Source organism: Manis javanica, chromosome 1, assembly GCF_040802235.1.
Source record: "Manis javanica isolate MJ-LG chromosome 1, MJ_LKY, whole genome shotgun sequence".
In the NCBI taxonomy this organism is placed as follows: domain Eukaryota; kingdom Metazoa; phylum Chordata; class Mammalia; order Pholidota; family Manidae; genus Manis; species Manis javanica.
Genome location: NC_133156.1, coordinates 122,873,286 through 123,017,464, shown reverse-complemented (window position 1 = coordinate 123,017,464; position 144,179 = coordinate 122,873,286). Strand labels below are relative to the sequence as shown.

At 40.3% G+C, this 144,179-nt stretch overlaps 3 protein-coding genes across 9 annotated transcripts; all 3 read right to left on the bottom strand.

Annotated features, from left to right (window-relative positions):
- Positions 1 to 11,489: 11,489 nt before the first annotated feature.
- On the bottom strand, positions 11,490 to 43,814 carry CAPSL (calcyphosine like). Of its 7 annotated transcripts, none has more exons than XM_073237192.1 (7): positions 43,731 to 43,806; positions 25,566 to 25,737; positions 24,767 to 24,916; positions 23,684 to 23,861; positions 23,192 to 23,401; positions 18,809 to 18,912; positions 11,490 to 11,860 (listed from the first exon to the last, which is right to left on the bottom strand). In XM_073237192.1, the coding sequence occupies exons 3-6, from the start codon at positions 24,901 to 24,903 to the stop codon at positions 18,811 to 18,813; spliced, it is 627 nt and encodes a 208-aa protein (XP_073093293.1). In that variant the 5' UTR covers positions 24,904 to 24,916; positions 25,566 to 25,737; positions 43,731 to 43,806; the 3' UTR covers positions 11,490 to 11,860; positions 18,809 to 18,810. The 7 variants fall into 7 exon arrangements, with proteins under 7 accessions (XP_073093293.1, XP_073093297.1, XP_073093298.1 ...); XM_073237177.1 differs by lacking the exons at positions 11,490 to 11,860; positions 43,731 to 43,806 and adding exons at positions 19,327 to 19,349; positions 39,286 to 39,407 and having other exon boundaries at positions 18,735 to 18,912; XM_073237196.1 differs by lacking the exon at positions 25,566 to 25,737 and having other exon boundaries at positions 43,731 to 43,814.
- A 16,812-nt stretch (positions 43,815 to 60,626) lies between these two features.
- LOC140849575 (UDP-glucuronosyltransferase 3A1-like) lies at positions 60,627 to 108,267 on the bottom strand. The gene is made up of 7 exons (XM_073237144.1): positions 108,027 to 108,267; positions 105,660 to 105,761; positions 79,875 to 79,989; positions 77,232 to 77,763; positions 68,912 to 69,143; positions 63,105 to 63,324; positions 60,627 to 61,982 (listed from the first exon to the last, which is right to left on the bottom strand). The coding sequence occupies exons 1-7, from the start codon at positions 108,118 to 108,120 to the stop codon at positions 61,706 to 61,708; spliced, it is 1,572 nt and encodes a 523-aa protein (XP_073093245.1). The 5' UTR covers positions 108,121 to 108,267; the 3' UTR covers positions 60,627 to 61,705.
- A 15,050-nt stretch (positions 108,268 to 123,317) lies between these two features.
- On the bottom strand, positions 123,318 to 127,264 carry LOC108385803 (UDP-glucuronosyltransferase 3A2-like). The gene is made up of 3 exons (XM_037004437.2): positions 126,858 to 127,264; positions 124,686 to 124,905; positions 123,318 to 123,561 (listed from the first exon to the last, which is right to left on the bottom strand). The coding sequence occupies exons 1-3, from the start codon at positions 127,024 to 127,026 to the stop codon at positions 123,318 to 123,320; spliced, it is 633 nt and encodes a 210-aa protein (XP_036860332.1). The 5' UTR covers positions 127,027 to 127,264.
- Positions 127,265 to 144,179: the final 16,915 nt, after the last annotated feature.

Below are 144,179 nucleotides of genomic sequence, written 5' to 3'. Positions count from 1 at the left end.
ATCTGCTTGGGATTACCTTGCACAGAGTTGGGCACTGGGGTTGCAGAAATGAGATGGGATGTTCCCAGCTCACAATTACATGGGGACAAAGTCTCATAGAAAGAGTTACAATGTTACATCATTGCTTTAAGGTGAAGTAATCATTAGGATTCTTAACTTCATTCAATAGAGACTAATTTTGGCTCATTTGAGCACAAAAGGGACTTATTAAAGGCCACTAGAGGTCTCACAGAAAATCTGGGACAGCAAAAGAACCAAACATGGAGGCCACCCATATGACTATAATTGACACCTCCAGAAACTGCAACTGGCCTCCCGCTGCCACCACCAGCCCCAAAGCAGACTCAGCAGCAGAACAGACGTGGGGGCTTCACAAAACTGGCTAGTAGTTTAAAGGCAGAGCCCTAGCCTGTGGTGGATTGCAACTACGCCTAGCTCCTGTTCCTGGGCCCTAGCAATGGGAAGAAGAGAAGAGAAGAGTTGGCCTTTCATCTGCAGTAGGATACAGACTCTGATTCACAGTGTGGGCATTCCTCAAATGTAAGAAGCAGGTTCTGCTGCTGGGTGAGAAAAAAGCAAAAACAAAAACACAAGGATGCATCACGGAAGACGCACCCAGAAGGGGTAACATGAAGGCAGTCACATTTGCTACAGGAGCACAGAGTAAACAGAATATGCCAGACAAAGGAGCCTGGAGTCTAAGGGCATTTCCTGGCAGAGGGAGCAGCATGTCCACAGTCAGGGACCTGAGGCAGGGTATGAGACACTGGAGGAGTTACAAATACATTAGGTGATGTCTCCTTACCTGTCTCAGTTGGGAACAGTAGGGTGTTGGTAGTTAGTCCCACAAGTCAGACACAGAGTGCTTCATAAAAAATAACGTGTATATGTCTGGCACATTTTATTGTAATTAAAAGCATAGGACTGTATGTCCACTCACCACCCTTTTGTTACAAGGCTAAGGCTGTTTCTGGGTGTGAGGTCATCTATTGCAAGTCCGTGTTGTCTTTCTTCAGGAATACACACAGATTAACACATCATCTACTCTTTCTAGTTTTGATATCTTTGTGTTTTTTTGAAATGCATTTGACATACCACATTATATTGGTTTTATGTGGATAACATAGTGATTTGACAATTATATACATTACTAAATGCTCATCACAGTAAGTGTGGTTACCAGTCATCACCACATAAAGATAATACAATATTATTGGCTATATTCCTTATGCTATATTTTCATCCCTGTGGCTAATTTATTTTATAATTTGAAGTTTATATCTCTTTATCTCCACCTGCTTCACTCATGTCCCCTTCTTCTATGGCAACCACCAGTCCATTCTCTGTGTTTATGAGTCTATTTCTATTTTGTTTGTTCATTTGTTTTGTTTTTTAGATTCCACATATAAGTGAACTTGTATGGTATTTGTCTTTCTCTGTCTGACTTATTTCACTTAGTTTAATACCCTCTAGGTCCATGCATGTTGTCAGAAATGGCAAAATGTTATTCTTTTTTATGGCCAAATAATATTCCATGGAATATATACCATATCTTCTTTATTCATTCATTGGCCAATGGAACCTTCAGTGCTTCCATATCTTGGCTCTTATAAATAATGATTAGTTTTGTTTTCTTTAAAGTGAAAAAGGACTTTCAAACACCTTCAAAGAATCAAAACATAGATGCCTAGATGGCTAACATTTTGAAGCTATCTCCCCACACCAATCTTTTATCAGCCCTTTTCCAACCATATGCTAGCAGTTAGACGTCTCAAAATGTCTATAAAGTCTTTTCAAACTACTCAATGTGTCCTCATAAATTAACATTAGTCTTTCTTTGCACACTCATATTTCATCAGCTTTCATATGATAACAAATCCAACTGGTCTAAAAAAGTTTGATGTGGATAGTTTATGTCTCACTTCTTGGTTGGGTACAAGGTGCACTAGAGGACAGCCTATGAGCAGCCAAATCCAATGTAGGTGTCAACATATCTGACAGAGAGAATGGAGAGTGCTGGTTCATCCGGCAGCTGGTCCAGTGGAAGCTAACTGCTGGCATCTTCTCAGCTTGGCCTTTCTAATTCAGAGTTAGCCAAGCAGTAGCTGAAATAACACTTGGCAGAACTGGTGTGGGCTAATGCTTTAGCATCTGGCATGCTAGTCTAAGAAGTTTTGATTTAGTCTTCAGGGGGTGGGAACATGTGGGAGGATTTTAATCAGGGTGTGGTAATAATAAATGTCATGTGTTTATGGAAAAAAGCTATACTCTATTGTCACCACACTGATTTGTAATTGCCTAATTTGTCTGGTGCCCCTATGGTTTTTGGACTATGACTCATTGAGGTTCATATCTGTTGCTGAACACAGTATCTAACATCTAGAAGGCACCTACTCATAAAGGTGGAACAAATGAATCAACGTATTAGTGAATGATGTGCTTCCTCTTCGCCATTTAGGATAGAAGAATGCCAGGCTAGGATGCTCAGACAGGCAGGCACTGCATCCCTGAGAGATTAGCACATCTGGGCAGCCACGTGCAAGGAGTCAGTTGCCTTCTTCATCCACAGTTACCTCCCCAGCTGCACTTTTAACCACTGTAACCACAGAAGAGGAGGGACAACAAGGGCAGGATGGGTAGGGGGAGAATTTTCCAAAGCTTCATTTCTCTGATGAATATGTGCATGTGATTATGTTTGTTCATGTATTCAGTTTATTTTAGATCCACAGTGAAGTCTAACGTAACTTCTTTAATGGCTTGTGGCATCTCTGTGGGATTTGTGTGTAGCTTGCAATGAAGCAGCTGTTGAGACAAAGAAAAGTGTGATGCATAAAACCTGGGGGTCTGAGGAATACATCTCACTTCTCAAGACACTGGCCAAGCCAATGTGGAGTGAATGACACACACATCCCCTGAGATCTGAAAAATAAAGTTTCAGTGAATTCTGCAGAAACACTTGAGATAATCTGGTAGGTCCTTCAACTGTAAATTATGATGGCCAATTCCTTTCTACTCTGGGTAAAAATTTCTCATCAAGAAGAGAACTTACAGAGGCTAAAGACATTTTTCTTTTTTAAGTGACAAATTAGTTGCTAACAAAATGTAAATTGCATTAGTCATTAGGCAAAAATGTCAAGTAATCAGAACACATTTTAATATTAAGCTAAAGACACTGTTATCCATGGATAGCAATGAAATATTACTTTTATAACCTAAGGAATATTTCATCTAATTAGATAGAAATTAAATAAATGCTGTTGCATGAGACTGAGGAATATGTTGTGAAATCCCTTTTTTAAGTATTAACAAACTCATGAATTTAAATGTGAAGTTGCCAATGTAGATTTGAATGATGCTTAGGGTTCTTTTTAAATAAAAAGCTTTAGTAAAATAATAAAATAGAATATAAGCCAGGGTCATACTCAATGGTGAAATCTTAAAAGTATTTCATTAAATTTAGAGATTGAAAACAAAAGAAATTCCTCTGTTATCACATTTAACATTGCTCTAGAAATGCTAGGAAATACAATTAGACAGAGAGAAGGGACAAAGCATAAATATTAAACAGGAGGAACCAAATGATCATCATTGGCAGATGGAATGTTGCATATCTGGAAAACACAAGGGGATCAAGTGAAAAAAATTCTCTGAAAGATACAAAGATTCATTAAGGTCTTTGACTGTAATATTTTCATGTTATTTCTTTAAATAATTATTGAATTATTATTACTAAATAAATGCTTGTTCCCCAAATTCAAGAAACACAGATACATATAATGTAACAAAGTACTTCAATCCCCAATCCCACCCCTGAGAAATAGTCATATTCAAACATTATGTGTAGATTTCCACATCAAATGCATACATATATATATATATATATATATATATATATATATATATGTGCTGTAATTCTAAAGGTCATGTGGAAAATAAATGTTCAAGAAGACCATGCACAATTCTGGAGAAGAAAAGAATTGAGAAGGGACTATACAAATGATTTTAACACAGTGATTTAAAGACAATATAATTACTTTCATTATACATTTAGATGTGATGAAAAAGACAGTTACTATCAGAGCCAAAAACTGCGAGGCTTTTTTTGCCTAAAAATTCTAGATATCTTTATTTATATTTTCTTTTTTTGTTTTTTATTTTTGAAAGAACAATCAATGAATGAGAATAGAAAACCTGTGTGTCCAGATTCAGGCACTCTAAAAATGTTCACTTACTTTCAACTAGTGGAAAAAAAGTAGATTATTTAATAAATGAAATTGGAACAATATACTAGCCATTTGTAGATGAGGAAAGTACTAACCAACTTCTTATTTGAAAACAAACCTGCATATATCAAAGATATAAGTAAGTTTTCAAATGAAAACAAATATGCTAGAAGACATCAGTGAATCATTTCATGATTTTTGGATGTTGCAATCATTTCTTTAAAATACAGACAATGCAGAAGCCATATAAGAAAAAGATTGATACATTTGAGTATGCACAATTCAGAATATTAGCAATTTCTTTACTGTATTTATAAAATGCACAACACAAAGAAAAGATAAAAATGAACTAGAAAAACACGGCAGGCAAAGTGGTAATCCAGAATCCTGAAAGTCAGTAAGCAAAAAATGAACAATCCAGAGAAAATGGACAAAGCACGTTATCAGAGTTCACAAAAGATGTGAAACTGACTTGAAATATGAAACTATGCTGTATCTCATTTGCAAATACAGTAATAAGATAAATTTTTGCCTATTAAATTGTGAAAATTAAAAAGACTGATCAACTTCTATGCTGAGAAGAGTATGGGAAAAGAGGCTTTCTTATATGCTGTTGGTAGGAGTTTAAATTAGTACAAACTTTTTTAAATTGAAGTATCATTGATATACAATCTTATATTGGTTTCAAGTAGTTCAGTGGCTAAACAGCTATCCATACTATTAAATCCTCACACCCCTGGTGCAATTACTACCAATATAGGAAGATATTACAGAATCATTGGCTATATTCTCTATGCTGTACTACATCCCTGTGACCAACTTATATTATGATTGAGAATTTTTGTGCCCCTTCTCCCACATCCTCCCCACCCACCCACCCCAACCCTTCCCCCATGGTAACCACCAATCACTTCTCAGTGTCTGTGAGTCTACTGATTTCTTTGTATTTATATTCCACAAATAAGTGAAATAATATGGTGTTTATCTTTCTCCACCTGCCTTATTTCACTTAGCATAATACCCTTCAGGTCTATCCATATTGTTGCACATGGAAGAATTTTCTTTTTATGGCTGAATAATATTCCTTGGGTATATGTACCACATCTTCTTTATCCATTCGTCTATTGATGGACACTTACGTTGCTTCCATATCTTGGTTATTATAAATAATGCAGCAGTAAACATAAGGGTGCATATGTATTTTTTCAAATAAGGGATTTTGTTTTCTTTGGGTATAAACTTTTAAGAGGGCAATTTGGAAATGCAGAGCAAAATCTAAAAATAAAAAGTTACCCAGAAATTTCACTTTTAAGAATTTTCTACAGAAACCAATCACAAAAAGGCTCAAAAAATATGTACAAAAATATCTATGCAGTACTGCTCATAATAGAGAAAAATTACAAATTTTCTAAATAAAACATAGCATATCCATAGTATGGAATATTAACAAAATTGCTAAAAGAAACATGGTAGAGGTTTACATGCAGATAAAGGAAAATGTTCATGCCGTTTTGCCAAAAGCATCTAGGAAGAGGAAACTTCAGAGATCAGTTCTGTCTTACTTCCTTCTCCTACGATTCTATCATTCCCACCAGGAGAAAACACCGGATTGAACAACATATCTGTTAGCTATTGTTACAATGATGCTCAGTAACAAACTATACCAAAACTCTGTGGCTATAAACAACATCATTTATTCTTAGAAATTGTCCATTGTATGGGAGTTGAATGATCTAGGTTGGGTTCTGCTGGGTGGTTCTACTCGTATCAGCTGGGAGGGCTCAGGCATCTGCAACTGAATGGAAGTCCTCTGATTCATTCTGCTTTCAGCTGAGAATACCATTGCTCCACGATTTCCTATCTTCTTCCTGAGACAAAAAGGCTATCCAAGCTTATCATTTTTATAGCACAGGCACAAGAGAGCAACCAGGAACACAAAGACATCCTGAGGCTTAAGCTCTGAACTTACACACCTGTTACTTCCACCTCCTCCTATTGGCCAAACAGGTCATGTGGCCAAACCCAGAATCAAGGATGGAAGAAATATACTCCCTCTTGTGTAGGGACTCTAAATCATAAAGTAAAGCAGGTACATAAAGAAATGGGTGGAGTCAGGTCATTAATGTATCCCACTCCAATCAGTTATGAGGATAGATATGAGGCCACATTCACTGGAAGATGACACAGATATTGTCCCCAGCTGAGGAAGCTCTCTCTCCCTGTCCCATCCACACACCAGCAGGCTTACAGCCGCCTTCTCTGCATTACTCAGTGAAATGGCTTTTCTCTATATCTATACTGGGAACTTTTGGGGAGGGAAAAGTGATTGGGCTATGGAAGGATTCCAGTATTTGTAGATCTCTTAATCTAAGAGCCAAAGAAATGTGGCCATTTCTCATAAAAATTGTTAACTGGGTGGGGGGGAACACTTCTTTTCTAAGCATGAAATTTAAATGTATTTGTTTATAATTCTTACTTAGAATTATTTTTTCTCTTTTTTCCATCAAGTTTATTTTTCTAGAATAATCTTGACACTGACTTACTCAAAAAATGAGATTTTGCTGTTCTATAGTCATAATATGATTTCTTCCTTGTGATATGGATAGTGTAACAGTGAACTTTAAGATTCCGTATGGTTCCACATTTTATATAATTATTGAATTCCACCACAGTTTATTGAACACACCTCTTGTGTGCAAATTTCAGTGATGAATGCTATGGAACAAGATGAGATGATATGTCTCTTCAAGTTGCATCTCTGCTTCTGTACCTATCTTGCTAATCTGCCTGGTGAAAGTCTCATAATGCTGTGAAATTGTGTCCATACAAATTTGTGTTTTTCTCTACTTGTTCTTGGCAGCACCCTCTCCTAGCGCTCTTTATGGTTACTGCCAAGTCTCCACCTCTCATTTCAGGTCCTCCATTGAATGTCAGCTCTTCCCATTCCCAGCAGATTTTACCTTTACTTCAAGAAAACTGGACCATAACTCATGTTTCCTCTCTATTTCCTGTCTTTAAATAACTACCAATTCTTTCCTGAGTCAAAAGATGAGATACCCTCCCAACAGTGAAAGAACAAATCAACCATTAATGTCCTTTTCTCCATCCCTCGCTCTTACTCCAGAACTTTCCTCTTCAGTCATCTGATCTCTCCTGTACCTTTGCCTTTTTCATTACATTCATTGGCCCCTTACCTTCAAGTTTTCCTAGTCATCGAGACCTATACTCTGAACTTTAGAATCATGTCTGTTAGGCTGAACTTCCATATTTCTTTTGTTCAAGGCTAAATCCCCAATACTTAGGGCAGTACTCACTGGTAACACCTAATATTTGCTCAATAAATACTAGTTGGTTGAATGAATGGATAGCCAACTGCCTGTTGTATTTCTCACTTAGACATCCATAGATCTGTCCAAAGGGAGCTCCTTATTCATCCCATTGACAGCTTCTTAAAATAGTTATTTCCCAAGTATGGTAGAGAAGCTACCAAGATTCTGTGGATTTAAGAGACCCTGGAAACAGGAACAGTAGATGTCTCAGGGATAACACGTATGAATTGGGATTATACCCTTCTCCCTCCCCTGAATACCAGATCTAAGAACCATACAATAACCTTAGGTGGCAGAACCAGGAAAGATTTGTTTTATTTTCTGCCAGTCATCCTAAATGGGGCAGTGCTCCAAGTCTAAACATGTATTAGAGAAAATAAATATTCCTTATACATCTAACTAGTAGATTGTAATATAAAGATATATACATACTCAACAAAAGAGGCATAGAAGAATAAAAGAACAGGTTAAACTTGCTGGAAGATTGACAAAATCTTTGTAAAGGGTTTAAGTTCTGAACCGGACCTTGAAATATGAGCCAGTTTAGCAAATAATGACTTATCCCACTCTGTTTCAACCTCAGCTGAGTGTAGGGCAATTCAGTTCTGGCACTAACCACCCAGAATTAGGGCAGGCCCCCCAAGTCAGAGACATAGGCCCCAGCAAGATGCTCTTTCTTCAGATGTTTAATTCTTATTTTAGGGGTCCTCAGGCCCCTTGCACTTCTGTATTAGGGTTCTCCAGAGAAACAGAACCAATAGTGTGTGTGTAGGAAGAGAGAGAGCGAGCTTTATTTTAAGAAATTGGTTCACATGATTATGAGGACTGACAAGTCCAAAATCTGTAGAGCAAGATGTCATTAGGGAAGAGGTGATGTTACAGTCCTGAATCTGAATTCTGCAAGGCAGGTCACACAGCTGGTAAACCACTGGGTCAGATTTTAAACCAGGCATGTTGGCTCCAGTCTGCACTCTTAGCCAATGTTACTCTGCCTCTTGGCAAGAGAAGGAACAAAGATCGTCGGGTTTCTGGCTCAGGCAGTTGGACACATAGTGCTCAGATACTAAGGCCTAGAAACATGCTTGGTGTAGGTAGAAGAGGGTGGGACTGATGGAGGACAGGGAAAGGAATAGTGAATGTTGTTTTCGATGTGCACACATCCAAGTGAAAATGAGCAACCCGGGCAAATGTCTACTTCCTAGGCTCTTGCAATTAAAGAAAGTAAGACTCTCCTCCTCCTTTTTTTTTTTTGGTAGCTGGCATTATGTGTCAGATCTAATATCTAAGTGATATTCTGGTTTTTAATTCTACCTGATTCTAAAATTTTTCCTATAATTTCCTTCTGTAATAATATTTGACTTTGTCAGTTTGTAACACTTGTAATCCCTTAAATCTCCTTAATGTGATTTATTAAACAGTGTTGATTAATTATTCTGATGAATTATCTCCAGATAAGATCATTCTCTTCTGATTTAATTTTTCTCTCTAATATGAAATCAGAAACCATCTGATTTCTGTGGTCAGTTTACTGGGGCTATAGTAAGGCAGACTCCAGATAACATGGAAATAACATAGCTCTCCAAGCAACATTAAAATTATTGTGATCTTTTATGCACAATGATAGAACAGAGGTATATAAAGGTACCCTAAAGAGACATCAACCCAGGCAGACAATTATCCTGAGTGATTTTATTGATATTTCTAATTAATATATTTAAAGTGCAGAGTGTGTCACTCTTATGGGTAGTCAGCTATGAGGCATTGAGAAAGAGCGGTCAGAAAGGGCATCTTTGTTAGTCCCCTCCAATATTCTTTGTGGAATATTATGGTCTCACTGGCAAGACGAATGCAATAAATTGTCAGCCTAATTTCATAAATATTCTAATCTTCATGCCCTTTGTTCTGATTCCAATGACCAAATCATCTCATTATTATAATTTGGTTTCCAACAAGAGGATCTGCCTTTAGGGCAAAACTTTCCTTATCCACCAACACAAATAACTCGCCTCCAGTATGTGTGTGAGGACAGCTGTAACTCCCCACTGATAACCCCCACTGGGACATGGACAGAAAATCCCAAGGCCTGTATCAGAGGTGGATGAGGGATGAGCCTTAGTGTTGGTGCAGCATGAATCCCAAGGCCTATAATGGGACCATAAGGCCCTAATGATAGGGTTGACTGCTTAGAAAAATATTACCTGACATGGTCATAGGTGTTTTCTTTGCTGCTAACATGACTAAGGATAGAAAGACCTCAGTTCTACACTCCTCCCAACTGGCAAATATCTCTCTCTATGTGGGCTTCCAAGACCAAGCAAGCCTCCGTAAGAAAATGGAAGACAGTGGGGACTGCAGCTTCAAGTGGCAGAGACAGCTAGTTGTCCACCAAAATTTATAATCTGCCATTAGATAGATTTTCATTGACAAGAAAATTCCCTTCTGGGACTATACATCCTAGCCTCCCTTATATTTAGATGTAATCATGTCTATTTATCATCAAATGGAATGCAAGTAGAAGTGATGTGTGTCACTTCCAGACCAAAGTTTTTCAGAAACTTCTTCAGCCTCCTCTACACCCCCTTTCCCTTTATCTACATGGACAGCATGGATTACAAACCCTAGGAAACAGTGGAACCATGAAATGGAGGAATCCTGCAGCCCAGGATCACTACACAGAGGAAGGCTGCTCACTGACCATGAACAGGTGATCCACAAGAGTGCTTTGTGAGTGAAAATACGTGTTTGAGCTTTTGTAAGTTTGAGGGTTTCTTACCGCAGCTGGCATTACCCTAACATGCCAGGTCTATCCTCTGCACTGCTTGGTAAGATTATAGAATTATCCGCTAAAAGCACTCCTGCACTGAGAGCTAAGCTGGTGTTCTCTGATACCCTCAAACCCAGGCAAGGTTCTCTGATCTGGTCTCAGCAAACATGAGAATTGCATTCTCCACGGTGATTAATGGCTTGGCATCCCAGTTTTAGCATCAGTTGCTATAATCTTGCTCAGTGTTGGTCTCTTTTAAGAAATAGAGCTACTCTCAATGGACTGACACATTCACATCTCTGAGACTGGACGGCTGCAGGACTTCATCCTGGACTATGAGAAGTTCTCCAAGTGAGAGGCCACACAAGGCCTCTTGGAAGGCCTTAGATGTTTTCTCTGATACTTCCTTCAGACCTTCATGACTTTAAAGATAAGGAGAGGATGGCCCAGCAATCAAAAACCATCAATTAAGATGACCAACTAAAGATGGGCAAGTAATAAACCAAATGAACTGGAAATACACAACCTGATATCTCCTGGCCCTTTGCCACCCAAAGCGTTACCCGAAGACCAGAGTCATCAGCGTCATAGTGTGACTTTCAGAAAGGCTGAGGTTCAGTTCTGGCTCCAGACTTCTGAATCAGAATAAGCCTATTAACAAGATCCCCAAGTGATTTATGTGCCCATTAAAGTTTAAGAAATAGAGTGCTAGCCTTCTATTTCCTCTCCCTCAGTTTTAACTCTTTTCCAAGATGAAGGGCCTATGAGTATGTATGTAATCAATTTATAGCCATTTATGTTACTGGAGCAGTTTTTACAGGGAAAGCTTTGGGGTCAGAAAACCTGATATCACTGCCCCTTGGAGAGGAGCTTAGAAGTGGGTTCAAAGGATGAATTCCTAAAATAGTTTCAAAGCCCTCCTCCCTGGTAACCCTAAAGCTCCAGAAGACACCAATAGGCACTTCCTTTGCTCTGTGCACTGCTTTTCATCCCAGTAGACTAATCTAGTAAGTGATCCCACCCCATGAGAGCCCAGCCTTCAACCCAGAAGGCCACAGAGTCACCTACCTTTTGTCACAGAATCACTTATGTCCCCTGCCCATGCAAGTGTGGGGATTTGCTGAATATAAATCCTGAATTAAAATATGAATAGCAACCAAAGAAGTCATTAAATTTCAAAATTAAATACGTTTTACTTTATTTACCAAGAGAAACATTAAAATGAATGAGCCCAGGAAATGGTATAGTCAGATGATCCTATAATCCTTTTAATTATTACAATTACCTTTAATTATTACAATTAAGATGACCGAAGATCTATTGCTTTTAAAATCCCAGATCTTTCAGAAACTTTAGTTTACACCTTATCAAAATCTGTAGCATCATACTTCTTTGAAATTTATTCACTCTGAGTCCCTTATTTCCAAAAGAATAGACAAAAGTTATAATCTCCAGGATTTTGTCATCATTAAAATGAAATAGGCATCCGTGTCAATAGAAGCACTAACACCAGCGTAATAGTTCAAAAAGTCTTCTTTTGAAACCTGAGGGGGATAAAAGGCAAGGGAAAAAGAAGGAAATGGTATCAAAATAGGCAGATTATAGTAGAGCATGTTATATTCTCCTTGAAACATTTTCTATTGAATTGAGTCTGCCACTGGTACCCAGCAGGGCCAGGCAGTGGGGGACCTGGATTGCCTTTCCTTCTGGGAGGGGCTTTTGCAGGGGTCACCAAGGCCAGCCTGCCTGTTGGCCAGTTACATTTCCCCCACAGCTATCATTCTTTGCATTAAGATACAAATCTCTACAGCTGTGCTATCCAATATAGTAGCCACTAGTCACATATGGGGCTTTTAAATTAAAGTTAAATATAATGAAAAATTGAGTTCCTCAGTCACATCAGCCACATTTAACAGCTCAGTAGCCATATGATAGCCAGTGGCTGACATGTTGGAAAGTACACATAGAACATTTCCATCGTCACAGAAAGGTATGTGGGACAGCATTGCTCTAGAGCACGCTTTGCATCATCATACTTGTGGTTGTTATTAATACTTTAGGGTAGATAAGTTTATAGAATAAATGAATAGATAAAAGCTCTTTAGGGAAAGGGGGTCTGGAACAAACTTATAGATAGGCACAGAACTAGAGCAGAATAGGTCATTTCCCAGGATACATGGGCACCTGGGAATATATGATGCCTGATACTCAATACAGGGTGCAGGAGACTAGCCATATGGGAGGTTCACACGGCAACTTCTTAACTTCTCAGCAACTTCTCCCAACTTCTCAGCGGGGCCAGGTTAGTGTTTTGTGGTTGGCCCTGTGTTTCCTATAATGGGCAAGGGGGTTAAGAGCAAAGACACAAAGAGCAGGAATAGGCCCCTAGGTTCCTTCTCCCTCTCCTCCCTAACCTCCCCCATTCCTTAAAACCAGCACATAGGGTAATTCTATCCCCCGTAGTCCTAGAAGCACCACTCAGAGGCTGGGCATTGTGGGAACTTGCTTGGCCCGCTAGAGGGGAGTAGTCCAACCCTGCAGGAAAAGGAATATTAACATCAAATTTTCAAACTCTCATTCTTGGCTGTCAAAATTACAGTTCTAAGGGCAATTATGTTTTGCTCTTTTAAAAACCCAAGAGGGTATAATTTGAATAGGTCCTTATTTTCAAATACATTTTATCACCTGTAACTGAAATATCATACAAGTAACATTTTTAAGTGATCCAGAAGCACCACCCGGGAAGTAAACCTGTGAAGAAGTGGGCTGTGTAACATGTTAGCTAGGGAGAAGAAAGGTATTTTGGAAAGGCTTCAAAATGGAAACAAAAGCTAAATGAACTCTTTTATTACAATACTAGCTAATATTTCAAGCCTTAAATTGAAGAAATTCTATTAAATCAGAACCACATTAATGGCAAGGCACAGTCTGATAAAGTGACAAAATGCTGAGGTTGGTATTACAAATTAGACTATATTTAACTTTGTAGTTGGAAAACCCACAATTTCCTCAAAGTGATATTCTAACTGTTGCCATTACGATAAATTCTTGCTTTCAAATCATATGTTGCTTACCACTGGAAGCATGAATAGCTTTTTAGGCAAAATATTTTTAAATGTATATATATATATATATATATATATGTGTGTGTGTGTGTGTGTGTGTGTGTGTTGAAAATTCTGCTTAATGAAACATTGTTCTTAAGCTTCATTTTCTATTAAAATACTATCAAGAGAGGATTTACATATAGGAATACCTCATTTACCTGGAAAATAGCTTGTGTAACAGTTATGCAAATAAAGTCTTGTCAACTAACAGTTGGCCTGGGACTTTTTAAAAAGATATGTGGGAACTTTTCATGAACAAATTCCTAATTACATTTATGTGCAAATAGATATCTGCAAGTATCTATAAAACACATACTATATGAACATAGGCACAACCCTATAATCATCTTTACACACTGACTTGCTTAACAACCCAGTTTTTTTTAGTATAGTTGGGACAAAAGCAAACTTAAGCTCAACTAGTAGAGCTTAAATTAATGGTGATTTACTAATATCCCCTTTGCAGCTTCAAAGATAACCTTACGTAAGTGGTGGTTGAATGATATTGTTAAGTGAGATTTTAGGCATGACTAACTATGAAATGCGTGGAATGGAATTTATTTCCCAGTTTCCTTAGAAACTAAAGGAATGATCTGGATTTCCTAAGGTAATGCCTGACATTTGATAACACCTACATTTGTGTAGCACTTTATGCCGTCAAGGTGGAAGCACTCTGAGGCTCGCTATAACCCTGCAAGGAGCAAGCCCCTCTACTGTCTGTCATTTCCTCTCAATTACAGGTCCTTATTCTGTTCTAAGGCTAGCTCACAGCACTGATTGTCATCAGTTCCACATGTGGTCTGAGCGTTTCTAGGAGACCAGCAACTCAAACCTTTCAAGTTTAAGATCAAGATGTTCCCAGAATCAATACCAGTCTCTGAATGCCAAGTGGAACAGTCAGTAAAGAAAAAGTTACCCAAGTCTTTGATGACAGGACTACACACTACATACTCAAATCTTGCTTAAAAATCCCAGGAATTTGAGCTTACAGTGTCCCTCTTAAATTTATTGTGGGGTCTAGAGCAGAAGGAAAGAGATGAATGATAGTTACGTGGGCAGTGTCATGTAAAGCTGGGTGTGACCCTCTGCCTGCTTGGGCTGCTTGCCAGAGTTCCAGCGTTGGGAGCAGAATGGGAACAGGAAGCCTATGGTGCTCACAAGAACTTGGTGAAACAGAAATTGCATCAATGGTGTTCAATAGCTCTTAGAATTTTTATAATACTCCAGAGAAAAATAAACAAATGAGGTCCACTTATGAAGAAAAAAGAGAAGAATCTAGAATGAAAGAAAATAGGTCATTAACACTTAGGGATTTTCTTTTCCTGATACAGTATACCTTTCTGGTAGTTGCAAGGTCCATTATCAAAACCTCAGCTACTGGTTGGTAGCTCATATTTTTAGTGGGTTTCCCTCCTGAAGAGCACCTTCCACTCTCTTTTGCTGAAGGAAAATACCGGCTTTGGTAAAGCAGGTGTGAGAATGAAAGGAGAAGGTCAGGCTATTCTCAGAGAGGAAGAGCTACTTCACCACAACCTCTCACCACACCAATAAGGGGGTGAAAAGAATTCTTCCCACACAGCAGTGTTCTCAGAATCCCCATCAATCATTTGTTTTTGTTTCTCTCAACAGATTTCAGCTGTCATCTGTTTCAGAGCACACAATTTTAGGGGATTCACTTAGTGGGGGTGTTTTTTATTACAGTGAGAGAACTAGCTCTGTCAAGGTGATGTAACTTGCATAGGAGGCACCTAGAAGGGTGAAACCATGCTCAGAAACATGGGCTTTCAAAAGGATCCATTACGCGAAAAGAGCATGCTACGACAGTCTGTCAGATCCTTGACACCTTTGTTATCCTTCCATCAGAAGCATTTGTAATATTTAAAGCTTTGCTTGCTTCTTTCAACAAGCTCTGAATTTAAAAGAACAGCCTATAATCTCTAAGAAAGCCACTTCATTGGCTCATTTGAGAAACTGGAAGTTGTGAGATTTTTCATTCTATGCTCAAAAGAGAGATGCCCCAATCCAGAAAGGTATACCATTCAGAGCGTGTTAGGAGAATTTCAGGCAAGAGGAGCAGAAGGTACCCACACACCATCCAAGAATAAGTTTGGTTAAATCTCTCCACTTGATTAAACATCAGCAGAGCAGGCTGCATCTGCAGCCAGCCTGATGAGGGCTGAGTAATGACCTCCTCGGACTCTCAGTGAGGCAGTCCATACTGGCCAAGATTGTCTCAGAAGGGCTGAGACAGTGATCTGCCTCCAAGAATTAGGGGGGGAGGTTTTCCTTATATTGCCTTAATAGATTGTCTACATTCATTCGATTTACTCCACAGTTCACCAACACACTGCCACATGGGAGCTCAGATGCCCTGCCTCAGATGCTGGGTGAGACACAGAGGGGAGGCTCAGTGCCCAGGCTTCCTCTCCTTTCCAATCTCTTAACTGTGGGCTGTTGGGTTTGAAAGCTAGTGGTTTTGTTTGCATTTATTCTGGTGCATAGAATTCTACTGCCACAGCCTAGAATAGGACATGGCACATAGTCGTGGCTCAATAAATATTTGATGGGATATGTTTTTAACCTAAAACCATAATGTGTGCACAGTCCATCTGCATCCCACATGCCGGGAGCCAAGCTCTCCTTAAAGCATTAGGGCACAGAACGTGAATGCATGCCTTCCTTGAACCCACAAGAAGCAATACATTGTCCTCCAGAGAGCTGCCTGGGTCTGGGAAGGAGTAGTATCAAGGTTTAGACGTCAGTAAAAACCAGCCCTGCAGACCGGCTGGAAGAATTCCACCTCGGTCTACAATTCAGCTTGCACATTTGGGATTCCTCCTTTGCACTCAGAGTGGAATGCAGGCTGTATGTGAACCAGCTCTGGAAGCAGCTGAATCAGGGTCTCCTCCATCCTTGCCTGGGTCTGCCTTTGGGGGAGTTGGAACCCAGTACTCATCCTAGTGGCCTGTTCTGACTAATCCTGGTGCTCAGAATGTTTACACACACTGCTCCTGTTTATAAAAAGCTGCTAATTTCACCTTATTTTCTTTGGCTTATTTGTTTCCTTCCTACCTGGGGTTCAAGCCCAGCAGTACAAGTGCTCCAAGGGTAGTTTGGGAGACTTCTTATTGTGGTTTATCTTCTGACCCAAGATCACTGCTTACTTTTTAGTTGCAAATAGAGTAACGTTTAAATTGTGTCAGTTAAATATAGCAGAAAATAAGTCCAGAAAAATGTTAGAAAATGGTTTGTTTTCATAACTCTTCTCCAGCCCTCCCACTGCTAATAGGAGTAGAGATCAGTATTGAGTGTATCCCTGTCTGGGCCAGAAACCACAGATAAGACTTCAAACAGGAGGGGCATGATCCACCATCAGGCTGTTGATCTTGTTTACTGAGGGCGATAGTCCCTTGGTAGACTCTCTGTGGGCCCAGAACCTAGGTAAGCTGCTGGGAGGGGGTGACTTAGTGTGACCGAACATAGCGAAGAACAGGTTATCTGAAATCTGACAGCCGTGCCCCTTGCCCCAGTTAGGCAGGAACCCTACGGAAGGCAAAGCTGACGGGAGCAACCTAGTCCTTGTTCAGAATCACATGCTGACACCATGGCCACAGTTTAGCCCAGGCATGAGTCATTCCCGGAATCAAAGACACAAATCTCTCTAGAGTAGGTGGCTTGAAACCTACCAGGGCAAGGAAACTGGGGGTCCCTCCTTAGCCATGATCTATGAGGTATGGGCTGCAGAAAACATGGATATGTTTTCTATGCATTTCTTCATAATTGCTTCTGGCTTTCTACATCACTTCTATGTATTCTTCATAACACTTGACAGCTTCAGGCCTGACAATTTCGATTTAAGCCTAGATAATAAATATAATGGGAAACCAGACTTGTATCATTAATTTCTGAAAAAGCTAACTTCCCAGAATATAGGGATGTTCCCATATTCAGGAAAAACGTCTTTTTCTAGCTGGTCACAAGGGTGAATTTAGCTTCTCAACAATAAACAAAGCAAGGTGTCCCCTTGAGTGACTGTCATAATTCTCATCTGAAAACACTGGTTTCTACAATTTTTAAAGTAATGTGTATCCTGCCCTCAACTTCCAAGTCTGCAAAATAAAAAGTAAACAAGTGAAAGAAACTCAGGATAAGAAACAATATTCTTTCACTGTAGTTAATACTATCAAAGTCAGGCAAGTGAGTTCCAACCCTAAATGCTGAGCCACTTAAGTACATGAGTTCTTCAATGGGACTGTTGCCCCAGTCCGTGTCCTCAAACCAAGGGATGAGTGCATTCAGGACAGAGGTGACAAAAAGGATGACAGTCCTTAAGTAACAAGGTAGAATGGTCATTACCTCCAGCACCAGAGCTACAAGGCTTGTCACTGTGTTTTTTCTCTCTGAACCTAGACCCAGAACACACAGGGAGAACAGTAATTTCAAAATCTATTTTCCAGCAGCTGGGGCTGCTTCTCCTTGGAAGCCTTTCATGGGGAGATTCTCGCTCATCAACAATGTGAAGCTGGAGCTTACAGCTGGGAGGAGAATGCTTTGAGCCATCAAATGTGAGATAAGAAATCTGCTTTGGAGCATACCTGTAATCCTATCTGTATCACACTCAACCTCCTTGTGCTGGTGGGAACTTCAACATGATTGGCCGATGGGGAGAGATGAACTTTCCACCAGACAACCGCTTGCTGGTACGTCTGCCTAACTCACAGGCAAGATCGCCACGTAAAGTGGAGAGCACAGAGTGGCTTCAGGCTTTAGCCATAGGAGCAGTGCTGGCTCTGCTGCTCAAGGAAATGCCTCCAGTCTCACACCATCATGACCAAAACTATCATTCTAATTCTCTTTGCCAACCAAGGCTTCCTTATATTCCCAGCAGAGAACTCAAGTTTCAGTTACAGAAACTGTGGCTGATGGGCGGTCTTCATCTGGTCCCCAAATTGGGACTGAAGTGCTTCAAGATTTATAATCAGTCATGAAAACAGATGAAGTCTCCCTGCTAGAAATGGGCCATCTAAAAGGAGGTGGAGAAAGACTGTGGGAGCATAGGTAGGGCTTATAAGCAATACATTCAAACTTTTATTAATGGCAAAGGAAGACACGCAGTGTTTATTATGCACCTGTGTGTCAGCCTGGCTCCGGGAGCTTTGCAGGGCTTATTCTAATTAATTCCTACCTTAGAGCTGAAGAAACAGCCTCAGAGAATAAGTCACAGTTAACTACTCAGTGTCATTTCTGCCCTAGAAAATGCAGTGTGCCTCAACATGGAAGAAACACTGGGATGAACATGATACAGATACGATCTTGGTCTTGAGCTGATGTTTAATCTTTTGGAGCCATGTAGCTGTGCCCCAGGCCCTGGTCCCCAGGTCATACATTTAGAGCTTCCAGGCTGTTCTCATCATGATGATGAAATACACATCGGTGTCAATGGATGCACTCACGCCTGCATAGTAGTTCATAAACTCCTCAGGGGTCACCTGCAGTGGAAAAGTTACAAACAAGAACAAAACTTTGCTTCTCACCATTTCAAGGAAGTCTGTCAGCAATACCTGTAAATAGGAGGGAAATTGCAGCCAATGAGCCTTTTTTAGTGGCACAACTGGAGAATACTTCTAAAACAAGAGAAAAAGTGAAGTTGAGGATGGCCGCAAGGGGTGGCTTAAGGAAAGAGAGAAAGTCTTGAAAATTCCCACATCAACCTAAATGGGAAGTGGGAAATAGGTGCAGGCCTTTCTTGGGAGCAGGAGGAGCCCATCTATTCAGATATGGGAGACTGAAACTCAAGATATGAAACAATATTCTTTAATTGTAGTTAATATTGTCTTTCTAGGATACATCAGAAAGTCACAAACAACACTTCATGTCCTTGATCAGGGCAAGTAACATTTTACCTTTGAAAAAATGGAGTTCCATCCTGTGGGGGAAAAAAAGAAAAAGGATTTCTAGTTAAATGCACCTTGGCTTCATGATTTATTAAGCTGTAAATTATTCACTCAAGGTACAGAGTGAGTAAAAAGGTACCCTTGCTCCATGTCTCCCGCACCATATATATATATATATATATATATATATATATATATATATACACAAAATCTTGCTTTTAGAAAGAAGAAAAAACAGTCAGCAATCTTATTTTTTAATAGGTGTAGCTGACATGTACACTCCAATTCAACCACACTGGCTGACCTGACTCGTTGATTCAGAAAGAATGAACTAATGTCCTCGTATTTGACTGATCTCTGTGATCAGTCCAGTTAGCCCACAGCAGGGCCCTGCTGATATGGGAGGACACAGACACAATAATGATGGCTGTTTTGGAAATGTATTGTTCTCTAGTTAGCCCACAATGTTAAATGTCATAAGGGGTTAAAAACATAACAAAAGTGAAACCTATAAATAATTCAAGGCCCCCTTCTAGCCCATAAGAGCAAACGCCTCTCCCACCAGTTATCTACCTATCTCTGCTAAGAATCACACAGGCTGATTGACCCACATGCCTCTTTTGCTGAAATTGTAAGTGACCAGAGGAAAAAGTTACAGGATCCACAGTTCTTTCTCTGTACTTATCCCTCCCACTGACACACACAAAAAAATCAAAATCAAAAGGAAAGAAGTCACTGGATTGGACTAATAGTTTAGTTGTGCTCATCAATGGTCTAGGAGTAGAAATAAATAATGTCCATGCATAGCTTTTATTAAAATTAGAAGATGATTAATGTCCTCCTATCTTGAATTTCTTTATTTCTGTCCTCCTTTGCATTCCCCAGTTATCCAGCATTAAACCCCACCTACATAAAACCAGAGGCAGAGATCACAGACTGGGCCATTTCAGGAAAGGCCATCAGTTATTCTCAGTGAAGTATCTGCTTGTTTCCTGAGATTCAACTTGCATTAGGAATAGTCTGAATCACAAATTCTGTGATTTCTCTCATAAATTTTCCCTCATCATATTAAGTTACTTTTGAGTAATAGTAACTATTATTAGTTAATTACTTTGTTTGATATTTTAAAAAATAAGGGAATGGGCCCCTGCTTTTGGCAGGTCTCCTGACCATGCTACCCTTCACTGACAGAGTATACATTATATACTAGAGAAGGTCCCAGGTGAAGGCAATGGGAATATTTGAATCATGACAGAAGGAACAGTCCCTTTTTCTCTGCTTCAGATAGATTTGAAAGTCTTAAAATAAGTTAGTTTATCTACAAATATTCACTAATATACTTTAAATATTTTTAATTAAAAATGCCTATATTAGATGAGACAATGAGACTCATATCTTCTCAAAGGCTAATCGAGTTCTAAGATTTTTTTAGTATTTGTAATTTTAATAGTTAATGTAATTAAATAATTAAATGTTTCCTGTTCCTATAAAATAACATACAAATGAAAACTTCAAAGCCTAGATATTAAAAAAATCAGATGTGAAAATCTCACCCAATTTGGGTGGGGGGAGGCTGGGGGATATAATCACAGTGAGGAAGGTCTCCTTCACACGTTATTTGATTGCTTTCCTGCCTCTGTCCAAATGGCTTCTGGTGCACAAGGTCTTCCGAGAGCAGAGGGTGGGGTATTATTAGCATAGGATGTACGACATCAAATTCCATGACTGCCACAAACTCCAGTAACATTCATGAGTACTTGAGAGCTTAGCCTAGATTAATCAAAGTTCACACACTGGAATATCATCCATACGCTAACATTCTTGCCTTACTCTGAATTCTGTCTTATTGGGATATCGACTATATATTTTAACCATAAATGAGTGCACTGGCTATGCTTCACCATAAGAAATCTTAACTACACCTGAAAAAGATGAACTAGGAGCTTATTATTTTTCTTTGTAAAAGAATTTACCATGGAGTCACTTTACATTGACACTTCCTTGTACATTTAAAATATGATTCAATGTACAAAAGTTTGTATCACACTTCACTTTGCAGAAACATTTTCATTACGTCTGTTAAGAAAGATGTCCCTATAAAGCCTAGCATAATACCCAGTAGGTCCTAGGTGCTTAATAAACATTGCCTAGATCCATATTTATGCTAAATGAGGTCCATGTGCAGGTTATACTTAGTCATTTAAAAAGGCACTTCTGAATCCTTTAGAATCAAGGATCGCAAATATGAATGTGAGTAAGAGTCATTTGGGACATTTACTAAAACTGTAAATCCTCACGCTCCACCCTAAAAGAATCTGGAGTCTGCCAGCTGTCTGTTAAACGCACCCGCAGGATGACCATACACAGGCAGCAGGGTATTAATACAGGGGCTGTGAGAGTCAAGGGACATGAATGCTGTACCTGCTAAAAACCCCAATAAGCGTCATGAGTTTTTGAGAACTTAATGTGGCTTGTTAAGATAAATGTCAAAAGAGACAGGGTGGGAACTTTAAATCAGCTGAATCATAGTAACTAGCTACTTTGACTTGGGTTAGAGAAAAAGGTAGCTGAGGTTTCCCCTGGCAATGAGGAGGAACCACCTGCAGAAGGGAGGCAAGGACACCCTGGGGTCCCATGGAGAGTTGGGCTAATTTGGGGAAATGGCAGTTGACTATTTTTCCACTACCATGTCAGAGATCAAAGGCCAGCAATATTGGAAGAAAACATACCGTTCTGTTATTTTTGTCCCTAAGCATTAGGTGGTCCTACAGAATTTAGGCCCGTTTTTTCAAATCTACCTCTGCAATCTACTCGCTCCAAAATGGAGGCTACTTCTCTAGACAAATGACAACAGGAAGGAAAGGAAGGTGTCTTTCCTATCCCCCCTTTTGAGCCCCTCACCCCTTGCCAATGGGACTCGCCATGAAGTTTCATAGAAAAAGTTGGAGAAAGACCCTTCAGAAGGGGCAGGCATGTTTTCTGTTCCTATCATCACCGTCTCTTCTTCCTGCCACTGTCCCACTCAGCCTTCCTGTGCAACACAGGAGTCAGGAGCAACCCTCCCCAGGCTTCTGCTGCTGACTGCCACCCCAGGGGCGAGCCCCCTGCTTTCTCATCACTGCCTTCAGGACACTTCAAAGCAGACCTGGTGCTGGGTTCAAAAGTCCTCTTATGGCTGTTGACAAAGACAAATGACGTTTTCATCTCAGCCTAGATATAGTTATACAGATATAATTCCTTCCCCAACAAGCTATGCTTTTATGACCTGAAGATACCAGTTAATAGAGAAGGGGTAGTTGCTTTTGGTTTTGAATTCACTGTAGTTTAGAAGTGCAAGTTAATCTCAAAGCCTACTGAAGATTAAATCGAAGTACATTCTGTTACTCAGCATTCCCTTCACTGGAAGTCTCCCTTACATGGCATTTACACAGCAAAGTGTGATGACAAGTGAAGCTTGTAACAATGAGTGCAAACAGCACAGTGACATCCTGAGACACCTTGTGAACTATGTTCCAAAAAACAAAATTATTGTCTCATTTTAAAGTTAAATATGTTTTATTGTAGTCTAGTTCATTGGAATGTAGCTAGCTGTGTATGGTAAATATGATAATCATACAATGAAATGTTTAATCTAAATACCACTTTCTCCAAATGATGGGTATTTAACTGTATGTGCATCCCCTACCAGTGTATATGCACCCTCATATCTTTTTACTTTAGTTCTCAACTTCCTAGATAGTTCCTAAAGAAAACATTTTACTTCTATTTATGACAAATATGGTATAAGCCTTCTTTTAAGCTTTGAACCTACTTCCCATTTACAATTGCAAATTGGATAGAAGAGATCTTGCTTAAATTAAGCTCTTTTTCTTACCAATCCATCTTTGTCATAGGGTGAATCAAAGTTATCCAGAAATTTCCTGAACACTTGTTCCTCCGTCCACTCTCCATTTTGGTACTTTGGATGGTGTTTTGCGTTGTACACCTCACGAAGATCTTCAATTGTTATAACACCATCTCCAGTCTTGTCTAACTTTCTAAAAGCTTGCATAATTACCTCTTTTCTGGCTCTGGACATCGGAGGCTAGATAAATAGGGAAAAAAAACACATACACAGACATAAATAATAAATGAGTTTCCTTTATATCATAGGTGATGAAATATCTTATTCCTCCCAATGATGTGAAATTGATTGTGTGCCATTAAATGACATGCATTATGATTGCTCCAAAGAGTCCCCAAACCTCTCCTCAGTCTCTTGCCCACATTCTCCACAGTGTGCTAACAACTGCTGGAAATAAAACCTCACAATAGCCAACCCAAACCAGGCGAAAGTCCAGCTCAGCATACTAGGGGGGCCACTTACTCTTAATGTGAGAAGAAACTCATTGAAGTCGATTGTCCCGTTTCCATCTTTATCAAACCTCTGGAACAGCTCTTCTGCTTCTTCCTTTTCCATGACCACAGCATAATCATTTAACCCTTTCACAAATTCTTTGAAATCAAGGGTCCGGCTATTATTGTCATCCATAATTCGAAATGCTCTGAAGAAAATACACATACAAAATTAAAAAAAAAACATAAAGAACAAGTTGGAGGCATAAAGATTTAAAAAGAAAAATCATTCTCAAGAGTTTTTCAAGGTAAAACACAGAAGGCTTTGATTCCTCTCTGTACCCTCCTTCCAAAATTGGAGAGCCTCTTCTCAGAATCTCATAAAAGGAAACAAAATCCTTAAAAATGTACTGTATGATTCTAATTATATGACATTATCAAAAAGGCAAAACTATAGAGATAGTAAAATAATGAGGGAGAGGAGAGAAAGGAAAGGTGGAGTACAGGAATTTTTAGGGCAGTGAAACTACTGTGAATGAGTCTATAGTGGTGGACACATGACACAGCGCATTTGCTAAAGCCCGTAGAACTTTATAGTACAAGAGTGAACTTGAATGTATATACATTTAAAAAAATTATTTAGGAAGTCACAGGGTCCCCAGAAGGAATTCAGACTGTGACAAGAGAATCTGACATTATTACAAAGCTTTGAAACAGTCTCAGTGAGGGTGTGTGTATTGACTGACTTAACTTTGACTTAACGTGTTGACTTAAGTAACTTTGGAAATGAGTACAGCCCTCAAGACTACAGGCAAAAGGAACTGCATGTAACCACCAGGCTCTGGTGATATTTCCCATGGAGATGATTTAACAACTCTAATATTTCTATGCACATATACTAGATTTGAACAATTAATAAATGGGTGTCAGATGGTGGGAGACAGGTTTCTCACTGTTGGAACAGAAACACAGAAAAGCCAGGGGAGGAGGCTCCAATGATCAGATCCATGTGGCAATAGGTTAATAGGTTAGAATTGGAGACATTAGTCTAAACTCATGCCCTACTCATGTCTTTCTACTGCATCTCCCTGCCACCCCATTGTCCTGGTAATACCTGCCAAGTCCTTTGATGCCTGCGGAGCCCCTGGCCAGACATTGCAGCCGGAGTCTTTCAATGGGGTCCGTGGCCGTGGTGAGCTTTTTCTTGGCCTGGATAGCCATCTCCCGGTCATGGCGAGCCGTCCCCGCCATCCGAGAGGGGTATCTGCGGCACAGTAGCAGAACTCAGGCCTCCTTGCCTGCTTCTGGCCAGGCAGGGTGACAGTAGGAAGGAAATGTACTGCACATTTTCTCAACCACTTCCCAAAAAGTCTCAAATGTCCCCAAATTTCCAAATATTAGCTAGACCAACCAAAATGTGTATGTGTGGCACATTTCTTAGTTACTCACCCAGTCCTGAGGACATCTGATTTCTCCAGGCTGCAGAGTAGTTTTAAATAAACAGCCATTTCCAGATAAGCTTTAATCTTACTTAGTCCCTTATCCCTTCATAAAAAGAAGTACCATTTCCCTATACTCTCCTTTTTGAGCCAACCTTACATGCTTTATTCTTTTATTTGGATTTCTTCATATTCCCTTTGACTCCACATTTAATATTCTCCTCGTTGGTCTAAACATTAATTTTTGTTGCTTCTGTCTTGACTGAGATTCTCAACACCTGGGCCTTAATGATTTCTGCCAGTAACTAGAATGTTTTCCTTGATTAACAGTTAGTGTCTGTTAACACCTAACTAGGTTCTTAGGATGGAAAAAGGGAAATAGATGTTATCTCTGTCCTGACAAATAGATATATGCTTTTTCTACAGTTTGGACTTTGTGTTTTAATATTCATAAATAGGAGAATGAAGCACCACCTCCTGAGAGGTCCAGGAACAAGAGGCGAATTGCTACTGCTGGACTTCAGCTTCGAGAACACACACAACAGTGGAAAGAAAAATAGGGAGTTTGAAGACCCAGGCTCTAGTTCTGACTCCAATCCCTTCCAGGTGATGTCTGAGCAAATTCCAGGGCCTTCAATTCTTCTCCCTTTGTTAAATAAGAGGATTGGATTAGATGATGCTTAAATTCCATCCCTGCTCCAAAAAACAGGAATCCTATGAGCCCACTGATGCAGTAAAAAGAGGATCCTAGACATTACGTTTTTAGTGTATATTATGAATGAAGGAGCAAGAGAGCGATGGATATGCAAAGAACAGCATTCAAGGTGCAGAAAAATGGTGTTAGAATGGTTCTGCCCTTTACTCAAGGGCTTCTTCCCTGGCCAAGTGCTGGCACTTCCCCTAAGGGTCACATCAGGATGAGCTTCTTTTCATCTGAGATAGCAAACCTCAGATCCAGGCCCTCTAAAGATGATCCTCTGCAATACAACACATAAGGTCTGCTCTACAAAGGTCTCACTATTTAACTTTAGAGAGAAGGATCTCAGGTTGAATACTGAGACCAGTATAGCTAATTCAAGGATGCACAGGCTTATTTAACTGCATCATTTCCTAATTTCCTACAGCACCTTACAAGATGTAACTTATGGCTTCCCTCCTTCTTGACATTCATTCTGATCCCTGTTATCTGAATGAAAATGGGAGTAATTCTTCTCAGTTCTCTTGCACACTGGGGCAAAAAGGCAGCCTTTGCATGTTGGTCCCAGCTACATTACTCCATTATTAAGAAGAAATTGCCCACATAGGCAAACATAAATTCAAAATGGATTAAAGTCTTGGAGTGATGTAAGACCTGAAGCCATAAAACTCCTAGAAGAAAACATAGATATTAAGTTCTCTGACATCAGTCTTAGCAATATTTATTTTTGACCAGTCTCCTCAGATAAGGGCAATAGAGCTAAGGTAAACAAATGGGATTACATCAAACTAAACATATTTTGCACTGCAAAAGAAACCATCAATGAAACAAAAAGCAAACGTTTGAATGGGAGAAGATATTTGCAAATCATACATTTGAGAGGGGGCTAATATCTGAAATACATAGGGATTTACATAATTTGATATTTTAAAAACCCCAAGCAACTTGATTAAAATTGGGCAGAGGACTTTGATAGGCATTTTTCCAAAGACAGGCAGATGGCCAACAGTTATATGAAAAGATGTTCAACATCACTAATCATCAGAGAAATGCAACTCAAAACCACAGTGAGATAGCACCTCACACCTGTTAGATTGGTTATTATCAAAAAGACAAAAATAACAAGTGTCAGTGAGGATATGAAGAAAAGGGCACCCTTGTGCACTGCTGGGAGGAATGTAAATTGGCACAGCCACTCTGGAAAACAGTATGGAGGCTCCTAAAAGAATTAAAAATAGAGCTACAATACATTGCAACAATTGTCCTTATAGGTATTTATCCAAAGAAAACAAAAACACCAATTTGAAGAGATATATGCATCCCTATGTTCCTTACAGCATTAGTTACAGTAGCCAAGATATGGAAGCAACTTACATGGCCATCAATAGATGAATGGATAAAGAAGATGTGGTACATATACAATGAAGTACTATTCAGCCATAAAAAAATAATGAACTCTTGCCATTTGGATCTGAATGTATCATGCTAAGTGAAATAAACCAGAGAAAGACAAATACTGTATGATCTCACTTCTGTGTGGAATCTAAAAAACAAAACACATGAACAAACAAAGCAGAACAGAACACTCACAGACACAGAAAACAAATTGCTGGCTACCAGAGGGAGAAAGGGTTGGTGGGATGGACAAAACAGGTGAGAAGGATTAGGAGGTGCAACTCCCAGTTATAAACTAGGTCATAGGGACGAAGAGTACAGCATAGGGAATACAGTCAATTATATCATAATAACTTTGTATGATGGCAGATAGTAACTAGACAGACAGTAACTACAGTTGATAGTGGGGAATCAACTGTAATAGATAAAAATATTGAATCACTACAGTGTACACCTCAAACTAATGGGATATTGTATGTCAATTATGTTTTCATTTAGGAAAAGAAGAAGAAATTGCTCTGCCTAGAGCGATGTGGATCCTTTCTTGCTTCCTCCAGCACAGAAAGCAGAAGTTCCCTAGGATTCCAGATGGCCACATCCACAGCTCTGAGACGTCTGCCTCTCCACTCCTGTCAGGCATGGGCAGAAAGTGCTCCAAACTCCCATCCAGCAAGGATACCCACGGCCCACGTCAATTGCCTAACTGGCAGCATGAGCTTTCTTAAAATCTGCATTTGCCTGTTACTGTTTTGTCACCTGACCTCAAGCTGACTATTCTCAGCGCTTGTCCACAGGGCCCAACCCTAACCCTCAGCCACAGACAGAATCCTGTGGCCACTTGGAGAACACCAATTCATTCTAGCCATCTCCCGCTACTCGTCCTTGCCTGAGGCCCCTCATCGTCCTGACCTTATTCCGCTAGTGGCACCAGCCCCATGATTACGCCAGCCCTCCCCTCCCACCCTGGAGCAGGAACTGGCAGCAGTCATGTTCTTTAAAACTGCCCTCCTCATTCTCTAAGTCCTCCTCTGTGTCCGCTCTTCCCCGGGTCCCTGCTGTCATCTCTGCCCCTCTGCCTCGCTCAGGGCTGCTAGCACAGTGCTGCCCCCTGCCACTCCCCTCCCCGTCCTCCTTCCCCCTACTCCTCTGCTGCCTTTCACCTCCCTCTGCTTGCTCTAGTTCTCCACATCAGCCACAGCAGCAGAGTTTTGTACACAGACTAAAAACCAGTAGCGGGAGAAAGCAAACAAATTCTGGCTGCTGGACCTAAGACAGACAGCAAGAGAAAGAACCCCTGTGGGGTCCTCTTTGCACACCTTCAGGATAATATTAATGACATCGATTGCTAGCAATGATTGTGCCCCGACTATGTGGTAAGCATGTATCTAGTCCTCAGAAAAACCCTAAGAGTTGAACTGAAAACAGGAACTCAAATGCCATATTCATAGCAGCATTATTCACAGTGACCAAAGAGTGGGATCAACCCAAATATCCATCCATGGATGAGTGGATGAACAGAATGTGGTGTGTACATACAATGGAATATTATGCAGCCATAAACAGGAATGGATGACTGATACATGCTATGCTTCAGTGTGGATGAACCTCAGAAACACTGTGCTAAGTGAAAGAAGACACAAATTGTCACATATTGCATGATTCTGTTTACATGAAATACCCAAATTAGTCAAATGCATCAAGACAGAATGCAGATTCTTTGTGACCCTGGCCTGGGGGAGGAGACAATAGGGAGTGACTGCTTAGTGGGTGTGAGGGTTCCTTTGGGGTTGATGAAAATGGTTTGGAACTTGATGAAGGTGGTGGCTGTGTAATGCTGAGTGTTCCATACATTTTTAAAAGGCTAATTTTATGTTATATGAATTTTGTCTCAAAAAGCACCACAAAACACTATGAGCTAGTTACAAGCATGATTCATATACCACAGATAAAGAAATTGGGACACAGAGAAATCAGGCTACTTGTGCATGTCCCAGTCAGTGTGGCTCATAATAATTCACACACTGTTAGGACTTAAAACCCTGAAAGATGGTCCACTGCCACCTCCTTCTTTGGCAGACTTGGGAATTAAGGGTTAGGTTGTCAGCCAAAAGTCCTGGCTGACACCTGAACAAAGGGCTTCTGACTCCCAAGCAGGACTCCTTATACTCCACCACCTTTGCGAAATAATATAAAACAACTTCAAAGCATAGTTTGGTGGTTCCCATTCATAGGAGAACAGAGCGAGGCAGGAAATCATCCTACCCATCCTACCTCCTGTGCCAGCCCTTCACAGTGACCATGCAGGCAGCGCCCCCTGGAGTCTAATTTGACAAACAGGCATACCTCGTTGTGCTGCATTTTCTTGTGTTTTACAGACACGGCATTTTGTACAAAATGAAGGTTTGTGGCAACCCTGCATTAAGCCAGTCTTTTGGAACCATTTTTCCCAATCTGTTCACTTTGTGTCTGTTGTCACATTTTGGTAATGCTTATAATATTTCAAACTTTTTCATTATTGTATTTATTATGATGATCTGTGATCAGTGATCTTTGAAGTACTATTGTAATTGTTTTGTGGAGCCATGAGTTGCACCCATGTTAAACAGCAAACTTTATTAATAAATGTGTCTGTCCTACTGCTCCACCAACTGGCCATTCTCTCACCTTTCTCCTCCTTTCAACAGTGTTGAAGTAAGGCCAACTGATAAACCTACAATGAGTTTCCTTGAAAGAAAGAGTCACGTGTCTCTCATTTTAAATTAAAAGCTAGAAGGTATTAAGCTTAGTGAGGAAGGCACATTAAAAGCCAAGATAGGCCAAAGCTAGGCCTCTTGTACCAAACAGCTGAGTTATGAATGCAGAGAAAGGAAAAGTTCTTGTAGGAGATAAAAGTGTTACCCTCGTGAACACAACACACGAATGATAAGAAAGCAGAACAACCTGATTACTGATATGGAGAAAGTTTTAGTGATCTGGATGGAAGATCAAACCAGTCACAACATTTCCTTGAGCCAAAGCCTTATCTAGAGCAGGGCCCTAACTCTCTTCAAGTCTGTGGAGGCTGAGAGAGATGAGGAAGCTGCAGAAGAAAAGTTTTACACTAGCAGAGGCTGGTTCATGACGTTTAAGGAAAGAAGCAATCTCCATACAGTAAAAGTGCAGGTGAGGCAGCCAGTGCTAAGGTAGGAGCTAAAGCAAGTTTTCCAGAAGATCTAGCTAAGATAATCAGTGAAGGTGGCTACATTAAAAACACATTTTCAGTGTAGACAAAACAGCCTTATTATTTTTAAGAAAACGCCATTTAGGACTTTCATGGCTACAGAGAAGTCAATACTTGGCTTGAAAGTTTCAAAGAATAGGTTGATTTTCTTATTTGGGGTTAATGTACCTGGTGACTTTTAGTTGAAGCCAATGTTCATTTACCATCCTGAAAATCCTTCAGCCCATAAGAATGATGCTAAATCTGCTCTTCCTGTGCTCTATAAATGGAGCAACAAAGCCTAGAGGACAGCACATCTGTTTAGAACATGATTCCCTGAATATTTTAAGCCACTGTTGAGACTACTGCTCAGAAAAAAAGATTTATTTCAAAATGTGACTGCTCATTGACAATGTACCTGGCCACCCATGAGGTCTGATGGAGATGCACAATGAAATTAAAGCTGTTTTCATGCCTGTTAACACAACATCCAGTCTGCAGCCCATGATCAAGGAGTAATTACTGACTTTCAAAATTACTTATTAAAAATATCTTCTTAAAAACAAAAGGCTGTTTTGACTACACTGAAAATGTGTTTTAATGTAGCCACCTTCATTGATCATCTTAGCTAGATCTTCTGGAAAACTTTTTAAATTTAGGAAATACCTTTTATAAAGCTATAGCTGCCATAGACAGTGATTCCTCTGATGGATCTGGGCAAAAGTAAGTTGAAAATATTCTGGAAAGGATTCCCCATTCTAGAAGCCATTAACATTCATATTCATGGGAAGAGGTCAAAATATCAACATTAACAAGAGTTAGGAAGAAGTTGATTCCAACCGTCATGGATGACTTTAAGGGGTTCAAGACTTCGTTGAAGGAAGTAACTGTAGATGTGGTAGAAAAAGCAAGATAATTAGAAATAGAGCCTGAAAATGTTACTGAACTGTTTCAATCTCAAGAAAAATCTTGAACAGATGAGGAGTGGCTTCTTAGCTATAAACAAAGAAAGATTCCTTGAGATGGAATCTACTCCTGGTGAAGATCCTGTAAGGGCTGTTGAAATGTCAGCAAAGGATTTAGAATATTACATAAACTTAGTTGATAAAGCAATGGCAGGGTTTGAGAGAACTGACTCCGATTTTGAAAGAAGTTCTACTATGGGTAAAATGTTACCAAACAGCATCACATGCTACAGAGAAAAATCATTTGTGAAAGGAAGAGTCAATTGATGTGGCAAACGTCACTGTTGTTTTGTTTTCAGAAACAGCCACAGCCACCCCCACTTTCAGCACCCACCACCCTGATCAGTCAGTAGCCATCAACACTGAGGCAAGACCACCCCACCAGCAAAAAGGTTATGACTTGCTGAAAGTTCAGATGATGGTTAGCATTTTTTAGCCAAAAAATATTTTTTAATTCAGGTATGTACATTGTTTTTTTGGACACAATTCTATTGTACACTTAGTAGACTACAGTACAATATAAACACTTATATGCACTGGGAAGCCAAAAACTCATTTGACTATTATGATATTCACATTATTGTGGTGGTCTGGAATGGAACCCACAGTATCTCTGAGGTATACCTGTATTCAGAAAAAAAAACTTACATTCGCTCCTTCCAGTCTACCATGATTCTTGAAATGCCCACATTAACCATTCTCTTTAGTCATTTTTTTTTTTACCCAGTTCATCAACAAATACCTAATATTTATTGTGTGCTACTTTCAAGGCACCAGTGCTGGAGAGGTTATTTCTCTGAGAAACAAGCCCTTGAATAGCTTAAAATCTTAAATTTGAGTTCTGAGATTGTGTAGTTAAGCAGGACAGAAAGTGTCAAGTTTGCTAAGAACTTGGGGCTTCCAAAAAAAGCAAAGTGGGAGGTGTCTTGGTGAAGAAAGGCGGTACATCAGAAGCTCTGAGGCACCTAAGCAAGAGCCTGTCCCCAAATACATGTCCCTGACGTCACAGCATTGCCCAAAGCATCCTGACTCCAGAAGACCGTCTCTGTGCTGGAGATGTGCTGGCACCAGAACCAGCCCAGCTGTGCCAGGAAGAGGCTGTGCTCCCAGTGCATGTGGCCACAGCACCACCTTGTGTTGTCACTGAATCTACTCATTTCCCAGGCAAGGTGCACACCATCCACTCCAACAAATGTCTATGATGAGCTTGGAGAGTGCAGGGCACTGTGCTAGGAGTGGAGGAAAAAGCTTACAGCCTGTGTGGGGAAGAGGAAAACAATCCACTCCTGTGTCTAAAAAAAATCAGAGGAGTGCAGCTAACCCAGCCTTGCAGTGGGACTTTCTGAAGACTTCTCAGAAGAGGTGGTTGTCTAAATTAATTCTAAAGGAAAGTGGGAGTTACCCATGCCACAGTAGTGGGCTGGAGGAAGGAAAGGGCACTGTATATTTCCCAAGTGCGAAGGCCACAGTGAAAGAGAAAATAGTGCAATTAGAGAAATGCAATTATTTTACCATGATTGAAGAATAGGGGTGGGAGCAGGGGGATAGAGATGAAGAGTTGGAGAGATTGGGTGGGAATATGGCAAGAAGAAATTGGGAGAAAGATGAAACTGGGCAGGTAAGCAGGCACCAGATCACAAAGGGCCTGGAACACCACAGTGAAGAGTTTGGATTCTGTACTGAGAGCAAGAGACCCCAAAGCGTTTCACATGAGCGAGTGACTGTTTGCATTGTGGAGAACGGATAGAAGGTGGGATGGGCTGGTGACTGCCCAGTGAGAGGTCATGCTGACAGGATGGAGGTTTTGGTAGCAGGGGCAGCAGAAGACAGAGAGATATGAGATAGAGATGGAGGTAACTGAATGTGCCAGCAGAGGGCAAGACTGGACTGGGTGGCATCCAGACCTCTTGCTTGCAGCTCCCCGCTCCTGCCCCTAGTGGCGGTGGGAAGACATTTCACTGAGCAACCACATGCAGAGACCGGGAGGGAGACCTGGGGCAGAGGCTGGGTGGTGCCACCAGCAGCGCAGCCAAGAGACTTGGCAGCCGTGGTCGCCACAGTTCCTTACACGAACGCTGTCCCAGTGCACAGCTGTCTGCCCCTGCCAAAGCTCTTTGCCTGGATTTTGAAAATCAATAGGGAACAAGGTATGGAAAGCTGTAAAGGCATCGAGGTCTGTTCATAATTCTCAGCGGGGTTCACAGGAGTCCTCTTGGTAGATTTCAGAGACAGATTTAAAGTGAACTTTGGAGAAAAGGGAAATGCTCAGATCTAGGCTGCACTTTATTGGACTGTCTTTGGTGCTCTCTAGTGGTCAAAAACTGAATTACACTGTCTTTCAGTGAATCTACACCCAGCACCTACAACAGAGATGGTTCTTACAGCCAAAGGGGTCACCCCAGGGATCATTTATCCAGACATCCATAAAAAGAAAGTGCTAAAATCTTCCACATCCTCTTTAATGCAAAATTCTAAGGTCATTTCTCACTTCACTGTCTAACGAACTCTACCGCTTTTGGTTTCTCTGACACTACACTCCTGATTTTCCTCTTTGAGGAAAAAGATGGTTTCATGAAGGAGCCCAGGTTGCTGGAGCAAGTTTTGTCAGCTAGGATGAACTTTAGGGAGAGCTAGCTTGAGAAAGAGTGGGGGTTGAGGGACAGAATTAGTTAAACTGGAAGGCCTGCCAACTTTGTAGGAGGCCGCGGGGAGCTGGGCCACCTGCTGAGCAGGGAGAGTAGCTCCTTTACTTGGTGGGCAGGGATGTGCACCACCGGGGGGGAACCTGGTTTTCCCGGACAGTCCTTCTCTGCACCCCACTGCCTGGGGTGCTGAGATTGGGGGATAGCATGTACTGTGAAGACAGGGTCCTGTTGATGAAGTCGCATAAGTCCTCCGTGGGAGTAGCTGCCTGCATAGTGTTCCCATCTTTCCAAAGGCCTCTCCTGCCCCTTGATGCCATCAAGCCCATTTTCCCCACAGCCAGGCCAGGGAATGAGTTTTGCCTTCAGAACACTTTTAGGCATTTCTGTAATTGTTAAATACCTGTGCCATTACATTAGCCATTTCAATATCAAAAGACCTGGAGTTGCTATAATAGCTCCAGGTGATTTTAAAATATTCTACTATTTAGAGAAAAGAAAAGAGTAAGACAGTATAAAGAACAGGGAGCTAGTGATTAAATCTGGAGGGCTTCAAACTCCTTCCCAGGAGGTACAGAACATATTTGCCTTCTCTCAAGCTCACATCCGTGTCAAAACTTTTCCCATCTCTGCTAGCTCAGGCTTGACCCTGAGCACAGGAACCAGTCCCTGTGGGGACACAGGAAATGCAGTGGGTTTTACTCTTTCTCTCTCTACTTGGAAACGGAATATAAAACTGAAATTTTGATTTAAACTGAGTAGACTCTTTAATATTTAAAATGTCATCCAGGGGCAGGGAGAGACATGCAATAGACCTTGCTTAGAAGCAACAGTTGGGGGATATTAATCTCTCTCTATTGACTCCAGCCCATTCAGTGAACTAGTATTCATGGTAGATGGAAAAATCCTCTGGTTCCTCAAAATGTTTCCCTTTAGAAGTGCCCCTTTGAAATAAATATCGGATCCCAGGGCTCAGAGAAGCTTAGCAGGTGTCTAAGATATTCCTCCTCTGAGAGTGAAATGAAAGACTCTTATAGAGTCTGAAGAGAGATGTGGCTTGCTCAGTGGAGTTCTGGGAAACCCCAGAAAAGGCAGAATGAGAGGTATGTGTCAGTGTTGTTGACATTGTGAGAGTTCCTTCATGAAACCCATCTGAGCTCTTCAACTTCAACTACCTACACTCTTAGCCCCTCTAGCTGTACAAGGGACTGTGCTGATTTTTCAGGTGATATTACAGAGCTGTGTTTCCAAATGGGCACAGTTTTGGCCTCTGCCCCTCGGAAGGACATTTGACAATGTTTGTAGACATTTTCGGTTGTCACAACTGGGGTTGTGGCAGCATCGGGTGAAGGGCTGTACTGGCTTCTAGTGAGTAGAGGCCAGAGAGGCAGCTAAATCCCACAGGGAAGTCCTTGACAACAAAGAATTTTCTGGTCCAGTGTGTCAGTAGTACTGAGGTTGCAAAGCTCTGCTATAAAACCCTGGGACTATCAGGGGTGCTGAGACCCCTCAGACCACTGTGGAAAAGCAAAGATGCCAACACTTCACCCAAGTAACTTAGAATCTCCAGGTGTGAGTGCTGGGGATCCACATTTCCATGTTTCCAGGTGTTTTAGTGCACACCTCAGTTTGAGAATCTAAGCTCTAAGAGATAAATGTCACCTCTAATAGCAAGAGTGAGACCTCGTGGGGAAAGGCTAGGGGACACTCTCACAGAGCACAGGCTAAGATACAGCCACGAGGAGGAGAGCGGCAGTAACGATGGCAACCTGCCAGACACCACGCCCCGGCTCCATGCTCTACGTGCTGAGCCCATGACTTCATGTGACGGCTCCTGCCAGGCATGGCCACCCTATTACAAGAAGCCAACATAGACCCGGAGAAGCTGGGTCGCTCCCCTGGGAATATGGCAGGAGGCAGCGGCAGAGGCTGAGCTACACCCAGTTCTGTCGAAGTCACCGCCTTCTGCAGCTACTCCACGCTTCTGAAAACTGCTTTGGGAATTCAGAGGAGGCCCGTGAGATGAGAAGAAAAAAGTTGTGCAGAGCTAAGCCAGGCCGCTCAGGGTCCTAAATGCCACCCCTCTCTCACTTCGAGGTCCTTGCTCAAGCTCGCAAACACTGAGGCTCACTCAGTGTAAGCTCCTTCTGGCTGAGCTGAACCATTTCACTTAGTTACCTTCCTCACGTGTTTTGTTTGTTTCAATTAAGGGACACACAAGGTGGTTTTTGTTTGTATTTTGGAAACCCAAACTCAAAATGACTGTGTTGATTACCTTCCAAAACATTTACTCTTTTCCCACAAACTATCTTAAAAACTATTTCTGCAGTGTATGAATATATAAAATGTGGTTTTTGTTGGGAGTGCTAACTTCCACATATGATTTGAAGTTGACGGTATTTAACCTACACTTAAATGATGAGCATAATGTAGAAACAAAGTGTGATTGAAGTCTGACATCTTACCAAGTTTTCTCTGCACTGAAATACATTTTCTCGAAGATGTTTAAAATTCATGTTTCAGCTGTTTTGTCGATAGGCAGTTTTCTCTAGAGTCCATCTCTGCTAAATCAGTCTTTTATTCTTTCTGCTCATCTTTAGGATGTAAATTAAGTCCTTACCTTAATGTTTATAATGTGGCACAATTTAAGAGTGACATCTTATAAATATCATTGTTATAAAGTGTTTACTTCATACAGCTTCTCTAAATTTCATTCATTCAACTAGGGCTGGGATTCAGGCCAGGTATGGGAGGTGCCTAGGGCACATTGTTTAAGGAGGCTTTCAATCTCAGGATTATGCAGATGTCGATGCTGTACTTGCCCAAACTGGAGAGTGAGTGCCTCCTTAAATATTGTACCCCAGGCATATACCTACCCCCACCCTAGTCCAGGTCCTGAATTCAACATATGTTACTTAACACCTATTATGGGTCACACAAGGGTAATGAATGAGACAGTCAAGGTCCCTTCCAGGAGATGACCTTCCTCAGGGTGGTTTTAACTTTGCTGAATTTGAATTACATTTTCCAGAAACTGCCAACTGGCTGACTCAAAGATCATTCTTATCTCCTTTCTCTGGTACATTCCTCTCAGTTTGGTGGCCATGTGAATGAGCTCTGGCCTAAGAAATTCATCTAGAAGTGCTGAGGACTCTGAGAGAGCTCTTCTATCTTTTGCCTCCTCCTGCCTTGAACAAGAATGCAATATCCTGAGCTATGGCAGCCTTTGTGCAATCATGAGGGAAGAGCTAAAGGAATCACAGATATACCAACCTAGAGGCTTGTATCGCTGAGCTGCTGAACCTATGTCAGCAACTGCCTGACTCCACCCTCCTGTCATGTGAGAAACATAAGCCCCTATCTATATCTACTTAATCCATGTTGGTCCAGTCCTCTGTTACTTACAGCCCAAAGTATTCCCAAATGATACAACTGACAAAAGTTTATCCCTGAAGTGTTTGGGTTGACCCTAGATACTGACCTTTACCTGGGCTAAGTAACAAGTAATCCAGTGTGAAGAGATTCAGCTCTCCCTGAGAGCTGGGAGGAGAAATAAAGTAACTCTATTATTACCTCCTCTTAGTAGAATTTTGTCACCATTTAGGATATGAAGGGTAATGAGCAAAACTGCATCATTTTGGCTATGAAGGAGAATGAGCAAAACTGCTTAGCATGATACTCAAGGACCCTTGTAATTTAATACAATGTGATACAAGCCCAGATTTAATAAAATACAGAGCACTGGGGTTACGGGGTCCTTTTCACAATGAGCATCCTCTGGAAACCTCTGGAGGCAGGAGCTGCCTTAATTGCACTCTCCTTGCTGTCTCCTTCTCCATTTCACTCTTCCCCTCTACTCTGCATTGAGTCTCCTGGGTTTTTACCAGGAAATTACTTGCAATCTATTCTGAGTCAGGCAGCCTGCCTGATGAAAGCTCTTAACAAAGTAGAGTAAGAAAAGATCTAAACAACACAAGGGCAAGCAAAGAATTGACTGGGTCTGTGTACCACACACACACACACACACACACACAATTAAAACTTGTTTCAAACTCCCTGGTTTCAGTGACTATGCTCTTAGGACCAACCAGGTCACTTTCAAATATCCCACTTTTAAGGTGCCAAGAAATCGTGGCCTCTGATTTCAAACCTACTACGAGGACAAACCCCCAGCTGTGTGTCTTCAACCACTTTAGACGGGAACAAAGTCACAGCTCTGAGTACCATTTGCCCTTTTGCAACACTAGCTGCCAAAAGCACTTAGTAATTATTTCTAGTCACTTAAAATGCATCCTTTGAAATCATTCATCTATATAATGTTTATTTGATAGGCACTGGGAAATCTAGCAAATTATTTGTGCACTGTGTGCTCCTAACTGATATTTCCAGGAAACCAAGAAGTATTAATGAATAGAAATCCAACATCAGAGTGCCAGCATCGGTGTAGACTGGCATCATATAGGAATTGTGTCCAGCTACTCATCACTGCAACCAGCAATTGTCTCTGAAAATGATAGAGGTTTATCTCTTCTCATGTAAAAGAAGTCTGGAGGCAGTTCAGGTAATCATCAAGGTCCCAAGAAACTATTACCTTTCTATCTCACCATAGTTCTTAACCCTCCAAGTTGTCTAAACTTAAAAAATAACCACAGCAGCTCCAGCCATTAAATCTACACTCCAGGCAGCAGAAAAGAGAAAAAAGCAAAGATGAGAAGAATCCACTTCCCAGCTGAGTCATCCACTTTGAATGGTTTCCAGAAGATTCCACCTAACTCCTTCCACTTAAATCTCATTGGTCATTCCTGCAAAGGAGGCTAGTGCTTTGGTCTGAATGGTTATGTACTCACAGGATTCTAAGTGGAAATCCTAACTCCCAAAGATGGCATTAGGAGGTGGAGCACTTGGGAGGTGCTTGAATCAGGAGGTGGAGCCCTCACGAGTGGGACTGGGCCCTTACAAAAGAGGTTCCAGAGAGGTCCCTTGGCCTTTCCACCATGTGGGGACATTGCAGGAAGGTGCCCCCTCTACACCAGGAAGGCGGCTCTCACTGGACCATGCTGGTGCCTGGGTCTTGGACTTCCCCAGCCTCTGGAATTGTGAGGAATAAATTAACTTCTTTAGAAGCTACTCACTCTATGGTATTTTGCTATAGCAACCTGAGCAGACTAAGACAGCTGGGAAACCTAATTTTTGGCGGGGGGCTTTACCATCCCCCAGGTTGTTTATAAAGAAGAGGAAATTACTACTGAGTGGGCAAGTGGCAGTTTTGGCCACAGTTGGCAGAAGAAATAGAGACCTTTAAGAGAGTAAGAGTGCGAGCACATCCAGAGGAGCTTATTCCACAGCATTATCTGGAGCCTGCAGCTTTTGGAGACGCATGGAGTGGCCAGATCACCCTGCCGGAGCCTGGGGAAAGTCCTGGAGGCGAAAGGTTGTACATCAATGACTTCTCAGTTCTCAGTCTCTGTTCCTCCAATGCAAATAAAATCCACCTTTTCATGGGCCGTTACCACGGGCTGCCCATATTTACCAGAGTTTTGGCAAGCATAACCTAAAATGACCTAGACCTGGGACAGCAAACCACAGCCCATGGGCCAAATTTGCTACTCCACCTACTTTTGGAAATAAGTTTTTATTGGACACAGCCACACACGTTTGTGTATGTGTGCTCTGGCTGCTGTCACCCTGCAGCAGCGAAGTTGAATAGTTGCAACAGAGGCCTCCTGGCACACCAAGTCTGACATATGTATTAACTTATCCTATATAGAGCAGTTTGCTGCCCCCTGGGACCATACAAAAGATAATAGCAGCAACAGGAACATTTACTGAGCACTTAATTCTGGGTCAGGCTCCCTGCTAAAGGGTGGCCTGTGTTTTGCGAATTATTTAGTTTGTTTAGAACAGTAATATGTCTGGTATAAAGTTAAGTTTTGATAAAAACTCTTAGAGTCTACAAAGTGTTTTTATATACATTAGAAGGAGCCTGACTTTTCCCATTTTACAAAGACATTTAAAGGTTGTCCCAGAACTAAGTAGCAGAACCAAGATTCTGAGCAGGGTCTTCTGTGCCTGCACTTCCCACTGGTCCTTTGTAAATTGCCTACAACATTTCAGAAAACATTCATTTTTAAAACTAAGAAACCACTGTGGTCACCACAAATCATTTATATATAAAAACGGGGGCAAGTTTATTAACAATATAATGTTCCTCTTCCTGGTGCATTCCCCTTCCTTGCCAGGCAGTCTGGGGGTTTCACCCTCTTGTATCTATATCCCTTGGTTCTATCCATGGCTTTGCAAAGTGTTCTTCATTAGACTTTTCTCTGTTGCTACTTATGCATGTGCCATCCATTCTCTGGCAAGATGCTGACAAGTACAAGATTCTCTCTGGTACCTGCATTTGTGTAAGAAAGTGTCCTCCTGCAGCCTTCTCAGATGAAGGTACTTTTTAACACTAATTCTAAGTGCCGAGGAATCTCGCAGCCTCTGAAATGCATGCAGCCACTTCCACATCATGACCCATTTTCACATCCTTCTTTGGAACTCACTGCGGGATATCCCTGCTAAGTCCCTCTCCGGCTTGGTCATCTTCTAAGTCACTGAGACTCTGGGTCCTGCCTCAGAGACCTCCTCTGCATCCCAGGCACTGCCATCAACCTGGGCAACCTCAGAACTCACCTAGACAATCCATCCAATGTGCAGCCATGAGTTCCTGGAGCTCCTTGGTCTCTACCAGCTTCATCTGCTCACTCTTCTAGCATCCCTTTCCAAGGCCAACTCTTACATTTTGTCACCAGCCCAGGCCTGTCTCCTCTGAAAGCTCACAATTCAACATTCTCTTTCTCTCTACCTTCCAGTGTCTTTATTCCAATCACAGATGCTTATGACCTTATGAGACCACCAGTCCTCGCCCCTGCATTTTCACCAGTCATTACTTGTCTCATTCTCGTTGGGGATCCATTTCCTCCCCTTTCCATTCTAGACACCCCATTCTAGATCAGTACCTCCTTCTGACCACTGCTTACCAGCACCTTCTTTGTTAACGCCCACTTGTCAATCCCTGACCCTCTCTTACAAATGCTTAACTTGGCCCGATTTCTCCATGTACCCTTCCTTAAGGCAACTGGAACAAAGCCCACAGGCCAGATGCCACTGCACATTTATTCTTTAACCACAGCTGGGCCTTCAGAAATGGTCAACTATACTTTTATATGACATTGGTTAGATTCTCCTTCCAATCCTTTCAAAGCTTAATTCAAACCTTCACCACTCTCTTCCATGCTTTTCGGGAAAATCACAGTAAACATGGAGCCACAAGACAGAAACTCACTCATACCACCTTCCTCCAAGTCTATAAAGGTGTTTATCTCTGAGACCATCCTGACCTTGTCCTCCCTTCCCCAGAGGGAGTGCTGAATTGCCTCCCACCTAAGGGTGATGTCTCCACCTACAACAGAAAGCCCAAGCCCTCTTTGGCCCTCAGAAGCCAGGGAAGCCCTTTCACTCTGCTCTGCTGGCTCCTTTCCTTCCCTCATGAATCCACAGTGCTCCCTCAATCCTAGACTCCTTCCAGTGACCACTCTTCAAAGCCAGCACCTTGACAGTCTCGCTTCTAACCTTCTTGTGGCCCACACATGCTTCCATCCACTGCCCCCTGGTTTCTGCTCGGTCACTCCAGCAAACCTTCTCTTGCAAAGCCACTGCGGACCTGATAGCTGACTTGAGCAGTCCTTCTGAATCCCTACTTCACTTTGCCCAGCACTTGACTTTATTAATCATTCTACTTCACTGAAACGCTTTTCTCTCAATGTCTAGGAATCTCTCAATGTCTAGGAATCTAATTTCTCTGTCTCCCTCTGACCTGTGTTGTCTCTTCCTCATCTTCCACCTGCTTTTGTTACTGCTACTGTTTTCCACGCTTAAGTTATGTATCTGCTTCTGACTCATACCATCCCATAGCATATTGGCCAAATCCCCTGACACAATGAAGGTTCCCAAATCCTTACTCCAAGCACTCTCCTGAGCCTCAGAGTAAAATTTCAAATTTCCCACAAAATGTGTTTACTTCCATGACTTATACACACTTCAAGTTTAATGTTTCAGAACCAAATGCATTACCTTTTCTTCCCTATTCCTTACCTTAGGAAATGGTGGCACCATTTTCCTAGGTTGTTAAGTGAACTTTATCAAAGACTCCCTCTCACTTTCTACATCAGATCAGAAGCCAGTCCTGTAGAACTTCACCATCTTGACACCCCTGGCATCTCTGTTCCTTCCCTCACCTCCATTGCCATGGATGCCAGTGAAGTCCAGGGCAGATCCTCTCCCATGTCCACTACTGCAGTTGCCTCTCAGCTGGTTCCCTGCCGCTAGCCCTGCCCCCTCCAATCAACCTTCACATGTCTGTCAGAGCAATCCTTATAAACTGTAAATCTGAACTTCACACTCTAGCCTGAAGCCCTTTGGCATCTCCCTACTGTGTGCAGGTAAAGAGCAACATCCTAGCATTTGATGTGTACATTGGCCCATCTCTCCTGCCTTCTTTCTAGTACTTCTCTAGCCTTTGAACCCGTCCTGCATCCACATGCACTCACATTCCCCCCCCACACCACAGTGTTCTATCTCTCTTGCCTTGGTCTATGCAGTCCCTTTTTCAGGAACGCGGCCTCACAAATTGGCCTAGAGAAGTCCTACTCTCCCTCAGCTCACATAACCCCTCTCGCCAGAGTGGAGCGGCTTGCATCTTCCCTTGTCCAATCTGTGCAAAGCCCAAATCATGTCCACACTGAACTGTGCGCTAAACCTTTGCTTTCAGAAATGCCTGCCCTACTAGACTGCAAGGTCCCTAAGGTCATGGGCTGGCTCCTTTGTGTCTCCTGTCATCATGTGATCAGCACTCAGAATGATGCTGCTAAATGGCTATAGGACTTGATCACTGCAACTGTTACTAGATAATCATTATTTGAATATAAATACAAGTGAATGTCCACAATTAAAATCTCAATATTTAAAATACACAATTACAAAATAAAGAGATGTCTATAGTTGTAAGATTTTGAGGAAAAAAATAAGAGCCCTAAAGACAAGGTAGAATTTCATCTACTTAGTACAGTTTAACTATATCCCAGGCTGAAGGCAAAGCAGGTAGACAACTGAAAAAAAGGCATTGCCTTTACTAAGGTTCTTCTCAACTTCATGATCTAACAAATCAACTCTGATATAATGTTTAGTAAATTGTGTCAGTCAAACAAAATAAGAATTCTGTTTCTTATCTGATTCTAAGTGGTCAGTTCAGCTAGTATGGCAGAAATAGCACAACTTTGAATGTCAGACAAACCATGGTCTGAATCAAAGCTCAAACTTTTAATTGCTTTGTGACTTGAAGATATTTAACCTTCTTGAAGCTCAATTTTATCAACCATCATACAGGCGAGTTAACAGCAGTTCACCCAAACACTTCACACGTCTGTATCCAGTACATAGTGACTACTCAGTGATGTTTCTTTCTGTCCCCTTTTTGGAATGAAGTTTATTTTTGTGCATTTTATCTAAGCACCTCATTGCAAAGATGACAGAAGCCTCTCCAGAACCAAGCAACTTCCTCCCTCGACTGACAGCCTGGAACTCTCATCAAATTTTAGGTTTTCTTTCTAGAAAGTAAAATCTTCTGTATTTTCTTTTATTTAGCAAAAACCAAACGAAAGCGATCAAATCAACATAATAGACAAAAAATTGATTTACCTTAAACGCTAACCTGCTGCCACCAGTTGCTTGGAACTGAAACTATGGACGCTTCCTCCCGGCTCTGGGCGGACCCACCCCCTCCCTTCCCCCTTTGCCTCCTCCCTCTTACCTTTCCTCCTCAGCCCTCCTGGCCCAACCTCTTCGTGCCAATTGGATGGCTTGAAATCACTGGGGCAGACTCACAGCCTGATTAGCGTAGGTCACTGTCAATCGCTATCCTGGCCCTGCCTCTTCTCAAGTTTACAGTTCGGTTGCCTAGGAACTGTAAACCCAGCGAGCGTGACAGCCCCAGTTTGTCCCTGGAGAGGAGCCAGCAGGAAGTAGCTGGCAATCCTTTGGTTTCCACAGGCCTTCAAACCTTGCCTCAATTGTTTTATAAGATAATGTTCTGCAAATTGTCTTACTTCTTTAAACAACCCTTTCCTGCCTTTCTGTTGTCTCTCCAGATGGCTTACGGCTAGGGGGTCTTACTATCAGGTGAAACTTAAAGCCACAATACAAGGAGAGCATGCAAGTGTAATCACAGGTGATGGGGAGCCCTCCCTCCTGCACACCCGCCCACTGGCAGAACACCACTACTTGCTGTTTCCATCCCTGGGGTCTTCTTTTCTCTTCTTTCCACTTCTCTTCTCAATAATTTGCCAGATAAGAAGTCCCGTTTAGGGAAAAAAGCCTAACTCATGCTCTCTTTCAGTTTCTCCAATGACATCCACCCTACCCTCCTCATTTTCAAAGAACGGAGGGCAATAATTATGAAGACCTGAGTCCTACTTCCCATTCTGCGTCATGTATTGCGTGTATTCTCAGACAAGGGTGGTCATTGATTCATACAGTCTCTACAGTGGGCGTTATATCTGTCTGGCCAACTTCTCAGACTTGCCCTGGGGGAAAAATATTCTCTGTGGGTTTTAATGAAGACTTGTCTAGGTTTGAGGGGCTTTCCAGTAGGATATGATTTGAGGGGCAAGAAAAGGCCACTTGCTCAGAATATGTCCTTTATCTCTCTTCTGGGGTTAACGGCTGTTTCCAGAAGGTCCCGGCCTATGCTGCATGACACCTACCAAGCCATGAGAAGGTGCTGATACTGGCAGGGAGTAATGTGCAGCCCATGTCCACCCCAGGGTGGTTCTGTCTTTTCCTCACATCATCAACCACTTCTTCCAAAAATACCTCCTTATTTGCAGCTGACCTCGTGGTATGAAGCTGTATCATTTCAGTTCCACTAAGTGAAATTACTAAGCTAAACTAATAAGCAATTAAGGAACATCATGAAATAGTACAAAGACCCAAGGGCAATAATGATGAAGACCTGAGCTTTATTTTCTGTTCTGCATCATGTAATATATGTAGACAAAACACACCACCAGGAGCAGATAAACCTGCCTTTTCATTAATCAACAAGATAGTAGGAAACCAAGTGAGAGAACCCGGAAAGGGTTTGGTTCATCTGTGCATCTTGCAAAGTGCCCAGCATGGCGCATTGTACAAGTGTGAACTCAGTAGTGTTGGCTGAATCAAACTGTTGAACTGGGAAAAATGCATTCATATTAAGGATATTTAAAATATGAAATGTGCTTTTCAGAAATAGCTAGTTCCTTGTACTAAGTAGAAGTTTGTATAAGACCTAAAGTATCCCATGTACTTCCTTTTATATGGATAATTGTTTGACATTTTAAAAAATACCTTAATCATCTCACAAAAGTCTGCAGGTAGGATGTGATAAATTAAATAATAGAAGATTGACATGGGGGAAAATCACATTTACACATTTGTGTGTAGATGGACACACAAAGAATCAATACGTGTTTGTGGTTTGTAGTAATGTAGAAGTAGATAAGCAGAACAATTGCTACATAATTAAAGGAAGTGTAAAGCACATATTGAACTTCGTTACAGAATCTTAAAATGCACCTCTAAATATATGTATTTTACATGTAAATCCTTAGTGTAGGTCCTATGTCATGCCCATTATAGATCAAAAAATTAAAAATTTTGCCCATGGTTATAACTTCTCAAACTTGTAATTCTATGTTAAAATTATAGAAAGACCTCACTCTCACTTACAAAATAAACTTGGATTAGGTCTGAGTATATAAACTTGGTGCTTAATCTTAGGCTGTTTGCCATGAGTACTCAGATTTTCCAGGAAATGGCTCTACTTTTTGTACACACATGTCTTCTCCCTCTTCAAAACTGTTCTTTCTTATTTTGGAAATTATTGTAATGTATTCATATTTTCAATTTTATTTAGATGCAACAATAATTTCTGAATACTAAATTTAAGGTAACCAAACAGATTAAAAACACATTTCACCCATAGAGGTTTTCAAATCAACTTTAAATATAATTTGTATACATAAAGATCATCCATATTATGGATATCCCACAACCTGTTTACCCATTCACTGATTGATGGGCTTGTAGTTTTTTCTCAGTCTGGGACTATTATAAATAAAGCTGCTATGAACATTTGTGTACAATTTTTCAGATGAAAATATGTTGTTTTTTTAATTTTTTTATTAAGGCATTATTGATATATATATACTCTTATAAAGGTTTCACATGAAAAAACAATGTGGTTACTACATTTACCCATATTATCAAGTCCCCATCCATACCCCAGTGCAGACATTGTCCATCAGTGTAGTAAGATGCCACAGGTTCACTATTTGCCTTCTCTGTGCTGCACTGTTTTCCCTGTGATGTCCCACACCAAGTGTACTAAACATAATACCCCTCAATCCCCTTCTCCTTCCCTCCCCATCCACCCTCCCACACCACTCCCCTTTGGTAACCACTAGTCCCTTCTTGGAGTCTCTGAGTCTGCTGCTATTTTGTTCCTTCAGTTTTGCTTCATTGTTATAATCCACAAATGAGGGAAATAATTTTGCACTTGTCTTTCTCTGCCTGGCTATACTATTTCAGTGAGCATAATATCCTCCAGCTCCATCCATGTTGTTGCAAATGGTAGGATTTGTTTCTTTCTTATGGCTGAATCGAATTCCACTGGGTAAATGTACCACATCTTCTTTATCCATTCATCTACTGATGAACACTTAGGTTGCTTCCATACCTTGGCTATTGTAAACACTGCTGCAATAAACATAGGGGTGCATATGTCTTTTTGAATCTGAGAAGTTGTATTCTTTGGGTAAATTCCAAGGAGTGGGACTTCTGGGTCAAACGGTATTTCAATTTTTAGTTTTTGAGGAACCTCCATATTGCTTTCCACAATGGTTGAACTACTTTACATTCCCACCAGCAGTGTAGGAGGGTTACCCTTTGGCTGCATCCTCGCCAGCATTTGTTGTTCTTAGTTTTTTTTTTGTTTTTTTTGCCCAGACACATTTTTTCTATTTTGGTATCATTAATCTACAATCACAGAAAGAACATTATGTTTACTAGGTTCCCCCTTCACCAAGTTCCCCCCACATACCCCTTCACAGTCACTGTCCATCTGTATAGTAAGAGGCTGTAAAATCACTACTTGTCTTCTCTGTGTTGCACAGCCCTCCCTGTGCCCCCCCACGCAGTATACGTGCTAATCGTAATGCCCTCTTTCTTCTTCCCCGCCCTTATCCCTCCCTTCCCACCCATCGTCCCCAGTCCCTTTCCCTTTGGTAACTATTAGTCCATTCTTGGGTTCTGTGATTCTGCTGCTGTTTTGTTTCTTCAGTTTTCCTTTGTTCTTATACTCCACATATGAGTGAAATCATTTGGTACTTGTCCTTCTCTGCTTGGCTTATTTCACTGAGCATAATACCCTCTAGCTCCATCCATGTTGTTGCGAATGGTAGGATCTGTTTTTTTCTTATGGCTGTGTAATATTCCATTGTGTATATGTATCACCTCTTCTTTATCCATTCATCTACTGATGGGCATTTAGGTTGCTTCCATATCTTGGCTATTGTAAACAGTGCAGCAATAAACATAGGAGTGCATCTGTCTTTTTCAAACTGGAGTGCTTCATTCTTAAGGTAAATTCCTAGAAGTGGAATTCCTGGGTCAAATGGTATTTCTATTTTGAGCATTCTGAGGGACCTCCATACTGCTTTCCACAATGGTTGAACTAATTTACATTCCCACCAGCAGTGTAGGAGGGTTCCCCTTTCTCCACAACCTTGCCAACATTTGTTGTTGTCTGTCTTTTCAATGATGGCGATCCTTACTGGTGTGAGGTGATATCTCATTGCAGTTTTAATTTGCATTTCTCTGACGATTAGCAATGTGGAGCATCTTTTCATGTGCCTATTGGCCATCTGGATTTATTCTTTAGAGAACTGTCTATTCAGCTCCTCTGCCCATTTTTTAATTAGATTATTTGCTTTTTGTTTGTTGAGGCATGTGAGCTCTTTATATATTTTGGATGTCAATCCTTTATCGGATCTGTCATTTATGAATACGTTCTCTCCTACTATAGGATACCTTTTTGTTCTATTGATGGTGTCCTTTGCTGTACAGAAGCTTTTTCAGCTTGATATAGTCCCACTTGTTCATTTTTGCCTTTGTTTCCCTTGCCCGGGGAGATATGTTCATGAAGAAGTCACTCATGTTTATGTCCATGAGATTTTTGCCTATGTTTTTTTCTAAGAGTTTTAAGGTTTCATGACTTACATTCAGGTCTTTGATCCATTTTGAGTTTACTTCTGTGTATGGGGTTAGACAGTGATCCAGTTTCATTCTCTTACATGTAGCTGTCCAGTTTTGCCAGCACCATCTGTTGAAGAGACTGTCATTTCCCCATTGTATGTCCATGGCTCCTTTATCAAATATTAACTGGCCACATATGTTTGGGTTAATGTTTGGAGTCTCTATTCTGTTCCACTGGTCTGTGGCTCTGTTCTTGTGCCAGTATCAAATTGTCTTGATTACAGTAGCTTTGTAGTAGAGCTTGAAGTTGGGAAGTGAGATCCCCCCCACCCCCACTTTGTTCTTCCTTCTCAGGATTGCATTGGCTATTCGGGGTCTTTGGTGTTTCCATATGAATTTTTGAACTATTTGTTCCAGTGCATTGAAGAATGCTGCTGGTAATTTGATAGGGATTGCATTGAATCTGTATACTGCTTTGGGCAGGATGGCCATTTTGACGATATTAATTCTTCCTAGCCAGGAGCATGGGATGAGTTTCCATTTGTTAGTGACCTCTTTAATTTCTCTTAAGAGTGTCTTGTAGTTTTCAGGGTATAGGTCTTTCACTGCCTTGGTTAGGTTTATTCCTAGGTATTTTATTCTTTTTGATGCTATTGTGAATGGAATTGTTTTCCTGATTTCTCTATCTATTAGTTCATTGTTAGTGTATAGGAAAGCTACAGATTTCTGTGTGTTAATTTTGTATCCTGCAAATTTGCTGAATTCTGATATTAGTTCTAGTAATTTTGCAGTGGAGTCTTTAGAGATTTTTATGTACAATATCATGTCATCTGCAAATAGTGATAGTTTGACTTCTTTACCAATCTGAATTCTTCATATTTCTTTGTTTTGTCTGATTGCCATGGCTAGGACCTCCAGTAGCACATTGAATAACAGTGGGGAAATTGGGCATCCCTGTCTTGTTCCTGATCTCAGAGGAAAAGGTTTCAGCCTCTTATTGTTCAGTATGATGTTAGCTGTGGGTTTATCATATATGGCCTTTATTATGTGAAGGTACTTGCCCTCTATGCCCATTTTGTTGAGAGTTTTTATCATGAATGGATGTTGAATTTTGTCAAATGCTTTTTCAGCATCTATGGAGATGATCATGTGGTTTTTGTCCTTCTTTTTGTTGATGTGGTGGATGATGTTGATGGATTTTCGAATGTTGTACCATCCTTGCATCCCTTGGATGAATCCCACTTGGTCATGGTGTATGATCCTTTTGATGTATTTTTGAATTCGGTTTCCTAATATTTTGTTAAGTATTTTTGCATCTACATTCATCAGGGATATTGGTCTTTAGTTTTCTTTTTTTGGTGGAGTTTTTGCCTGGTTTTGGCATTAGGGTGATGTTGGCTTCATAGAATGAGTTTGCGAGTATTCCCTCCTCTTCTATTTTTTGGAAAACTTTAAGGAGAATGGGTGTTATGTCTTCTCTGTATGTCTGATAAAATTCCGAGGTAAATCCATCTGGCCCAGGGGTTTTGTTCTTGGGTAGTTTTTTGATTACCGATTCAATTTCATTGCTGGTAATTGGTCTGTTTAGATTTTCTGTTTCTTTCTGAGTCAGTCTTAGAGGGTTGTATTTTTCTAAGAAGTTGTCCATTTCTCCTAGGTTTTCCAGCTTGTTAGCATATAGATTTTCCTAGTATTCTCTAATAATTTTTTGTATTTCTGTGGGGTCCGTCATGATTTTTCCTTTCTCATTTCTAATTCTGTTGATTTGTGTTGACTCTCTTTTTATCTTAATAAGTCTGGCTAGAGGCTTATCTATTTTGTTTATTTTCTCTAAGAACCAGCTCTTGGTTTCATTGATTTTTTCTATTGTTTTATTCTTCTCAATTTTATTTATTTCTTCTCTGATCTTTATTATGTCCCTCTGTCTGCTGACCTTAGGCCTCATTTGTTCTTCTTTTTCCAATTTCGATAATTGTGACATTAGACTATTCATTTGGGATTGTTCTTCCTTCTTTAAATATGCCTGGATTGCTATATACTTTCCTCTTAAGACTGCTTTTGCTGCATCCCACAGAAGTTGGGGCTTTGTGTTATTGTTGTCATTTGTTTCCATATATTGGTGGATCTCCATTTTAATTTGGTCATTGATCCATTGATTATTTAGGATCATGAACCTTTTTGCTTTCTTGTACAATTTATTTCTAGTTTTATACCTTTGTGGTCTGAAAAGTTGGCTGGTAGGATTTCAATCTTTTGGAATTTACTGAGGTTCTTTTTGTGGCCTAGTATGTGGTCTATTCTGGAGAATGTTCCATATGCACCTGAGAAGAATGTGTATCCTGTTGCTTTTGGATGTAGAGTTCTGTAGATGTCTATTAGGTCCATCTGTTCTAGCATGTTGTTCAGTGCCTCTGTGTCCTTACTTATTTTCTGTCTGGTGGATCTGTCCTTTGGGGTGAGTGGTGTGTTAAAGTCTCCCAAAATGAATGCATTGCATTCTATTTCCTCCTTTATTCTGTTAGTATTTGTTTCACATATATTGGTGCTCCTGTATTGGGTGCATATATGTTTATGATAGTTATATCCTCTTGTTGGACTGAGCCCTTTATCATTATGTAATGTTTTTCTTTATCTCTTGTTACTTTCTTTATTTTGAAGTCTATTTTGTCTGATACTAGTATTGCAACACCTACTTTTTTCTCTCTGTTGTTTGCGTGAAATATCTTTTTCCAACACTTGACTTTTAATCTGTGCATGTCTTTGGGTTTGAGGTGAGTCTCCTGTAAGCAGTATATAGATGGGTCTTGCTTTTTTATCCATTCTATTACTCTGTGTCTTTTGATTGGTGCATTCAGTCCATTTACATTTAGGGTGATTATTGAAAGATATGTACTTATTGCCACTGCAGGCTTTAGATTTGTGGTTACCAAGGGTGCAAGGTTAGGTTGTTTACTACCTTACTGTCTGACCTCACTCGCTTACTGTGCTGTTATAAACACAGTCTGATGATTATTTCTTTCCCTTTTTTTTCCTCCTCCTCCATTCTTCATATGTTGGGTGTTTTGTTCTGTGCTCTTTTTAGGAGTGCTCCTATCTAAAGCAGTCCCTCTAAGATACCCTGTAGAGGTGGTTTGTGGGAGGCAAATTTCCTCAACTTTTGCTTGTCTGTGAATTGTTTAATCCCTCCATATTTGAATGATAATCGTGCTGGATACAGTATCCTTGGTTCAAGGCCCTTCTCTTTCATTGCATTAAATATATCATGCCATTCTCTTCCGGCCTGTAAGGTTTCTGTTGAGAAGTCTGATGATAGCCTGATGAGTTTTCCTTTGTAGGTGACCTTTTTACTCTCTCTGGCTGCCTTTAATACTCTGTCCCTGTCCTTGATCTTTGCCATTTTAATTATTATGTGTCTTGGTGTTGACCTCTTTGGATCCTGTCTCTCAGGAGTTCTGTGTGCCTCCGTAGTCTGAGCAACTATTTCCTCCCCCAGTTTGGGGAAGTTCTCAGTGATTATTTCTTCAAAGACACTTTCTATCCCTTTTTCTCTCTCTTCTTCCTCTTGTACCCCTATAATGTGGATATTGTTACTTTTGGATTGGTCACACAGTTCTCATAATATTGTTTCATTCCTGGAGATCCTTTTATCTCTCTCTGCATCAGCTTCTATGCATTCTTGTTCTCTGCTTTCTGTTCCATCAATGGCCTCTTGCATCTTATCCATTCTGTTTATAAATCCTTCCAGAGTTTGTTTCACTTCTGTAATCTCCCTCCAGACATCTGTGATCTCCCTCCAGCCTTCATCCCTTAGCTCTTGCGTATTTCTCTGCAGCTCTGTCAGCATGTTTATGATTTTTATTTTGAATTCTTTTTCAGGGAGACTGATTAGGTCTGCCTCTGAAGATCCTTTCTCAGGTGTAACTATCTTGGTCTGGACCAGATTTTTTTGCCTTTTCATGGTGATTGTAGTGGTTGTAGGCAGGTTGCGGGTGTGTCAGCTGGGAGAAGAAAGTCCTTTCCTGCTTGCTGGATGCCTTGCCCTTCTCCGCTGCCTGTGACAACTACTTGCACTCCTGGAGCAGCCACCGGGTTAATCTCCTAAGCTGCTGTGGGCGGGGTGTCCATCAGAGCAGTAAGGAACCCTGCGGGGAGTGGCAGGCATGCCAGGTGCTCTCCTCCATGCTAGCAGCAACCCTGCCGGGAAGCTGTGTGGCAGCAGCGTCCTTTGGGTCTGGCCTGGGTGGCTGTGCATTGGGCTGGGATTCCGGTTGGCTCCTGGGAGCATGCCTGCTCCCTCTGGCTCTGCTGCTGGTGCACGCGGGCCTTTTCCATGCAGGCTTCTACCGGGCTCTGGCTTCACTGCCGCTGGTGCGTGAGAGCCGCGCCCAGGCTGTTCGGTCATGCCACTGCGGACTAGCACAAGCCTGTCCTGTGGTGCATGGATCTGCTCTTGGTTCTTTCCAGTGCTTCCTCCCGTGGCATGCACTCCCATTCTTCTGCTACTGGGTCCATGTGTTGGGGTCCATGCCAGTTGGAGGAATGACTGGCAGGCTGCCTAGTCCCATGAGGGGCTTCAGAGCTGCACTGCCTCCGTTTAGGGTGCCTAAGTTTCCCCGGTATTCCCAGCTGCCGGGACAACTTAGTCCAGCTATGGGGTCCCTGTCTCTTTAAGACTTGCAGAAAGCACTCGCTTTTCATTTGTTTCAGGGGCGCTGGTTGCAGGGACCCGCCTACAGGTTTTGCTTTTCCGTTTCTCTAATATCCAGCACCCTGTGCACCTTGTGTCTGCATTCCAGGTGTAGATTTCTAGAGCTGGTTGTTTAGCAGTCCTGGGCTTTCACTCCCTCCCCTTTCTGACTCCTTTCTTCCTACTGGGTTAGGGGGTGGGGGAGCATTCGGGTCCTGCCTGGCCGCGGCTTGCATCTTACCCCCTTCATGTGATGCTGAGTTCTCGCAGATGTAGATGTATCCTGGATGTTGTACTACATCCACTGCTATCTCTTTTAGGAATAGTTGTATTTATTGTATTTTCATAAATATATATGTTTTTGGGAGGAGATTTCCTCTGAACTACTCACGCCGCCATCTTCCCATGATCTCTGTTCTTAGTTTTTTTGATGCTGGGCATCCTTACTGGTGTGAGGTGATATTTCATTGTGGTTTTAATTTGCATTTCCCTGATGATTAGTGGTGTGGAGCATCTTTTCATGTGTCTGTTGGCCATCTGAATTTCTTCTTTGGAGAACTGCCTCTTCATATCCTCTGCCCATTTGTTAATTGGGTTATTTGGTTTTAGGCTGTTGAGGCGTGTAAGTTTTTTATATATTTTGGATGTTAACCCCTTGTTGGATGTCATTTACAAATATATTCTCCAATATTGTAGGATGTCTTTTTGTTCTGTTTATGGTGTCCTTTGCTGTACAGAAACTTTTCGGTTTGTTGTAGTCCCATGAGTTCATTTTTGCTTTTGTTTCCCTTGCTTGAGGAGATGTTTTCAGGAAGAAGTTGTTCATGCTTATATTCAGGAGATTTTTGTCTATGTTGTCTTCTAAGAGTTTCATGTTTTCATGACTTACATTCAGATCTTTGATCCATTTAGAGTTTACTTTTCTGTGTGGGGTTAACCAATAATCCAGTTTCATTCTCTTGCATGTAGCTGTCCAGTTTTTCCAAAACCAGCTATAGAAGAGGCTGTCTTTTCCCCCATTGTATGTCCATGGCTCCTTTATCATATATGAATTGACCATGTATGGTTGGGTTTATATCAGGGCTCTCTAGTCTGTTCCATTGGTCTATGGATCTGTTCTTGTGTCAGTACCAAATTGTCTTGATTACTGTGGCTTTGTAATAGAGCTTGAAGTTCGGTAGCATAATCCCCCCAACTTTATTCTTCCTTCTCAGGATTGCTTTGACTATTCGGGGTCTTTTGTGGTTCCATATGAATTTTAGAATGATTTTCTCTAGTTCATTGAAGAATGCTATTGGCATTTTGATAAGAATTGCATTGAATCTGTAGATTTTTTAGGCAGGATGGCCATTTTGACAATATTAATTCTTCCTATCCATGAACACAGGATGTGTTTCCATTTATAGGTATCTTCTTCAATTTCTCTCATGAGTGTCTTGTAGTTTTCAGAGTACAGGTCTTTCACTTCCTTGGTTAGGTTTATTCCTAGGTATTTTATTCTTTTGAAGCAACTGTGAATGGAATTGTTTTCTTAAGTTCTGTTTCTTCTCATTCATCATTAGTGGAATGCCACATATTTCTGTGTATTAATTTTGCATTCTGTAACTTTGCTGAATTCAGATGTTATATCTAATAGTTTTGGAGTGGATTCTTTAGGGTTTTTATGTACAATATCATGTCATCTCCAAACAGGGACAGTTTAACTTTTTAATTGCCAATCTGGATGCCTTTTGTTTCTTTGTGTTGTCTGATTGCCATGGCTAGGACCTCCAATACTATGTTGAAAAGAAGTGGGGAGAATGGGCATTCTTGTCGTGTTCATGATCTTAAAGGAAAATCTTTCAGCTTCTTGCTGTTAAGTATAATGTTGGCTGTGGGTTTGTCATATTTGGCCTTTATTATGCTGAGGTACTTGCCCTCTATAACCATTTTGTTGAGAGTTTTTATCATGAATTGATGTCAAATTTTGTCGAATGCTTTTTCAGCATCTATGGAGATGATCATGTGGTTTTTGTCCTTCTTTTTGTTGATGTGGTGGATGATGTTGATGGATTTTTTAATGTTGTACCATCCTTGCATCCCTGGAATAAATCTTACTTGATCATGATTGATGATCTTTTTGATGTATTTTTGAATTTGGTTTGCTAACATTTTGTTGGATATTTTTGCATCTATGTTCATGAGGGATATTAGTCTGTAATTTTCTTTTTTTGTGGTGTCTTTGCCTGGTTTTGATATTAGAGTGATGCTGGCCTCATAGAATGAGTTTGGAAGTATTCCCTATTCTTATACTCTCTGGAAAACTTTAAGGAGGATAGGTATTAGGTCTTTACTAAATGTTTGATAAAATTCAGTGGTGAAGCCATCTGTTGCAGGAGTTCTGTTCTTAGGTCAGTTTTTTATTACCAGTTCGATTTCATTGCTGGTAATTGGTTTGTTCAGATTTTCTGCTTCTTTCTGGGTCAGCCTTGAAAGGTTGTATTTTTCTAGAAAGTTGTCCATTTCTTCTAGGTTACCCAGTTTGTTAGCACATACTTTTCTGTAGTATTCTCTAATAATTCTTTGTATTTCTGTGGTGTCCATAGAGATTTTTCCTTTCTCATTTCTGATTCTGTTTATGTGAATAGACTCTCTTTATTTCTTGATAAGTCTGGCTAGGGATTTATCTATTTTGTTAATTTTCTCAAAGAACCAGCTCTTGCTTTCATTGATTCTTCCTATTGTTTTATTCTTCTTGATTTTATTTATTTCTGCTCTGATCTTTATTAAGTCCCTCCTTCCACTGACTTTGGGCCTCATTTGTTCTTCTTTTTCTAGTTTTTATTAATTGTGAGTTTAGACTGCTCATATGGGACTGTTCTTCTTTCCTGAGGTAGGCCTGTATTGCAATATACTTTCCTCTTAGCAAGGCATTCCCTGCGTCCCACATATTTTGTGGTGTTTAATCATTGTTGTCATTTGTCTCCATATATTGCTTGATCTTTCTTTTTATTTGGTCATTGATCCATTGGTTATTTAGGAGCATGTTGTGAAGCTTCAATGTGTTTGTGGGATTTTTCATTTTCTTTGTGTAATTTATTTCTAGTTTCATACCTTTGTGGTCTGAGAAACTAGTTGGTACAATTTCAGTCTTTTTCAATTTACCAAGGCTCTTTTTGTGACCTAGAATGTGATCTATTCTTGAAAATATTCCATGTGCACTTGAGAAGAATGTGTATTCTGATGCTTTTGGGTGTAGAGTTTTGTAGATGTCTCTTAGGTCCATCTGTTCTAAAATGTGTTGTTCAGTGCCTTTCTGTCCTTACTTATTTTCTGTGTGATTGATCTGTCCTTCAGAGTGAGTGGAGTGTTGAAGTCTCCTAGAATGAATGCATTGCATTCTATTTCCCCTTTTAATTCTGTTAGTATTTGTTTCACATATGTAGGTGTGCATAGATATTTATAATGGTTATATCTTATTGTTGGATTGACCCCTTTATCATTATCTAATGTCCTTCTTTGTGTCTTGTGACTTTCTTTGTTTCAAAGTCTACTTTGTCTAATACAAGTACTGCAACTCCTGCTTTTTTCTCCCTAATAGTTGCATGAGATATCTTTTTCCATCCCTTCACTTTTAGACTCTGCAGTACTTCGGGTTTAAAGTGAGTCTCTTGTAGGCAGCATATAGATGGTATTGTTTTTTTTATCCATTCAGTGACTCTATGTTTTTTGATTGCTGCATTCATTCCATTTACATTTAGGGTGATTATCAATATGTATGTACTTATTGCCATTGCAGGCTTTAGATTCATGGTTACCAAAGGTTCAAGGTTCACTTCCTTACTATATAAAAGTCTAAATTAACTCACTTAATATGCTATTACAAACACAATCTAAAGGTTCTTTTTGTTTCTCCTGCTTTTTCTTCCTCCTCCATTCTTCATACATTAGGTATCATATTCTGTACTTTTTCTCTATCCCTTGATTGACTTTGGGGATATTTAATTTAATTTTACATTTGCTTAGTAATTAGCAGTTCTACTTTCTTTACTGTGGTTTTATTACCTGTGTTTACAGTTATTAAATGTTAGGAACACTTCCATCTATAGCAGTCCCTCCAAAATAGACTGTAGAGATGGTTTGTGGGAGGTAAATTCTCTCAGCTTTTGCTTATCTGGAAATTGTTTAATCCCACCTTCAAATTTAAATGATAATCTTGCCAGATAATTTAATCTTAGTTTGAGGCCCTTCTGCTTCATTGCATTAAACACATTATGCCACTCCCTTCTGGCCTGTAAAGTTTCTTTTGGGTCGTCTGATGATAGCCTGATGGGCTTTCCTTTTTATGTGATCTTATTTCTGCCTCTGGCTGCTTTTAACAGTCTGTCCTTATCCTTGATCTTTGCCATTTTAATTACTATATGTCTTGGTGTTGTATTCCTTTGTTCCCTTGTGCTGGGAGATCTGTGCACCTCCATGGCCTGAGAAACCATCTCCTACCCCATACTGGAGAAGTTTTTAGCAATTACCTCCTCAAAGGCACTTTCTATCCCTTTTTCTCTCTTCTTCTTCTTCTGGTATCCCTACAATGCACACATTGTTCTGTTTCAATTGGTCACACAGTTCTCTCAATATTTTTTCATTCTTAGAGATCCTTTTTTTCTCTCTTTGCCTCAGCTTCTTTGTATTTCTCTTCTCTACTTTCTATTTGATTTATCATGTCCTCCACCATATCTAATCTGTTTTTAATACCCTTCATTGTACTCTTCAATGATTGGATCTCTGACCAGAATTAATTCCTGAGTTCTTGAATATCTTTCTGTGCTTCCATGAGCATGTTGATTTTTATTTTGAACTCCCTTCAGGAAGATTCATGAAGTCAATGTCATTTAAATCTTTCTCGTGAGTTCTATTAATAATTTTACTTTGAGCCAGCTTCCTTTGGCATTTCATATTTGTATATGGCACCCTTTAGTGTCCAGAAGCTCTATTCTCTGGAGCTGCTGAGCCCTTGAAGTAATGTCAGGGGTTGCAGAGTAGTGGTATTGGTGCCTGGGGGGAAGAAAGAGCTGTTTCCTGCTTCCCAGCTGCTATGCCTCTCTCCACTGCCTGAACCAGTGGGCCAAGCACACAGGTACAAGCCTCTATGCTTTGTGTTTGTAGTTTCTGTAGACAGATCTTCCCTCTGGCTGGTCTAACACCAGGGTAGGGTTTGCTGGCTTGTGAGCCAGGTGGGGCTGGCCGCAAGAAAGGTACAGTAGGCTGCATATCACGGAGGTGGTCCTTGGAGCTGTGTAGCCAACCAGGGAACTGGAGTACCTGAAGATCATGAAAGCTCCCAAACTGCTGGGCAGAGTGTACCCAGACAATTTTGTCTACCTGTCCTTTCTCCTGAGCAATAAGCTCTGTGCAATCCTTGCCCCATTAGCAGCCCTCTTTCAAAGGGCTTCCTTGGTAGGAAGTCTCTCAGACTGTCCACCTTTCTTTTGTCCCAAAGCAGACAGATATGGATCCCTGCCTTCCACAAGCAGCTGGAATCTCAGTCTCTCCAGGAATTCTGCCTGTCTTAGCTTTCCAACCCCCAAATCACAAGAGTACCATTCAAGCACCATGAAGTGTAGGTTTGTGCTCCCAGAGTGGATATCCAGAGTTAGGTATTCATCAGTCCCAGGCCTCCACTCCCTTCCCTCTCCATTTCTCTTCCTCTAGCCAGTGAGCAGGGTTGGGGGAAGGGTTTGGGTTCAGGCCACAGCTTTGGTACATTACCCTGTTCCATGAGGTCTGCTCTTTTCTCCAGGTGTATGCAGTCTGGTGCAGTCCTCTTTCCTGCTGCTCTTTCAGACTTAGTTGTATTAATTATGTTTTTGTGTTATATGTGGTTTTAGGAGGAAGCCTCTGTCTCATCTCTCACACCACAATCCTTTGAATATATGTCTTCATATGTTTATTTCATATGTTTAAACATATGTTTAACTTGAGTAAATCCCTAGAAGTACAATGTATGGGTCATATGGCAAGTGTATGCTTACTGTTGGAGAGAAAAACAGAGTAATTTTTCTAAGTGGCTGCACCATCTTACATTCCGATCAGCAGTGGAATATGTATTAGTTCCAGTAGTTCTGTCTCCTTGTCAACCCTTGGTATTGTTAGTCTTTAATTTTAGTTACTCTGGTAGATGTGTTACAACACTAATTGTTGTTTTATCTTGCATTTCTCTAATGGCTAATGTGTTTTGTAACTTTTCATGTGATTACTGACCATTTCTATATCTTCTTTGGTGAACTGTATGTTCAAAGTTTTCCGTCCATTTTTATACTGTCTATAAGATTTATTTAGACATTCTAGATACAAGTTCTTTGAGAAGTGTGCTGCAAATACTTTTTTCCAGTTTGTGGCTGACAGTTTTCTTTCCTTGCAAATGTCTTTAGAAGAGTGAAAGTTTTAAATTTTGATAAAGTTTAATTTATCAACTGTCTTTCTTTTATGATTTGAATAATAAAACTTTCTATGCCTACCAGAAGACTACAAAGATTTTCTTTTAGAATTTTGTTAGCTTTGGTGTTTGCATTTATTTGTATCTGTGACACACTGAGTTAATTTTTGTGTATAGTATGAAGTAACAATGTAATTCTGTTTATATTATGGAATAAAGGTCAAATACCATGTAGATATGCAATTGCTCCAGTACAATTTGCTGGAAAGATTTTTTTTCCTTTCTTATTGAATTGTCTTTGTACCTTTGTCATGAATCAACTGAACATATTTGTGTGGATGTGTTTCAGAATTTTCAAGATGTGCCTAGAGAGGTAGCCAGAGGCAAATCACAGAGAGTTTGTATTCCATGCAGTGGAGGTCAACAAAACATTTTAATCAGGGAATGATGAGAACAGATTTCCATTCAATAAAACCATGCTGTCAACCAAACCTGGAGCAGAAGGCTTATAAGAAACAATGTTGGAGGCATCATTTTGGCTTACTGGCTGCTACTGATTAGATTTCATTGATGGAGGTAGGGTCCAAAAAGCCACAGACACAGAGTTGGCCTCACTATGTTACCAGATGTTCAGGGCAGATGTCATGCTAGGAGCAAGAAAGGGAGAGTTCCCAGTCAGGGAAACTCATGCCCAGGTCCTAGTGTTGATTATAAGGGAGAAATAGTCACAGCTATTCATTCCAATGACACCCACAGAGAACTTCATGTCTGTCCCTCCTGTAACTATTGCTAGAGACCAGTTTAAGAGATGTCGTAAAAATTGCAGAAATAAAATCTTATATCATACACACGAAAAAACACTAACACACAAACACACACTTGTGCATGTGATATGATATGCTTCTGATATGCTCCTGGTTGTGTGTGTGACATGCTTGTAGCATGAGGACCCGCAGGCCTGGTGAGGTACCAGGCCCCACACTCTGTGTTAGACACAGCACATTCTGCTCTGACACTGGCCAGGGGGGTCCTTTTCCTATTTCTCTGGGGAGTATTTGTAACAGCTGTGTCATCATTTCATTTGAATTACTTCAAGATGTGTTTCACAATCCCAGAATTAAACAATCCAAAATTATGGTCTCCAGGGCCATCCTATATACTAATGTTTCCTTCACTAGTTTTCATTCACAAATGCCACGCAAGATGAAACTTTTGAGGGGGAATTTAATCCACTTCAATGTGCAAGAGGAACTATGAGGGCACAATCATCTGCAGATAAAATACATCATGAGCAATACCACCACAGAGGAGACTTGAAATTTAGTAAAAGAGATCAAAAGTCACAAATAAAAAGGAAAGGAAAGGAAGAAAAGAAGAGGAGATAGAAAAAGAAAGAAAAAGAAAGAAAGAAGAAAAGGAAGGAAGGAAGAAAAGACAGCAGGTTGGGGTAGCCACACCAGCCCTCAATGGCTGCCCCAGGCTTTGTTGAATGAAGAAAAACTAACCAAATAAAAACTCAGGTGTTTAAGCCATGCTTTTTCTGGTTTGTGTTAATAGGCACTGAATGTTATTCCTAAGGGATTACCACATACCGGTATATTCTCTGCCATGTATGGGTGGTGGGTGGAAAGACTCCAAAGCCAAGAAGGTCTGGGCACTGGCCCAGCCACCAGGCCTGAGGGCCCAAAGACTTACATGGAGGTGCCAGGCTCCACGTGAGGTTTCCGTGACCGCATTTTGAAGAATGGAACTCTTGAAAAGGGTACTGTAATCACAGGAAAGCACAGCATGGATTGTGGGTCAAAGTCCGCCAGGCCTGCCAGCAAAGGAGGTGCTCCCTGCAGGAGGGCCCACCTCGGGGCAGAGAGCACAGCGTGGTCCTGGGAGGGGCTGGCTCTGACCAACTACAGGACAGAGGCAGGGGGTGGGTCAGGGAATGGGAGTTACTCTTTAATCGGTGCAGTTTTACTTTGGGAAGGAGAAGATGACCTAGAGAGATGTGTGGCAGATAGTGAGGCATGACAAAGTGAAAGCATGAAGGTCACTGAACTGTGTATTTAATAATAAAAATGGAAGCTTGTATGCGATGTCTATTTTACCACAATTAAAAAAAAATCCCAGCAGTGCTTCTAAGGCTGTCTAAACAGAGGCAGAATAGTGAGGAGCAATTTTCTGGCCACTGTTAAGTGGCTGTGAGAAAAGGACACCAGGGGCAGCCCATGCTGGGGAAACCTTCCAAGAGCCACTGTCTCCCAACCCTCCCTCCACAGGTTGCACGTGGACTCAGGCCTCCTTCAGCTTCCTGGTCCCACACAGCCACCTGGCTGCCATGCCCAGCAGCTTCCCACAGAGCCACACGGCAACCAGGGTGACCAACAGCAGGAACAAGAAGACGTCTAGCAGGTACTGCTCATGCCATGGCTGCTGCAAGGCGTAGGGCTTGAGGTGTGCTGCACCCCCTGTCTGGAGGATGTGGTCGATCCAGCCCACCAGCCGCTGGGCAGGGGTCAGGGGGTGGGAGCGCCTGATGATGCTAGCAGCCACCGCTGCTGATTTGTACCTGTAGGCAAGACAGGGCATGGCATACTCAGGGAACTCACAAGTTTTAGCGACCTGGCATTAGACAGAACACGCGCTTTCCACCGTATGCACAAAAAAGACTCAGTGTCAAGGAAAGGATGTTGGCCTGTTCTTGCCAATGTCTAGGTGGGTCCCTTGAAAAGTTCAAACTGATACCTACATGCAAAGACCCATGTACAGCACTAACCTGTAAAAAAGTGACTACATCAGTCAAGACTAATCTCCACCCAGAAAGGCTTATGGCACAGTAAGGGAAAAGTACATATATGTATATATGATGTACTACATTCATGAGGCAGAGCTTCTAAACTTGAAACCCTGTAAGATATTCCATTTTGGTTACACAGTAATATATTGTGTCTGATCACAATTTACCTTGGGATCAATGGGTCCCTTTTACTGAATCACATACCAGAAGTTCATTCAAAGTTACTTTGTGGCAGCCCTGAGTGGGGTGCCCTGGGAACATAGTGGAAACGAGACACAGGTTTCTGTCTGGGGGAGCTGAGGTTCTGCACTCTAGTGTGGGGGGACAGACAAAAACTAAAATGTAAAGAAATGGGGTAGTTACAGATCCCAAGGATTATTAAGAAGAAAATAATGAATCACAAGGGGAGTGGGTGGGAGAGGAGTCCAGGTAGGACTGTCAGAGTGGGAGCCACCCCTCTGAGGAGTCGACATTGCAGGGGAGACCTGAATGTCATCAGGAGCTGCCTGTGAGCAGAAGGGGAGGATGCTGCAGGGCGCAGCACAGACAAAGGGCCTGACGTTGGGACAGTGTGGCATTTTGGGAACAGAAGGGCAACCTCCTGCCTCAGTTGGAGCCCTACTACACAAGTGCCTGTTAAATATAGTGTTCTCAGAGACTCCCCGTATGTACGTCGTGTCCCTCACCACCCCTCAGGCAGGTTATTCTCAGCCTCTAACCTAAATTGCCTGGGCTGCCTTTCCCAGGAAGCAGGTCAGGGGTCAGCATCACACACATACATTATTCTGTGTCCAGGAAGCTTCAGCCTATATTGCAAACAAGATCCACACAGTACCCTTCGTGTTCAATGTCTTCATGCAGCGTACGTGCCCCCAGACCCAGAGAGCCACGTACCTCTTGTCTTCTATGACTTGCTTCATCTTCAGAGCCAACATTTCAGCCTTCAGCTGCTTTAACTGCAGGGAGACACCTAAATTTTTGACTTCTATTCGGACCACATTATCATGCTGGTCTGAAAGGACAGGAATCCCCACCATAGGCACGCCATGTTGGATGGCCTCCATTATGCTATTCAACCCACCGTGGGTGACAAAAAGACGGATACGAGGGTGAGCTGTTGGAAATAAAGAGAGCAGAACATTTCAGAATGGGAAGTTTCAGAACAATGGGGAAAGCAGGAAGAGCAGAAGAAAATATTATGGGATCTCAAAGTGTTTTGGAGAAAATGAATTTATTCATTTAGCCTAGGACACACTCAAGGGGACAGGTTCCAGGACACAAGATCCTGGGCTTGTCTCTGAACAGAAATGCCTCTAAGTCTACGTCATCCAACTAAGGCTTAGAACCCGGGATGCTTCAAAAGAGAGTGATAAGAGAGGAATATTCCTCCTCCTGCCCATCCATCCATCCACCCATCAATCTGTCTGCCCATCCATCATCCATCTATCCATCAATCCATCCATCCACCCACCCACCCATTCACCCAACCATCTGTCTACGCATCCATCCATCCATCCATCCATCCACCCATCCATCCATCCATCATCCATCCATCCATCCGTCCACCCATCCACTCATCCATCTGTCCACCCATCCATCATCCATCCATCCATCCATCCATACACCCATCCACCCATCCATCCGTCCACCCATCCATCCATCTATCCATCATCCATCCATCCATGCGTCCACTCATCCACCCATCCATCTGTCCACCCATCCATCATCCATCCATCCATCCGTCCACCCATCCACCCATCCATCATCCACCCATCCATCCATCCACCCATCCATTCATCCATCAACCCATCCACCCATCCACCCATTCATCCATCCATTCATCCATCATCCATCCATCCATCCATCGACCCATCCACCCATCCATCTGTCCACTCATCTATCATCCATCCATCCATCCATCCATCCATCCATCCACCCATCCACCCATTCACCCATCCATCTGTCCACCCATCCATCCATCCGTCCACCCATCCATCCATCCATCATCCATCCATCCGTTCACCCATCTATCCATCCATCATCCACCCATCCATCCGTCCACCCATCCATCCACCCATCCACCCATCCACCCATCCATCCATTCACCCATCCATCCATCCATTCACCCATCCATCCATCCATCATCCATCCATCCATCCATCCACCCATCCACCCATCCATCTGTCCACCCATTAATCCATCCATCCATCCATCCATCATCCATCCATCCATCCGTTCACCCATCCACCCATCCACCCATCCATCATCCACCCATCCATCCATCCACCCATTCATCCATCCATCCACCCATCCAGCCATCCATCCGTCCACCGATCCATCCATCCATCATCCATCCATCCATCCGTCCACCCATCCACCCATCCATCTGTCCACCCATCCATCATCCATCCATCCGTTGACCCATCCATCCACCCATCCACCCATCCATCCATCCATCATCCTTCCATCCATCCGTCCACCCATCCATCCATCCATCCACTCATCTATCCATCTGTCCACCCATCCATCCATCCATTCACCCATCCATCCATCCGTCCACCCATTCACCCATCCATCCGTCCACCCATCCATCCATCCATCCACCCATCCATCCATTCACCCATCCATCCATCCATTCATCCATCCATCATCCATCCTTCCATTCATCCACCCATCCACCCATCCATCCATCATCCATCCATCCATCCATCGACCCATCCACCCATCCATCTGTCCACTCATCTATCATCCATCCATCCATCCATCCATCCATCCACCCATCCCCCCATTCACCCATCCATCTGTCCACCCATCCATCCATCCGTCCACCCATCCATCCATCCATCATCCATCCATCCGTTCACCCATCTATCCATCCATCATCCACCCATCCATCCGTCCACCCATCCATCCACCCATTCACCCATCCACCCATCCATCCATTCACCCATCCATCCATCCATCATCCATCCATCCATCCATCCACCCATCCACCCATCCATCTGTCCACCCATTAATCCATCCATCCATCCATCCATCATCCATCCATCCATCCGTTCACCCATCCACCCATCCATCTGTCCACTCATCCATCCATCCATCATCCACCCATCCATCCATCCACCCATTCATCCATCCATCCACCCATCCAGCCATCCATCCGTCCACCGATCCATCCATCCATCATCCATCCATCCATCCATCCGTCCACCCATCCACCCATCCATCTGTCCACCCATCCATCATCCATCCATCCGTTGACCCATCCATCCACCCATCCACCCATCCATCCATCCATCATCCTTCCATCCATCCGTCCACCCATCCATCCATCCATCCACTCATCCACCCATCTGTCCACCCATCCATCCATCCATTCACCCATCCATCCATCCGTCCACCCATTCACCCATCCATCCGTCCACCCATCCATCCATCCATCCACCCATCCACCCATCCATCTGTCCACCCATCCATCCATCCATTCACCCATCCATCCATCTATCATCTATCCATCCATCCGTCCAGCCATCCACCCATCCATCTGTCCACCCATCCATCATCCATCCATCCATTGACCCATCCATCCACCCATCCACCCATCCATCCATCCATCATCCATCCATCCATCCGTCCACCCATCCACCCGTCCATCCGTCCACCCATCCATCCATCCATCCACCCATCCACCCATCCATCCGTCCACCCATCCACCCATCCATCTGTCCACTCATCCATCCATCCATCCATCCGTTGACCCATCTATCCACCCATCCACCCATCCATCCATCCATCATCCTTCCATCCATCCGTCCACCCATCCATCCATCCATCCACTCATCCACCCATCTGTCCACCCATCCATCCATCCATTCACCCATCCATCCATCCGTCCACCCATTCACCCATCCATCCATCCATCCACCCATCCACCCATCCATCTATCCACCCATCCACCCATCCATCCATCCATCATCCTTCCATCCATCTGTCCACCCATCCATCCATCCACTCATCCACCCATCCATCCACCCATCCATCCATCCATTCACCCATCCATCCATCCATCATCTATCCATCCATCCGTCCACCCATCCACCCATCCATCTGTCCACCCATCCATCATCCATCCATCCGTTGACCCATCCATCCACCCATCCACCCATCCATCCATCCATCATCCATCCATCCGTCCGTCCACCCATCCATCCATCCATCCACCCATCCATCCATCCATCATTCTTCCATCCATCCGTCCACCCATCCATCCATCCATCCACTCACCCACCCATCTGTCCACCCATCCATCCGTCCATTCACCCATCCATCCGTCCATTCACCCATCCATCCATCCATTCACCCATCCATCCATCCATCATCTATCCATCCATCCGTCCACCCATCCACCCATCCATCTGTCCACCCATCCATCATCCATCCATCCGTTGACCCATCCATCCACCCATCCACCCATCCATCCATCCATCATCCATCCATCCGTCCACCCATCCACCCATCTATCTGTCCACCCATCCATCATCCATCCATCCATCTGTCCATCCATCCACCCACCCACCCATTCACCAATCCATCCGTCAACCCAATCCATCCATCCGCCCACCCATCCATCCTTCCATTCACCCATCCATCCATCTATCATCCATCCAGCCGTCCATCCTCCCTTCCACCCATCCCTCCATCCACCCATCCATCTGTCCACCCATCCAACCATCCATCCATCCGTCCACCCATTCACCCATCCATCCGTCCACCCATCCATCCATCCATCCACCCATCCACCCATCCATCCGTCCACCCATCCATCCATCCATTCACCCATCCATACATCCATACATCATCTATCCATACATCCGTCTACCCATCCACCCATCCATCTGTCCACCCATCCATCATCCATCCATCCGTTGACCCATCCATCCACCCATCCACCCATCCATCCATCCATCATCCATCCATCCGTCCACCCATCCACCCACCCATCTGTCCACCCATCTATCATCCATCCATCCATCCACCCATCCACCCATCCATCCGTCCACCCATCCATCCATCCATCCACCCATCCACCCATCCCTCAGTCCACCCATCCATCCATCCATCATCCATCCATCCATCCATACACCCATTCACCCATCCATCTGTCCACCCATCCATCATCCATCCATCCATCTGTCCATCCATCCACCCACCCACCCATTCACCAATCCATCCGTCAACCCAATCCATCCATCCGCCCACCCATCCATCCTTCCATTCACCCATCCATCCATCCATCATCCATCCAGCCATCCGTCCTCCCTTCCACCCATCCATCCATCCACCCATCCATCTGTCCACCCATCCATCCATCCATTCACCCATCCATCCGTCCACCCATTCATCCATCCACCCATCCATCCATCTCTCCATCCGTCCATCCATCCATCCTACCTTCTCTCTTCACTCTGCCTCTGAATTCGCTTTTCCATCTGTTTCCTCTGTAACTTCTCCCAGGGTGCACTCTCTCCATTCCTCTCCTTCTGTTTCTCCCTCCCTCTCCATCTCCCTCTCCACTTCTCTCTGTGTGCCTGGCCCTGTCTCTGTCTCTCCCATTCTCTCTCTCTCTCTCTCTGACTCTCTAGGTCTCCCTTTTTCTCCTCCACTGTGCATTCATTTTCCTCTTATCTGAATTCTTCGCACTTTCACTGACATCAAAATGCATGCGGCACTTATAAAACTTCGTCATGCACTTTCTCCTCAATTTTATGAAAAATCCTTTAAAGTAGCAATGATGGACTACATACCTCGGTATTTTCACTTCCTTTCTGCCCACCCTACCCTTACATAGACAACACTAAAGCAAGTGTTGACAAAGAGTACATTTCAAACTCAACTTCTCAAAAGCAACATGCATCAGAATGTACTTCTATTACCCTGAAAATGGGAATCCTTTCCCCTACCCCATGCTCTATGAATCAAATATGCAGCACTTCCTCTCTCTTAAATTCCCAATATGCTTTGAGGCATTATCTCGATTAGGAACTTGTGATGCAGTCCGTGGCTGTGGCAGTGAGGGGTGGGCCCAAAGCAGCACAGGGGCAAAGGGAACCTGAGGGTGTAAGGGCTCCCTGTTTACAGAGAAATGATGGGCCACAAAACTGGCTGGAGGTCACCTAGCCTGGCACTCAGATAGCTTGGTGCACCCAATCACATACCATGGACATCCACGCTCTGAAGGTGTGACCTGCTCATGCCTTATGCGTCTAAGGAGGATGATCAATATATGTGGTTGTTTGTATAATGGCAGGTGGCTAAACAGGTGCTCAAGAGGCCACAGAGAAGAGTGGCAACATGCTCCCTGTTACATGTTCTATGAGTTCACATACTGCCTTGGATTGCATTTGGGTGAATTTGCTTAGTGCCAAATATGGCATGGTCAAAAAACCTGACAAAAATATCACTCTGGCTGCAGGTATCAGGACTGGAATAGAAAGGCTGCAAGGAAAATGGCTGTTGCTGCCATGTTGGAAAGATAACCTGTTTTCTCAGAAGGTGCCGCTGCTTCTTTGGCTTGTCCTCTGAAGATTCCATTCAGTTATCAGCTGGCCTCATGCTGATGGGTTTGCCCCAGTAAATCAGCACCCTGATGAGTCCTAAAATCACAAAATGGAAAGAGACAAGCAAACCAGGGCACTCCTTACCCAATAGGTCGTTCTGAGGAAGCCAGTCCACGATTTTCACATTTGTTGCCAACTGGATGTCCTTGGGCCAATGAAGACACTTACATGACCATATCACCCCTTGGGAAAGACGAGTAAAGGCATTGTTCATCTCCGTGAGAGCCTCCTGGGACTGATAGGTGCTCACTATGGAACCCAGGGCCACCAGGACAAAGCCAGAGTCACCAAACTTGGCAATGAAATGCTCAAATTCCTGAAGACAGGGAAGAAAGGAAATAGGTGAATGACATTTGCAAAAGCATAGACAACCCAAAATTAAAGTCACTGTTTACTGAATTCACCCTCCTGTCAGTGCCTAGAGCTCATTGTCTTGAGATTTACCTCATGTTCCCTGGACAGCTCAGTGTCTTCTGTACGATGCTCATACCCACTGTGTCTGGATGACCTTGAAGTCATTTTTGAGAACCTCAAGACACATTTTCCCATATAAATATCTTTTTAAATCACAAAGGGGTGTGGTAGGAGCTTTAGATTATGGTGCCACAAGATCATGTGCCACAAGAGCCTACATTGCACATGAAGTACTGCAGGACTGATATGTAGATCCAGACCTCTGTGTATAACAATGCTTTATGGAAGAAAGAAGTTGAGATGGTAGGAATCTCTTTCTTCATTGAAAACATGACCTAGTTCCAGGGTCCTCATCCCTCACTGTTGGTCTGGAGTGATATAGACATTTGGGACTATTCCAATGCCAAACCAGAGGTGCAGGTGCCTTGGAGAAAGCAGGCCCCTGTCCTGGCCCAGTGGGAGGTGGTGGAACTCCTAGATGCTGATATAGAGATGCTGGGAAAATATGTCTCCTCCATATGCTTATGAGCATTTCTATATCTACTTAATAAGTTTTCTGTTGAGGTTTTTGGCTTTTTTTTTTCCTTGCTTAGGTTTAGATTTTTAGAGTACTTTTATATTGTGTGTATATATGTGTATATACATGTCTGTAAGTGTATATTTATAAATTTGTTGGAAAGACTGTCTTTTCTCCATGGTTGTCTTTAATCCTTTGTCAAAGACCAGTTGACTAAATTTATATGGGTCTATTTCTGGGCTCTTCATCTGTTCTATTGATTGATTTGTTGATTTTTTTGTCAAAGCACAAGGTGTTGGTTGCTGTAGTTTATAGTAAATCACAAAGTTCAGTGATGTTAATCCTCCAAATTTGTTTGTCATCTTTGGGCTCTTTAGAGTTCACCTCTCCACACAAATTTGGGGATTGGTTTGTTAATAGCCACAAAATAACTTGCTGAGATTTTGATTGCGATTGCCTTGAATCTATAGATCAAATTGCAGAGAACTGTCATCTTGACAATATTGGTTCTTCCTGTCATGAATACGGAACCGCTCTTCATTTATTTACTTCTCTAATTTCTTCCACCAGAGTTTTGTATTTTTTCTCATAAACACCTTGAACATACTTTGTTAGATTTATACCAAGTCTTTTATTTTTGGTTGTTCTAATGTAAATAATAATGTGTTTTTAATTTCACATTCCTCTTGTTCATTCCTGGTATACAGGAAAGGGATTTATACTGTGTACTAAACTTATATCCTGCAACATTGCCATAATTGTTTATTAGTTCCAGGACTTTTTTTGTGACTCAGAGTTTCACATGAATCATCAATTCTTCTGTGAACAAATCAGTTTATTTATTCCATCCTTATCTATATATGCCTTTTATTTATTTGTGCCTGTTGCTTCAACTGGAACTTTCTGTATGAGGCTGAAAAGCAGTGGTGAGAGCCATCCTTGCTTTATACCTAATAAGTTATCTCATCACTTTCTTTATATGTCCTTTGATACATAGAAGTTTTTAATTCTGATGAAGTCCAATTTATCTATATTTTCTTTGTGACTCATGCGTTTGGTGTCACATCTACAAATCCTTGACCAAATCCAAGTGCATGCAGATTTATCCCTTTGTTTTCCTCTAAGAATTTTACAGTTTTAACTGTTTGGGTATTTCTTTTAGGCTACTAATCATTTTCAGTTAGTTTTTGTATGTGATGTGAGCAAGGCTCAAAATTTATTCTTTTTCACGTGATATCCAGTTATTCCAGCACCATTTGTTGAAGAGACAATTCTTTCCTTCACTGATTGGTCTTGGCACACTTTTCAAAAATGAATTGGGCCCAGGTATATGAGTCATCTGTATCTATATCTACATCTATATCTATCTATATCTATATCTATATATTGTTTTGGTTACTCAGGATCTCTTTCATCTCCATATATATGTAAAGATTGGCCTTTCCTTTTGTGCAAAAAAGACCATTTCAATATTGCTAGGGATTAGATGTGACCTCTACATTCCTTTGAGTGGTACTGCTATGTTGACAATAATAAGTAGTACAATTCATGGCCTTACATAGATCTTCTTCAATTTCTTTAAGCACATTTGACATTTCTAGTGTATATGTCTTTTTATCTTTGGTTCAATAGGACTCTGTTGTAAATAGAATAATGTATTTAATTTCATTTTCAGATTGTTCAAAGCATGATCCAAAATGGGCAAACAACATGATCCAAAAATGGGCAAAGACCTAAAGAGATTTTCTTCAAAGATGATATATGAATGTCCAGTAAGCTTATGACATGGTGGTATTACAAACATAACTGATATTTGCATATTGATGTAAATCCCTGCATCTTTGCTGGATTCATTTATTAGATCTAGTAGTTATTTTGTGTATATGGATTATTTGAGATTTTCTCTATATAGGATCATGTCATATACAAATCAAGATGTGTTTATTCTTTCCATGCCAATTTGGAGAACTTTTATTTCTTTTTCTTGCCTACTTGCTCTGGCTAAAACATATTTGAAGAGCAGTGGTGTGAATGGGTATTTTTGACTACTGATCCTCAGTGGCACGGGTTCAGTCTATCACCATAGAATATGAAGTCAGCTGTGGGTTTCCCATAAACACTATCATATTGAGGAAGTACCTTTTTAGTCCTACTGTTGTGAATGTTTTTATCATGATAGATTTTGTCAAATATCCTTTCTGCATTTATTGAGATAACATTATTTTCTCCCATCCGTGCTTTTAATGTGCTGTATTACATGGATCGATTTTGTTAGGTTATACCTTATATAAAATATCCTTTATCTCCTGGAAAAGTTTTTATGTAATTCTACTTTGTCTGATATTAACTATTAATTCATTCTGTTAGATAGCCACCCTTAAATGATTCTTAAAGGGTTGTCATCAAGTGCCCTACAAATTAGCTTTAATACAGTTTTGTCAATTCTTACTTCAAAACATCTATTTCTTCCTTCCTCTGCATTTTTTGGCTGTCCCCTGCTCCCAGCCCCTTACTCCATTGGGCCATTGTAGCTCTGTGTGACTCCATACAGCATAACACTATGAGAGCTACCACACCAGACGAAGCCTTAACACTTTTGTTGTCCTTTCATAATTCCATGACTGCTAATGCAAATCTATAATTAAAAATTCAGAAGAGCACAGCAACATGGCAGAGTAAAAGGCTGCATGCTCACATTCCCTCACAGAAACATTAAATAAAAAGCCTAAAAAACAACTAGACACTAACTCAAACAACTATTCAATACTTGGGAAAAGAGTCAGGGATATATAAAAATCAAACATATGCACACTCAAGAAAAAATACACACTGAAAATGGTAGGAATTTCCATGGCAATTTTATTTTCACTTGTCCCACACTTCTCCTGGAATAGCATGCCACAATGCAGAAGTGATAGCCCTGGCTTTGAAGTCATCAGCAGAAGAACAGAACCTATTGTCAATGTTTTAATCCTCTGTGGGCTCCGAAGCGAGAGATTCATCTCTTGCCAGACTTGGAGCTCTGACACTATAAGAATGGCAGTATAGCTCAGATACCAGGTTGGTGGGAGTCTTGCAAAATAATAGGGGACAGCATGGCATGTAAGGGCTTCAGGGATACTGCAGAATTTAGAATCTTGGGGTAAAAGATTATGGATATAAAATGCAGTAAAACACCTAAAACCGTGGGAAGAATGATGAGAATCTTTGGGAACTTAAGACATTAAAAAGTAGCCAAGTATAAAGGAAAAATCAGGTCAATAAACTCATACGCCAAGGTCCAGACAAGACAAATGCCCAGAAAATAGGTGAGAAGTTATGAAAGCCTTCACCCTTCTCTGATCCAAAGGACCAAACATTCCCCACTCCTTGTGTGAAGATCTTCCATGACAGTATGCAAACACTGGCAGGGGTAACTGTTTATTCAAGTGGTCAATTTTCCGCAAAGATCACAAGGCATACCAAAAAAAAAAAAAATGTACTATGTCATTCAAAAAAAATAAACATCTAGAAATGCTCCTTAAAGACAAATGATCATTGGATTTAGAAGGCAAAGACTTTTAAGATATTGACCAAAAATGCGCAGATTGCTAAAGGAGAACATGGAAAAAGATCTAAAGGAAATCACAAAAAAAGTATGTGGAACAAATTGCTAATATTGATAATATCACAAAGAGAAACTACTTTTTAAAAGGAACACATTTCTAGAGATTAAAAAAATACAATTAACAGAATAGAAAAATTCACTGCAAGATTTCAACAGCAGACTCAAACAGACAAAAGGGTCAATGAACTTGAATACAGGTCATTTGAAATTATTAAATCTAAGAAGCAGAAAGGAAAAAGGTTATAGAAAAGTTCGAATAGAGTATAAGGAACTTATGGAACCCTATCATGTAGATTAATAAAGGCACTATGGAAGTCGCAGGAGAAGAGAAAGAGTAGCAAAGAGATTGAAGAAATAATGGCACATGACATGAAATTTATGTACACAACTCTAAAGATAACAAACACAGAAACACAAAAACCTGTCAAAATTAATAAATTAAGGAAAGTAGCAAGAAACAAAGAGACCTCAAAGAAGCCAATTGTCTTTCTATATGTAAATAATACACATTTTTAAAAATAGATGAGAAAATAAATTCATTTGCAATAGCATCAAAAGAATACTTAAGACTGCACTTGACAAAGGAGATGAAAAAAATTTACATTGAAAGCTACAAGACATTGTTGAAAGAAATTAAAGATCAAGACTTCATGGATTAGAAAACTTAATAGTTTTAAGATGTCAGTAATACCCAAGGTGGCCTTCAAACATGCAATCTTTATTTATGTTGAACAACTTTTTAATTTTTGTGAAATACAAAAGCCCATCCTAAAATTCATATGGAATTTCAGAAGATTTGGAGTGCCCAAAACAATTTTGACTAAGAGGTCAAAGTTGAAGGTCCTGAATTCAAAAGTTACTTCAAAGCCACAAAAATCAAATAAATGTGGCATTGGCATAAGGACAGACCTACAGAACAATGAAATAAAATAGAAGGCCAAGAAATAAACCATAATATGTATTAGGTCAAATAACTTTGGGCAAGGATATCAAGACCATTCATTAGGTAAAGGACAGTCTTTTCCACAAACGCTATTGAAAAACTGAATTACCACATGCAAAAGGCTGAGGTCTGACAGTATGCCATATACTAAATTTAGTCAAAATGGATCAAACACCTAAATATATGAACTAAAATTATAAAACTCTTAGATGAAAATACAGGGGAAATTTTCATGCCATTGCATTTAGTAATAATTTCTTGGATATGTCACCAAAAATACAGGGAACAAAATTAAAAATCAATACATTGCATTACATCAAAAAGAAATAGTTTGGACATCAAAGAACACTATGAGCATAGTGAAAAAGCAACCCAGGGAATGGAAAAATAATCACAAATCATCTTTCTAATAAGGGACTGATATCCAGATTACATAAAGAATTCTAACAATTCTGAAAAACAAAACAAAAAACATGATCCAAAAATGGGCAAAGACCTAAAGAGATATTCTTCAATGATGATATATAAATGTCCATTAAGCTTATGACATGGTAAAAATTACTAACTAGAGAAATTCTAATCAAGCCACAATGAGACACCAGTTCATACCCATTAGTTGGCTAATATCAAAAATATATATATATAAAAGTACAAAAACAAGTGTGTTTCATCATGGGTAGCTAATCTCCTTAAAAATTATTTCATGCTGTGGCTTCTCAGTACATAATTATTGTACATGTGGTAATAAAGAATGCAAATGAAAGTACCAACTTACTAAAGCACGTTTACCATCAGGCTAGGACTAGGATAAGGCAGATGAAGAGCCTTGGACATGTTACTTAAGGAGATCCTCAGTCTCAGGATCATGTAAAAGCTAACATAGTACTTCCATGACCCTTAAAAAAGTGCTTCCTTAAAAGTGTGCCCTGTGGTGAGTAATGACAGCAAGATGGCAGCATGGGAAGTCCTAGACATAGGAAGTCCTAGACACTACTTCCCCCTAAGGACATGTTAATTCAGCAACATTTCACAGACTAACTCCCCTTGGGAGAAATCCAAAAGCCAACTGAAAGAGTAGAACACCCCAAGCAAATGTGTAACCAGATTCACCAAAGTCAGCAGATAGTAATCAAAACAAACTCTCACCTGAATCCCTACCCTGGCATGTGCATATACTCCTGCACAAGAATAAAATTAGGCCTTTACCTTACACCACACAAAAAACTCAGCTCAAAGTGGATTAAAGATTTAAACATAAGACCTGAAATTGCGAAGCTCTTAGAAGAAAATGTAGAGGGAAAACTTCATGATATTGAGCAATGAGATAGCACCATGCATGGGCAACAAAACCAAAAATAAACAAGTGGGACTACATCAAACTAAAAAGCTTCTGCACATCAAAAGGAAACCATCAACAGAGTGAAAAGACAACCTACAAAAAGGAAAATATTTGCAAACTAAATACCTGATAAGAGGTTAATCTCAAAAATGTTTAGGAAACCCCTACAACTCAATAGCAAAAAAAATATCTTATGGTCTCATAAAAAATACCACAATGAGGTATCATTTCATACCTGTTAGTATGGCCATTATCAAAGAGCACAAGGGTTGAGGATATGGAGAAATTTCAACCCTTACACACAGTTGCTGTTAGTGCAAAACAGTGCAGCGGTACAGGAAAAGAGTATGGAGATTCCACTAAAAATAAAAATGGATATGCCATATGATCCAGCAATCCCTTTTATGTATACATACCCAAAAGGATTGAAATCAGGATCTCAAAGATCTATCTGCACTCCCATGTTTACTTACTAGTTATTCACAACAGCCAAGATGTGGAAACAGCCTTAATGTCCACTAAAAGATGAATGGTTTAAGAAAAAGTGAGTGTACCATATACTAAATTTAGTCAAAATAGATCAAACACCTAAATATATGAGCATATAATGAAATACTATTTAGTCCTAAAAATGAATGAAATTATACAGCTTGCGAAAATACAGATGAACGTGGAGGCCAATAAGCTAAGTGAAATTAAGGAGTCACAGATTGCCAAATACTGTATAAGTTCACTTATATGAAGTATCTAAAATAGTCAAATTTGTAGAGTCAAAAAGTGGACATTTGTTTCCAGGTGTTCTGGGGAAGGGGAAAATTATTATTCAACAGGTGAAGAGTTTCAGATAAAAAGGTGAATAAGATACAGATCAGTTGCAACACATGGTACTGATAGTCAATTATATGTACTGACTGAAAATTTTGTTAGGGGGTTAGATGTATTGCAGGTATTCTTACAACAAGATTAGAACAGAATAGAAGAACTAAATAATAAAATATAACATGATATTATTGTAAGGTTGGAGGTACCAGAGAGAGAAAGCGAGGACAGTGCAAGTGGAACAAAGACAACACCAAATAGCTCTGTGCCATATAAGGAAGCAGCGGACAGCTCTTCCTGCATTCCAGTCCCGTGACGTGCCGACAAACGCCAGATGCAGACCCCGTCCATTTGGAAGGAGGAGACCTCTGGTTGTCCATCACCCAACCCTGAGCCAATAAAAATTCCCCACACACCCCTGGTATGGCCCACTTCCCCCACACTTCCCTGTGCTTATAAAAACTCCCCACCTGTCTGGTTGAGGGTGATCTCTATGGCCTGTTTTTGTGCAGACTGATGAACCTCGCCCAGGATTGCACTCAAATAAACTGCCTGGCCTTTTGTCGCCTCTCATTGCCTGCTCATTTCAGTTAGAATTTATCTTACAATTATAATGTAATATAACACAATATAGAAGGGAATACATTAGGTATTTTGGCTGTCTCACCCTACTTCACTCCCATGATCCCACTGGCAGGGGCAGCAGCCAGCTCTGCACTGAAGGGCTCTGCATGAAGTCCACATTGCGTGCTAAAGTGTACTTACTGGTGGCAGTGGTTTAACAGGTTTGGCCATTAAGCCTCCGACATACACAGTGTTGGGAAGCAGGGGCCGAGCAAATTCAAAGGCAAAGTCAGAGTTAACAAACCACAGTTCTGCTTTCTTTTGAAGATGAGACAAAACTGGCCTACAGCATCCAGGAAAATGCTCCTTGATGGTGTTGTCAAACGTAGAGTAGATTTTCCAGTTCTTCATGGAGAAATCAAAGAACATCAGAAAATTCTTCACTCGACCCCAGAAGTCCATGCGGTCGGTTAGCAAGGATTGGTATACTGGCACATAAGACAAGGGGCTTGGCAACCCAAAGTCTGCAGAGCCAAATGGGGAGGGAAGAAGGGACACAAATGGTTTCCCAAGCTTCTCAGCAAGCAGGAAAGAACAGAAGTCAAATGCTTCAACAAATACCAGGTCAAAGTTCTCACTTTTTAAGGAATGCATGATATCACTTCTCTTTAGCAAATGACTGCATCGAGTCCCCAGTTGTTCCATTATCTTTACAAAGTTCTCATGTGCTTCTCTGTAAAAAAAATATTTAGTGACAAATGTTCATTAGAGGTATTAATTGCACAATACTTAAGAGAATCTTTGAGTCAATGAAAATATCACAGGTATGAGCATATCTAGCAGCTACCCCACCACCACTACCACCACCTATTTCAACACCGTCCAACACATACCCTCAGCCCTGGTCAATCTGTTGCAGGTGTTCCTATTCCCTAAAGTTTCTCACTTCCTCCTGCCCCTTTCTCTGGCAGATCCAAATCCACACACTGTCAATGTAAATTCAATGTCCTCAGCTTTGGGAGTCATCTCTACCTGTAGCAGATCTCACAATCTAATGTGTACTTGAGATATTCTTTGATGCTCTAACTTTTATCTGTATACTCACTTTTTATGAGTGTCCATCTTGTTTCTCAGCAAAATTGTGGAAGTAACTTGATAACAGAGTCCATCAATATTGATGATAGAGCCTTTTTTTACAAATTATGTAGATTCTACATTTGACAGATTGCCCCACTCAAGGACTTTCTGATAATGATATCAGAACCCAAATTTTAAGCTGAGCCATGAGTTTTATGACTTCCTACTTAGGAATTAAACAATTTAAGAAATAATAATATTAAAAGCTTTCTGAAGCTTACTGGCCTGTCCACTTTATATTTGTTGGAGCATTCACAGAAGTTAATGCTTAAATTTTACTGACACTTAATCAAGGCTGTCATCTATAGCATTATTCCAGGGACTTTTCTCCTTCAATGTTTTCCCATCAGTGCATGCAAAGAAACTGCTCCTTGTTGTACAGTAACTGGTAAAATAGATGAGGAGGCTCCTGACCAGAGTACTGGCAAGTTCAGGTGCTTTGGAACCCCATGGGCTTCCTCGTTGGTTGAAGGATGGTAAGAATCAATTGCCCAACAAACCTATAACCTGTACAACACTATACCAAGTCAGTCATTTAAAGAAGGCCACAGGTTGGGAAGTCATTAACAATATCCAGATCTCCACTTGCTCTTTATGAACAACTTCAAGTGATGCTAATGGATAATTAACTAAAATTATCCTCTGTTGTATTTTTTAAAGATTTCACAAAAAGGATGACTGTCAAATGTTGATAATCAAGGTATGAAGTGTAAATTCCTCACAAGTAAGATATTTATATAATTTATATAATAGTAATTGTATTTGAAATTAAGTTAATTAATTGAAAAAACTTTAAGAAAGGCACTGTGCTCAGTATATGGCATCATATTTAACGTGTGCAGAACCATTCTTCAGAGAAATCTCGCTGGGGGAGAACAAAAAAGATACATAGTGAAAAACACATGACTAACAAAATAGAGTGGTGATAGAGTCAAAGTTTCAAATGCGTACTTTAGATCATATCTCACAGAGGAGAGAATTTAGTCTTGTACTTGAGTAAGGAAGAGGCTTTAGAGAAAAACTTAGATTTGAGTACCACCTTGATTAGTAAAAGAATTTTTAAGGAGAGAAATGGATGTTGGGTCACTGTAATTAACCAGACAAGGAATGAATTTGTGTCTTTCCTCTTTTATGTCAAAGTTGAAGAATTTTCTATAGATACCCAGTGAGACAGAAACTCTCAGGCTCATCTCTCACTGTGTGTCATCAAGATATTTGGGCTTATTTAAAGTGAGTTTAATAGGCCAGAAGTTCAAGGTATGAAATCAATGTTCATAAGCATTTTTCCATCCTTGAGTTTATGTGGGCAGAAGGGAAGAAAAATAAGTATAAAATGGTGGATCTGATTTGCCTACCAACAATGAAGAATTAAATTGTCTATGCTTCTTTTTGTGTTTGGTAGATTATGTACAAGTCTGTAGGTGAGGTGTTTCCAGGAAGATCCAGAAGGAAAAATTCCCTGCACTATACTGAAATACATTCATGCTTTTAGAAAAGTAGACAGTATGCAGACTGGATGATTGGGAATATGAAACCCATCTATTCTACCTATCCATCCTCGCCCCCATTATTGAACTTTCCCTCCATCCATTCATCCATATCAAAACATACACTTCTCTTAAACTCACTCTTAGGATCCATGCAGCCATCCATTCATTTGCATTGCTCAAACAGTAAGTCTTTCATTCAGAGAATAAAAGAAATTACCTGCTATGCAGAGCTTCTGTCATGAACAAATCCAAGTATTTCTTCATGTCTTTCTCCTGATCTTCATGTACATGCCAACTGATAACATGGTATGATGATTTTTTCATTTCTAATTCTAAAAAAAAAAAAGAAGAGACTATTATGGAGATATTTAAATAAGTCACACAACCCTGATTAACATTAGAATAATGATTTCAGAGCTTTGAAGTTTTCTGCTTGTTTGGTTTGATTTCTCCGTCCTTCAGTCTATAAGACCTGGTAGTACTTATAGAGAGCCTCACAAAGATTTGGTCAATTTTATTCAGTTTAAATACTTGAAGTTTCCATGTAAGGCTTTTATTCCAAGGAATTAGCTATTCCTCATTTTGCAGGTAAGAAAACAAAGATGAATGGAGTGCCAGATAATTTGTTGAGGCACATAGACTTACCAGTATACTTTGCATTTAAATATAGATCTTTCTTATTCCAGTTCCCCAGTCCTTTCTCTTTTAAGAAAAAAATCATTTTCATTAATTCAAGTGATATATGCAAAGGTTATTACTCAGCCAAAAAATAACAAAGGCTAAATTAAAAGTGTTGGTCCTCTGCAGCCTTACTTACCAGTCTGGCCTTTCCCCCACAGCCGTGTGTAGCAAACAGACTGACACCATATCTGAACTCTGCAGACATTCAAGCTCCACCTCCCCCCAAAGGTTCTGTGCCTCCTCTGGACAAACTGAGAAAAAAGCCCCAGCATGCCCTCCCCTGGTGTGAGCAAGATCTTCAAACCAAGCAACCCAGACACAGACAAGGGAACCTTCAACTCACTCCCACCTGGAAGCCTCAATAATTGGCACTTAGAGACAAAATATGGCTTTGGCCTTTAAGTGGTCCTAAGTCCTGTGCCTTAGCCAGCCCTATTTGGGTGTGTCAGATTGGGTAGTGTTTCTCAGTTCCACCATGAGCAGTGATCGACACTAGGGTAGGCAGGATCCTGTGACCAACGGGTTGTGTGTCTCAGCCAGGCAATGACCCCATTGTAAACAGTACTTGAGGGCAGGACTGATACTAACAAGCCCACTGAATGGTGTGAAGAAGGACAGTCACCATGTGGCATGATGAGATTCATACTCCTGAAAGTATGTGGTGCACTAGGACCCTTGAAAATGCCTTTGTTGTGCTTCTCATTATATTTCTGTAGCCAAAAAAGATTTTGATAAAAAGAATAACATGAAAAACATGATGACAACCCTCTGACACAACAAGGAGTCAAACCAAGCCCAACTTAACCTCAGGTCTCTCACAATGACTGCTAGGAAGCCCCTAACCTGGATGATACTAGTTGGGACACTCTGAGAAAGAATCCTTTGAGCAGGTTAGAAAGGACACCCACCCCTCAAGGTATATCCAATTAGAACCAAAAGGAATGGAGGAGAGAGAAGAGGCAGAGTGGAAAAGTCGGGAAAGAAACTAAAACAGAGGTCTCAGGTTTGACACATTTGGAATCTAACATCACTTAAAATTATAACAAAAATAAAAAGGATTCAGGTTGGCTTTGGTGCCTCTTCATCAGAGGCTCTAAGTTAACATTACATGAGATGCACCAATGACAAACCTTAATGGTCTTAACTATGGAGCAAAAGTCACAGATATGTCAGAGGGCCCACTAAATTTAAGCAAGTCACCTCTCTATGCTTCAGACTTGAAGGAATATTAAATAGAGGTCAAATGTACACACCTTGTCTTAACTCCTGGAATTAAATATCCCATAGTCAAAAGACCCATTTGTTAAATTGTGTCATTGGAAGCACGGTAACTCTTTCTAACAAGTAATAATTAAAATAAAATTAAGGTTTTGGCATTTATAGTTATCTTACAAAAAGAGATATCAAATACATAAACACAACCCAATGTATCCTAAAATAGTGCCTTCATTCATGAAATCCATTACAAAGGATCTAGTTGGGGAATGACTGATTATCACACTGGTTTTCCATTAGAAGCCTAATTTAGACTACTCTTAAACCTGTAGAGAATGAATGAGTCCTTGCATTGGACTACTATAATGTTAATGCCCTTGTCCCCCATTCCCAATGTTACTGAAATTGCTGGCTATATCTAAGTACTGACAAATACTTTGCAATCACAGATTTGGTTCATATATCCAATTCAATTCCTATTTTAATAAGCTCCCAGCTGCAATATCTCCATCTGTGAAAGACACAAATCATCTCTAAATGCCTCCTCATGAATGGAGTACCAAACAGCCCTCCTCACAATGTTTGCTGCAAAATCTAAACCACATTTGGCTTTCTCCAGTACCAATGTATGAGATTACATCAAAGACATCATCCTCTGCAGCAATTTATTGACCGCACTCACTCACAATATACAAACATTCACAAAGAAGCAAACGAAAGGAGGGGTGCCACTACCCCATGCAAAGCACAAATCATGGCACCTCAGTGCTCCTGAAAAGAATTATTTGGTCAACATCTGTATTGTATATTTTGTGTTCACCTGTATATATATTTATAGAATACATATTCACACATATATATAATCACCTATATATATTCATATATACACATATCATACACATATTATGGGTAGGTAGATAGATGAGTTCTGAAAGGAAATGATAGGTCAAATGGCAGTTGGGTGTGGCAGAATGGATTAAAGATGGCGGTGTGAGAGGAGAGACAGAGGCTTCCTCCTAAAACTGAATACAATTAGAAAATATAGTTGGCACAACTAATCCTGAGACAGCAACAGGAAAGAGGATGATGCCAGACTGCATACACCTGGAGAAAAGAGCAGACCTCATGGAACAGGGTAACATACCAGAGCTGTGGCCAGGCAGGACCCAAGCCCTTTCCCCATCCCAGCTCACTGGTGGGAGGAAGAGAAACACAACAGGGAGGGAGTGGAAGGTCTAGGACTGCTGAATACCTAGCTCCAGAGATCTGCGTTGGGAGCATAAACCTACATTTCATGGTGCTTTCACGATACTCGCATGACTACTGGGTTGGAAAGTTAATACAGGCAGAATTCCTGGAGAGACTGAGATTCCAGCCACTTGTGGAAAGCAGGGATCCATATCTGGCTGCTTTGGGACAAAAGCTTTTAACTGCATGCTTGGCACATTGGTTAAGGCAGTGGAGACAGGCACAGCAGCTAGAAAGTGGGGAACTGCTCTTTCCTCCACCCAGGCACCCAGACCACTACCCTGTGACCCCTGACATTGCTGCAGGGGCTGAGTAGCTCCAGAGTACAGCTTCTGAACACTAGAGGGCGCCATATAAAAATCTTAAATGCCAAAAGAACCTGGTCCAGAGTAAAATAAATGTAACTCCAGAGAAAGATTTAAATGAAATGGACCTTACAATTCTTCCTGAAAGGGAGTTCAAAATAAAAATTATCAACATGCTAATGGAGGTACGGAAAGATATCCAATAATTCAGGAATGAATTCAGGTCAGAGATCCAATTGCTGAAGAGCAAAATGGAGGGTATTAAAAGCAGGTTGGATACAGTCGAGGAGACGATAAATGAAATAGAAACTAGAGAAGAACAATATAAAAGAAGCTGAGGCTCAGAGAGAAAAAAGAATCTCTAAGAATGAAAGAACATTGAGAGAACTGTGTGACCAATCCAAACAGAACAATATTTGCATTATAGAGATACCAGAAGAAGAAGAGAAAGAGAAAGGGATAGAAAGTGTCTTTGAGGAGGTAGTTGTTGAAAACTTCCCCAGTCCGGGAAAGGAGATAGTCTCTCAGGCCATGGAGATGCATAGATCTTCCAACACAAGTGACCCAAGGAAGACAAGATATATAGTAATAAAATTGGCAAAGATCAAGGGAAAGGACAGACTATTAAAAGCAGCCAGAGAAAGAAATAAGATCACATAAAAAGGAAAGCCCATCAAGATAACATCAGACTTCTCAGCAGAAACCTTACAGACCAGAAGGGAGTGGCATGATGTATTTAATGCAATGAAGCAGAAGGGCCTTGAACCAAGATTACTTTATGTAGCAAGATTATCACTTAAATATGAAGGAGGGATTAAACAATTCCCAGATAAGCAAAAGCTGAGAGAATTTACCTCCCACAAAACATCTCTACAGTCTATTTTGGAGGGACTGCTATAGGTGGAAGTGTTCATAAGGTTTAATAGCTGTCACCAAAGGAAATAAAATCACAGTAAAGAAACTAGAACAGCTAATTTCTATGCAAATGTAAAAAATTAAATTAACTATCCCCAAAGTCAATCAAGTGATAGACAACAAATACAGAATATGATACCTAATATATAAAGGATCGAGAAGGAAGAAAAAGGAAGAGAAAAAGAAAAGAACCTTTAGATTGTATTTGTAACAGCATATTAATTGAGTTAAGTTGGAATCTTAGATAGTAAGGAAATTAACCTTGAACCTTTAGTAACCACGAATCTAAAGCCTGCAATGGGAATACGCACATACCTATCACTAATCACCCTAAATGTAAATGGACTGAATGGACCAATCAAAAGACATAGAGTCACTGAGTGTATAAAAAAACAAGAACCATCTATATGCTGCCTACAAGAGACTCACTTTAAACCCAAAGACATACACAGAATAAAAGTGAAGGGATGGAAAAAGATATTTCATGCAACTAAGAGACAGAAAAAAAGATGTCTAAGAAGGAAATAATATTGAGAGACCTGTGTGACCAAACCAAATGGAACAACATTTGAATTATAGGAATACCAGAAGAAGAGGAGAAAGAGAAAGGGGTAGAAAGTGTCTTTGAGGAGGTAGTTCTGAAAACTTCCCCAGGCTGGTAATGGAGATAGTCTCTGAAGCCATGGAGACTTGCAATAGTTGTATCAGACACAATAGACTTCAAAACACAGAAAGTAACAAGAGACACAGAAGGACATTACATAATGATAAAAGCGTCAATTCAATAAGAAGACATAACCATTATAAATATTTATGCTCCCAACACAGGAGCACCCACATATGTGAAACAAATACTAACTGAATTAAAAGGGTAAATAGAATGCAGTACATTCATTCTTGGAGACTTCAACACTCCACTCACTCTGAAAGACAGATCGACCAGACAGAAGATAAGAAAAGGAGACAGAGTCACTTAACACCACAATAGAACAAATGGACCTAACAGACATCTACAGAACTCTACACCCAAATGCAGCAGAATACACATTCTTCAAGAGGGCACATGGAAAATTTTCAAGAATAGATCATATACTAGGCCACAAAAAGAGCTTCAGTAAATTCAAAAATATTGAAATTGTACAAACCAGTTTCTCACAGCACAATGGTATGAAAATGGAAATAAATTACACAAAGAAAATGAAAAATCCCATAAACACATGGAGACTCACAACATTGACCAAAAGATCAATGACCAAATAAAAACAGAGATCAAGCAATATCTGGAGACAAATGACAAAAATAATTCACTGCAAAAATCTGTGGGACACAGCCAAGGCTGTGCTAAGAGGAAAGTTTACAGGCCTACCTCAAGAAAGAAGAACAATCCCATATGAGCAGTCTAAATTCACATTTAATGAAACTAGAAAAAGAACAACAAATGAGGCCCAAAGTCAGTAGAAGGAGGAACATAATAAAGATTAGAGCAGAAATAAATAAAATTGGGAAGAATAAAACAATAGAAAGAATCAATGAAAGCAAGAGCTGGTTCTTTGAGAAAATAAACAATATAGATAAACCCCTAGCCAGACTTATCAAGAAATAAAGTGAGTCTACACACAAACAGAATCAGAAATGAGAAAGGAAAAATCACTACAGACACCACAGAAATACAGAGAATTATTAGAGAATATTGTGAAAAATTATATGCTAACAAACTGGATAACCTAGAAGAAATGGACAATTTTCCAGAAAAATACAACCTTCTAAGGCTGACCAAGGAAGAAACAGAAAATATGAACAGAGTAATTACCAGCAATGAAACTGAACTGGTAATCAAAACCTACCTAAGAACAAAACTCCTGGACAAGATGTCTTCACCACTGAATTTTATCAAACATTTAGTGAAGACTTAATACCCATTCTCCTTAAAGCTTTCCAAAAAATAGAAGAGGAGGGAATACTTCCAAACTCATTCTATGAGGCCAGCATCACTCTAATACCAAAACCAGGCAAAGAGAGCACAAAAAAAGAAAATTACACTCCAATATCCCTCATGAACATAGATGAAAAAATAATCAAGAAAACATTAGCAAACCGAATTCAAAAATACATCAAAAAGATCATCCATCATGATCAAGTTGGATTTATGCCAGGAATGCAAGGATGGTACAACATTCGAAAATCCATCAACATCAACCAGCACATCAACAAAAAGAAGGACAAAAACCACATGATCATCTCCATAGATGCTGAAAAAGCATTTGAAAAATTCAACATCAATTCATTATAAAAACTCTCAACAAAATGGGTATAAAGGGCAAGTACCTCCACATAATAAAGGTCATATATGCAAACCCACAGCCATCATTATACATAACAGCGAGAAGCTGAAAGCTTTTCCTTTAAGATCGGAAACAAGACAAGGATGCCCACTCTCCCCACTTCTATTCAACATAGTACTGGAGGTCCTAGCCATGGCAATCAGAAAACACAAAGAAATAAAAGGCATTCAGGTACGCAAGGAAGAAGTTAAACTGCCCCTGTTTGCAGATGACATGATATTGTACATAAAAAACCCTAAAGAATCCACTCCAAAACTACTAGATCTAATATCTGAAATCAGCAAAGTTGCAGGATACAAAATTAATACACAGAAATCTGTTGCTTTCCTATACACTAACAATCAACTAGCAGAGAGAGAAATCATGAAAACAATTCCATTCACAATTTCATTAAAAAGAATAAAATACCTAGGAATAAATCTAACGAAGGAAGTGAAAGACCTCTACTCTGAAAACTACAAGACACTCATGAGAGAAATTTAAGAAGATACCAATAAATGGAAACACATCCTGTGCTCACGGATAGGAAGCATTTATATTGTCAAAATGGCCATCCTGCCTAAAGCAATCTATAAATTCAATGGAATTCCTATCAAAATACCAACAGCATTCTTCAACAAACTAGAGAAAATCATCCTAAAATTCATATGGAGCCACAAAAGACCTCGAATACCCAAAGCAATCCTGAGAAGGAAGAATAAAGCAGGGGGAATTATGCTCCCAACTTCAAGCTCTACTACAAAGCCACAGTAATCAAGACAATTTGGTACTGGCACAAGAATAGACCCATAGACCAATGGAACAGACTAGAGAGCCCAGACATAAACCAAAACATATATGGTCAATTAATATATGATAAAGGAGCCATGGACATACAATGGGGAAATGACAGCCTCTTCAACAGCTGGTGTTGGCAAAACTGGACAGCTACATGCAAGAGAATGAAACTGGATTATTGTTTAACCCCATACACAAAAATAAACTCGAAATGGATTAAAGACTTGAATGTAAGTCATGAAACCATAAAACTCTTAGAAGACAACATAAGCAAACATCTTCTGAATATAAGCATGAGCAACTTCTTCCTGAACCCAACTCCTCGATAAAGGAAAACAAAAGCAAAAATGAACTCATGGGACTACATCAAACTAAAAAGTTCTTGTACAACAAAGGACATCACCAACAAAACAAAAAGGCCTCCTACAGTATGGGAGAATATATTTGTAAATGATGTATCTGACAAGGGGTTAACATCCAAAATATATAAATAAATTACACACCTCAACACCCAAAAACCAAATAAACCAATAAAAAAATGGACAGAGGTTATGAAGAGACAGTTCTCCAAAGAAGAAAGTCAGATGGCCAACAGACACATGAAAAGATGCTCCACATCACTAATTATCAATTAGTGCAAATTAAAAGCACAATGAGATATCACCTCACACCAGTAAGAATGGCCAGCATCGAAAAGCCTAAGAACAACAAATGTTGGCGAGGGTGCAGAGAAAGCGGAACCCACCTATACTGCTGTTGGGAATGTAAGGCAGTTTAAACATTGTGGAAAGCAATATGGAGGTTCCTCAAAAAACTAAAAATAAAAATACCATTTGACCCTGGAATCCCACTTCTTTGAATATACCCAATGAATACAACTTCTCAGATTCAAAAAGACATATGCACCCCCATGTTCATCACAGCACTTTTTGCAATAGCCAAGATATGGAGGCAACCTAATTGTCCATCTGTAGATGAATGGATAAAGAAGATGTGGTACATATATACAATGGAATACAATTCAGCCGTAACATAGTAACAAATCCTATCATTTGCAACAATATGGATGGAGCTGGAGGACATTATGCTCAGTGAAATAAGACAGGCAGAGAAAGACAAATGTCAAATGATTTCCCTCATTTGTGGAGTATAACAATGAAGCAAAACTGAAGGAACAAAATGGTAGCAGACTCAGAGACTCCAAGAATGAACTAGTGGTTACCAAAGGGGAGGGGTGTGGGAGGGCGGGTGGGGAGGGAGGGAGAAGGGGATTGAGGGGTATTATGTTTAGTACACACGGTGTGGGGCATCAGGGAGAGAACAGTGTATCACAGAGAAGGGACATAGTGGATCTCTGGCAACTTGCTGCACTGATGGACAGTGACTGCATTAGGATATGTGTGGGGACTAGATAATATGGGTAAATGTAGTAACCACATTGTTTTTTCATGTGAAACCTTCATAAGAGTGTATATCAATCATACCTTAATAAAAAATTAAATAAATGAATGAATGAATGAATAAAACTAATAAACAAACAAAACAAACAAACAAACAAATAAATGTAGCAGCAGCCCCAACCTGGGAGAGCAGCTTGAAAAGGTGAAAAAAAAAAAAAAAAAAAACGGCAGTTGGGTAGATTCTGGGAAGATGGTGGAGTGGGAAGAACTGGAAACCTGTCTTTCCACCTAGACTGCAACTGTAGGGGTAGAATGTCTAAAATAATTATTTTTGTAACTCTGCATTCAAACAATGGCTTGCAACTTACAGGGGAATGCCTTCACTATATATTACAGATAATTTCAGATAATGTCAGTTAATTTCACCTCCTACCACAGTAGCAACTACCATCCTCCACCACTCAATCTTGTGGCAGGCAGCTGTACAGATATTCCTAGAACAGCTTGCACACAGGTTTCAGGAGCCAGGATAGGTAGAAAGGAACTTTTCTTCCAAATGTCAGGTATCTTTGCTCTGATTGCTGTTTGCTGCTTTTGATCAAAAAGGTACAGACAAACAGGTAGGCACCCATTGTTTTTGAACCACCCCAAACTGTTGCAATTGAATGGATTTCTAGTGTATTTAAAAGGTTAATGACTTTTTATTCCCAACCTTTTTCTCGCTTTTTCCCTTTGGGAAAAACAATTAAAGGCTAGTACATTAAAAATCACCTACATATACCAGGATTATTAGAAAGTGCCCATTCATGTCCAGGGAGAGTCTCAAAAAAAAAGAAAACAACATAAAAAGACCTAAATTCACACCTTAGGTAGATCCTCACCACAGAGGTAGCTTTAAGTAACCAAAAATAAATAAATAAAAATAAAAAGAAGAACAAGAATTTAAAAAACTTCAAACCCTTGGAAAGGGTTTTAACATACAAAAAATGAAAGTGGTGTCATTGCTACCAATTCTACAGAAATAAGGATTATTAGAGTACCATGAACAATTATACACCAACAAATTGAATAACCTAGATAAAATGGAAAAATTCATAGAAACACAATACCAGTTAAGAATAATCACAAAGAAAGAGAAAATATGAATAGACCTATAACTGGTAAGGAGATTCAACTGGTATTTAAAAATGTCACAACAAAGAAAAGGCTCAGACCCAGTGGCTTCACAGGTAAATTCTACCAACATTTAAAGAAGAATTAATAACAAGGCTTCTCAAAAGTTGGATAGCTTGAAACACTTCCAAACTTATTTTATGAGGCCAGCATTTCCCTGATACCAAATCCAGACAAGGACACTACAAAATCAAATCCAGACCAGTATACTTAATAAATATTGATGCAAAAGTCCTCAACAGAATATTAGCAAACCAAACTCAGAAGACTATACAGAGGATTATATACCATATCGAAGTGGGATATATTCCCAAAAGGCAAGGATTGCCCAATATATAAAATCATACAATCTAAAACATCACATTCACAGAATGAAGGACAAAACCATATGACATATCAACTGCTGCAAAAAAGCATTGACAAAATTAAGCATCCTTTCATGATTAGAAAAGAAAAACACTCGTTAGGAATAGGAGGAAACTACTTCATAATAAAAACCATGTATGAAGAACACAGCAAACATGATACTCAGTAGAGAAAGACTGAAAAGTTTTTCGTTAAGATCAGGAATAAGACAGTGAAGCTCATTTTCACCATTTCTGTTCAATACAGAAACAAAGAAAACTACAGACCAGTATACTTAATTTTACAAGTAATTTTCCAGTAATTGGAAGGAAGGAAGGAAGGAAGGAAGGAAGGAAGGAAGGAAGGAAGGAAGGAAGGAAGGAAGGTAGGAAGGATGGAAGGAAGGAAGGAAGGAAGGAAAGAAGGAAGGAGTGGGAGTAGGGCAGAAAAAAGGAGGAAAAGAAAATTATTTCTATTAGCAGATCACATGATTTTCTATGTAGAAAACCTTAAAGATTCCACATACACAAAAAATGTTACAGCTAATAAATTTAGCAAATTAGCATGATTAAAATGTCAACACATAAAAACCAACTGCATTTTTATACACTATAAATGAACACTCTGAAAAGGAAATTACAAAATAAATTCCAATTACAATCACATCAAAAAGAATAAAATGATTAGGATTTAATTTAACCAAAGAGGTGAATAACTTGTAAAATGAAAACTGCACAACAATGCTGAAGGAAATTAGAGAAGGAATAAGTAAATGGAAAAACATCTCATGGTCATGAATTGGAAGACTCAATATTGTTAACATATTAGTACTATCTAAAATGATCTATAGATTTAATGAAATCCCTATCAAAATCCTAATGATGTCTTTTGCAGAAGTAGAAAAAGCCATCCTAAAATTTATATGGAATCTCAAGGTGTCCCAAATAGCCAATCTTGAGAAAGAACAGAGCTGAAGGACTCACACCTTCTGATCTCAAAACTTACTACAAAGCTACAGTAATTAATATACTACAGTATTGGCAAAGACACAAACATGGACCAATGGAATAAAAAGCTCCTGGAAATTATTTTTGACAAGGGGCTAAGGCCATTCAGTGAGAAAGGGCAGTCTTTTCAACAAATGAGAACTGCATATCCACATGTAAAAGAATGAAGTTTTAAGTTCTGTTTCAAGATAGTGATGTGGGAGGCTCCTAGACTCACCTCCTTTCATGGACACATGGACTCTACAGCTACATATGTAACAATTCCCTCTGAAAGGAATCTGGAAACTAGCTGAGTGACTCTCTCATATTGGCTGAACAAGAAGAAACCCACATCAAAATGGGTAGGAAAAACTGAGACACAATCTCACCATAAACCATGCCCCCAACACACTGACCCACATTAGGGAGAGAACTTACAACTCTACAGAATAAAGGCATATATGACAAACCCACAGCTAACAGCATAATCAATGAAGAAAGTTAGAAAGCTTTCCCACCAAGATCAAGAAAAACACAAGGGTATCCACACTCACCAATACTATTCAACATAGCACTAGAAGTCCTAGGCAGAGCAATTAGGCAAGAAGAAATCAAAGGTATTCAAATTTAGAGGAATCAAAACTGTCTCTGTTTGAGGATTATATGGTCCTATATCAATAAAATTTTAGTGACTCCACCAAAAACTGTTAAAATAAAAAAACTAATTCAGTAAAATTGCAGGATACAATGTTAACATACAAAAATCAGTTGCATTTCTGTACACTAACAATAAAATGCTTGAGAAAACAAAGAAAAATCTCTCATACAATAATAATACATATAATATAGTATAATAAAAAATAACAAAATACTTAGGAACAAATTTATCCAAGGAAGTGAAAGACCTGTACACTGAAAGTGCAAAATTGAAAACAATCAAAGAAGAGACAGAAATGGAAAGATGCCCTGTATTCATGGATTGTACTAATTAATATGACAAAAATGTGCCTACTACCCAATGCCATCTATAGATTCAGTGAAATCCCTATCAAAATTCCAACATCATTTTAAATCCTTAACAATCCTAAAATTCATATAGAACCACTTAAGAACCCAAATAGACAAAACGACCCTGAGAAAGAAAACCAAAGCTCAAGGTATCATACTTCCTGACATCACTTTATTACAAAGCTATAGTAATCAAAATGGTATGGTACTGGCTTAAAAACAGACATGCAGATCAACAGAACAGAACTGACAGCATAGAAATGAAGCCACACAGACACTGTCAACTAATATTTGACAGGGAACCTAAAAATATTCAATGAGAACACGACAGTCTCTTCAATAATAGAATCAGCAAAATTAGATATTCACATGCAAAGAATGAAATTAGACCTCTCTTTTACATAAATGTAAAACTCCAAACTATAACTCCTTGAGGAAAATGTATGGAAAAATCTTCTTGACATTAGTCTTGGCAACAGTTTTTTGGATATTTGGATATGAATCAAAAGTGCAAGGAGCAAAGGAAGAAGTAAACAAGTGAGACTATATGAAACAAAAAAGCTGTTTTCTCCAAAGTGTAAGAAATTATCAACAAAAGGAAAAGGCAAGCTACAGGTGGGAGAAAATATTTGCAAAGTGTATGATAGGTGGTTGATGTAAAACTCAGCTGAGGACATGAACGGACATTTCTCCAAAGAACACACACTAATGGCCAAAAAGTGCATAAAAGATGTTCAACATCATTACTCATCATGAAAATTCAAATCAAAACCACATAAAATCACCTCACATATGTTCAAGTGGCTACTGTCAAAAAGACAAGAGTTGAGAAGTGTCAGCAAGGATTTGGAGAAAAGGGAAGTCCTGTGTACCCTTGAGGGGAATGTAAATGACTTTAGCCACTACGGAATACAATACTGAGGTTCCTCAAAGAATTAAAAATAATATTACCAAATGACCCACAGTCCCACTTCTGGGTACATATCCAAAAGAAATGAAACCACTATCTTGAAGAGATATCTGCACTCTCATGTTTCTTTCATCATTATTCACAATAGCCAACATATGGAAACAACCTAAGTATCCACTGATAAATGAATGGATAAAGAAAATGTGGTATATATATACACACAGAATGGAATGTTATTAGACACAAAAAAGAAGGAAATCCTGATTTTGTTACAACATAGATGGACTTTAAGAGCATGATGCTAGATGAAATAAGTGAGCTAGAGAAACATAAACACTATATATTCTCACTAATATGTGGAATCTAAAAAAGCTGAACTCAAAGAAACAGAGACTAGAATATATGTTGCCAGGGACTGAAGGTGGGGCATCTGGGGAGATGTTGGTTGGTCTAAGGGTACAAATGTCCAGGTATGAGATGAATAAATGCTGGGGATCTAATGTACAGCATGGTGACTATAGCTAACAATGCAGTATTATGTATTTGAAAGTTGTTAAGAGGGTAGATTTTGATTGTTATCACTCAAAAGAAAAATGGGAATTACATGAAGGGATGGAAGTGTTAACAAATCTTCTGTGGTAATCATTTCACAATATTTATGCATTTCAACTCTTCACATTGTACAACTTAAGCATATATATGCCATATGAAATTAAAAACTCAAAAATTTGGGTAGAAAATACTATTAAGTAACCAATGGGTTAAAGAAGGAAACAATAGGAAAATTAGAAAGTACTTTGACATGAACATTTTGAGAAAAATCAGAATATACTTTGAGATAAATTCCTATTTGGGTAAAGAACACAGAATCTCTTGTATAGAGTCTCAAAATTTGTATCAAGGTCACACGTTTCTACACATACTAAAAATACAATACATGGGGAGCCTCTCCAAGACTATCCTTGTCCTCTTCAGATTTTCAGGAATTATTGATCATGCCAAGGCATTAATCACTTCTCAAAATGTATGAAGGTGACCTTTTTTAGTAAGACCTTCAGTGAAATTTGCAACTCTCTCACCAGCCCTATGGAGCAGGTCCCATAAAATGTCAAAATAACTTTAACAAGTTCAAATTGAAATAAATGAAACATAGCACAATATGGTCATCAAATATGAAGTGAACCCTCATTCCAGCCCCAACCCTTAACCACTTTAAAAACCCCAAGCCACTCTCCTTTCTCTACTCTCAATATATTCTGGAACCAGGTAGGAAGTTGCCTTATTCTCCCCCAGGATGCTCCAATATAATATTAATAAACCTTTTAGAGCCTCTTGGTGTGTATTTGATGCCAGAACCTAACTAAAGAGGGGGGTCATTTTTATCACAGAGTGACTAAAACAATTTAGGTAGAATTAATACTAATTTTACCCAAACTCTCTCAGAAACTTGAGGACAGAACACTTCTCAATTCACTCTCTGAGGCAAACATTGCCCTGATAGCAATGACAGAAGAAGCATTCAGACAAAATCCCAGAATAGTGTTCTACGTGAACACATATGTAAAGTCTTAAACTGAAATTTAAGCAACCTGAATCTAAATATAAATTAACAGAAAATATGTCTTGACCAAATGGAGCTTATTCTCCCAGAATATAAGGTTAGTTTTGACATTTGAAAATCAATCAGTGATAGTCAACATATTCAGAAAACAAGCAAAAAATAATATATTCATACTAATGAATGTAACAAGAGTATGGAATTAGAGCTCATCAAAATTAAAAGTTGTGCTCTTCAAAAGATACTGCTAAGAGAATGAAAAGATAAGTCATGGACTGATAAGGAATATTTGCAAAGCTTATATCTGATAAAATAGTTATATCCAAAATATATATCAAGAACTCTGAAAACTCAATAAAAAGAAAACAAATATCCCTATTTAAAAATGGAATTTGCCAGCTACAAATCTGACAAACACTTCATCAATGAGGAATTTTGCACACATGTGCATGAAAAATGCTTGAAGGAAATCAGTTATGATGTAATGTAAATAAAAACCATAATGAATTACAACTAACAATCTGCACATGAATGGCTAAAATTAAAAAGACCAACTCTACCAACTGCTCTGAAGGAAGTAGTAGAGCTGGTTCTTGCATTCACTTCTGGTTAGAATGTAAAATGTTACAGCCACTTTGGAAATTTGACTATTTCCTAAAAAATTAAACATACACTGAACATATGGTTCAGCTACTGCACTCCTGCAAATTCATCCAGAGAAAAGACAATACATGTTCATACAAAGACATGTATGAAAATATTCACAGCAGGTTTATTTATGGTAGCTCAAAACTGTAAACTACCATAATATCCATCAACAGCCAACTACATAAACACATTCTAGTAATCCATACAATAGAACACTTTTATTAGCAATGAAAGAAAATGAAGTATTCATACACCCACTATGAATTTTTCTCAAAATATTTATGCTGAATAAAATAAACAAAAATCTAACGGTTCACAATTATGATCCCAATAATATCAAATCTAGAAGATGCATTCGATATAATGACATACTAGTGATTGACTAACAATAGGAATTGGAAGGTGGAAAGCACAGAAGGGAGATGGCCAAAGAACATGAGAAAGCTTCTGGGGGTGAAAATACATTTGTTATCTTGATTATGTTGATGGTTTCGTATATATATATAAAAGTAAAGTCATCAAATTACATATTTTAAATATGTGTAGTTTGTTATTGCCATTATTACTTCAACGCAATGCTTGAAATAATGAAGATAATGAATTTCAATCTGTGGCCCCAAACTAGCAACAGGACCTTCCTACTATGAACTACTTTTAAAAAATGTTTTTTTGAAACATCAGATATATAGTAAATACATGGTAAAATGTTTTTCAGAAGAGGTGGAGCCAACATGGCGGCGTGAGTAGGACAGTGGGAATCTCGCCGCAAAAACATATATATTTTTGAAAATACAACAAATACAACTAATCCGAAAAGAGAGACCAGAAGACACAGGACAACAGCCAGACTACATCCACACGTGGGAGAGCCCAGCGCCTGGTGAAAGGGGTAAGATACAAGCCCTGGCCCGGCGGGACCCGAGCACGCCTCCACCCAGCTTCCGGTGGGAGGAGAGGTCTCGGACCAGGGAGGGAGAGGGAGCCCAGGACTGCTAAACATCCAGTCCCAGCCACCCGCACCAGAGAGCAGACACAGTGCATGCGTGGAGGGCTGGTAACTAGGGTAACAGGGCAGCAAGACTCTGAGCAGGTTCTGAAGCTGATGCCCCTGTGACAAAGAAAAGCGAGTGCTTTTTGAAAGTCTTAAAGGGACAGGGACATAACAGCTGGATGGAAACAACACAGGTCACAGCCCAGTGGCTGGATATTACAGGGAAAACCAGGCGCACTAACCCGCTGGGCAACAGCTCTGAGACCCCTCATGAGGGTAAACAGCCAAACAGCGCCCCCCATCCATTACCCCTCCAGGGCGCTTCCTTTATACCGGCCGGCAAGACACAAAGACCCAGTCTACACGCACTTCACCAACACAAGCCACTAGGGATCGCAGTTGTCCCAGTAAAGAAAGGCCAGTAGCAAGAGAAAAGTTTGGCCCTCCCAGCTGACAGTCAATAGCACCTATCAACATGAAAAGGCAAAAAAATATGATCCAGACAGCTACGGCATCTGCTACATCTTCCCCTGAGAAGGAACCTGGGGAGATAGATTTAACCAGTCTTCCTGAAAAAGAATTCAAAACAAAAGTCATAACCATGCTGATGGACTTGCAGAGAAATATGCAAGAACAAAGGAAGGAGAATACAGAAATAAAACAAGCTCTGGAAGGACTTCAAAACAGAATGTCAAGATGCAAGAGACCATTAATGGACTAGAAAACAGAGAACAGGAATGCAGAGAAGCTGATGCAGAGAGAGATAAAAGGATCTCCAGGAATGAAAGAATTCTAAGAGAGCTGAGTGACCAACCGAAACAGAACAATATCCGCATTATAGAGGTACCAGAAGAAGAAGAGAGAGAAAAAGGGATAGAAAGTGTCTTTGAAGAAATAATTGCTGAAAACTTCCCCAAACTAGGGAAAGAAATGGCTTTTCAGACCACAGAGGTACACAAAACTCCCATGACAAGGGATACAAGGAGGACAACACCAAGACACATAATAATTAAAATGGCAAAGATCAAAGACAAGGACAAAGTATTAAAGGCAGTCAGAGAGAAAAAAAAGGTTACTTACAAAGGAAAACCCATCAGGCTATCATCAGACTTCTCAACAGAAACCCTACAGGCCAGAAGAGAATGGCATGATATACTTAATGCAATGAAACAGAAGGGCCTCAAACTAAGACTACTGTATCCAGCACGATTATCATTTAAATATGAAGGAGGGATTAAACAATTCCCAGAAAAGCAAAAGTTGAGGGAATTTGTCTCCCACAAACCACCTCTACAGGGCATCCTACAGGGACTGCTTTAGATGGGAGCACTCGCAAAAGAGCACAGAACAAAACACCCAACATATGAAGAAGGGAGGAGGAGGAATAAGAAGGGAGAGAAATAAAGAATAATCAGACCATGTTTATAATAGCTCAACAAGTGAGTTAAGTTAAACAGTAAGATAGTAAAGAAGCTATCCCTGAACCTTTGGTAACCACAAACTTAAAGCCTGCAATGGCAATAAATACATACCTTTCAATAACCACGCTAAATGTAAATGGACTGAATGCACCAATCAAAAAACACAGAGTAATAGAATGGATAAAAAAGCAAGATCCATCCATATGCTGCTTACAAGAGACTCATATCAAACCCAAAGACATGCACAGACTTAAAGTCAAGGAATGGAAAAAGATATTTCAGGCAAACAACAGAGAGAAGAAAGCAGGTGTTCCAATTCTGGCATCAGACAAAACAGACTTCAAATTAAAGAAAGTAACAAAAGATAAAGAAGGACATTACATAATGACAAAGGGCTCAGTCCAACAAGAGGATATAACCATTATAAACATAAATGCACCCAATACAGGAACAATAACATATCTGAAAAAAATACTAACAGAACTAAAGGAGGAAATATAATGCAATGCATTCATTCAAGGAGACTTCAACACACCACTCACTCCAAAGGACAGATTCACCAGACAAAAGATAAGTAAGGAGACAGAGGCATTGAACAACACACTAGAACAGATGAACCTAATATACATCTACAGAACTCTACATCCAGAAGCAACAGGACACACATTCTTCTCAAGTGCACATGGAACATTCTCCAGAATAGACCACATACTAGGCCACAAAAAGAGCCTCAGAAAATTCCAAAAGATTGAAATCCTACCAACCAACTTTTCAGACCAAAAAGGCATAAAACTAGAAATAAACTGTACAAAGAAAGCAAAAAGGCTCATAAACACATGGAGGCTTAATAAAACGCTCCTAAATAATCAATGGGTCATTGACCGAATCAAAATGGAGATCCAGCAATATATGGAAACAAATGACAACAACAACACAAAGCACCAACTACTGTGAGACACAGCAAAAGCAGTCTTAAGAGCAAAGTATATAGCAATCTAGGCATATTTAAAAAAGGAAGAACAATCCCAAATGAATGGTCTAATGTCACAATTATCGAAATTGGAAAAAGAAGAACAAATGAGGCCTAAGGTCAGCACAAGGAGGGACATAATAAAGATCAGAGAAGAAATAAATAAAATTGAGAAGAATAAAACAATAGAAAAAAATCACAGAAACCAAGAGCTGGTTCTTTGAGAAAATAAACAAAATAGATAAGCCTCTAGCCAGACTTATTAAGAGGAGAAGAGACTCAACACAAATCAACAGTATCAGAAATGAGAAAGGAAAAATCACGTCGGACCCCACAGAAATACAAACAATTATTAGAGAGTACTATGAAAACCTATATGCTAACAAGCTCGAAAACCTAGGAGAAATGGACAACTTCCTAGAAAAATACAACCTTCCACGACTGACCCAGAAAGAAACAGATAATCTAAACAGACCAATTACCAGCAACGAAATTAAAGTGGTAATCAAAAAACTACCAAAGAACAAAACCCAAGGTCCAGATGGATTCACCTCAGAATTTTATCAGACATACATAGAAGACATAATACCCATTCTCCTTAAGGTTTTCCAAAAAATAGAAGAGGAGGGGATACTCCCAAACTCATTCTATGAAGCTAACATCACCCTAATACCAAACCAGGCAAAGACCCCACCAAAAAAGAAAACTACAGACCAATATCCCTGATGAACCTAGATGCAAAAATACTCAACAAAATATTAGCAAACCGAATTCAAAAATACATCAAAAGGATCATACACCATGACCAAGTGGGATTCATCCCAGGGATGCAAGGATCGCACAACATTCAAAAGTCCATCAACATCATCCACCACATCAACAAAAAGAAAGACAAAGACCACATGATCATCTCCATAGATGCTGAAAAAGCTTTTGACAAAGTTCAACATCCATTCATGATAAAAACTCTCAACAAAATGGGAGTAGAGGGCAAGTACCTCAACATAATAAAGGCCATTTATGATAAACCCACAGCCAACATTATATTGAACAGCAAGAAGCTGAAAGCTTTTCCTCTGAGATCGGGAACTAGACAGGGATGCACACTCTCCCCACTGTTATTTAACATAGTACTGGAGGTCCTAGTCACGGCAATCAGACAAAACAAAAAAATACAAGGAATCCAGATTGGTAAAGAAGAAGTTAAACTGTCACTATTTGCAGATGACATGGTACTGTACATAAAAAACCCTAAAGACTCCACCCCAAAACTACTATCACTGATATCGGAATACAGCAAAGTTGCAGGATACAAAATTAACACACAGAAATCTGTGGCTTTCCTATACACTAACAATAAACAAACACAAAGAGAAATCAGGAAAACAACTCCATTCACAATTGCATCAAAAAAAAATACCTAGGAATAAACGTAACCAAAGTAGTAAAAGACTTATACTCTGAAAACCACAAATCACTCTTAAGAGAAATTAAAGGGGAAACTAACAAATGGAAACTCATCCCATGCTTGTGGCTAGGAAGAATCAATATCGTCAACATGGCCATCCTGCCCAAAGCAATATACAGACTTGATGCAATCCCTATGAAACTACCAGCAACATTCTTCAATGAACTGGAACAAATAATTCAATAATTCATATGGAAACACCAAAGACCCTGAATAGCCAAAGCAATCCTGAGAAAGAAGAATAAAGTAGGGGGGATCTCACTCCCCAACTTCAAGCTCTACTACAAAAGCCATAGTAATCAAGACAATTTGGTACTGGCACAAGAACAGAGCCACACACCAATGGAACAGACTAGAGAATCCAGACATTAACCCAGACATATATGGTCAATTAATATTTGATAAAGGAGCCATGGACATACAATGGCGAAATGACAGTCTCTTCAACAGATGGTGCTGGCAAAACTGGACAGCTACATGTAGGAGAATGAAACTGGACCATTGTTTAACCCCATATACAAAGGTAAACTCAAAATGGATCAAAGACCTGAATGTAAGTCATGAAACCATTAAACTATTGGAGAAAAACATAGGCAAAAACCTCTTAGACATAAACATGAGTGACCTCTTCTTGAACATATCTCCCCAGGCAAGGAAAACAACAGCAAAAATGAACAAGTGGGACTATATTAAGCTGAAAAGCTTCTGTACAGCAAAAGACACCATCAATAGAACAAAAAGGAACCCTACAGTATGGGAGAATATATTTGAAACTGACAGATCTGATAAAGGCTTGACATCCAGAATATATAAAGAGCTCACATGCCTCAACAAACAAAAAACAAATAACCCAATTAAAAAATGGGCAGAGGAACTGAACAGACGGTTCTCCAAAAAAGAAATACAGATGGCCAACAGACACATGAAAAGATGCTCCACATCACTAATTATCAGAGAAATGCAAATTAAAACTACAATGAGGTATCACCTCACACCAGTAAGAATAGCTGCCATCCAAAAGACAAACAACAACAAATGGTGGTGAGGCTGTGGAGAAAGGGGAATCCTCCTACACTGCTGGTGGGAATGTAAATTAGTTCAACCACTGTGGAAAGCAGTATGGAGGTTCATTAAAATGCTCAAAACAGACTTACCATTTGACCCAGGAATTCCGCTCCTAGGAATTTACCCTAAGAACGCAGCAATCAAGTTTGAGAAAGATAGATGCACCCCTATGTTTATTGCAGCACTATTTACAATAGCCAAGAATTGGAAGCAACCTAAATGTCCATCGATATATGAATGGATAAAGAAGATGTGGTATATATACACAATGGAATACTACTCAGCCATAAGAAGAGGGCAAATCCTACCATTTGCAGCAAAATGGATGGAGCTGGAGGGTATTATGCTCAGTGAAATAAGCCAAGCAGTGTAAGAGAAATACCAAATGCTTTCACTCATCTGTGGAGTAAAAGAACAAAGGAAAAACTGAAGGAACAAAACAGCAGCAGAATCACAGAACCCAAGAATGGATTAACAGGTACCAAAGGGAAAGGGACTGGGGAGGATGGGTGGGTAGGGAGGGAAAAGGGGAAGGGAAGAAGAAGGGGGGTATTAAGATTAACATGCATGGGGGTGGGAGAAAGGGGAGGGCTGTACAACACAGAGAAGACAAGTAGTGATTCTACAACATTCTGCTATGCTGATGGACAGTGACTAAAGGGGTTTTTAGTGGGGACCTGGTATAGAGGAGAGCCTAGGAAACGATATTCATCATGTAAGTGAAGATTAATGACAACGAAAAAAAAAAAAAGAAAGAAAAGGGGGATTACTCCCTGATAGGATAAAACTAACTGTAAATCAACGACTAATACATGCTTTAAATATCCTTAATTTCGACCACTTAAAGGGTGTCAGATGATCGGCTATGGAGGTACATTTTTCTGATAATATTCCTTTCTCTTAAAAAAAAAAGCAGTTCCTGTGTGGTGACCTCCAATGAGTCCTACACAATGGTATAAAGGGCATATAAAAGTATAGGCAAAGGATCTGTTTGTGTTTATACAGAGGATCAAAGCCTAATTTGGCTACCCAGAAAATGAACTAAGATACAATATGAAGAAGAACTTCCAACATTAGCACTCTCTGGAAGATTCATACCAGCAGATGATCATCAAAAACCCCAACAAAGATTCAGGTGCTGCTACAGCTGTAGCTGCATTCATCCCACCAGTTCCTGGACTTGCCATGGGAATGAAGAGGGAGATATCTAAGCTGGCCTGTGCATACAGTAAAACAACAAATTTGACTGGATCTATACTGTTGGAACTCAACCAAGAATTAGGAGAAGTGCAAGTTGTAGTGCTCCAATATCTTACAACTACAGACTATCTACTGTTAAAAGAACATATGGGATATGAACAGTCCTCAGGAATGGGTTGTTTTAATTTGTCTCATTTCTCTCAGACTGTTCAAGTTCAGTTGGACAATATCCACCATATCATAGATAAGTTTTCACAAATGCCTAAGGTGCCTAACTGTTTTTCTTGGTTTCACTGGAGATGGCTGGTAATTATAGGTCTGCTTTGGTTATGTAACTGTACTCCTATTATGTTAATGTGTGTGCACCATTTAATTAGTAGTTTAAAACCTATACATGCTGAAGTTACTCTACAAGAAGATATGTCAAAGAAATAATCAATCTTCCCATGTTTTCTTCCGCCTGCTACTTCTATAGCTTTTCTTCTTCCTTTCTAATTACAACCCTTAAATAGAATTCGTGCCTCATATCGAATTTACCGAGTATCATAATTCCTCCAAGTGGTAAAGATACCTCAAGACAGATGCTGGGCATGGAAACCGCAGGGCGTAAATATGCAAAGAAGAAAAAAGCTAACCTTTTCAAACAATAAGGCTTCTCTCTCACTTACCAACATTACATTTCCCTGTATGGCCCTGGAAGATAACTGGTTAGCCAGAGACGGGTAAGATTCCTCAAGGGAGGAACAACCTAGGACAGGCACAGTCGCAGGAGGGCCATCAGGTGAGAAATTGGGGATCAACAGAGGTGAGGCCTAAACCTCACCCCCCCTGTACTGAGAGAAATCTTCTGCATCCGTGGATGTTTTGTTGCCCTTGTCTGGCTTGGATTAACACATAGTCTACGGGCACACACCTGATCATCTACATTTGCTCTCTTACAACACTAAACTATGTTTTCTACCTTTATCTTGCATCTACCTACCACTTCAGCATTTTATTAAAAATAATAATAATAAAGAGAGAAATGTGGTATCCACATATAAATCAAGTATAAAAATCAAACAAATATTCATATTTGACCTGATTATTTATAGTTTATAATGCATGATCAAAACCGAAAGTTTCTGTGATGAATGCCCTTGTACTGTTCACCATGTAACTTATTCACTATGTAAGAACTTGTTCTCCATGTAAGAACTTGTTTGTTATGCTTCGGAAGATTGGAGATTGATGAAAATCAGGGTTGGGGTGGATTAATGATTGTGCATTGAGCATTGACTCCCCTATACAGAATTTTATTGTTATTAACAACCATTAGATCAATAAATATGAGAGATGCTCTGTCAAAAAAAAAAAAAGTACAGACTTCCAAATGTAAAATAAATAAGTAACCGGGATGGGATGTAATGTATAGCATAAGGAATATAGTCAAAATATTGTAATAACTTTGTATGGTGGTAGCTGGTAGCTAGAATTATCGTGTATATAAATGTTGAATCACTGTGTTGTACACCTGAAACTAATGTAATACTGTGTGTCAACTACCCTTCAACAAAAAATAATTATCTAAAAAAGAAAAAAAATGGTGGAAACCAGGCTGTTCATGACATTGATGGCTGGTTGGGAAAATCTCCAGGACACGGCTCATGGCGCAGGTGTCCAAATCTGGCCTGGCCGTCTTCCCAAGTGCAGGAGACTGAGTTCAGGTTTTGGGGAGGTCATAGAAGCTCGAACTCCAAAGGCAGAATTCCAGAACACCAAAGACATCTGCATAGGCAAAAGCTCTGGAGTTTGGATCTTCCTGGGAACAGTTCTACACATACATGTGAGGATATCACCCAGGTCTTGGAATGGCCACCATAAATGATGAGGTAAAACAATACCCACATGGTATACAGGGCCTCTTTCCAAGCCGCTGCTCAGCCTTGACATATAATAAAGCATAAATATAAGATCCCCAATCAGCTTGATGAAGGTGACATTTTGCTCATCATCAGTCTGACCCCTATAACTTTCTCTCAATTGGTTGGAAAATTCAGAGGGAAAGGTGGTGGTATCTTACTAAGCTCTATAAGTCCCAAACAGTAAGAAGCTGACCTCACCTGATGACAACAGACTAAAACACTGTATGTTTCCCTCCCAAGGCCCAGTGAGCACCACTTGATAGGAAAAGGGAGGAGCCCAGGAGTCCAATCCAAAGCCTGAATTCCAAGACAGAACCTCCTTATTAGCTGCTGATCTTCTGTCCTAACTATGCACCCAAAGAAAGCTGACTTAACTGGCTGAAGGAGATAAGAATTGTCTAGTCAGAACTCTGTGCAAGTCCACTCCATAAAAGAAAAACTAATATTCCATTCAAAACCTCAATTATTTCCATTGGTAGGTGAATATTGAAAGAACATTAAAACATGGACTATTAAAACTTGGGCCCAAGGATAAACCTAAGGGGACCGTGAATCCGGTGAATTGTTTTGGATTCTATAGAATAGGTAGAAAGACAAAAGCTGTCGATAGTTCCTCAAAGCCAAAGAACCCACTGAAATGAAATGATCATGTGCTTCAACTACCCTGACTGACAGTCAAGGCAGATACACAGTGGTATGTATAGAAAGATATTCAGTGAACAATACGGGACCCAATCTAGAAGGTGATCAAAACTATTGTAAAACATTCTGAACAATGACAAAACCTGAAGTTCATTTTCAGAATTCTATAATTGTTCAGACTATTTTTCATCACATTTGATTAATTTTGGAATATTTTAAAGAATCATAGCTCCAGCTAGTCTGAATAAGAAACCCAGAGTTTAAAGTCCCAGATACACCCAACTCTACTGTTAACCTGCCACGTGAACCTGAACAAATCACTTCAGTTTTCTGGGCCTCTGTGTCCTAGACTGATAAACTTCTTTGGAACTAAAATTCGTTGGATTCAGTGACCCAAGAACTTTTGACAACCTGAGGAAGCTTTCTTAAATTTCAGGTCTCATAACATGAGTAGAAAGTAACCTATGATAAAGGAGGAGCAGCTGTAATTACATAATAGAAGCCTAAAATACGGCTGAATACTTCTGTTCAGTACAAATTTAAACCACAACACAGACTAGCAAATATCAAAACGATCAATAATAATGTAAAGAGGCTGGCCTAAAATGCGATTACCCAGATAAAGGTAAGATAGGGTAATACGGCATGTGGAGGACAAGTCTACTGAAGATTATAACATATCCAGGATTTAACATAATCACACACTTACACACGCACATTTTTTCATTTCTTCAGTAACTCGATTCAAAAAGATTTTGTGCTAAGCATAATATAAATAAGGCATTGTGTTTCTTTGGTATAGGAGAATTCAACAATTATAAAAATCATACTTTGGATCATAAGCTGTCTTCCAAAATGAAGCATGGTGACATTATGGCCATGATCTTGAAGGATCTGAGACACCCGATCAAACAGCAGATAATGGCTTCCACCTAGGAACAATACACAGTTTCACTTTTGTAAAGATGAGAATAGAGGGTCTGAAAGTGCTGTGAGGTGGCAGGAGGGACATCTGGGTAAGACAACAGAAAATTGATAGGGAAGAAAGGAAGATGAGTTTCTTCAGTCCCTCTTTCTCACTCTGCATAACCTAAGCCCACATGCCTGCCCCTGTCTGCCCGCAACCTTGGCCTCTGCCGGTCCTCCACAAGAGGACACTGCATCTCCTTTACTGACAGAGACACCCTTTTGGTCTCCCTTGACTCTGTCTCTCCGTCAGTGTGAGGAGCTTCTCTGGGCTTAGGTTTCGTGAGTTCCTGACCCTGAGGCACAAGCTGCATGTGAGCCGGGCTCATGGAGACACCACGTTCTAAAGAAATGAGAGCGCTGGTGGTCACTGTGGCACAGTGATGTGCATGTGGATACGAAGGGTCCAAACAGACAATCAACCAGAGCTTTTTCTGGGATGCTCCTCTTTGGAAATTTATTATAGTGTAGGAGTCAGAAATATGGGGGCTTGAATTTGAGAAAAAGAAACAGCTGTTGTAGGGAAAGCATGTGGAGCCACCACTTAGAGCCAGTTGGGGCCTCTATTTTGCACATCAATTAAGACATTCAGGATGACTGTGGGGTCCAAGGGCCCGGTCTGCAGGATTCTATGTGCGTGGGACACTGGAGCATCCCCCAAAGGGGGACCACTCTTGGAGTCTAAGGAAAGAGAAGCTGAATCCTCCAGACAGGTCCAAGACCCATCATGCCACGTCTGCCTAAAACTCTGTGCCATCCATCCTGGGCCGTCTCTCTTGAATCTATGGGTCTCAGCAGCAGGAAAATCCAGACCAGAGAGAAGGCATAGATTTTGCCGAAGATGGGAAGTGGAGGGTGTTTGGGAGAGGATGGCCCACGTGACTGGGTCAGCAGAGAGGAGGATAGCACTACAGAGATAGGGTGCATGTCTGGCAATTACTCTACTTCTATCACACTTGTGTTGCCTGAGGGAACAGCACTGACAAAAATCTCAACTCCCTTACCGCTCGGCCTGCCGCCTGCTCTTGCTCACATATAAGTTGTGGAGGAAATGGGTGCAGGTGGAAGGGGTCCCTACAGACACGGCCAGTCATGTGGGTCTCGGTGAGCCAGAGCCCTTAAGGGGCAGAGACCAGGCTTCTAGCACCTCCCAAAGCGCCATCAACTCTCTGCAGAGTCGGAGGCAGGGGAGCAGGTACTTTTCAGAGGGGTAGACGGTTCTGTTCTCCATTGTCTCTATCATAAAATTTGAAGAAAAGAAAAAAGGCTTAAAAATGTGGCAAAGGATTTTTAAGTGCTGATTTTAAGAAATCCCCACTGTAACGAGTGACAGAGTGGAATCTGTGGAAGAGGATGGTTTTGACTAAGAAATCCTGGGTAAATTGCCCGGGTGCCTTTCGGGAGATGCACGGGGCTCTTGCACAGGGCACCTCATTTCCCTAACCTCAGGTTCCCTCTCAGGAAATGCAAGGACTGAGGGGACCCAGAAGGCTTCAGGATGGGTTGAATGAGGGAACCCAGAAGGCTTAAGGATGGGTTGAATAAATCTTGGGGAAACTCCATCCTATACTGACTCCTTATCCTGATTAAGATTTCGGGTTCATCATGTGTCCCCTTTTGGGCAAAAGGAAAGGAAGTGAAACTACGTCCACATTATGCAGAATTAACTGCTTCACTGTCAAAACTTCTAGCAGGACAGGTGAGAGAGAGACCCCCAGCCCAAGGACTCCCTTGCCCCAGGTCCCCTCCTTTGCCTGGGATCCCCAGGTTTCCTATTTATGAAGCATCCCAATTTGCACCACTGCCCCAGGAGCACCCGTTCTCGGCCTCCAAGGGCCTGAAATGGACTCCGCCTCGCACTTGCTGCTGGCACCCACTGCGCCCTGCTAAAGTTAGGGGTGAGCCTCCAGTGCCCTGGAGCAGGCGGCCCGCGGTCTCCAGCTGAGCCCTGGATCACAACTACTGGCCCCAGATGCGCACAATGGGACGCACGTACAGACAGATTTTTAGGAGTGCACAGGAAACCAGTGATTCTCCAGAACTCACTTCTCCTGTAGGTGGAGCCCCCTCCCGGCGCCACAGACCCCGCCGCCTCTCCCTCCTCCAGCCTGGGACACAAGCCCGGTCTGGGAAACCGCAGGCGCTGGCGCGCTGTGCAAGGGCTGCTGGCCGGAGCTCTGGCACCGGTGCCCGGGATGCGCCTGTCTCGGGATACTTGGCAGGGCACTCACCCAGTGAGGACACGGTCAGGATTTTGGCGGCCTCCGGGAGCAGGAGCGCGGGCACGAGGAAGCCCAGGAGAAACAGCGCCCGCGGCCGCGCCATGTTCGCCTCGCGCAGCTGGAGCCCAGTCCCGGGCTGCGCGCCCCGCACCCTGAGCCCCTCAAAGTTCCTGAGCCCAGGCGGACACGCGCGCCCAGCCAGGCAAGGTTTGGCGCTGGAAGTTGATCCCGCCTATCTTTATCTTCTCTCTCCCTCTGCCCCTCCTCCCTGGATGTGTGCTCCTTTGGAAATTCTGTCCTCACCTCCCCTACCAAGGGCAGTGGGAAGAACTTGGTGAGCTGATCCTTAACCCGTCCGTGTCCTTGTAATCACTACACTTTCCTCTTTGACAATACTGTGAGCCAGGAGTGGTGGGTAGAGAACTTAGGAAATCACGTCAAAAAAAGGTCACCTCCAAGTGACTGGGAACCATGTCCCTTCAGGGATCCGACACGAAGTTATGGGACCCCATCACCTTTCTGACAGCTCTAATCATCTCAAACAGCCTTCCCATTCCCGATTCCCCATATACCTGCTTAAAATCTCTTGTAGTGTTCAAGGTCCCAGGAGAAGACTCACTCCCAAAAGAAAAATGACCTACACTTACTGCTCAGTTTCTTTGAAAGAAACTTATTCATGAAAGGTGATATAGGTGCTTAGTATTAAGTATTAACCACCTGTTGAAGTCCAGGTGTTTACCTGGAGAACTGAATTTGCAAAGCTGCACCTATAATTCTGCATGAGCATCATAAAATCGGAAGGGTGTTGAGCACCACGTTCTACTTCTGTAAGTGCTTGAAAGTGTTCATCAGAAAGTTTTTTAAATTCTCCCAATCTTATTCCATTTTTTCCTGTACGTACATCCATCTATGTTTGTGCTATACTCATGTCATCACATGACTACATATATACATGTTGACGATTAAAATCTTCAAATATTTTACTTCCCAGTGAAAAAAATCATCTGTGCATCACAAAGGTGCCATTAAGCATTAACGTAATCACATCACCTTATCTGCACACCTTATCAAATTCCACCCATTCTCCCAATGCCCTACATAGTAATATGAATGTTCTGGTGCAGGAGCAAATCCAGGATCACACATTATGTTAAGTATCATGTCTATTACATCTCCTTTAGTAAGGATTGGCTTCTCAGACTTCATTTTCTTTCATGTCATTGGCATTTTAAAGAGCACAAACCATTAATTTTGTAAAATGGCTTTCGATTTGGGTTTGTCTGATGTTTTCTTATTATACTTCAGTTTAAGGTTTTTTTCAGGAAAAATGCAAAGCTGACTTTGGCTCCATCTCAGACAGGAAGCACATGATGCCAGATGCCCCCGTTATCAGTGAAGATAACTTTGATCTCTTGTGTAAAGTGGTGTCTACCAAGACTCTCAATTGTAAAGTTACTAGTTTTTATACTCTAGTGAAGAAACAAGTTGTAGGGAGACATTTTCAAAACGTAAATATTCTGTTCCTCATCAAATTCTACTCATATTATCATCTTTTACATTTCTTCCTGAATCAATGATTATTGCCATGGTGGCAGATTAATGAATTTTTAACTCCATTTTCCTCGTTTGTATCTCATGTGGATTCTGTTTAATTGCTAACCTATCTATTTCCTTTCCTACTTATGTATTTCTATTTATTTGTTATCAGTTTTTCCACCTGGAACCATATTTATTCAATGGGATATAATCTCTCACTACCATTATTTACTGGCTTGGTCCTGTGGCTTGCCCCGCTCCCATCATTTTGGAACTTTTCCTTTATTTCTTGCACATGATTTCCAGACTCATCTTGTACTTTTCTTTGTCCCTGTCTTAAAAGCATCCATATCTTAAGGAACCCTTTAGTAGGGAATGTTTGGAAACCTGGATGTCATTGGGGGAAATGTTCATTGCTAATGAAGTGCCACTGTTTATAATCCCTTTTCGATGGACATTCACGAAAGTACAGATGCAGACATGGGTATAAATATCACATACCTGTATCTCTCCTCAGAGCTATGTTTATATTTAGTTTATAACAAATAATGAATTCATACTGATATGAATGAATTCTAGTACAACACCACAGAGCTGTTGCTAACTTTCCCATTTCCACATTTGTAAACCCATTTTCCAAATTAAGAATCTAACTCTCAGCATCTTTGGTATTTTTACTCACTTGCTCAATCATACCATGCACTGAAAGAAGGTTCTTGTATACTGATCCACCAACTGTGAAAAAGAAACCTGCTCAAGAGAATACAAGATTTTTTGCATTTCTTTTTTTCTTTGGATTGACAGTACAAAGAGTGCACTGTGTACAAAATGGAATTGTTTCATTTCTTTATTTAATTTTTGCTACATAGGGATTATGGTACACCTTTAAAAAAATGTTTTAAATCCATTTGTTTGTATTCCATTTTATGTTTTCCCTCCATTTTTTAAGTTGAGGTATAAATTTGTTATATAAAACACTGACATGCTTTCAAAACCTGACCTATGTAAAAATATAAATCCACAGACCTATCACCAACTTTCCTGAACTTCCATGCTTTTCGAACAACAACCTTGTGAAGAGTCTGTCTCATTTTCCCCCACTCTCTCCCTATGTTTTTTTTTTTTGGCAAAGAAATGAAGATACACATGTATTTTTATTCTTTTCCCCTTCTCTTTTCTTAAAAGTCAGCACGCTATGTACTTTGCTCTATTTACTTAGTAATATCAGAATTCACTAAAGATTAGTTTGTAGTTGTCTTACTCATCGCATCTTATAGCTGCCTGCTCTTCCTGTGTGTGCATGTCCATAGCTTCATTCCTCAATTTTAATAGATTTTTTAAAATATTAGGAGTAGTAGTCCTTTATGCTGGATGTGTGTTATAAAATTTTTCCTCCCACTTGTTAATTGGTATTTGACCCCACCTAACAATGATTTAGTCATGGAAAAGATTTTCTGATATTGTTAAATTAGTTAAGTTTTTGTTCAATCAGGACTTTTTGCTCATATTTAGAAAGCGTTTCCATACACACAGGTTATATAAAAATTTACCTTTTTTGAACCGCTATGTTGTCATATTTTATATTAAATGTCTGATGTATTTGGAGTTTACTTTGGATGTGGTGTGAAGTGTGGACTGAATTCTAAAGGATTATCCAGTTGTCCCAGTACATTTTGTTCCAGGTGCTGTAATTCAGTTCTTGATTTTGGGATCTTATGGTTTCTAAATAGAGAGAAAGATATGTTAACGAATAATTTAAATATAGTAACAAAAATGCTTCAGAAGAGGAGGAAATGACCTCTGCTGAGAGTGTGGTGGTCAGGTCCAGCCATACTGATGTGAAGTCATGACTCTGGGTGTTGAAGAACAAGAGGAAGAGGCTTTTTAATTCCAACAAGAGCGTAATATCATTTCTGAGAGAGGACATGTAATGGCCAAAGACATGGAGATACAAACAGCATAGCACAGCATGTTGGGGTGGGGGTGGCAAAGACGCCCTCCTTCTAGGCAGGCTCCTCTGAGCCCTCTTCTGTACTAGACCTCAACTTCGCTTCTGCCTTGCCCTTAGCCTGCTGAGCCCAATTTTAGCAAAGATCCTGCTAAGCTAGTTTATGGGAAGTCCCTCTAGCCTTGTTCTCTAATCACTCTGGTCTTCCTTTGATAAGAAACCCCTTACCTTTGAAATCGAATCAAGTTCCTCTTACTAATTCTCTGTGCACTGACCCCTGACAAAGTTGGGGTCTCTTTGGCCAAGCTCTAATGAGGCTCCTGGGAGCTCTCTTTTCAAGTAGGCCCTGACTTTTGGACTTCCATGTTCATCCCTGGATTCTCAGTTTAGCAAGAATGCCACTAAGTCAGTTTACCCAGACCCTGTTCTCCATATCTGATCAGCTTCAATATCTATTTAGGTTCCTCATCTTCTATTATTCCCCAGTAAGTCTCATTACCCTGACTTGCCTCTTAGCAAGAATCCTATTAGATACGTTAAGCCAGAAGTCCCCGTTATTCCTGGTGCTTCCTCATGATTTTCCATCCACTGACTCCCACTCAGCTCCTTGGCTGTAATTCCCACTTCTTATTGTATTCAGATCGAATTGTATTCAGTCTCTCTTTCCCCTGCTGCAAGATCCTACTGCAGTGGTGTATAGACCCATCATATGTTCCCCTTGAATCAAGTCCTCCTTACCATCTCTAACAAGTATCACTGAATCTTTTGTCTTTAACAACTCCTCACTCTGCTTGTTGGCTGCTGTCCCCAGCTGTCCTTGCTGCACCCTGGGTTGAGGTCAGTTTCTCTTCCCTATGATGATACACTCTTCCTTGTTGCAATAGTCTCGTAGTTTTCTTTGCCAGGTTTAACAAGTGTCAGCCTAACTTCTCTTTAACAGGTATAGCATATGTGGAAAACGGACAAGGGGAGGATAGCTGAAGTTGTGCCTACTGAGTTGACTGGAGATAAATCACAAAGAAATTATATTCCCTGCAATGGGAGCCAGCAAAGGATTTTTTTTATTTTTTATTTTTTATTTCAGTATCATCAATCTACAATTACATGAGGAACATTATGTTTACTAGACTCCCCCCATCACCACGTCCCCCCCTCACAAATCCCATTACAGTCATTGTCCATCAGCACAGTAAGATGCTGTAGAACCACTACTTGTCTTCTCTGTGTTGCACAGCCCTCCAGGTGCCCCCCGCCCCACATCCCCACATTATACATGCTAATCATTATGCCCCCTTTCTTCCCCCCCTCCACACCCATATCTTTCCCTCCCCAGCCCTCCTTCCCAGTCCCTTTCCCTTTGGTAACTCTTAGTCCATTCTTTGGTTCTGTGTTTCTGCTGCTGTTTTGTTCCTTCAGTTTTTTTTTATTCTTACACTCTACATATAGGTGGAATCGTTTGGTACTTTTCTTTCTCTGCCTGGCTTATTTCACTGAGCATAATACCCTCTAGCTCAATCCATGTTGTTGCAAATGGTAGGATTTGTTTTCTTCTTATGACTGAATAAAATTCCATTGTGTGTATGTGCCACATCTTCTTTATCCATTCATCTACTGATGGACACTTAGGTTGCTTCCATATCTTGGCTATTGTAAATAGTGCTGTGATAAACATAAGGGTACATATGTCTATTTCAAACTGGACTGCTGCATTCTTAGGGTGAATTCCTGGAAGTGGAGTTCCTGGGTCAAATGGTATTTCTATTTTGAGCTTTTTGAGGAACCTCCATACTGATTTCCACAATGGCTGAACTAATTTACATTCCCACCAGCAGTGTAGGAGCGTTCCCCTTCCTCCACAACCTCGCAAACATTTGTTGTTGTTTGTCTTTTGGATGATGGCAATCCTTACTGGTGTGAGATGATATCTCATTGTGGTTTTAATTTGCATTTCTCTGAGGATTAGCGATGTGGAGCATCTTTTCATGTTCCTGTTGGCCATCTGTGTTTCTTCTTTGGAGAAGTGTCTGTTCAGCTTCTCTGCCCTTTTTTAATTGAATTATTTGCTTTTTGTTTGTTGAGGAATGTGAGCTCTTTATATATTTCAGATGTCAATCCTTAATTGGGTATGTCATTTATGAATATGTTCTCCCATACTATAGGATGCCTTTTTGTTCTGTTGATGGTGTCCTTTGTGTACAGAAGTTTTTCAGCTTGATATAGTTCCACTTGTTCATTTTTGCTTTTGATTCCCTTGCCCAGGGAGATATGTTCATGAAGAAGTCGCTCATGTTTATGTCCAAGAGATTTTTGCCTATGTTTTTTTCTACTAGTTTTATGTTTTCATGACTTACATTCAGGTCTTAGTTTCATTTCGAATTTACTTTTATGTATGGGTTTAGACAATGATCCAGTTTCATTCTCTTACATGTAGCTCCCCAGTTTTGCCAACACCAGCTGCTGAAGAGGCTGTCATTTCCCCATTGTATGTCCATGGTTCCTTTATCATATATTAAATGTCCATATATGTTTGCGTCAATGTCTGGAGACTTTATTGCATTCCACTGGTCTGTGGCTCTGTTTTTGGAGCAGTATCAAATTGTCTTGATTACTGTGGCTTTGTAGTACAGCCTGAAGTTGGGGAGCGAGATCCCCCCCACTTTATTCTTCCTTCTCAGGATTGCTTTGACTATTCGGGGTGTTTTGTGGTTCCATATGAATTTTAGAACTATTTGTTCCAGTTCGTCAAAGAATGCTGTTGGTGTTTTGATAGGGATTGCGTTGAATATGTAGATAGCTTAAGCAGGATGGCCGTTTTGACAATATTAATTCCTCCTAGCCAAGAGCATGGGATGAGTTTCCATTTGTTAGTGTCTTCTCTAATTTCTCTTAAGAGTGTTTTGTAGTTTTCAGGGTATAGGTGTTTCACTTCCTTGGTTAGGTTTATTCCAAGGTATTTTATTCCTTTTGATGCAACTGTGAATGTAATTCTATTCCTGGTTTCTCTTTCTGCTAGTTTATTGTTAGTGAATAGGAAAACAACAGATTTCTGTTTATTAATGTTGTGTCCTGCAATTTGCTGAGTTCTGATATTAGTTCTAATAGTTTTGGAGTAGAGTCTTTAGGGTTTTTTATGTACAATATCATGTCATCTGCATGGAGTGACAGTTTGACTTCTTCTTTATCAATCTGGATTCCTTTTATTTCTTTTTTTTGTCTGATTGCCAAGGCTGGGACCTCCAGCAATATGTTGAATAGCAGTGGGGGAGAGTGGGCATCCCTGTCTTGTTCCCAATCTCAGAGGGAAAGCTTTCAGCTTCTCGCTTTTAAGTATGATGTTGGCTGTGGGTTTATCATATATGGCCTTTATTATGTTGAAGTACTTGCCCTCTATACCCATTTTGCTGAGAGCTTTTATCATGAATGGATGTTGACTTTTATCAAATGCTTTTTCAGCTTTAATGGAAATGATCATGTGGTTTTTGTCCTTCTTTTTGTTGTTGTGGTAGATGATGTTGGAGGATTTTCGAATGTCGTACCATTTTACATCCCTCAAATGAATCGCACTTGGTTATGGTGTATGAGCCTGTTGATGTATTTTTTAATTTGTTTGCTAATATTTTGTTGAGTATTTTTGCATCTATGTTCATCAGGGATAATTACAGATATAAAATCTGTAATTTTCTTTTTTGTTGTGTCTTTGCTTGGTTTTGGTATTAGGGTGATCCTGGCTTCATAGAATTAGTCTGGAAGTATTCCCTCCTCTTCTATTTTTTGGAAAACTTTAAGGAGAATGGGTATTATGTCTTCTCTGTATGTCTGACAAAATCCCATGGTAAATCCAGCTGGCCCCGGGGTTTTGCTCTTGCATAGTTTTATGATTACCGATTCAATTTTGTTGCTGGTAATTGGTCTGTTTAGATTTTCTGTTTCTTCCTTGGTCAGTCTTGGAAGATTCTATTTTTCTAGGAAGAGTTCCATTTCTTCTAGGTTTTCCAGCTTGTTAGCATATAGGTTTTCATAGTATTCTCTAATGCTTCTTTGTATTTCTGTGGGGTCCATCGTGATTTTTCCTTTCTTGTTTGGATTCTGTTGATGTGTGTAGACTCTCTTTTTCTCTTGATAAGTCTGGCTAGGGGTCTATCTATTTTATTTATTTTCTCAAAAAACCAGCTCTTGGTTTCATTGATATTTTTCTATTGTTTTATTCTTCTCGATTTTATTTGTTTCTTCTCTGATCTTTATTATGTCCCTCCTTCTGCTGGCGTTGGGCCTCATTTGTTCTTCTTTTTCTGATTTCAATAATTGTGACTTTAGACTGTTCATTTGGGATTGTTCTTCCTTCTTCAAATATGCCTGGATTGCTATATACTTTCCTCTTAAGAGAGCTTTCACTGCATCCCACAGCAGTGGGGGCTTTGTACGGTTGTTGTCATTTGTTTCTATATATTTCTTGATCTCTATTTTAATTTGGTCATTGATCCATTGATTATTTAGGAGTATGTTGTTAAGCCTCCATGTGTTTGGGAGCCTTTTTGTTTTCTTTGTACAATTTATTTCTAGTTTCATGCCTTGATGGTCTGAGAAGTTGGTTGGTAGAATTTCAATCATTTTGAATTTACTGAATGCTCTTTTTGTGGCCTGGTATGTGGTCTATTCTGGAAAATGTTCCATGTGCACATAAGAATAGTGTGTATCCTAGTGCTTTTGGGTGTAGATTTCTGTAGAAGTCTATTAGGTCCATCTATTCTAGTGTGTTGTTCAGTGCCTCTGTGTCCTTACTTATTTTCTGTCTGGTGGATCTGTCCTTTGGAGGGAGTGGTGTGTTGAAGTCTCCTAAAATGAATGCATTGCGTTCTATTTCCTCCTTTAATTCTGTTAGTATTTGTTTCACATATGTTGGTGCTCCTGTATCGGGTTCATATATATTTATAATGGTTATATTCTCTTGTTGGACGGAGCCCTTTATCATTATGTAATGTCCTTCTTTATCTCTTGTTACTTTCTTTGTTTTGAAGTCTATTTTGTCTGAAAGTAGTACTGCAACACCTGCTTTTTTCTCCCTATTGTTTGCATGAAATATCTTTTTCCAGCCCTTGACTTTTAGTCTTTGTATGTCTTTGGGTTTCAGGTGAGACTCTTGTAAGCAACATATAGATGGGTCTTGCTTTTTCATCCAGTCTATTACTCTGTGTCTTTTCATTGGTTTATTCAGTCCATTTACATTTAGGGTGATTATTGAAAGATATGTACTTAATACCATTGCAGGCTTTAGATGCATGGTTACCAAAGGTTCAAGGGTACCTTCTTTACTATCTAACCATCTAACTTATCTCTCTTATTAAGCTATTATAAACACAGTCTGATGATTCTTTATTCCTCTCCCTTCTTATTCTTCCTCCTCCATTCTTTATATGTTAGGTGTTTTATTCTGTGCTCTTTTGTGTTTCCTTTGACTGCTTTAGTGAGTAGTTGATTTTATTTTTTCCTTTAGTTAGTATTTGGTTGGTCTGCTTTCTTTGTTGTGATTTTATTTTCTCTGGTGACATCCATTTTACCCTAGAAGTGCTTCCAGATAGAGCATTACCTTAAAAATATCCTGCAGAGGTGGATTGTGGGGGGCAAATTCCCACAACTTTGCTTGTCTGGGAATTATTTAATCCCTCCTTTATATTTAAATGATCATCATGCTGGATACAGTCTTCTTGGTTCAAGACCCTTCTGTTTCATTGCATTAAATATATCATGCCATTCTCTTCTGACCTGTAAGGTTTCTTTTGAGAAGTCTGATGATAGCCTGATGGGTTTTCTTTGTAGGTGACTTTTTTTCTGTCTCTGGCTGCCTTTAATACTCTGTCCTTGTCCTTGATCTTTGCCATTTTAATTATTATGTGTCTTGGTGTTGTCCTCCTTGGGTCCCTTGTGCTGGGAGTTCTGTGGGCTTCTATGGTCTGAGAGACTATTTCCTCCCCCAGTTTGGGGAAGGTTTCAGTAATTATTTCTTCAAGTACACTTTCTATCCCTTTCTCTCTCTTCTTCCTCTTCTGGTACACCTATAATGCAAACATTGTTCCATTTGGATTGGTCACATAGTACTCTTGGTATTCTTTCCTTCCTGGAGATCCTTTCATCTCTCTGTCTCAGCTTCTCTGTGTTCCTGTTCTCTGATTTCTATTCCATTACCGGCCTCCTGCACCTCATCCAATCTACTCTTAAGTCCTTCCAGAGAGTGTTTATTTCTGTATTCTCCCTCCTAACTTCATCCTTTAGCTCTTGCATATTTCTCTGCAGGTCTATCAGCATGGTTATGACCTTTATTTTGAATTCTTTTTCAGAAAGATTGGTTAAATCTATCTCCCCAGGCTCCCTCTCAGGGGTTGTCTCTATGATTCTGGTCTGGATCAAATTCTTCTGCCTTTTCATGGCAATAGAGGTAGTTCTGGGCAATTGGTCCGGGTGTTAGTTCGCAGAACAAAGTACCCCTCCTGATTGCTGGTTATATTGAAGGTCCTCGTAGCAGCTTTTGGTTTTATTTCCTGAGCCACCATGGGCAGGGCAGCTGTCGGGCAACCCAGAGGCCTGCTGGGAGTGGCAAGCATGCCAGGTGTGCTCGCCTGTGAGAATGGTGACCGTTGGAACACTTTCCGGACTTCCTCTGTCTGTGCACGCCGGCAGGGCCTCTGAGTCCAGACCGGGTGGCTGCGGGCAAGGCTCTTGGCAGTTGCTGTGGACGTGGCCACTCTCTAGCTGCTACCCTGCTCTGACAGGGCTGTGCCACAGGTGGAATGGATGAAAGGCTGTTTATCGCTGTGAGGGCTTCAGAGCTGTGCTACTTCCCAGGGGTCTAGAGCACATGAATTTCCACGGGTTTCCCACTGCTGGGCTGAGTGTGCTGGGGTGCTGCTGTCCAGCTGTGAAGTCCTTGTCCCTTTAAGACTTTCAAAAAGAGCTCGCTTTTCTTTTGTCCCAGGGGCACAGGCTGCGGGACTCGCTCGCAGGTTTTACTCTTCTGTTTCCCTAATATCCAGCACACCATGCGATGTGTGTACATGCTCCTGGTGCGGATGACTAGGGCTGGGTATTTAGCAGTCCTGGGCTTCCAATCCCTCCCTGCTGTGACTCTTTACCTTCCGCCGGGGAGCTGGGGTTGTGGGGGAGCTCGGGATCTGCTGGGCCACGGATTGTATCTTACCCACTTCATGAGGTGCTGAGTTCTTGCAGACGCAGATGTAGCCTGGCTGTTCTACTGTATCCTCTGGTCTATCTTTTAGGAATAGTTGTATTTGTTGTATTTTCAAAAATATATATGGTTTTGGGAGGAGATTTCCACTGCCTTACTCACACCGCCATCTTGGCTCCTCCTCCCTCTCAGCAAAGGATTTTTTTTCTTTACTTATTTATATTAAGTATTAAGATATGATTGCTATACACTCTTATGAAGGTTTCACATGAAAAACAAGGTGGTTCCTACATTCCCCCATATTATCAAGTCCCCACCCATACCCTGTCCATCAGTGTAGTAAAATGCCACACATCGACTATGTGCCTGCACTGTGCTACACTCTTCTCCCCGTGATCCCCAGCACCATATGAACTAAACATAGTACCCCTCAATCCCCTTCACTCTCCCTCCCCATTCACCCTCCCACACCCCTCCTCTTTGGTAACCAATACTTCATTCTTGGAGTCTTCACTAAATGTTTGATGAAACTCAGCGGTGAAGCCATCTGCTCCAGGTGTTTTGTTCTTTGGTCTGTTTTTGATTGCCAGTTCGGTGTTATTGCGGGTAATTGGTCTATTCATATTTTCTGTTTCTTCCTTGGTCAGCCTTGGAAGGTTGTGTTTTTCTAGAAAGTTGTCCATTTCTTCTAGGTCATCCAGTTTGTTAGCATTTAATTTTTCATAGCATTCTCTAATAATTCTTCATATTTCTGTGGTGTCTATAGTGATTTCTCCTTTCTCATTTCTGATTCTGTTTATGTGTGTAGACTCTCTTTTTTTCTTGATAAGTTTGGCTAGGGGTTTATTTATTTTGTTTATTTTCTCAAAGAACCACCTCTTGTTTTCATTGAATCTTTCTATAGTTTTATTCTTCTCGATTTTATTTATTTCTGTTCTTCTTCTACTGACTTTGGGCTTCATTTGTTGTTCTTTTTCTTGTTTCATTAATAGTGAGTTTAGACTGCTTATATGGGATTCTTCTTTTCTGAGGAAGGCCTGTATTGCAATATACTTTCCTCTTATCATGGCTTTGACTGTGTCCCACAGATTTTATGGTGTTGAATTGTTGTTGTCATTTATCTCCATATATTGCTTGATCTCTGTTTTTATTTGGTCATTGATCCATTGGTTATATTGGAGCATGTTGTGAAGCCTCCATGTGTTTCTGGGAATTTTATTTGCCTTGCATAATTTATTTCTACTTTCATACCTTTGTGATGTGAGAAAATGGTTGGTACAATTTCAATATTTTTGAATTTACTGAGGCTCTTTTGGTGGCCTTGTATATGATCTATTCTTGAATATGTTCCATGTGCACTTGAGAAGAATGTGTATTTTGCTGCGTTTGGGTGTAGAGTTCTGTAGATGTCTGTTAGGTCCATCTGTTCTAATGTGTTGTTCAGTGCCTCTTTGTCCTTACTTATTTTCTGTCTGGTTGACCTGTCCTTCAGAGTGACTGGAGTGTTGAAGTCTCCCAGGATGAATGCATTACATTCTATTTCCCCTTTTAATTCTGTTAGTATTTGTTTCACATATGTAGGTGCTCCTGTGTTGGGAGCATCGATAATTATCATGGTTATATCATTTGTTGGATTGACCCCTTTATCATTATGTAATGTCCTTCTTTGTGTCTTGTGACTTTCTTTGTTTTGAATTCTTATCTGATGCATGTACTGCAACTCCTTCTCTTTTCTCTCTATTAGTTGCACGGAATATCTTTTTCCATCCCTTCACTTTTAGTCTGTGTATGTCTTTGAGTTTAAAGTGAGTCTCTTGTAGGCAGCATATAGATGGGTATTGATTTTTTATCCATTCATTGACTCTATGTCTTTTGATTGGTGCATTCAGTCCATTTACATTTAGGGTAATTACAGATAGGTATGTACTTATTGCCATCTCAGACTTTAGATTCATGGTTACGAAAGGTTCCTTTTTTCTCTCTGTGCCTCAGTTTCTTTGTATTTCTCTTCACTGGTTTCTATTTAATTTATCATCTCCTCCACCATATCCAACCTGCTTTTAGTACTAATACCCTCCATTTTGTTCTTCAATGATGGTATCTCTGACCAGAATTCAATCCTGAGTTCTTGGGTATCTTTCTGTACCTCCATTAGCATGTTAATGATTTTTATTTTGAACTCCCTTTCAGCTAGAGTCATGAGGTCCATGTAATTTAAATCTTTCCTGGGAGCTCTATTAATTTATCAGGGATCGAAGTGGAGTGGTATTGGGGCCTGGGTGTAGGAAAGAGTCCTGCTTCCCCACTGTTATGCCTGCCTCCACTGCCTGAACCAGTGGGCCGAGCACACAGGCATAAGCTTTTATCCCAGAGCAGCTGGATATGGATCCCTGCTTTCCACAAGTGGCTGAAATCACAATCTCTCCAGGAACTCCGCATTTCCAAGCTTTCCAACCCTGTAATCATGAGAGTATCATCAAAGCACCATGAAATGTAGGTTTGTGCTCCCAGAGCAGAACTCCGGAGTTAGGTATTCATCAGTCCCAGGCCTCCCCTCCCTCCCTACTCAGTTTCCCTTCCTCTCCCCGGTGAGCTGGGGTGGGGTAGGGGCATGTGACCCGCCAGGCAGAGCTTTGGTACGTTACTCTGTTCCGTGAGGTTTGCTCTTTTCTCCGGCTGTAGTCTGGCACCGTCCTCTTTCCTGTTGCTGTCTCATGATTAGTTCTACTAATTATATGCAGTTTTAGGAGGAAGCATCTGTCTTACCGCTCGTGCCACCAGCTTTAATCCCTTCTCCCAGCAAAGGATTTTAATAAGGGAGTGCTGAGATCAGATTTCCACATTGCCAAGACCACATTGCAAGGCTGTGGAAGATGCTTGGAGGGAAGAAACTGGGGGAACATTCTCCTTGGATCACTGGCTGCTACTGATGTTATTTCAGGGATGGGGATGGGCCTGAGGAAGCACTTGCCACAGAGTTCGCCTTAATGAATGACCAGATGTTGGGAGAATACAGCAAGCTGCAGGTGGAGAGAGGGAGGTACCAGCCAGGGAGCCTCATCCTACCATCCCAGTGCTGGTCATTTTGAAATAAAATTGTAGCTATTGATTCAAGTAGGACGCAAGGGATTTCCACATCTTCACTTGAGGAGACTATTGCTACAGACCGTTTCAAGGGTTTCATAGGAAATACAAAAATAAAACCTTGTCTCACACACATGCAATCCCCCTGAGGACCTAAACTTGCGCCTGTGACATGCTCCTTGCAACATCAGAACTCACAGGAAGGGTAGAAACTAGCCACCCAGTACTGCAGACTCCCAGAGAAAATATTTTCTTAGAATTGGCAAATGGGAGGACTTGCCTATTTCTTCAAGAAGTATTTCTAGCAGATGTTTCATTTTTTTATTTTAATTATTACAAGATCTGTTTCAGGAACCTAAAAGTAAGCAATCCAAGACTATGGTTCTCCCAGGGCCACTACATATGTCTGAAGTTTTCTTCTCTATATTTTAAAGTCCTCAGACAACATAAATCTGAAAATTTTAGAACGAGCATTAATTTCATCTAATGGAGAAGCAAATATGATAACATAGTCACTTGAAAATGAAATATTTCTTGAAAAACTTGTACAAGAAAGGCAATTTTGTACATCAATTTACAAAAGAAGAACACAACAAAAGAAATTATATATATAAATGTTATATAGATACATAGAAGGAGAGGTGTGGGGAGAAACTTCTGTAGACATGATAGAGCCATCAAATCAGCAATCCACGGGCTGCCTCCACACTTGGTCTAGACTTGAAAAACCAAACAAACAAACAAAAACCCACGTGTTAAAGCCATACTTTCTCTGGTTCGTGTTACTAGGGACTGAATGTTATTCCTAAGGGATTGCCTGCACAGATGTTCTCTGCCATGTAGGGGTGGCGGATGGAAAGGTTCCAAACCGAAGAAGGTCTCAGCACTGCTTCAGACACGGGGCCTGAAGCCCCAAAGCCATACATGGAGGTGCCAGGCACCACATGAGGTTTCTGTGACCGCATTTTGAAGAAAGGGACTCTTGAAAAGGGAAGTGTAATCACAGGAAAGCACAGCATGGATTGAGGGTCAAAGTCCGCCAGGCCTGCCAGCAAAGGAGGTGCTCCCTGCAGGAGGGCCCACCTCGGGGCAGAGAGCACAGCGTGGTCCTGGGAGGGGCTGGCTCTGACCAACTACAGGACAGAGGCAGGGGGTGGGTCAGGGAATGGGAGTTACTGTTTAATCGGTGCAGTTTTACTTTGGGTAGGAGAAGATGACCTGGAATTGGATGGTAGGGATGTGTGGCAGGTAGTGAGGCATGACAAAGTGAAAGCATGAAGGTCACTGAACTGTGTATTTAATAATAAAAATGGAAGCTCGTATGCGATGTCTATTTTACCACAATTAAAAAAAAATCCCAGCAGTGCATCTAAGGCTGTCTAAACAGAGGCAGAATAGTGAGGAGCAATTTTCTGGCCACTGTTAAGTGGCTGTGAGAAAGGGACACCAGGTGCGGCTCATGCAGGGAATCCTTCTAAGAGCCACTGTCTCCCAACCCTCCCTCCACAAAATTCATATGGACTCAGGCCTCCTTCAGCTTCCTGGTAACACAGAGCTACCTGGCTGCCATGCCCAGCAGTTTCCCACAGAGCCACACGGGGACCAGGGTGACCAAGAGCAGAAACAAGAAGACATCTAACAGATACTGCACATGCCACAGGTGCTGCAAGGCGTAAGGCTTGATGTCTGCTGCACCCCCCGTCTGGAGGATGTGGTCAATACAGCCCACCAGCCGCTGGGCAGGGGTTAGGGGGTGGGAGCGACTGATGATGCTGGCGGCCACCGCTGCTGATTTGTACCTGTAGGGAAGACAGGGCATGGCATATTCAGGAGAATCACAAGTCTTAGCAACCTGGCATCACACAGAACACGCACTTTACAATGTATACACAAAAGACTCAGTGTCAAGGAAAGGTTGTTAGCCTGGTCTTGCCAGTGTCTAGGTGGGTTTCTTGAAAAGTTCAAACTGATACCTACATGCAAAGAACCATGCTCAGTGCTAAACTGTAAAAATGTGACTACATCAGTCAAGACTAGTCTCCACCCAGGTAGGCTTATGGCACAGTAAGGGAAAAGTACATATGTGTATACATGATGTACTACATTCATGAGACAGGGTTTCTATCCTTGAAACCCTATAAGATATTCTACTTTGGTTACAAAATAACATGTTGTGTCTGATGGAAATTTACCTTGGGATCAATGGGTTCCTTTTACTGACTCACATACCAGAAATTTATTCAAAGTTACTTTGTGGCAGCCCTGAGTGGGGGGGGCCCTGGGAACATAGTGGAAACGAGACACAGGTTGCTATCTGGGGGAGCTGAGGTTCTGCACTCTAGTGTGGGGGGACAGACAAAAACTAAAACGTAAAGAAATGGGGTAGTTACAGATCCCAAGGATTGTTAAGAAGAAAATAATGAATCACAATGGGAGTGGGTGGGAGAGGAGCCCAAGTAGGACTGTCAGAGTGGGAGCCACCCCTCTGAGGAGTCGACATTGCAGGGGAGACCTGAATGTCATCAGGAGCTGCCTGTGAGCAGAAGGGGAGGATGCTGCAGGGCGCAGCACAGACAAAGGGCCTGACGTGGGGACAGTGCGGCATGTTGGGGGCAGAAGGGCTACCTCCTGCCTCAGTTGGAGCCCGACTACACAAGTACCTATGAAATATAATGAGTTCCCAGAGACTCCCTGTACGTAGGTCATGTCCCTCACCACTCCTCAAGCAGATTATTCTCAGCCTCTAACCTAAATTGTCTGGGCTTCCTTTCCCAGGAAGCAAGTCCGGGGTCAGGATCATACACATACATTATTCTGTGTCTAGGAAGCTTCAGTCTATTTTGCAAACAAGATCCACACAGTACCCTTGATGTTTACTGACTTCATGCAGCGTATGTGCCCCCAGGTCCGAAGAGCCACGTACCTCTTGTCTTCTATGACTTTCTTCATCTTCAGAGCCAACATCTCAGCCTTCAGCTGCTTTAACTGCAGGGAGACACCTAAATTTTTGACTTCTATTCGGACCACATTATCATGCTGGTCTGAAAGGACAGGAATCCCCACCATAGGAACGCCATGTTGGATGGCCTCCATTATGCTATTCATTCCACCATGGGTGACAAAAAGACGGATGCGAGGGTGAGCTGTTGGAAATAAAGAGAGCAGAACATTTCAGAATGGGAAGTTTCAGAACAATGGGAAAAGCAGCAAGGGCAGAAGAAAATATGGGATGTCGAAGTGTTTTGGAGAAAACGAATTTATTCATTTAGCCTAGGACACACTCAAGTTGACAGGTTCCAGGACACAAGATCCTGGGCTTGTCTCTGAGCAGAGATGCCTCTAAGTCTGTGTCATCCAACTAAGGCTTAGATCCCAGGGATGCTTCAAAAGAGAGTGATAAGAGAGGCATATCCCACCTCCTGCCCATGAATCCATCCACCCATCCATCAGTCCACCCATCCATCATCCATCAATCCATCCGTCCATCCATCCACCCATCCACCCATTCACCCATCCATCCGTCCACCCATCCATCCATCCATCCATCCACCCATTCCCTTATCCATCCATCCATCATCCACCCATCCATCCATCCATTCCCTTATCCATCCATCCATCATCCATCCGTCCATCCATCCACCCATCCATCCATCCATGCACCCATCCATCCATCCATTCACCCATCCATCCATCCATCATCCACCCATCCATCCGTCCACCCATCCATACATCCATCCACTCATTCACCCATCCATCCATCCACCCATCCATCCATCCATCCACCTGTCCATCCATCCACCCATCCATCTGTCCACCAATACATCCATCCATTCACCCATCCATCCATCCGTCCGTCCATCCATCCATCCTAACTTCTCTCTTCACTCTGCCTCTGATTTCGCATTTCTGTCTGTTTCCCCCGTAACGTCTCCCAGGGTGCTCTCTCTCCATTCCTCTCCTTCTGTTCCTCCCTCCCTCTCCATCTCCCTCTCCACTTCTTTCTGTGTGCCTGGCCCTGTCTCTCTCTCCCATTCTCTATCTCTCTGACTCTCTAGGTCTCCCTTTCTCTCCTCCACTGTGCATTCATTTTCCTCTTATCTGAATTCTTCACACTTTCACTGACATCAAAATGCATGTGACACTTATAAAACTTAATCATGCACTTTCTCCTCAATTTTATGAAAAATCCTTTAAAGTAGGAATGATGGACTACATACCTCAGTATTTTCACTTCCTTTCTACCCACCCTACCCTTAGACAACAGTAAAGCAAGTGTTGACAACGAGTTCATTTCAAACTCAACTTCTCAAAAGCAACGTGCACCAGAATGTACTTCTATTACCCTGAAAATGGGAATCCTTTCCCCTACCCCATGCTCTATGAATCAAATATGCAGCACTTCCTCTCTCTTAAATTCCCAATATGTTTTGAGCCATTATCTCAATTAGGAACTTGTGATGCAGTCCGTGGCTGTGGCAGTGAGGGGTGGGCCCAAAACAGCACAGGGACAAAGGGAACCTGAGGGTGTAAGGGCTCCCTGTTTACAGAGAAATGATGGGCTGCATAACTGGCTGGAGGTCACCTAGCCTGGCACTCAGATAGCTTGGTGCCCCCACCAGATACCATGGACATCCACACTCTGAAGGTGTGACCTGCTCATGCCTTATGTGTCTAAGGAGGATGATCAATATGTGTGGGTGTTTGTATAATGGCAAGTGGCTAAACAGGTGCTCAAGAGGCCACAGAGAAGAGTGGCAACATGTCCCCTGTTATGTGTTCTATGAGTTCACATTCTGCCTTGGATTGCATTTGGGTGAATTTGCTTAGTGCCAAATATGGCATGGTCAAAAAACCTGACAAAAATATCACTCTGGCTGCAGGTATCAGGACTGGAATAGAAAGGCTGTTGCTGCCATGTTGGAAAGATAACCTGTTTTCTCAGAAGGTGCCGCTGCTTCTTTGGCTTGTCCTCTGAAGATTCCATTCAGTTATCTACTGTCCTCTTGCTGATGGGTTTGCCCCAGTAAATCAGCACCCTGATGAGTCCTAAAATCACATAAATGGAAAGAGACAAGCAAACCAGGGCACCCCTTACCCAATAGGTGGTTCTGAGGAAGCCAGTCCACGATTTTCACATTTGTTGCCAACTGGATGTCCTTGGGCCAATGAAGAGACTTACATGACCATATCACCCCTTGGGAAAGATGAGTAAAGGCATTGTTCATCTCCATGAGAGCCTCCTGGGACTGATAGGTGCTCACCATGGAGCCCAGGGCCACCAGGACAAAGCCAGAGTCACCAAACTTGGCAATGAAATGCTCAAATTCCTGAAGACAGGGAAGAAAGGAAATAGGTTAATGACATCTGCAAAAGCATAGACAACCCGAAATTAAAGTCACTGTTTACTGAATTCACCCTCCTGTCAGTGCCTAGAGCTCATTGTCTTGAGATTTACCTCATGTTCCCTGGACAGCTCAGTGTCTTCTGTACGATGCTCACATCCACTGTGTCTGGATGACCTTGAAGTCATTTTTGAGAACCTCAAGTCACATTTTCCCATATAAATAGCTTTTTAAATCACAAAGGGGTGTGACGGGAGCTTTAGATTATGGCGCCACAAGATCATGTGCCACAAGAGCCTACATTGCACATGAAGTACTGCAGGACTGACATGTAGATCCAGACCTCTGTGTATAACAATGCTTTATGGAAGAAAGAAGTTGAGATGGTAGGAATCTCTTTCTTCATTAAAAACATGACCTAGTTCCAGGGTCCTCATCCCTCACTGTTGGTCTGGAGTGATATAGTCATTTAGGACTATTCCAATGCCAGACCAGAGGTGCAGGTGCCTTGGAGAGAGCAGGCCCCTGTCCTGCCCCAGTGGGGGGTGGTGGAACTCCTAGATGCTGATATAAAGATGCTGGTAAAATATGTCTCCTCCATATGCTTATGAGCATTTGTATATCTACTTAAAGAGTTTTCTGTTGAGGTTTTTGGCTTTTTTTTTTCCTTGCTGAGTTTTCAATTTTTAGTGTTCTTTTATATTGCATATATATATGTGTATATACATGTCTGTAAGTGTATATTTACAAATTTGTTGTAAAGACTGTCTTTTCTCCATGGTTGTCTTTAATCCTTTGTCAAAGATCAGTTCACTGAATTTATATGGGTCTATTTCTGGGCTCTTCATCTGTTCCATTGATCGATTTGTTGATTTTTTGTGAAAGCACAAGGTGTTGGTTGCTGTAGTTTATAGTAAATCACAAAGTTCAGTAATGTTAATCCTCCAAATTTGTTTGTCATCTTTGGGCTCTTTAGAGTTCACCTCTCCACACAAATTTGGGGATTGGTTTGTTAATAGCCACAAAATAACTTGCTGAGATTTTGATTGCGATTGCCTTGAATCTATAGATCAAATTGCAGAGAACTGACGTCTTGACAATATTGGTTCTTCCTGTCATGAATACGGAACCACTCTTCATTTATTTAGTTCTCTAGTTTCTTCCACAAGAGTTTTGTATTTTTTCTTATAAACACCTTGAACATACTTTGTTAGATTTATACCTAAGTCTTTCATTTTTCATGGTTCTAATGTAAATAATAATGTGTTTTTAATTTCACATTCCTCTTGTTCATTCCTGATATACAGGAAAGGGATTTATATTGTGTATTACACTTATATCCTGCAACATTGCCATAATTGTTTATTAGTTCCAGGACTTTTTTTCTGACTCAGATTTTCACATGAATCATCAATTCTTCTGTGAACAAATCAGTTTATTTATTCCATCCTAATCTTTATATGCCTTTTATTTATTTGTGCCTGTTGCTTCAACTGGAAATTTCAGTGTGAGGCTGAAAAGCAGTGGTGAGAGCCATACTTGCTTTATACCTAATAAGTTATCTCATCACTTTCTTTATATGTCCTTTGATACATAGAAGTTTTTAATTCTGATGAAGTCCAATTTATCTATATTTTCTTTGTGACTCATGCGTTTGGTGTCACATCTACAAATCCTTGACAAAATCCAAGTGCATGCAGATTTATCCCTTTGTTTTCCTCTAAGAATTTTACAGTTTTAACTGTTTGGGTATTTCTTTTAGTCTACTAATCATTTTGAGTTAGTTTTTGTATGTGATGTGAGCAAGGCTCAAAATTCATTCTTTTTCACGTGATATCCAGTTATTCCAGCACCATTTGTTGAAGAGACAATTCTTTCCTTCACTGATTGGTCTTGGCACTCTTTTCAAAAATGAATTCGGCCCAGGTATATGAGTCATTTATATCTATATCTATATCTATATATTGTTTTGGTTACTCAGGATCTCTTTCATCTCCATATATATGTAAAGATTGGTCTTTCCATTTGTGCAAAAAAGGTCATTTCAATGTTGCTAGGGATTAGATCTGACCTCCACATTCCTTTGAGTGGTATTGCTATGTTGCCAATAATAAGTAGGATAAATCATGGTCTTACTTAGATCTTTCTCAATTTCTTAAAGCACATTTGACATTTCTAGTGTATATGTCTTTTGCCTCTTTGGTTCAATAGGACTCTATTGTAAATAGAATAATGTATTTAATTTCATTTTCAGATTGTTCCAAGCTGGTGTATTACAAACATAACTGATATTTGCATATTGACAAAATTCCCTGCATCTTTGCTGGATTCATTTATTAGGTCAAGTAGTTATTTTGTGTATATGGATTATTTGGGATTTTCTCTATATAGGATCATGTCATATACAAATCAAGATGTGTTTATTCTTTCCATGCCAATTTGGAGAACTTTTATTTCTTTTTCTTGCCTACTTGCTCTGGCTAAAACATATTTGAAGAGCAGTGGTGTGAATGGGTATTTTTGACTACTGATCCTCAGTGGCACGGGTTCAGTCTATCACCATAGAATATGAAGTCAGCTGTGGGTTTCCCATAAACACTATCATATTGAGGAAGTACCTTTTTTAGTCTTACTGTTGTGAATGTTTTTATCATGATAGATTTTGTCAAATATCTTTTCTGCATCTATTGAGATAACATTACTTTATCCCTTCCGTGCTTTTAATGTGCTGTATTACACGGATCGATTTTGTTAGGTTACACCTTATATAAAATATCCTTTATCTCCTGGAAAAGTTTTTATGTAATTCTACTTTGTCTGATATTAACTATTAATTCATTCTGTTAGATAGCCTCCCTTAAATGATTCTTAAAGGGTTGTCATCAGGTGCCCTACAAATTAGCTTTAATACAGTTTTGTCAATTCTTACTTCAAAACATCTATTTCTTCTTCCTCTGCATTTTTTGGCTGTCCCCTGCTCCCAGCCCCTTACTCCATTGGGCCATTGTAGCTCTGTGTGACTCCATACAACATAACACTATGAGAGCTACCACACCAGATGAAGCCTTAACACTTTGTTGTCCTTTTATAATTCCATGACTGCTAATGCAAATCTAAAATTAAAAATTCAGAAGAGCACAGCAACATGGCAGAGTAAAAGGCTGCATACTCACATTCCCTCACAGAAACATTAAAAAAAACTAAAAAACAACTAGACACTGACTCAAACAACTATACAATACTTGGGAAAACAGTCAGGGATATACAAAAATCAAACATATGCACACTCAAGAAAAAATACACACTGAAAATGGTAGGAATTTCCATGGTAATTTTATTTTCATTTGACCCACACTTCTCCTGGAATAGCATGCCACAATGCAGAAGTGATAGCCGTGGCTTTGAAGTCATCAGCAGAAGAACAGAACCTATTGTCAATGTTTCAATCCTCTCTGGGCTCCAAAGCGAGAGATTCATCTCTTGCCAGACTTGGAGCTCTGACAGTATAAGAATGACAGTATAGCTCAGATACCAGGTTGTTGGGAGTCTTGCAATATAATCGAGGACAGCATGGCATGTAAGGGCTTCAGGGATATGGCAGAATTTAGAATCTTGGGGTAAAAGATTATGGATATAAAATGCAGTGAAATACCTAAAGCTGTGGGAAGAATGATGAGACTCTTTGGGAATTTAAGACATTAAAAAGTAGCCAAGTATAAAGGAAAAATCAGGTCCATAAACTCATATTCCAAGGTCCAGACAAGACAAATGCCCAGAAAATAAGTGAGAAGTTATTAAATCCTTCACCACTGTCTAATCCAAAGGACCAAACATTCCCCACTCCTTAGTGAAGATCTTTCATGACAGTATGCAAACACTGGCACAGGGAACTGTTTACTTAAGTGGCCAATTTTCTGCAAAGATCACAAGGCATACAAAAAAAAATATGTACTATGTCATTCAAAAAAAATAAACATCTAGAAATGCTGCTTAAAGACAAATGATCATTGGATTTAGAAGGCAAAGACTTTTAAGAAATTGACCAAATATGCTCAGATTGCTAAAGGAAAACATGGACAAAGATCTAAAGGAAATCACAAAAAAGTATGTGAAACAAATTGATAATATAGCAAATAGAAAGTACTTTTTAAAAGGAACACAAATCTAGAGAGTAAAAAATATACAATAACAGAATAGAAAAATTCACTGCAAGATTTCAACAGCAGACTCAAACAGACAAAAGGGTCAATGAACTTGAAGACAGGTTATTTGAAATTATTAAATCTAAGAAGCAGAAAGGAAAAAGGTTACAGAAAAGTTCGAATAGACTATAAGGAACTTATGAAACCCCATCAGGTAGATTAATAAATGCACTATGGAAGTCCCAAAAGAAGAGAAAGAGGTGCAAAGAGATTGAAGAAATAATGGCACATGACAGGATATTTATGTACACAACTCTAAAGATAACAAACACAGAAGCACAAAAACCTGTCAAAATTAAGAAATTAAGGAAAGTAGCAAGAAACAAAGAGACCTCAAAGAAGCCAACTGTCTTTCTATATGTAAATAATACACATTTTAAAAAACAGATGAGAAAATAAATTCATTTGCAATAGCATCAAAAGAATACTTAGGAATGCACTTGACAAAGGAGATGAAAAAAATTTACATCGAAAGCTACAAGACATTGTTGAAAGAAATTATAGATCCAGACTTCATGGATTAGAAAACTTAATAGTTTTAATATGTCAGTACTACCCAAGGTGGCCTTCAAACATGCAATCTTTATTTATGTTGAACAACTTTTTAATTTTTGTGAAATACAAAAACCCATCCTAAAATTCATGTGGAATTTCAGAAGATTTGGAGTGCCCAAAACAATTTTGACCTAAAGGACAAAGTTGGAGGACTTGCAATTCCTGAATTCAAAAGTTACCTTAAGGCCACAAAAATCAGATAAATGTGGCATTGGCATAAGGACAGACCTACAGAACAATGAAATAAAATAGAAAGCCAAGAAATAAACCATAATATGTATTTAGTCAAATAACTTTGGGCAAGGATATCAAGACCATTCATTAGGTAAAGGACAGTCTTTTCCACAAATGCTATTGAAAAACTGAATTACCACATGCAAAAGCCTGAAGTCTGACAATATGCAATATACTAAATTTAGTCAAAATGGATCAAACATCTAAATATATGATCTAAAATTATAAAACTCTTAGATGAAAATACAGGGGAAATTTTCATGCCATTGCATTTAGTAATAATTTCTTGGATATGTCACCAAAAATACAGGGAACAAAACTAAAAATGAATACATTGCACTACATCAAAAAGAAATAGTTTGGACATCAAGGACACTATGAGCATAGTGAAAAAGCAACCCAGGGAATGGAAAAATAATTGCAAATCATATTTCTGATAAGGGACTGATATCCAGATTATATAAAGAATTCTAACAATTCTAAAAACAAAACAAAAAACATAATCCAAAAATGGGCATAGACCTAAAGAGATATTCTTCAATGATGATATATAAATGTCCATTAAGCTTATGACATGGTAAAAATTACTAACTAGAGAAATTCTAATCAAGCCACAATGAGACACCAGTTCATACCCATTAGTTGGCTAATATCAAAAATATATATATATAAAAGTACAAAAACAGGTGTGTTTCATCATGGGTAGCTAATCTCCTTAAAAATTATTTCATGTTGTGGCTTCTCACTACATAATTATTCTACATGTGGTAATAAAGAGTGCAAATGAAAATACCAACTTACTAAAGCACTTTTACCATCAGGCTAGGACTAGGATAAGGCAGATGAAGAGCCTTGGACATGTTACTTAAGGAGATCCTCAGTCTCAGGATCATGTAAAAGCTAACATAGTACTTCCATGATGCTTAAAAAAGTGCTTCCTTAAAAGTGTGTCCTGTGGTGAGTAATGACAGCAAGATGGCAGCATGGGAAGCCCTAGACATAGGAAGCTCTAGACACTATTTCCCACTATGGACATGTTAATTCAGCAACATTTCACAGACTAATTCCCCTTGGGAGAAATCCAAAAACCAACTGAAAGAGTAGAGCACCCCAAGCAAATGTGTAACCAGATTCACCAAAGTCAGCAGATAGTAATCAAAACAAACTCTCACCTGAATCCCTACCCTGGCATGTGCATATACTCCTGCACAAGAATAAAATTAGGCCTTTACCTTACACCACACAAAGAACTCAGCTCAAAGTGGATTAAAGATTTAAACATAAGATCTGAAATTGTGAAGCTCTTAGAAGAAAATGTAGAGGGAAAACTTCATGATACTGAGCAATGAGATAGCACCATGCATGGGCAACGAAACCAAAAATAAACAAGTGGGACTACATCAAACTAAAAAGCTTCTGCACAACAAAGGAAACCATCAACAGAGTGAAAAGACAACCTACAAAAGGGAAAATATTTGCAAACTAAATACCTGATAAGAGGTTAATCTCAAAAATATTTAGGAAACCCCTGCAACTCAATAGCAAAAAAATATCTTATAGTCTCATAAAAAAATACCACAATGAGGTATCATTTCATACCTGTCAGAATGGCCATTATCAAAGAGCACAGGGGTTGAGGATATGGATAAATTTCAACCCTTACACACAGTTGCTGTTAGTGCAAAACAGTGCAGCAGTACAGGAAAAGAGTATGGAGATTCCACTAAAAATAAAAATTGAGATGCCATATGATCCAGCAATCCCTTTTATGTATACATACCCAAAAGGATTGAAATAAGGATCTCAAAGATCCATCTGCACTCCCATGTTTACTTAATAGCTATTCACAATAGCCAAGATGTGGAAACAGCCTAAATGTCCACTAAAAGATGAATGGTTAAAGAAAAAGAGTGTATACCATATATTAATTTAGTCAAAATGGATCAAACACCTAAATATATGAGCTAAACATAAAATGAAATACTATTTAGCCTTAAAAATGAATGAAATTATACAGCAGGTGAAAATACAGATAAACGTTGAGGCCAATAAGCTAAGTGAAATAAAGTAGTCTCAGATTGCCAAATACTGTATCAGTTCACTTATATGAAGTATCTAAAATAGTCAAATTTGTAGAGTCAAAAAGTGGACATTTGTTTCCAGGTGTTCCGGGGAAGGGGAAAATTATTATTCAACAGGTGAAAAGTTTCAGATAAAAAGGTGAATAAGAGGGCGGAGCCAGGATGACGGCTTGAGTAGAGCAGCGGAACTCTCCTCCCAAAACCACATAGAATTATAAAAATATAACAAAGACAACTCTTCCTAAAATAGAGACAAGAGGACACAGAACATCCAGACCACATCCACACCTGCGAGAACCCAGCACCTCGTGAAGGGGGTAAGATACAAGCCCTGGCCCAGCGGAATCTGAGCACCCCTCCCCCCAGCTCCCAGTGGGTGGAAAGAAATCAGAGCGGTTTTTTTTTTTTTGCTTTTTGGTGACTGCTTTTTGGAAGCCTTAAAGGGACAGGGACCCCAATACTAGGGAAACAGGGCAGCAAGACCGGTGAGCAGATGCCTGAGACCGTCGCCTGAGGACAAAGAAAATCATGTGCTTTTCCCTTTTTCTTTGGCAAGTGCTTTTTGTAAGCCTTAAGGGGACAGGGACCCCAATACTAGGGAAACAGGGCAGCAAGACCAGTGAGTGGGTGCCTGAGACCGGCGCCTGAGGACAAAGAAAATCGCACTTTTTTTCCTTTTTTATTTTTTCCTCTTTCGTTGTTGGTCTTGTTGTTTTGGTTTGGAGAGTGCTTTTTGGAAGTCTTAAAGGGGCAGGACAGGACACTTCGCTCAGAGGCAGGGAATCTGGGGATCTCTGGGCACTCTAACCCCCTGGGCAACAGGGAGCATAGAGGCCCATTACAGAGATAAATAGCCACCCGGCCACTCCCCCTCCAACGGGGCTCAACCATTTTGGAGGAGCAGCCCCAGCCTGGCCAAGCCCACAGCAACAGTGGAGATAAACTCCATAGCAACCGGGCAGAAGCCCTGTCTGTGCACAGCTGACAAGCATAAGCCACTAGAGGGAGCTATTCTCCCAGGAGAGGAAGGCCACAAACCAACAAGAAGGGAAGTTCTTCCAGCGGTCACTCGTACCAGCTCTGCAAACTATCTCTATCACCATGAAAAGGCAAAACTACAGGCAGACAAAGATCACAGAGACAACACCTGAGAAGGAGACAGACCTAACCAGTCCTCCTGAAAAATAATTCAAAATAAAAATCATGAACATGCTGACAGAGATGCAGAGAAAAATGCAAGAACAATGGGATGAGATGCAGAGAAAAATGCAAGAGCAATGGGATGAAGTCCGGAGGGAGATTATCACAGATGTCAGGAAGGAGATCACAGAAGTGAAACAATCCCTGGAAGGATTTATAAGCAGAATGGATAAGACGCAAGAGGCCAATGAAGGAACAGAAACCAGAGAACAGGAACGTATAGAAGCTGACATAGAGAGAGATAAAAGGATCTCCAGGAATGAAACAACACTAAGAGAACTATGTGACCAATCCAAAAGGAATAATATTCATATTATAGGGGGACCAGAAGAACAAGAAAGAGGAAAAGGGATAAAAGTCTCTTTGAAGAAATAATTGCTGAAAACTTCCCCAAACTGGGGGAGGAAATAATCGAATAGACCACAGAAATACACAGAACCCCCAACAGAAAGGATCCAAGGAGGACAACACCAAGACACACAATAATTAAAATGGCAAGGATCAAGTACATGGAAAGAGTTTTAAAGGCAGCTAGAGAGGAAAATGTCACCTATAAAGGAAAACCCATCAGTCTAACATCACACTTCTCGACAGAAACCCTACAGGCCAGAAGAGAATGGCATGATATATTTAATGCAATGAAACAGAAGGGCCTTGAACCAAGGATACTGTATCCAGCACGACTATCATTTAAATATGATGGAGGGATTAAACAATTACCAGACAAGCAAAAGCTGAGGGAATTTGCTTCCCACAAACCACCTCTATAGGGCATCCTACAGGGACTGCACTAGATGGGAGCACTCCTAAAAAGAGCACAGAACAAAATACACAACATATGAAGAATGGAGGAGGAGGAATAAGAAGGGAGAGAAGAAAAGAATCTCCAGACAGTGTATATAACAGCTCAATAAGCGAGCTAAGATAGGCAGTAAGATACTAAGGAAGCTAACCTTGAAGACCAAGGAAGAAACACAAAAGTTAAACAAACCAATTACGAGCAAAGAAATTGAAACAGTAACCACGAATCTAAAGCCTGCAATGGCAATAAGTACATATCTCTCAATAGTCACCCTAAATGTAAATGGACTTAATGCACCAATCAAAAGACACAGAGTAATAGAATGGATAAAAAAGCAAGACCCATCTGTATGCTGCTTACAAGAAACTCACCTCAAACCCAAAGACAAGCACAGACTAAAAGTCAAAGGATAGAAAAACATATTTCAGGCAAACAAAAGTGAGAAGAAAGCAAGGGTTACAGTACTAATATCAGACAAAATAGACTTCAAAACAAAGAAAGTAACAAGAGATAAAGAAGGACACTACATAATGATAAAGGGCTCAGTCCAACAAGAGGATATAACCATAGTAAATATATATACACCCAACACAGGAGCACCAGCATTTGTGAAACAAATACTAACAGAACTAAAGAGGGAAATAGACTGCAGTGCATTCATCTTAGGAGACTTCAACACACCACTCACCCCAAAGGATAGATCCACTGGGCAGAAAATAAGTAAGGACACACAGGCATTGAACAACACACTACAACAGATGGACCTAAAAGACATCTATAGAACTCTACATCCAAAAGCAATAGGATACACATTCTTTTCAAGTGCACATGGAACATTCACCAGAATAGACCACATACTAGCTCACAAAAAGAGCCTCACTAAATTCCAAAATATTGAAATTCTACCAACCAATTTTTCAGACCACAAAGGTATAAAACTTGAAATAAATTCTACAAAGAAAACAAAAAGGCTCACAAACACACGGAGGCTTAACAACATGCTTCTAAATAATCAATGGATCAATGAACAAATCAAAATAGAGATCAAAGAATATATAGAAACAAATGACAACAACAACACAAAGCCCCAACTTCTGTGGGATGCAGCGAAAGCAGTCTTAAGAGGAAAGTATATAGCAATCCAGGCACACCTGAAGAAGGAAGAACAATCCCAAATGAATAGCCTAACATCACAACTACCGAAACTGGAAAAAGAAGAACAAATGAGGCCTAAAGTCAGCAGAAGGAGGGACATAATAAAGATCAGAGAAGAAATAAACAAAATTGAGAAGAATAAAACAATAGCAAAAATCAACGAAACCAAGAGCTGGTTCTTTGAGAAAATAAACAAAATAGATAAGCCTCTAGCCAAAATTATTAAGAGAAAAAGAGAATCAACACAAATCAACATAATCAGAAATGAGAATGGAAAAATCATGACAGACTCCACAGAAATACAAAGAATTATTAGAGAGTACTATGAAAACCTATATGTCAACAAGCTGGAAAACCTAGAAGAAATGGACAACTTCCTACAAAAATACAACCTCCCAAGACTGACCAAGGAAGAAACACAAAAGTTAAACAAACCAATTACGAGCAAAGAAATTGACACAGTAATAAAAAAACTACCAAAGAACAAAACCCCGCGGCCGGACGGATTTACCTCGGAATTTTATCAGACACACAGAGAAGGCATAATACCCATTCTCCTCAAAGTGTTCCAAAAAATAGAAGAAGAGGGAATACTCCCAAACTCATTCTATGAAGCCAACATCACCCAAATACCAAAACCAGGCAAAGACCCCACCAAAAAAGAAAATTACAGACCAATATCCCTGATAAATGTACATGTAAAAATACTCAATAAAATATTGGCAAACAGAATTCAACAGTATATCCAAAGGATCATACACCATGACCAAGTGGGATTCATCCCAGGGATGCAAGGATGGTACAACATTCGAAAATCCATCAACATCATCCACCACATCAATTAAAAGAAACACAAAAACCACATGATCATCTCCATAGATGCTGAAAAAGCATTTGACAAAGTTCAACATCCATTCATGATAAAAACTCTCAGCAAAATGGGAATACAGGGCAAGTACCTCAACATAATAAAGGCCATATATGATAAACCCATAGCCAGCATTATACTGAACAGCGAGAAGCTGAAAGCATTTAATCTGAGATCGGGAACCAGTCAGGGATGCCCACTCTCTCCACTGTATTTAACATAGTACTGGAGGTCCTAGCCACGACAATCAGACAAAACAAAGAAATACAAGGAATCCAGATTGGTAAAGAAGAAGTTAAACTGTCACCATTTGCAGATGATATGATACTGTACAAAAAAACCCTAAAGACTCCACCCCAAAACTACTATCACTGATATCGGAATACAGCTAAATTGCAGGATACAAAATTAACACACAGAAATCTGTGGCTTTCCTATACACTAACAATGAACCAACAGAAAGAGAAATCAGGAAAACAACTCCATACACAATTGCATCAAAAAAAAATACCTAGGAATAAATCTAAACAAAGAAGTGAAAGACTTATACTCTGAAAACTGCAAATCACTCTTAAGAGAAATTAAAGGGGACACTGACAAATGGAAACTCATCCCATGCTCGTGGCTAGGAAGAATTCATATCATCAAAATGGCCATCCTTCCCAAAGCAATATACAGATTTGATGCAATCCCTATGAAACTACCAGCAACATTCTTCAATGAACTGGAACAAATAATTCAATAATTCATATGGAAACACCAAAGACCCCGAATAGCCAAAGCAATCCTGAGAAAGAAGAATAAAGTAGGGGTGATATCACTCCCCAACTTCAAGGTCTACTACAAAGCCATAGTAATCCAGACAATTTGGTACTGGCACAAGAACAGAGCCACAGAGCAGTGGAACAGACTAGAGACTCCAGACATTAACCCAAACATATATGGTCAATTAATATTTGATAAAGGAGCCATGGACATACAATGGCGAAATGACAGTCTCTTCAACAGATGGTGCTGGCAAAACTGGACAGCTACATGTAGGAGAATAAAACTGGACCATTGTCTAACCCCGTATACAAAGGTAAACTCAAAATGGATCAAAGACCTGAATGTAAGTCATGAAACCATTAAACTCTTGGAAAAAAACATAGGCAAAAACCTCTTAGATATAAACATGAGTGACCTCTTCTTGAACATATCTCCCTGGGCAAGGAAAACAACAGCAAAAATGAACAAGTGGGACTACATTAAGCTGAAAAGCTTCTGTACAGCGAAAGACACCATCAATAGAACAAAAAGGAAACCTACAGTATGGGAGAATATATTTGAAAATGACAGATCCGATAAAGGCTTGACGTCCAGAATATATAAACAGCTCACATGCCTCAACAAACAAAAAACAAATAACCCAATTAAAAAATGGGCAGAGGAACTGAACAGACAGTTCTCTAAAAAAGAAATACAGATGGCCAACAGACACATGAAACGATGCTCCACATCACTAATTATCAGAGAGATGCAAATTAAAACTACAATGAGGTATCACCTCACAGCAGTAAGAATAGCTGCCATCCAAAAGACAAACAACAACAAATGTTGGCGAGGCTGTGGAGAAAGGGGAACCCTCCTACACTGCTGGTGGGAATGTAAATTAGTTCAACCATTGTGGAAAGCAGTATGGAGGTTCATCAAAATGCTCAAAACAGACCTACCATTTGACCCAGGAATTGCACTCCTAGGAATTTACCCTAAGAATGCAGTAATCAAGTTTGAGAAAGACAGATGCACCCTTATGTTTATCGCAGCACTATTTACAATAGCCAAGAATTGGAAGCAACCTAAATGTCCATTGGTAGATGAATGGATAAAGATGTGGTACATATACACAATGGAATACTACTCATCCATAAGAAGTGAAAAAATCCAACCATTTGCAGCAACATGGATGGAGCTGGAGAGTATTATGCTCAGTGAAATAAGCCAAGTGGAGAAAGAGAAATACCAAATGATTTTACTCATCTGAGGAGTATAAGAACAAAGGAAAAACTGAAGGAACAAAACAGCAGTGGAATTACAGAACCCAAGAATGGACTAACAGGTACCAAAGGGAAAGGAACTGGGGAGGATGGGTGGGCAGGGAGGGATAAAGGGGGGGAGAAGAAGGGGGTATTAAGATTAGCATGCATTGGGGGGAGGGAGAAAGGGGAGGGTGGGCTGTACAACACAGAGAGGACAAATAGTGATTCTACAACATTTTGCTAAACTGATGGACAGTATCCGTAATGTGGTTTTTAGGGGGGACCTGATATAGGGGAGAGCATAGTAAACATAGTATTCTTCATGTAAGTGTAGATTAAAGATTTAAAAAAAAGAAAGAAAGAAAGAAAGAAAAGGGGGATTTCTCCTTGATAAGATAAAACTATTGGTAAATTAAAGATCAACGCATGCTTTAAATATCCTTAATGTTGATCACTTAAAGGGTGTCCGATGATCTGCTATGGAGGTACTCTTTTCTGATAATATTCCTTTCTCTTAATAAAATAAATAAATAAATAAATAAATAAAAGCAGTTCCTGTGTGCTGACCTCCAATGAGTTGTTCACAGTGGTATAGAGGGCATGTCAATGTGTGGGCAAAGGGTCTCTTTGTTTCTATGCAGAAGATCAAGGCCTAGCTTGGCTACCCAGAAAATGAACTAAGATACGATATGAAGAGGAGCTTCCGGCATCAGCACTCTCTGGAGGACTTGTGCCAGGGGATGATCATCAAAAAGTCTCCACAGGGATCCGGACGATGGTGCGGTTGTGGCTGCATCCACCCCACCGTTTCCTGGACTTGCCATTGGAATGAGGACAGAGATATCTAGGCTGGCATGTGCATACAGTGAGGCAATGAATTTGACTGGATCTGTACTGTTGGAACTCAACCAGGAGTTGGGAGGGGTGCAAGTTGTAGCACTCCAAAATCTTATGACTATAGACTATCTACGGTTAAAAGAACATATGGGATGTGAACAGATCCCAGAAATGGGTTGCTTTAATTTGTCTGATTTCTCTCAGACTGTTCAAGTACAGTTGGACAATATCCATCATATCATAGACAAATTTTCACAAATGCCTAGGGTGCCTAAATGGTTTTCTTGGCTTCACTGGAGATGGATGGTAATTATAGATTTGCTTTGTTTATGTCACCATATTCCTATTATGTTAATATGTGAGTGCAAGTTAGTTAGTAGTTTAAAACCTATACATGCTTAAGGTACTCTACAAGAAGATATGTCAAAGAAATAATCAATCCTCCCAGGTTTTCTTCCGTATGCTACCTCTATAGCTTTTCTTCTTCCTTCCTAATTACAACCCTTAAATAGAATTTGTGCCTCATATCGAATTTACTGAGTATCATAATTCCTCCAGGTGGTAAAGATACAAGTGATGGGCATCGAAGCCACAGGGCATAAATCTGCAAAGAAGTAAAAAGCTAACCTTTTCAAACAATATGGCTTCTCTCTCACTTACCAACTTTACATTTCCCTGTATGGCCCCGGAAGATGACTGGTTAGCCAGAGACGGGTAAGATTCCTCAAGGGAGGAACAACCTAAGACAGGCACAGTCGCAGGGGGGCCATCAGGTGAGAAATTGGGGATCAACAGAGGTGAAGCTCAGAACCTCACACACCCGTGTTGAGAGAAATCTTCTGCATCTGTGGATCTTTTGCTGCCCTTGTCTAGCTTGGATTAATACTTAGTCCATAGGCACACACCTGATCATCTACATTAGCCCTCTTACAGCACTAAACTAAGTTTTCTACCTTTATCTTGCATCTACGTACCACTTCAGCATTTTATTAAAAATAAAAATAATAATAATAATAAAGGGAGAAATGTGGGCTCCACATATAAATCAAGTATAAAAATCAAACAAATATTCATATTTGACCTGATTGTTTATAGTTCATAATGCATGATCAAAATCGAAAGTTTCTGTGATGAATGCGCTTGTACTCTTCACCATGTAAGAATTTATTCAGTATGTAAGAATTATTTCACCATGTAAGAACTTGTTCATTTTGCTTCAGAAGATTGGAGACTGACGAGAATTAGGCTTGAGATGGATTAATGATTGTGAATTGAGCATTGACATCCCTATACAGAATTTTATTGTTGTTAACAACCATTTGATCAATAAATATGAGAGATGCCCTCTCAAAAATAAATAATAATAATAAAAGCAAAATTTGGAAAAAAAAACAACTAATTCAGTAAAATTGCAGGATACAATGTTAACATATAAAAATCAGTTTAATTTCTGTACACTAACAACAAAATGCTTGAGAAAACAAAGAAAAATCTCTCATACAATAATAACGTATATAATATAGTATAATAAATAATAACAAAATACTTAGGAACAAATTTATCCAAGGAAGTGAAAGACCTGTACACTGAAAGTGCAAATTTGAAAACAATCAAAGAAGACACAGAAATGGAAAGATGCCCTGTATTCATGGATTGTACTAATTAATATGACAAAAATGTGCCTACTACCGAATGCTATCTATAGATGCAGTGAAATACCTATCAAATTTCCAACATCATTTTAAATCCTTAACAATCCTAAAATTCATATAGAATCACTTAAGAACTCAAATAGACAAAACAACCCTGAGAAAGAAAACCAAAGCTCAAGGCGTCATACTTCCTGACATCAGTTTATTACAAAGCTATAGTAATCAAAATGGTATGGTACTGGCTTAAAAACAGACATGCAGACCAACAGAACAGAACTGACAGCACAGAAATGAAGCCACACAGACACCGTCAACTAATAATTGATAGGGAGCCTAAAAATATTCAGTGAGAACAGGACAGTCTCTTCAATAATAGTATCAGCAAAATTGGACATTCACATGCAAAGAATGAAATTAGACCTCTCTCTTTACATAAATGTAAAACTCCAAACTATAACTCCTTGAGGAAAATGTATGGAAAAATCTCCTTGATATTAGTCTTGGCAACAGTTTTTTGGATATTTGGATATCAAAAGTGCAAGGAACAAAGGAAGAAGTAAACAAGTGAGAATTTATGAAACAAAAAGCTGTTTTCTCCAAAGTGTAAGAAATAATCAACAAAAGGAAAAGGCAAGCTACAGGTGGGAGAAAATATTTGCAAAGTGCATGATAAGTGGTTGATGTAAAACTCAGCTGAGGACATGAACGGACATTTCTCCAAAGAACACACACTAATGGCCAAAAACTGCATAAAAGATGTTCAACATCATTACTCATCATGAAAATTCAAATCAAAACCACATGAAATCACCTCACGCATGTTAAAGTGGTTATTGATAAAAAGACAAGAATTAAGAAGTGTCAGCAAGGATTTCGAGAAGAGGGAACTCCTGTGTACCCTTGAGGGGAGTGTAAATGACTTTAGCCACTATCGAATACAATACTGAGGTTCCTCAAAGAATTAAAAATAATATTACCAAATGACCCACAGTCCCACTTCTGGGTACATGTCCAAAAGAAATGAAACCACTATCTTGAAGAGATATCTGCACTCTCAAGTTCCTTTCATCATTATTTACAATAGCCAACATATGGAAACAACCTAAGTATCCACTGATAAATGAATGGATAAAGAAAATGTGGTGTGTATATATATACAAATAAATATATATACACACAGAATGGAATGTTATTTGATACAAAAAAGAAGGAAATCCTGTTTTTGTGACAACATAGATGGACATTAAGAACATTATGCTAGCTGAAATAAGTGAGCTAGAGAAACATAAACACTCTTTATTCTCACTAATATGTGGAATCTAAAAAAACTGAACTCAAAGAAACAGAGATTAGAATATATGTTGCCAGGGACTGAAGGTGGGGCATCTGGGGAGATTTTGGTTGGTCTAAGGGTACAAATGTCCAGGTATGAGATGAATAAATGCTGGGTATCTAATGTACAGCATGGTGG

Coding starts and splice junctions, on each gene's coding strand:
- CAPSL (XM_037002117.2), bottom strand. CDS start 39,337: ATGCTGTGGAATAAGCTCCTCTGGATGTGCTCGCACTCTTACTCTCTT. Junction 23,402..23,683: donor AGTTTCTTCTCACATTAAGA/GTAAGTGGCCCC, acceptor CTATTTATCTAG/CCTCCGATGTCCAGAGCCAG. Junction 11,861..23,191: donor CCTATGACAAAGATGGATTG/GTAAGAAAAAGA, acceptor TATCCCCCTCAG/GTTTCAAAAGAAGACTTTTT.
- LOC140849575 (XM_073237144.1), bottom strand. CDS start 108,120: ATGGCGCGGCCGCGGGCGCTGTTTCTCCTGGGCTTCCTCGTGCCCGCG. Junction 79,990..105,659: donor AAGACAGCTTATGATCCAAA/GTATGATTTTTA, acceptor TTTTTTTTTTAG/AATTAGAAATGAAAAAATCA. Junction 69,144..77,231: donor CTGTTAAACCACTGCCACCA/GTAAGTACACTT, acceptor CCCTGTCTTCAG/GAATTTGAGCATTTCATTGC.
- LOC108385803 (XM_037004437.2), bottom strand. CDS start 127,026: ATGGTGAGCACCTATCAGTCCCAGGAGGCTCTCATGGAGATGAACAAT. Junction 124,906..126,857: donor TCCTCAGAACCACCTATTGG/GTAAGGGGTGCC, acceptor TATTTCCAACAG/CTCACCCTCGCATCCGTCTT. Junction 123,562..124,685: donor AAAGTCATAGAAGACAAGAG/GTACGTGGCTCT, acceptor TCTTCCCTACAG/GTACAAATCAGCAGCGGTGG.